This window comes from Pinus tabuliformis, chromosome X (genome assembly GCF_031772625.1).
Source record: "Pinus tabuliformis cultivar Carrire ecotype Pingquan chromosome X, CPIR1, whole genome shotgun sequence".
NCBI lineage: Eukaryota > Viridiplantae > Streptophyta > Pinopsida > Pinales > Pinaceae > Pinus > Pinus tabuliformis.
Genome location: NC_142308.1, coordinates 1577185450 through 1577329628, shown reverse-complemented (window position 1 = coordinate 1577329628; position 144179 = coordinate 1577185450). Strand labels below are relative to the sequence as shown.

General features: G+C 40.3%; 1 protein-coding gene across 1 annotated transcript; it reads left to right on the top strand.

Moving 5' to 3' along the window:
* Nucleotides 1-45171: 45171 nt before the first annotated feature.
* LOC149146041 (uncharacterized) lies at nt 45172-131914 on the top strand. The gene is made up of 4 exons (XM_089452637.1): nt 45172-45466; nt 45743-47191; nt 47341-50443; nt 131671-131914. The coding sequence occupies exons 1-4, from the start codon at nt 45172-45174 to the stop codon at nt 131912-131914; spliced, it is 5091 nt and encodes a 1696-aa protein (XP_089308763.1).
* The last annotated feature ends 12265 nt before the right edge of the window (nt 131915-144179 follow it).

Here is a 144179-nt window from a genome sequence, read left to right as displayed (position 1 = left end):
TTAGAGGCCATCCAGTGTAGGATGCCAGTGAAATCCTATGCTCTTTACCTCAGAGAACAATGGCTACAATTTCAGATTAAAACACTAGCACAAAGGGGAACCATGCCATTTCAGGACTACAAGCAGTTTATTGATCTTTGTGATCAAATTACACTAGAGGATAGGGCCAAAATGGCTAAGTTTTACTTGCACAACATGGCCATCACATACATGAATGTTTGGGATCCTAATGCCGGGCTAGGAGATCTACAATTAATGGCTTTGGCATCTTGGATGAACCATGAGGAGTCAAGGGTTGTAGAGATGAAAAGAATATTGGCCAGAGAACAAAATGAACCTCTTTTCATCGGAGCTAAACAATCAAATCCCATGGCCCTAATCAGCAACCATAACCTAATTGCAAATGATACTCAATTGGTACCTAGATATCTTGTTGCCCAAGAGCAAGCAATTTCACACTTTGAGTATATGTTTAGGCTATTAGGAGATGATAGTATACATGCTTGCTCAAGGATATGGAACGCACTACCACATAGCTTGAAGATCAGAGAATATCACTCCCCTCAAAGGTTGAGAGAGGCACTCAATAGGACACCCATGTATAAGCAATCAATGCAAAGGTTGAAGGTCAATTGGATAGGCCTAAAACTCACTCCACCACAACTCCTAGGGATGCTAAAAGGGAGAAAAGAAGAAGAGGAAAAAAGGCAGTGGAAAGAAGCAGAAAGGAAAGCAAGTTTCTATGAACAAGAAGAAGAGACCACAACAGAAGCATGGGATGTCAAAGAGGCTACTAGAGCCATGAAGGACATGGACATTGACTAAGTTGCTTAGAGGATGAGCAACACTTTCAATAGGGGGGTGATAATGAGCCTCATCATTGGGTAATTATATGGCCTTAATTCACATCCTATCTTAGTCAAACCAACTATTCTGACAACTTATTGCATACTTTTGATTATATTTTGTTTATGAGATGAGTTAGAGTTGGATATTTTGCTTTGTGGTCTAATGTGCATTTAATACAGGATTAAAGGATAAAAATAAGGAATTTTAGCAAAGAATTTGGTCAAAACTAGAATGGGACAAAGGAGAGGAATTATAGGAGGGAAATCCTCCTCATTTACTACCCCTCCATTTGAATCTTCCTCCATCAGCTCAGAGTGCAACCAGCCAAATCATGAGGACTAGAAGGCAGCTGAGCAAGTGGAAGTCAAAGCACCAGTTTATCTCTTGTTTGGAAGCTGAGCCTCCCTAATTTTAAGGAAGTCATTAGAGACTTCAGAATAATAAGTAGAGAGCCCTAGGATCTTAGTACAATTTGGAGTTTTGATTGTAAAACTCTACTTTATTTTTGAGCTGCAAGACTTATGCCAGTTTTTTATGTAATCCATTGTTTTGATAATAAGAATGAGTTTTGTTTCGAGCCAACACTGAGTTAACCCATAGGTCTGAAGCTCTTGGATTAGGGCCCAACCCTAGAAACTAAGGCTCCTCTTTAATGTACATGTATGTTAGTGTATATTCATGGTTTAATCATTCATTTGCTTAATTAGATGCATTTCCATTACAGCAGGGTAGGGAATAGATTCATGGTTTAATCGTTCATTTACTTAAATAGTTGCATTTCCATTACAACGGTGTAGCTTAGATTGGTTTTGTTTTAGTTTTCTTCCACTTGTGCATTTTTCTTCAGTTAGCAGGTTAGCAAGGATTATACCCATAGATCTCCTTACCGTCTGATCCACAATAAACCTGAACGATCACCGTTCCATTCATTTCAAAGCTTGACTTATGTGCTCCAGATTTCCACTGTCGATCTATCTATATTAATCCAACGACTATCGTGAATTATTCCACCCACTTTATTCACTCCAAATCTAAAAATTCGATCTGTCATGCCCTCAATCCAATAGCTATCGTGTCACCCGATCGCCAACTAGCTTGGTTGATCTCCACCATTAATCAATCCTACATGATCCAACAGCTATCGCGCAATCTCGCACAAATTCTTGCATGATCGATATATGCCCGAGAGAACGTGAGAAAAGTGGTTTTCCTGTGCTACGTGTCATTCACTTAGGCTAATCATGCAAAATTTAGAAATACATCTTACAACTTTGAGGGCGCGCGAGAAACTGCTTACCGCCTATGGAAACCCACTCCATCATTCCACACGTTTTTTTTCCCTTCCGTCGCCACGTGACTTGATGTGATCCATCCATCTATTCATTTCATCTCTACGATAATATCTCCACCACTCATCTTCCGATTAGTCTTGTTCATCCATCTCTTGACTTAACCTCTCGCGATAAGATCTCCGCCATTCATCTTCTGATTAGTCATGTTCGTCCATCTCTTGACTTTACCTATCGCAATAAGGTCTCTCCCATTCATATCCCGTTAGTCCTATTTGTCCATCTATTGACTAAACCTCTCACGGTAAGATCTCTTCCATTCATCTTCTGATTAGTCCTGTTCGTCCATCTATTGACTTCACCTCCCGCGATAAGATCTCCGCCATTCATCTTCTATTAGTCTTGTTCATCCATCTATTCACGTAATCTCCTGCGATAATATCTTCGCCGCTCCTCTTCCATTTGTACTATTTGCTGATCAATCTAATGGTTCCTATGAACTTTTTCTTCGTTACGTCCTCCTTTCATTAATTTCGGTCTACGCTTGCTCTTCCGCTTGACTCCTTGCATGGTTGATTTTATTAAAACACCAAAAACCCGAAAACAGAATTAGTTTAGTTTCCTTGCTTCCACATTAGTTTGGTTTGATTCTCTTTAATTCTGTAACTTAGATAGCAGCATTAGGTTAGTTTTGATTTAGCAATTCTACTTAGTTTAGCTGTTTAAATGGTTAATTAGGATATGGTGTGATTTAGCATTACATGTTGTTTTCTTCATTACTACAGTAGAGTAGCTCTCTTAGAATAGGTTTGCTCATCTTCCATAAAAGAATTAAGCTTCTTCTAACTCTATAGAAGTCTGGCTTGGAACCCCTGGGGTCTCTTGCCAGATGAAAAAGTGACAACAGGCAGGACCTTCACTTCTACTTGTGCAAATAACACTGTCACCTCCAAGTTTGTACAAACCCTGGGTTGATAAGTAAAGCTGGTAGCCCAGGAGTTGCAGCATCCTTGCTGCAATATTGGTGCTCATCACACAACCAATGATGAGTGTCATGCCACAACCCCATGGGGTTTTAGCCCACTAACCGGGGTTACTAACTTCAAACATGAATAACTCTCAAACCGTGAAGAACTATGTGGCGTGCCATATATCAACGAAAACATCTTGACGAGTAAAACCTATATAAAATATCCATGACTCAGAATAGGATGATTTATCAAGTCAAATGTTGCAGGCAAGATTGGGGTAGCCCCTGGTGCTACTTGGGTTGACATCAATGACAACCACTAATAAAAAATATCCCCCTTTGGCATTGATGTTAACACAGGTACTCCCCTTGCGATCATGAAAACTCTTTCTACTACCTCCTCTCCCCCTTTTTCATCAATGGAAAAGGGTGACTCCCCCTGATAAATTGTCATCCTGTGGGCCTGTACACACCTCCACTCCCCCTTTCTGCTTAGTTAGATAAGATAAAGAGTCTAATGAGAACTTGGGAGAATCCCAATATTTTGGCAAAGATACTTAAATGCTTCATGCAGTAATGGTTTGGTAAATATGTCAGCAATTTATTCCTTTATGCTAACATTCAAGCTTGATATTCTTTTCCCCGCCCTGCTCTCTAACGAAATGATATTTGATTGGAATGTGTTTTTTTTTGGAATACATCACAGGATTCTTGGACATACTGATGGCACTGGTGTTATCGCAGAAGATGGGAATAGGCTTATCAAACTTGACTTGAATATCTTGCAAAATTTGCTTCATCCAGTTAAATTGAGTACAACAAGTTGTTGCCACGATATATTCTGCTTTCGCTGTGGATAACGAGATTGAAGATTGCTTTTTACTTAACCATGAAATAAGGAAACCACCTAGATAGAATGTTGCTCCACTAGTACTCTTTTGATCATCAACACTTCCTACCTAATCTGCATCTGTATAAGCTTGGATAACTAGATCATTTCCTTTGGGATACCATAAACCATATTTTGATGTTCCCTTAAGATATCGAAGAATTATTTTGACGGAAGTAACATGAGATTATTTTGGTGTTGCTTGGAATCTTACTACTTGTCAAACTGTCTGCATTATGTCTGGCTAAGAAGTTGTCACATATAGAAGACTACCAACCATAGATCTATACAACCTCTAGCCCACATCCTTTGACGAGACTTCTAAACTTAACTTGCAACTTGTTACCATTGGGGTAAGGACAGGCTTGAAATATTCCATCTTGAATTTCTTCAGCATTTCCTTGATGTACTTGGTTTGATATATAAATATTCCTTTATCTTGTTGAGATATCTGAAGCCCTAAAAAGTATGTCAGCTCACCAAGTAGAGACATTCAAAATCACTTTGCATATTTGTTTCAAATGTTTTACTTAATTTGTCATCTTTGCTTCCAAAGATTATATCATCCACATATACCTCGATAATTGTTAGGTTATATTGATCCACTTTCACATAGATATTGTTTTTGACACTTCCTTTCTTGAATCCTTGTTAATTTAGATATCCATAAAGACAAGCACACCAATCTCTAGGAGCTTGTTTGATACATTATAGTGTCTTCTTTAATTTGTAGATGTAGTCTTCCTTATCAGAGAGTAGAAAACCTTCAGGTTGTTCAATGTAAACTTCTTCTTCCAATTCACCATTTAGAAAGGTGTTGTGCCCTACAACAACCCCCCATTTCATAACATTTTTATCACAAACAATTTACATATGAAATGGGTCCCTTTTAAAATTTTTAATTGGCATCAATAAACTTGTTCAAATAAGGTATGATAATCAAATGAATTTATGCAAAAAACCCTTGTTGAACAAATGATAAGCAATTTTTGGTTAAGTCCAAAAAAGTAATCACAAGTTCGGTTGCCATCTTGGTTTTTCCCGATGCGATATCGCTATCGGCCATCGGCAATAGCCAATGCACACACAAAAGGGCACATACCTTTTCCCCGATGCGACGCGATATCGGCAATCGGCTATCGACACGGCACTATGTCTCGTGAAAAATGTTTTAACACTCCGGCCCGATGCGATATCGCATATCGGCAATCGGTACAATTCTACGCATTTTCATGAGACGTTTATATCCTTTCCCCGATGCGATATCGCTATCGGCATTCGCTAAAAGCAATTGATACACATTCAGGGGTTATGTTCGCGCGCTGAATGCGATATCGCAATCGGCGTTCGCTAAAGAACTTTCCCAAGTGATAACGCCACACACACACTTCCGATGCGATATGATGACGCTTAATGATGACCTCAGTTTCAAAAGGTGATTATTTCAAAGCATTAAAGTTATATTTAAAATCGATTTGACAAAATCACGGATTTCAAAATGACGTTAAGTAAAGGGATAAGGTAATGCATGCGTATTTAAAGCTTTGCCCCTTCGAATTAACGAGCAATTACGATTAGACCTTTGAAAAAATCTATTACACGCTTTAAGGGGTCATTCAGTTTAATAACTTAAGTAATGGTCATTTATGAAGCTGCAGGCCGTAAAATCACCATTATTGCATCTACGGTGCCTTCTCAAATCATTAGATCCGCAGCCTCTTTTAGGAATAATCTCGCCACGCTTCAAATCATATATTTATCCCGTTATGGATTGTCATTGTTATTTCTTTGTTACAATTTCTCTTGCACTGTGTAGAATTCGACTACTGAGAGAAGTCTGAATATGATGGGAAAGAAGTTCAAGAAGGTGGCAGGTTCTACTGCGACACCTGCCTCAGGCCAAGCTGCTACAGCTTCAAGGAAAGGCTTAATCTCAGATACTACATGCACTGGTCTTACTGGTACTACATGGCAAGGGACATACAATTTGCTAGAAGGAGAACAACCAGAAGCGACAGTAATGGAGGCAAGTGCGGATGAACTAAGAAAGTCTGAGGCAACTCTTAAAGATTTGGCTGATTCTTTTCTGCACAGAATAGCAGCCAGGGAACAAGTCTTGCCTTATACTGATGTGGTACGTTGGGCAATTGAAGAAATTCCTCTCACTAATAGAACCTTCGTTTCTAAGGATGGAAGGATTTTCGGCTCCTTCAAGCCTGACGACTTGAGACGAATGTATCATTTGCCCAATCCCGAGCAAGTCTATAACAGAGCATTTGTGGAGAAATTCGCCAGAGAGAATGAATCACCAGCCGAACCTCTCTGAGATTGGAGGCAAAATCCAGCAAAACACAAGCAGGATATGTCGGGTAAGTACTCCAATGCCTCTATGGCTTCACCTTACTGCTACGCTGGAATTATGATGTGTAGATTGTGGGGATTTCATGATTCTGCAAATATCCATGTTGATATGGTTCCCTTAATGGAAGCGGCCGTTAATAGTATAATCATGGATTGGGCCACTATCCTGTCTGATAAGTTGGTCTTAGCTATTCGTGAGTTTAGGGCCAAAACCAGAGTCACTGAAAGGAAAATCCCACCATTTTATTACTCTGCATACATTATGGATGCCCTTTGTTTTAATTCTGAGTTTCCTGTCCTTGGTTGGAGATGGACAACCCATGACCCAACACCTATTCATTTGTATCATCGTAAATTGTGGAAACCTTCTCACAAAGACCATTTGTACCAAATTTGCAACGGTTTTATGGTTCCCGTTCACTATTCTATTTTTGACAGGCCTATCCCTAGAATTTCCTATGAAGCCTCTTTTGACCTACCAGCCGTAGCCCATTGGTTCGGCGAAGAATGTTTTTCTTATATCAGAGTTTTTGGAAGCAAGGCCAGGCCACATGTTCTCCCCTTATACATGCCAGACAAATTGCTAGCCCGGGAAATCTCCTATCAGATCATGTCTGAAGGTGTTACCCAAACTCTCAAAGAGGAGAAGAAGAGAGGATGGCCATCGTTTCCTTTAAGAATTGGAGTTTATACGCTGTTAAATTATAAGCATGCAGAAAAGGAAGCAGCAAAACTCCAAATGCTATCTCTAGTTTCTATTCCCAACAGACTCTATGACCCGAAAAAGACTGCTTTCATTGCCTTGGAACAGGCTAAGCTGACAAAGGTTGTTCACCAAGAAGACCAGTTTGACGACCTGTTCATGGGTGCTGATTCAATAAGCCAAGTCAAACAACTTGCTGCGATGAGATATGAAGATATGGAATTAACTGAATTCAATAAACTTAGAAAGCAAAGGTTGCAAACTTTGCCTCTAAAGTTATTATCTACAACCCCAACTTCATCCTCAAGCGAGCCTGATCAGCCAGAAATAAATTCACCTCCCGTTACAATTAGAGAACAGGAGGAAAGTCAAAGAAAGCTGCAGGCAGAAAGTCATAGAAGAGAACAAATAGAAAGGCAGCAAAAAGCACAAATTGAACAAGAGCAAAGAAGGCAAAGAGAGATAGAAGAACAGAGACAGAGAGAAATAGAAGAACAGAGGAAACGAGAGGAAGAAGAAAAAATAAGGAAAGAACTGGAAGATAGGCAGAAAAAGGAATTGGAAGAACAGCAACGGAGAGTGCAAGAGGAGCAACAGCGGGAGGCAAACGAAGAACAACAGAGAATTGAAAAAGAAAAAGAACAGAGTAAGCAAATCTCTGTTGATACTGAATTGATTAAGGAATGGAATCAATTTGATTCCATTATAAGTGGTAAAGAAGCCTCTAAAGACTCAGATGCCTTAAAGACTCCCGATACTACTGTTTCTCCGGTTCTTGAAGGAACCAGCGGCCCACCCACTGTACAGAACGTTGAAGAAGTTACTCAGAATCCATCTGATTTAGTTGATCTTCAGGTAGAGGAAATTCCTCCTCTAGACATTTTCTACAGCCCTAAGCATAAAGCCGTTGTAAGACGCTCAAGGAAGAGGCGAAGGCTTGATCAACCTTCTGTCTCAAATGAGCAAACAGTCACGGGCAATGTCGTCTGGAAGGGAGAATTAAGTCCCTCTGAAGACTTAACAAAGCTGTCGCAATTTGCGGGAGCTTATTCAGCAGCAACCATTGATAAAGCATCCGAAGTGAGTCTTCTTTTGAAGACTAAAGAGCATGAGGTATATGCATTGCAAGCAGAATTGATAGAGGCAAAGAATAAGGCGACACAGGCAGAAGAACAATTGCTGGCTCAACAACAAGAGAATCATTTGTTAACCCAGCAAATTGAAACACTAAGGATAGACCAAAGTGACATTAAAGCATGAGAATTGGCAGAGGCATTATCACAGTTGGAGGCATCAAATGAGCTGTTAATGAAATCAAAAGAGGATCAAATAGTTCAGCTCTCAGCACAGCTTGAAGGTATCAAAGGTGCCAAGAGTATTGAAGATTTCAGAGCAGAGGCAACTCTGATAAATGGCGCTTTGATATCTCAGATCAGACTTTTGTGCCAACAGCGAGTTGAAGCTGAGTCACTTTGTGATATATCTACAGCAGTATGTGGGAAAATCGAGAAAGCCAGGACTAACTTGGATCAGGCCGAAGATGAAATAATAGAATATATTGAATGGCAAGATACTCCAGAAGGGCAAGCTGCTAATTTAGCCCGAATCAGTGAAACATACAAGAACATACTTTTCATGGAATGGGAAACACAGGTAATGAAGGCAGAGAGGGCAGCATCCAGGTGCAAAACAATTTCCAAAAACATGATCAATATAGTCAATGATACATTGTATCTGGCTAACATGATTTCACAATGCACACCTGGAAACATAACAACCGCGAATATGCTGGAGCACAAGAATTATCTTAAGCTGGAAGAACAAGGGCGGTTAATCTCTGGAGTGAATACCTTGACCTCCGATGCATACTGGCTTTTCCTGATTAAACCGCATTCTCAAAGGTCGGCTCTTAACTGCCTAACCGATGCCCTCCAATACCTGATCGCCGATTTCCAAGATGCCACATATGATGCACAGCTGACTTCTCGCCTCAATACTCCACCAGAAGTAGAGCCAATGCTGGCGATATGTCAGCGAAAGAGTAAAGGCAAAGAGACAGCTGACTGAAGCATCGTCGCCGACTGCCGAATCACCCAAATGCAAAATGATATTTGTTGATGCCGATTTCTTAGTTTACAGTTTTTAGATATTTAGTAGTTAGATTAGCATAGTATTTATAGACCCTTTCATTGTTTTGGAAAGGGTCGTAAAATTTTGTAAAAGACTAAAAGGCTGAAGTTTGCACTATTGTGCTTCGGTCTATATTCTTTTTTGAAACTCGACCACTGGTCCTTAATTTTACTTGGAATGCTGTTTAAGTAAATTGTGCACTATTGTCGTTTGCTTGGAATGCTTTCTGGTTGGAAGGAAGGACTGCGACATAGCGATTAATATATTGGATTGATCAAACAGCTTGCATGGTACTATTATCTGTATCTGTTCTCTTTTCAGTTATATGAATTGTTGTGTTATTACTTTGCTATTATTGAATACATGTATGCAATACAACAACAAGTCTGCATTTCATATCACTATTGAATGTTTTGTGATTTGTTATCTTTCACTCATGTATGTATCAATGATATAAATGACTGAGTGCAGTAATTCGCTATTATAACTCTGCGTAACTACTTACGCAGAGCAATCTCAAATGATTAAACATCTATGCTTGTTGTTAGTGTCATCTATATGCCTGTCATTAAGCATAGTTTATCAAACGCTGTACTGTCTGAATTGATAAGTCCCGGGATTAGCTTATAGTTTTTGTATTTCTTTTATAGTTTAGTTATTTGTTTATTATCATTTCATATCTTAAATCATCCATCCATCCCGTTCACTTATAATCTTTGGGAAACTGGTCCCGTTATCCCCAGTCGGAGCCACTATTCCAAACGGAAAAGGAGCTGCACTAAGTTCCGGACCGGGTGGTTTCCCCGATGTTGTTGCAACGAATTTCGGGGCATCAACATTTTTGGCGCTAGAAGGAGGGCCATCAACTGTGAATGGCAAGTAGGTCCAGGTCCACAAACCATTCTAAGAGTAATTCCCCCTCCAAACCATCTTCTCCTTCTCAATCACATGCTGGTTCTCCAGCACATGATCAAGAAAAAGAAGAATCAACCACCACTGCTCACACTCATAATATTTCAGAACATTTAAGTCTTGAATCCCCTGAAGTTCAGTCTCTTATCCATAAACTTCAGAGCTTCTCGATTTCGCCTCAGAAATCTGAAGTATCACAAAGCAGTGTGACCTCGCAGTTAAACTTATCTCATCCACTTACCAGACTTCAGAGCGAAAAACTTGGTATTGAACCTACTGAGTTCCCTTTACCCAAAAAGAAAAGGGCTAAGAAGATTACTGAAGTATCTGATAGTGAAGATCTTTCTTCCATATCTTCCATCTCAACTCCTCCTCTGCGAAGTCAATCATCCACTCCCCCATTACACATTGTTGTCCATCAAGGAATAAGTACTACAGCATCTCAAGCTACTCTCTCTCTAACAACTTCTTCTCCTCAGTCATCTGGAATACCAATTGTAGTAACAACTAATATCACCAGCACAATGGCAGATCCATGGACTCAGCCAGGTGCAGTCAATATGCCCGGACCATTACATGATCTACCTGATGCTCCAGAAAAATGGTTGCCTAAATTTAATCCAGATAACGTAACACAAGCTGAAGAACATATTAACAATTTCATGTTAGCAATTAACTTGAAAGGAGTGACAGAACAAGATGTTGTTGTAAGACTTTTTCCTTATACTCTGCAAGGATCGGCAGGATCCTGGTACTTCTCATTACCTTCTGGTTCTATTACCAGCTGGGCTATGTGCCAAGAGCAATTTCTTGTCAAATATGGAGATGACAGGTCTCTGGCGACTCTAATAAACGACCTCTCCAATTTGAGAATAGAACATAGAGAACCAGTAAAAGAGTTTAATGCCCGATTCAATAAACTCTTAAATAAAATCCCCACTGCTTCTAAGCCAAGTGAACAAATCAGAAGCGAATGGTACATTACTGCTCTCCCTTCCAACATAGCTATTTTTGTTGACAGGGCTGGCAAACCTACCTTAGCCGAGAATATGAAAGAAGCACTTGCCGTCGAAAAACGGATAAATGCCCTAGAAAAGAAAGCAGTTTTGGAGGATAGAAAATCTAAAAAAGTTTCATTTAAAGAAGACTCCAAGAAGAAAACCCCAAAAGACCCCTATGACATGGAGGGTTTACAAAAGGTCCTTAAAACATTGTCTAATGAAATGGTCGAAATTAAAAAACAGGTGGCTGAAACTTCAACCAAAAGACCATTTAGAACTTTTAAGAAAACAGAAACAAAGCCACCCAATGTTATATCTAATGCAGATTCTGAACAGGAAGATGAAGAAGAGGAATCACCCTCACAGACAGATGATGAAGAAGAAGTAGTTGAGTGTCATGGTATGTGGGATTTCATACTCCCAAATTCTGACACTGAGAATCAAGAAGAAGCTTTTCCTGTTACTACAAGAAGTAAAATTGCTTCTGAACCTACTCAAACAACTACAAAAAAGAGGAGTGCAGGAGCTGCCACGCCAAAAGAAAAAGTTCTTCCGAAGAAATCTCCAATAGCAACCCCTCAAAACCAGCCTCCAATTTCTAATTCTCCTTCAACATCCAAAACACTAGTGGTATCTGACCATATGGAGTATAATATTGTCGATGACATGAAAAAGACCAAGGCAAACATAACCATGTTTGAACTAGGTAAATTAAAACATCAACAAAAATTGCTCCTAAGGGAATTTAACGCTATTCCCTCTTCCCCTCTTCCCAGTTCAAAAGCTGCTAATGATTCAGGACAACCCCCCCCAGATATGGTCGAGGCTACCGATTCGGTTCTGATTGGAGATAGATCCAATTCTCATACCCCACCTTTCTTGCTCACCTATGAAATCTATAATCGAAATCTGCATAACTGTTTAATTGATTCAGGGGCTTCATCCAATATTATGCCAGCTTCAGTTTGTTCTAAGCTGAACATAGAACCCCAGAAATCAGCCATCCACATTGTACAGTTAGACAGAACCAAAGTACAGGTCATAGGAGAGATTAATTCTGTGACTATCAGGTTGTCTGCTGATCCCAGAATAGTACAGAGAATAGACATTTTGATCGTCGACATACCTGAATTCTACGGTTTAATTTTGAGCAGAGACTGGTCTGAGAAACTGCATGGATACATTTCCACGGATTGGTCACATATGTGGCTCCCCTACAAGGGTAAGCCAAATCAAATAAGGATCGACCGTGAAAAGCATATGACTCATACAGTAACCGATTTCGAACAAGAAAACCAGCCGGTGGCTTTCAACAATAACATTTTGGGAAATTATTCTTCACAGTCATTCTTTGGCAATTTTGTTGCCCAATCTTCCCCTTTTCAAGTCAATCATTGTACATCTCAAGTAGAAAATTTTTCACAATCAAATTTATCCAAATGCTTTAATGTAGATCAAAAGGATGTAAATATTTCTGATTCTCCTTTATTTTGGTCTTTGTATTTTGATGGCTCTAAGTCCAGCGAGGGCTCAGGAGCAGGTTGCATTTTGGTTAGTCCAAAAGGCGAAAAGACGATGCTTTCTTGTAGATTAGAATTTGAATGCACCAACAATACAACCGAATACGAAGCACTACTGCAGGGATTATATAAGGCAATCGACCTTAAAGTCCAATATTTAAAAGTATTCGGCGATAGTGAGATCATTGTTAAACAGGTAAGGAATACAATTCATTGCCTCTCAAGCCACCTTAAACATTATCAAATGCTAGTGCAAGATCTCACTTCGCATTTCTCAGCATTCAATATTTTTTCAATCCCAAGATCGCAAAATTCAGCAGCTGATTTGCTAGCCAACGTAGCTTCCAAACTCCTCCCTTCCGAAGACTATAGTCTTGATAGATTTTCTGTAGAGTTAATTTTTAGACCTTCAGTTCCTGATAACATCACTAACTGGAGGGTTTTCAACCATGACGAGGATATTTTGCAATTTTTGACCTCTGAAAAGTCCTATGACAATCAAGTCATTGAAGAGGATGAGCATGATTCTCAAATGAAGCAAACATCTCAAGATAACGTTATTCCTAAACCTATGGTAAAGCTTGAAGACCTTTATGACATCAAAGATAGGTTTAAACCTGTAATTAATGCTAAACTCCAGAGCTCTACTCTTAGGTTTGAATTGATTAATTTAGGAACGGCTCAAACTCCTCAAAATATAAATTTAGGATTAGGACTTTCTACAATAGAAAAGGAAGCATTTATCAAACTTTTAAGAAAAAACAAACAAGTTTTTGCTTGGAAGTATGATGACCTTAAGACATATGATACATCTATCATACAACACACTATTCCTATGCTTCCCGATCAAAAACCAATCCAGCAGAAGTTAAGAAAAATCCATCCAAATTTGGAGAGCCAGATAAAGTCGGAACTTAATAAGCTTTTAAAAGCTAAGATTATTTTCCCTGTCCGACATTCAAACTGGGTCTCCAATATGGTACCCGTCAGGAAGAAAAACGGCGATATCAGAATCTGTATTGATTTCAGAAATTTAAATAAGGCAAGCTTAAAAGATAACTTCCCTCTGCCTACCATGGAGCAAATCCTTCAATCGGTAGCAGGATCTGAATTGATGTCCTTTCTTGACGGTTTCTCAGGATACAATCAAGTGTTGGTCCACCCTGATGACCAATTAAAAACTACATTCAGAACAAAATGGGGAACTTACGCATACCAAAAGATGCCTTTCGGACTCATAAATGCAGGAGCGACATTTCAAAGAGCTATGGATACAGCCTTTAGAGGGTTAATTAACCGAACAGTAGTTGTCTACCTCGATGACATTACTGTATACTCTAAAAAGAGATATAATCACTTGCATGATTTAAATCAGATTTTTCAACGATGCAAAACATATGGTATCTCTCTTAACCCGAAAAAGTCTTTCTTCGCTCTCAACCAAGGCAAGCTCTTAGGGTTTATTGTATCTAAGGATGGCATTTATGTAGATCCTGAGCGAATTAAAGAAATTTCTGAAATTCCTTTTCCACACAATAAAAAATCGATGCAGTCGTTTTTAGGACAAATTAATTTCGTTAAGCGATTTGTTCCAGATTTTTCACAGATTGTACTACCACTGCAAAAGATGATTAAAAAGAATTCAACCTTCAGATGGGGACTAGAAGAAAAGCAAGCTTTTCATGATATTAAGCAATCCATAATCAATGTCCCAGCCCTGAATACTCCAAATCTTGCTAATCATTTTACATTATATACTATTGCATCCGACTTATCTTACGCAGCAGTACTAACTCAGTTGAATGATGACAATTTGGAAGCGCCTATTTCGTTCTTCAGTTCTAACTTTCAAGGCGCCGAATTGAATTATTCCGAAATTGAGAAACAAGCTTTTGCTGTCTTTAAAGCAGTCAAACATTATCGGCCCTTTCTTCTTAAAACCCATACTAAAGTAATAGTTCCTTTCTCCGCAGTTAGGCAACTATTAATTCAAAAGGAATTGGGAGAAAAAAGGGCAAATTGGGTCGCAGCCCTCCAAGAATATGATCTAGAAATAAAGCCAGCAAAATTTGTTAAAGGTCAAGGTTTTTGCAGGATCTTAGCAGGAGCATCAAACATTCCTGAATCAGGTGATACAGAGCAAAACCAAGAAGTCAATCAGCTAAGTATACCGGATTCCGAATCTCAATATTCAGATCTAATCTTTTATTTAAAGAATGGTTATGCACCTACCAATTTGTCCTACAAAAATAAAAGAGCCATTAGATTGAAAGCTAAGAGTTTTTCTCTTATTAATGATGTGCTCTTCAGGAGAAACTATGATTCTGTATTACTAAGATGCCTTGAGAAACCTGAAGCTCAAAAGGTTTTGCAGGAGCTACAGGATGGACCGGCAGGAGGACATTTTGGAGCTGATACAACAGCTCATAAAGTAATTCATGCCGGATATTACTGGCCTACTTTGTTTAAGGATGCTCATGAATATGTAAGGAAATGCATTAAGTGCCAAACTGCCAGTGGAAGACAACAAAAGCCAGCTTTCCCTTTACAACCAATCAACATTGAACAACCTTTTGAACAATGGGGATTGGACATTATTGGAGAAATAAATCCTTCATCTTCCAAGCAACACAAGTATATCCTTACAGCAACTGATTACTTTACAAAGTGGGTAGAAGCAGTTCCATTAAAGACAACAAACTCGGAAGCAATCATCGAATTTATAGATCAGTTCATCGTAACCAGGTTTGGTGTCCCAAACACTCTTGTCTTTGATAATGCTTCTTACTTCTCAGGCAATGCAATGATTGATTTCGCTATCAAAAGAGGATTCAAATTAAAGTATTCTGCCAACTATTACCCCCAGGGTAACGGCCTAGCAGAATCAACTAATAAAAATCTAATCAAAATCATTAAGCGAACAATTGAAGAGAATCATAAGAACTGGCATAAATCCTTGGTATTTGCATTATGGGCCGATAGAATTACACAGAAAGCTTCCATAGGGACCTCTCCGTTTAATCTTGTTTATGGAAAAGAAGCAGTCGTACCAACCAATCTTCTTCTCCCATCTTTAGCCCTAGTGCAATTTATAGACGAAACTCCTTCTTCTTCTATACAGTTTAGACATGATCAAATACTCAAACTTGAAGAAGAAAGGGATAAAGCCAAGGTTACACATGCAAGACATCAGCAAGTCATTAAAACAGCTTTCGATCTAGCCTCATCCAGCCCTAGACAATTTGAAGTCGGAGATCTAGTCCTGAAATGGGACAAAGCCCATGAAGATAAAGGTAAACATTCCAAATTCCAAAAACTGTGGCTAGGACCATTTCAGATCTGTGAAAAAGTAGGCCATTCCACATTCATACTTCAAAATCTATCAGGGGTGAGAGATTCTCTCCCTGTCAATGGTCTAATTCTGAAGAAATTCTTTAACTGAGGAGGTAACCCCTTCTCTTCGTAGCTTATTAGTTTTTCATAGTTTGTAGGTTTTGTAGGAATAAGAATGTGGGACATTCCCATTGACCTTTCACTGTAAACAAAAGCTGTCTCGCCATAATAATATTAATATTTACTTTTTAAAAAATAGCATCCTGAACCGAGAGAGATCATTTCTAGGAAATTAGATATCTTTTTATTCTGAGCATTACAGACTCACCTTTGTAAACTTCACTCTGAACGAAGTTCTTTGAATCATCTTGAGTGATTGAAATTAGTCCCCAAAGGTTATCTATATGAAAATAGGAGCTAATTCATCTTCAGCATCTTCAACTCTTAAACCTGTCATCCATTTATTCTTAATAAGATAATTGTTCATCCCATTCACCAACAGTTTTTGATTACTCAGAGTGTAATTCTAAAATATAAAAGATTAAAGATAAGAGGTCTTATCACAAGCCTACTTACCATGTTCATAGGAAAATAATTTAACTGACATTACCAAAACTGCATACCAAACAGGGTAATGGCTTGAAATCTCAAGACAAGGGGTCTCATCACGAGCCAGCTTGTTCAGTTTAAATTACTACCCGTGAATGGCATTGTCATCTATCTGGCCACCAAACTAGGACAATGGCTTTTATCTTAAGAAAAAAGAAATTGAAATTCAAAAAAAATACGAGAATATCTTTTGAATTCATTCTGTTTAGTCACACTCTAAGGTGAATGGAACAATGGACAGCAACATGGTTAAAAGGTAACCCTGCCGAGACTATGAATGTTTGCTGGCAGCAGAGGCTCTACCTGTGACAGAGGGGTTTATTTTAAAAAGCTGATATGGAAAAGTTTTCTATTTTTACTTTTACAAACCAATAAGGACTTATTTTAATACTCGAAGTGCATTTATAAAAAGAGGAAGTTAAATGAAGAAACCTGTTTTATTTAGAATCAATAGATATCTAGTTATATTAGAAATTTCCTTTCTTTTATAAAGATTCTATTTGAGAAAGTGTAAGTATAATTGTTAGGTCAGAGATAACTGGTTCTCCCAGCGAATCGCCAATTGTTGTGCCCTACAACAACCCCCCATTTCATAACATTTTTATCACAAACAATTTACATATGAAATGGGTCCCTTTTAAAAATTTTAATTGGCATCAATAAACTTGTTCAAATAAGGTATGATAATCAAATGAATTTATGCAAAAAACCCTTGTTGAACAAATGATAAGCAATTTTTGGTTAAGTCCAAAAAAGTAATCACAAGTTCGGTTGCCATCTTGGTTTTTCCCGATGCGATATCGCTATCGGCCATCGGCAATAGCCAATGCACACACAAAAGGGCACATACCTTTTCCCCGATGCGACGCGATATCGGAAATCGGCTATCGGCACGGCACTATGTCTCGTGAAAAATGTTTTAACACTCCGGCCCGATGCGATATCGCATATCGGCAATCGGTACAATTCTACGCATTTTCATGAGACGTTTATATCCTTTCCCCGATGCGATATCGCTATCGGCATTCGCTAAAAGCAATTGATACACATTCAGGGGTTATGTTCGCGCACCGAATGCGATATCGCAATCGGCGTTCGCTAAAGAACTTTCCCAAGTGATAACGCCACACACACACTTCCGATGCGATATGATGACGCTTAATGATGACCTCAGTTTCAAAAGGTGATTATTTCAAAGCATTAAAGTTATATTTAAAATCGATTTGACAAAATCACGGATTTCAAAATGACGTTAAGTAAAGGGATAAGGTAATGCATGCGTATTTAAAGCTTTGCCCCTTCGAATTAACGAGCAATTACGATTAGACCTTTGAAAAAATCTATTACACGCTTTAAGGGGTCATTCAGTTTAATAACTTAAGTAATGGTCATTTATGAAGCTGCAGGCCGTAAAATCACCATTATTGCATCTACGGTGCCTTCTCAAATCATTAGATCCGCAGCCTCTTTTAGGAATAATCTCGCCACGCTTCAAATCATATATTTATCCCGTTATGGATTGTCATTGTTATTTCTTTGTTACAATTTCTCTTGCACTGTGTAGAATTCGACTACTGAGAGAAGTCTGAATATGATGGGAAAGAAGTTCAAGAAGGTGGCAGGTTCTACTGCGACACCTGCCTCAGGCCAAGCTGCTACAGCTTCAAGGAAAGGCTTAATCTCAGATACTACATGCACTGGTCTTACTGGTACTACATGGCAAGGGACATACAATTTGCTAGAAGGAGAACAACCAGAAGCGACAGTAATGGAGGCAAGTGCGGATGAACTAAGAAAGTCTGAGGCAACTCTTAAAGATTTGGCTGATTCTTTTCTGCACAGAATAGCAGCCAGGGAACAAGTCTTGCCTTATACTGATGTGGTACGTTGGGCAATTGAAGAAATTCCTCTCACTAATAGAACCTTCGTTTCTAAGGATGGAAGGATTTTCGGCTCCTTCAAGCCTGACGACTTGAGACGAATGTATCATTTGCCCAATCCCGAGCAAGTCTATAACAGAGCATTTGTGGAGAAATTCGCCAGAGAGAATGAATCACCAGCCGAACCTCTCCGAGATTGGAGGCAAAATCCAGCAAAACACAAGCAGGATATGTCGGGTAAGTACTCCAATGCCTCTCTGGCTTCACCTTACTGCTACGCTGGAATTATGATGTGTAGATTGTGGGGATTTCATGATTCTGCAAATATCCATGTTGATATGGTTCCCTTAATGGAAGCGGCCGTTAATAGTATAATCATGGATTGGGCCACTATCCTGTCTGATAAGTTGGTCTTAGCTATTCGTGAGTTTAGGGCCAAAACCAGAGTCACTGAAAGGAAAATCCCACCATTTTATTACTCTGCATACATTATGGATGCCCTTTGTTTTAATTCTGAGTTTCCTGTCCTTGGTTGGAGATGGACAACCCATGACCCAACACCTATTCATTTGTATCATCGTAAATTGTGGAAACCCTCTCACAAAGACCATTTGTACCAAATTTGCAACGGTTTTATGGTTCCCGTTCACTATTCTATTTTTGACAGGCCTATCCCTAGGATTTCCTATGAAGCCTCTTTTGACCTACCAACCGTAGCCCATTGGTTCGGCGAAGAATGTTTTTCTTATATCAGAGTTTTTGGAAGCAAGGCCAGGCCACATGTTCTCCCCTTATACATGCCAGACAAATTGCTAGCCCGGGAAATCTCCTATCAGATCATGTCTGAAGGTGTTACCCAAACTCTCAAAGAGGAGAAGAAGAGAGGATGGCCATCGTTTCCTTTAAGAATTGGAGTTTATACGCTGTTAAATTATAAGCATGCAGAAAAGGAAGCAGCAAAACTCCAAATGCTATCTCTAGTTTCTATTCCCAACAGACTCTATGACCCGAAAAAGACTGCTTTCATTGCCTTGGAACAGGCTAAGCTGACAAAGGTTGTTCACCAAGAAGACCAGTTTGACGACCTGTTCATGGGTGCTGATTCAATAAGCCAAGTCAAACAACTTGCTGCGATGAGATATGAAGATATGGAATTAACTGAATTCAATAAACTTAGAAAGCAAAGGTTGCAAACTTTGCCTCTAAAGTTATTATCTACAACCCCAACTTCATCCTCAAGCGAGCCTGATCAGCCAGAAATAAATTCACCTCCCGTTACAATTAGAGAACAGGAGGAAAGTCAAAGAAAGCTGCAGGCAGAAAGTCATAGAAGAGAACAAATAGAAAGGCAGCAAAAAGCACAAATTGAACAAGAGCAAAGAAGGCAAAGGGAGATAGAAGAACAGAGACAGAGAGAAATAGAAGAACAGAGGAAACGAGAGGAAGAAGAAAAAATAAGGAAAGAACTGGAAGATAGGCAGAAAAAGGAATTGGAAGAACAGCAACGGAGAGTGCAAGAGGAGCAACAGCGGGAGGCAAACGAAGAATAGCAGAGAATTGAAAAAGAAAAAGAACAGAGTAAGCAAATCTCTGTTGATACTGAATTGATTAAGGAATGGAATCAATTTGATTCCATTATAAGTGGTAAAGAAGCCTCTAAAGACTCAGATGCCTTAAAGACTCCCGATACTACTATTTCTCTGGTTCTTGAAGGAACCAGCGGCCCACCCACTGTACAGAACGTTGAAGAAGTTACTCAGAATCCATCTGATTTAGTTGATCTTCAGGTAGAGGAAATTCCTCCTCTAGACATTTTCTACAGCCCTAAGCATAAAGCCGTTGTAAGACGCTCAAGGAAGAGGCGAAGGCTTGATCAACCTTCTGTCTCAAATGAGCAAACAGTCACGGGCAATGTCGTCTGGAAGGGAGAATTAAGTCCCTCTGAAGACTTAACAAAGCTGTCGCAATTTGCGGGAGCTTATTCAGCAGCAACCATTGATAAAGCATCCGAAGTGAGTCTTCTTTTGAAGACTAAAGAGCATGAGGTATATGCATTGCAAGCAGAATTGATAGAGGCAAAGAATAAGGCGACACAGGCAGAAGAACAATTGCTGGCTCAACAACAAGAGAATCATTTGTTAACCCAGCAAATTGAAACACTAAGGATAGACCAAAGTGACATTAAAGCACGAGAATTGGCAGAGGCATTATCACAGTTGGAGGCATCAAATGAGCTGTTAATGAAATCAAAAGAGGATCAAATAGTTCAGCTCTCAGCACAGCTTGAAGGTATCAAGGGTGCCAAGAGTATTGAAGATTTCAGAGCAGAGGCAACTCTGATAAATGGCGCTTTGATATCTCAGATCAGACTTTTGTGCCAACAGCTAGTTGAAGCTGAGTCACTTTGTGATATATCTACAGCAGTATGTGGGCAAATCGAGAAAGCCAGGACTAACTTGGATCAGGCCGAAGATGAAATAATAGAATATATTGAATGGCAAGATACTCCAGAAGGGCAAGCTGCTAATTTAGCCCGAATCAGTGAAACATACAAGAACATACTTTTCATGGAATGGGAAACACAGGTAATGAAGGCAGAGAGGGCAGCATCCAGGTGCAAAACAATTTCCAAAAACATGATCAATATAGTCAATGATACATTGTATCTGGCTAACATGATTTCACAATGCACACCTGGAAACATAACAACCGCGAATATGCTGGAGCACAAGAATTATCTTAAGCTGGAAGAACAAGGGCGGTTAATCTCTGGAGTGAATACCTTGACCTCCGATGCATACTGGCTTTTCCTGATTAAACCGCATTCTCAAAGGTCGGCTCTTAACTGCCTAACCAACGCCCTCCAATACCTGATCGCCGATTTCCAAGATGCCACATATGATGCACAGCTGACTTCTCGCCTCAATACTCCACCAGAAGTAGAGCCAATGCTGGCGATATGTCAGCGAAAGAGTAAAGGCAAAGAGACAGCTGACTGAAGCATCGTCGCCGACTGCCGAATCACCCAAATGCAAAATGATATTTGTTGATGCCGATTTCTTAGTTTACAGTTTTTAGATATTTAGTAGTTAGATTAGCATAGTATTTATAGACCCTTTCATTGTTTTGGAAAGGGTCGTAAAATTTTGTAAAAGACTAAAAGGCTGAAGTTTGCACTATTGTGCTTCGGTCTATATTCTTTTTTGAAACTCGACCACTGGTCCTTAATTTTACTTGGAATGCTGTTTAAGTAAATTGTGCACTATTGTCGTTTGCTTGGAATGCTTTCTGGTTGGAAGGAAGGACTGCGACATACCGATTAATATATTGGATTGATCAAACAGCTTGCATGGTACTATTATCTGTATCTGTTCTCTTTTCAGTTATATGAATTGCTGTGTTATTACTTTGCTATTATTGAATACATGTATGTAATACAACAACAAGTCTGCATTTCATATCACTATTGAATGTTTTGTGATTTGTTATCTTTCACTCATGTATGTATCAATGATATAAATGACTGAGTGCAGTAATTCGCTATTATAACTCTGCGTAACTACTTACGCAGAGCAATCTCAAATGATTAAACATCTATGCTTGTTGTTAGTGTCATCTATATGCCTGTCATTAAGCATAGTTTATCAAACGCTGTACTGTCTGAATTGATAAGTCCCGGGATTAGCTTATAGTTTTTGTATTTCTTTTATAGTTTAGTTATTTGTTTATTATCATTTCATATCTTAAATCATCCATCCATCCCGTTCACTTATAATCTTTGGGAAACTGGTCCCGTTATCCCCAGTCGGAGCCACTATTCCAAACGGAAAAGGAGCTGCACTAAGTTCCGGACCGGGTGGTTTCCCCGATGTTGTTGCAACGAATTTCGGGGCATCAACAAAAGGCTAACTTAACATCCATTTGGTACACTTTGATTTTTCTCGAGCAATCATACGCCGAAAACATCCTGGCAACGAGAGCAAATGTTTCTTCAAAATCAATTCCTTCTACTTGTGCATATCCTTTGTAGAATAATCTTTCCTTATTCCTGGTAACCTATCCATCCTCATTCAATTTTTTTCTGAAGACCCATTTAGTTCCAATAACATTTTTATCCTTTGGTCATGGAACCAATTCCCAAGTGTCGTTCTTCTCAATTTTATCTAGTTCTTCATTCATAGCTACTACCTTGTGTTCACCTTGACTAGCTTCCTCAAAATTTCTAGGCTCAAAAGTTACTAAAAGAGAAGGGTGGGCTTGTTGTGATGAACGAAGTTGTCGACTTCTTCTCTTTCTAATTCCTTCATTATGTTGTCAATTATTTGATTTGACATTTGATTCTTTGACACCATTCTTTTAAAACTTTTGGAGAAGTTTCTTGTACATCTTGCTGATCATTTCTTGTTTCCCCTTGGTTGACTGTTGTTTCCTTATTTGATTGGTCTTATTCTAGAGCTTCTTCTCCATCCTTCATAGATTCTGGTGTAATCATTTATCATTAACATAAAGTATAGTTCATCATCTAAACCTTTTATTCTCAATAAGACCACATAGATCAGTATGTATTAATTCCAATGGATGTGACACAAAGTGTTCCTTTGTCTTGAACTCAAATTTTGTTTGTTTTCCATGTCGACAACATTCACATATCATATTGGTAGGTTTTGAAATTTTAGGAATTTCTCTTACTACTTCCTTTCCGTTGATCCTAAACAAATTGTCAAAATTTATATGTCTCATATGTTTGTGCCATAACCAACTTTCATCTTCTTTTTCCAAAAATCACCCTTTAGGTGTTTCATCCAAAATGTATATGTCATTTGGAGCTCTACTTGTTGTAGCCACAATTTTTCTAAATTTTCCTTTCCTGACTCCACATTTCTTGGAGTTGAATAACATCATGTATCCTTGATCGCACATTTGTCCAACACTAAGCAGATTGTGATTCATATTTTCAGCCAACAACACATCTTTCTCCAATGCATCCTTGCTTCCAAGTGTGACCGTACCTGCTCCTATGATGTTTGAAGACCCATCATTTCCAAAAGACATTGTTCCATCCTTCTTTTCCTTCAATGATAGGAACTTATTTTTATCTCCAGTCATATGCATTGAGAAACCATTGTCAACATACCAAATGTTTCTGTTTCTTCGAGCCTTAAGAGCGATAACACATTTTTCAGACTTCTTTTTCCATACTTTTTCATTCTAATTTTGTGAGAATTCCTTTGAAGAGCTTCCAAGTCTGCAATCTTTAGCCAGATGGATAAAATTGTCACATTTGTAACATTCGACATCATCCCTCAAATGATCAAATATGTTGATATTTTGTTGAGTTCTATAATATCTATTTCTGAAAGATATTCTGGAACTATATTCATTACAAACATACATGTGACATTCTACAGCTCTATGTCCAAACCTTCCACATGAATAACAATGATCATAAAAGATAGTTTAATGTAACCTGGGAAGAAATATTCTTTGAGGAATTATTTTCCATGTTTCTTCCTACAAGTCTTGATCTATTGATTTAGCTAAGAAATCTACCTGCTTGGTATATTTTTCATATCCATCTTCTTTTGTTATCATAGAAGGACCTGACTCCTTTTCATATTTTTCTTTGTAACCAAGACTACTCTTGTCACTGCATCATCGTTGATTGTTGATGACTTCTTCCAATGCCTTTGAGATGTTGGCATAGTTTTGAATATTTTTTTCCATATTTTACTTCCTTTTGGGGAGAGACTATTTCAGCTTCCAATGCCTCTCTTTCCTTGTTGCTTTCCCTTAATTATTTCCTAAGTGATTCTTCAATTTGTTTGTATTCTTCAACCTTGATTTTAATATTTAGGACATGTTCCCTTTCTATCTTTAATTTGTCTTCAATAGTATTGACATGATTCTTTGCAGCCTTGAGCTATTTGATAACCCTGATCACTTCATTTTGAAATTCAACCTCAGTAATCTCTTCTTCTCCTTCTTCATCAGATGCCTCTTTCTTATTGTGCTTGGCCATAAACAATACACTTCCGTTGATTTCTTCTTCGTTATCACTTTCTTCATCAGATGAGGTGTTATTTTCTTTCGAGAAGAAAGTCTTCTTAAACCATTTCTTCTTGCCTTGATTGTTGTACGTCCTAGGACCTTTCTCTCCCTTCGTAACGGCCTCATTCTTGTGAGGACACTTGGCTGCAAAATGCCCAACCTCACCATAATCAAAACATATTAATGGAATTTTGCCTTTGAATTTTCCCGTACCTGTTCTCATTTACCGCAAGAAGTAGGCAAATTCTTTATCTGAAAATTCTTCTTCGCCTTCTTCCTTTTCTTTATCCTTACAATAACAAGTTTTTTCTTTTGGATTCTAATTTTCCTTACTAGTCTTCTTAGATGTGGAAAATGTTGTTTCTATGTGAGATGTGTAATCCTCTTCTTCAATCCTCATTTCATATGCCATAAGAATTCCATGCAATTCATCTATGTTGAGATTGGTCATATTCAATCTATATTCCAAAACATATACCTTTGGGTTGAATCTTGGTCGCAAGATTCTGAGGATCTTTCGGACAACAATTTTTGTGTTGACAGGTTCTCCCAAACCTTCCAAAGTATTTGTTGTTTCATCAGCACACCAAAAGTATGAAGCAATATATTCATCTTCCTTCATTCTGAGTTGCTCAAATTTTGCTCTGAAAATTTGAAGCTTTGCTTCTTTCACCTGTGAGTCACCTGCATATATATTCTCAAGCTTGCCCCATACCTCTTTAGCAGTTTTAAAACTCAATACCTTAAGATAGATAGATTCGATAAGCCCACTAATAATAATATCTTTATCCTTTGCATCATATACTATATTTTTCTTACCTTGTTCATCCGGGGTCGATTTGAATCCTTTTTCAACGGTTTGCCATACTATGTATCCTTGTGTCAGCAAACTAACATACATTCTTCCACTCCAAAGAGCATATTTATTTCCATTGAATAAAGGAACTATATTCTTGGTGTATTCCATGATATCCTTCGAGTTGTTAAACTTCTATTGAAGGAACCAAGCTCAGATACCAATTGTTGGAAATACTGAGAGGGGGGATGAATCAATATTCCTTAGCAATTATAACTTTTAAATATTTTCAGAGCATTAGTTAATATTTAATTATTGTTAATGTTTATCCAATAAAAATAGTAAACAAAAGAACACAATAGGCACAAGAATTTTGGGTGGAAAACCCCCTCTACGTCAAAAACCACCAAATGTTTTTCTAATAAATTCTTTAATCTTTAGCCCCAACTAAAATGAAAGTTACAACTTCCTAGAATTCTATAAAATAATTCTTCTCTAGCTCTCACTGGAAGGACACCCAAACACCCTAGTTTCTTCAATAGTTAATTGAATGGATGACCCAACATCTTAGACGAACCTACCACCCTGAAGTGTTCACAGGCTCCAACCTGTAGGCAACTTCTTGCACCTACCTAGAACCTCCCTGCCACCCTATAATGATCATAAGTGAGACAAGAGTGTGGACTCCCATACCAAGGAAAATGATCCATGATACAATACGATTTGCAATGATTTTCGTGTACTTAACCGAACATCCAATCACACTATGACCTGCAACCCAACCGTGACATCATCCCAATAGTGACTCCTATACCTCCCAACAATGCCTCTTTGAATCTAGGCATATTGACTCTTTTACAATAATGACTCTTTCAATGATGACTCTTTTACGGCACTGACATTTTGACAAGACTTAACAATTGACTTGACATTGCTTCTTGGATCACTTGCAACTGCTGAGGTATTGTTGTGCTTGCTTCAACTAATAGACGTTTGGCATTGCATGTCCTTCTAGTATGTGTATAATTTGTTATAAAGTTTCATCCTTCCTACACATGCATTAACAACCAAGACCCAAACAAGTACAAAATAATATACTTACGCTGTCATGCAAAAACATATGTCGAAGATGATACTCAAAATTCAAATGCAAACACTAATCATACATACCTTGTTGTAGTAGACTTACCCATGATTGTTGATGTGTGGTCCTTACTGTAGTGATCCTTGAATGAATACTTTTTCTTGCAGTGGGGTGCAACTTCATGTGTTCAACCAGTTAACTGATGAATTGTCCATAATTAACTCATGCATGCATGAAATTCTAGTTACCTAGTTGAGATTGGAGCTCAAAGGTAGTGTACTATCAATTGTATATTTTCCAAGTTGTACAGGTGGTGCATGTAGTGAGAGAAGGGCCTATAGGGATACGCAATTCAGGATAGGGATTTCCCTAATTAATAGGGGGATAATTCCTTGAGAAATAATGCAAGGAAATTGGAGCTTGGCAGGTAGTAGAATTGGCTAAGTATTTGCTAGAGTCAGCTTGTGAGGAAGTGAGATAGATTGTACTTGTACTGAGATTGTTTAGGTTGAACAAGCATTGTATTTTCTTCTCTATTTTTCTGATCTAATGTAATATATAGATAGGAAGGGGTTTTGAGCAGTAAGTTTTCCCCTCAGATAAATCTATGAGCATATGTGATTGAATCTTGTCTCATGTTTTGTGATTCTCGATTGATTAATTGTTTCCGCTGATGAGTAGAGTAGATTCAAGTATTTTGTTTTAGGAAATTACATAATCAGTTTGAATCTACAAGGAATTTCTACATGGTACCAGAGTAGGAATCACAATGGAAGAGAAGAATTCGAGTTTATCCTTGCAAGTAAATCAAATTTACAGGATCATTCTTCAAAACTAGTAGGATGTCATTCTATGGATTGAGACTTGAGTATACCCTTGAGGGTAGCTTGAATTATATTTCTTGGAAGGACATGATGGAGGTAGTGTTATATGATAACGAGTTAAAGGAATTCATAGACAATGATATTCCTAAGCCTCCAACAATCGATTCTCAATATCTAGCAAAGTTGAAGAAATGTGTGGCAAAGGCGAGGATGACGAAACTAGAAGGAGTTAGAGATCATATTGTCTCGAATGTCCATGGGAAGGATACCCCATCTACAATGTGGCAAGCCTGGATACGATTGCTTCAGAATATTAGTGACCACAGGAAGCTATCATGTGTTGGCCATTATATAAAATTAGGGTTCTTAGTTTATTTATATCCAGGTCGCTTGCTCTCTTCTCTCAATAATAATTTCTCATTCATATTCTTTCTGTTTTGTCCTGATGATGGACCCCCTTTGGGGTTTGAAACATTGGCAGAATGAACAAGAAACTGTGGATAATCCGGGTCATGAAGCTACAAGCTTCGAAAGATCAAGATGAAGAAGGGCGACAAAATACCACAATACCTGAGTAGGTTCACTCGACGTTGGGATGAACTTGGGAGTGTTGGTATTACAGTTGTTGAAGATGATTTGATAAGCCTAGCACTTCTAGGCCTTCCCAAGAGCTGGCACAACTATTAGGATATGGTAAATGGGAGGGAGAAGCTATCAAATTGGGAGGAGTTGTGGTTCGACTTGGTGCAAGAAGAAATAAGGCAGAACACCAGAGATGGAACCTCATCCAAGCATGATGAGGAGGAGAAATGTGCCTTGGATGGAAAGGAAAATAACGGGAAAGGGAAGAAATCCCAATCCAAAGGAGATTATGGTCAAGGGGAAAGAAGAAATATTTGTCGAATATTAAATGTTTTCACTGTCATGAGCTGTGAAGTGTCCGCACAAGAAGGTCGGCCAAAAGCCCTGAGGAGGAGCGACAGGTGAAGCTCTAGCTTCACAATTTGAGTTGGATTTCACACTCATGGCATGCATGGTGACATCATTGATGGGTATTGTGTGGTATCTAGATAGTGGAGCCTCATTCCATATGACGGGAAACAAAGAATTTTTCAATGACTTAGACGAAAAGGACCTCCATATGCACATATCGATGGGAGATGATGGAAGGTATAGCATAGGTTCTCCTCCCACATTAAAATATTTCCTGTATGTTCTGGGTTTGAAGAATAATTTAGTCTCAGTTTCTATGTTGGGAGATCATGGATACAACGTGATATTTAGAAAAGGAAAAGCTTTCCTTAGACATATTTCCATGGGACAAGTGAAGTGGATCAGTCTTCGGGTGAAGAACATCTACAAATTTGATGTAGAATACTATGTTTTCTTGAGCACAAAAGAAGAGTTGGTGCAGAGCCGAGACATCGGTGAAATATGGAATAAGAGACTTGGTCATTCGCACCATGGAGCTTTGAAGATCATGTAGAATATTTCTACATGACTTCCCAAGGGTGCACTAGAGTAGCTAGATACATGCAAAGGGTGTACATTAAGGAAGTACACCTAAGCCACCTTTCATGATAAGGAAAATAGAGCACAAGTAGTCCTTGAAAGAGTTCACTCAGATGTGTGTGGAACTTTCTCGACAACACAGGTATTATGTGATATTTATAGATGATTTCTCATGTAAGTGATGGATTTTCTTCGAAGGCATTCGAAGGGAGTTAATAGCACCCCATCACCCATAGTAGAATGGGGTGGCTGAGAGGAAGAACAAAAGTATTGTGGGATTTGCACAAGCGATGTTGTATGATCAGGGACTATCGTTGCACTTGTGGTTTGAAGCATGCAACACAATTGTATATGTGCAAACCAAGAGTCCTCATCAGATTCTTGGGATGAGTACACGAGAAGAAGCTTTCTTAGGGAAGAAACCAGATGTGTCACACTTTAGGATCTTTGGTTCATTAGTTTATTGTTATGTTACCAAAGATGCAAGGAAAAAGCTAGAGCTAATCGCTGAGTTGGGAATATTTGTGGGGTACACTAATACACCTCACAGTTATCGTGTGTACCTGTCATCTCATAGGATGACAGTTGTTTGTAGAGATGTGAAGTTCAATCAAGAGAAGGCCATGAGATGTTCCCTTGAGAGGGAGCTTCAGTTACATGCAGATGAGGATCTTTTGGCTCCTAAGGAAGAACCTTAGGATGATGTGGATCAGCCACAAGTAGAGGAGCAGAGAGTAGAAGCACCCACTCATGCAGAGGCATCAAGAGATGGAAGGAAGAGCATCAGGGAAGCTGATATATTATTTCATGATGCTAGAGATAATGTGGGATAACCCAAATCACAGCATAGGCACAGGTGGTCACTAGATTTGTACACTGGGTACATGGCTCTGATGAGTGAGCTAGTTGAGACGGAACCATCCTTATTTGAGGAAGAAATGTAGAAGCCACTGTGGGTTTATGACATGGTAGAGGAATATGATTCCATAGTCAGAAAAAATGTTTGGGAAGTGTCGACAGTGCTAGACCCGCCAACATTTAGGGGATCAGCCCGGTATGAAGTCCCAACTAGACCTCACATCGTTTGATGTGGGAGTCCCATATAGTATGATGGATCGGTTGCCATTATCTTAAGGATTTGCCTCAACTCTTGCCTTTTACCACAGGAGAGTGGTTCGCTTTGTCATTGAGAAGTGAGGTTCACATGCCTAGTGAGTGTAAGTGTATTTGTGTTAATGGTTCTATTAGGCATGGAATCCCCCCCAAGGAATGTTTGGGGCTTAAAGCATAAGTTTTGACCATTGTAAAGACTCCGTGATTTGTGGGTGCGGAGCGCGAAGTCATAATAGAGTCACAAGGTTGTCTGCCCTTGTTTTTGTAATGTAAAGTTGGCTTGAAAGATCTACCCATGGTTCGCAGACCATGGGATTGTATAAATAGAGCGAGGCTCTAAGTGTAGAAAGCAGCTAATAAGATAGAAGCATGATGAGTCTAAGGGATTGAGTCAAAGTGTAAGTTGTGTCTTTGGGGCGTAGAGTAGGAGAAGGCTCTGCAGCTGAGTGTGCAAAGGCCTAGTAGTCCGCAGCTGAGTGCACGGACCCCTGCAGCTGAGTGCGCGGGGCAGGTCGAGTTTGTAACCATTCGAAGCATTAATAAAGAGAAGTTATATCATATTTCTGTGTATATTTTCCTGTTTTATGTATTATTGGGTATGAATTGCAAGTTTCTTGTTTATTTGTTGTGCGAACTTATATGAATGTGTTGTATAAATAAATATAACATAAGGCATCCATTTACGTGAAGATAATTAACCCGTGTAAGAAGATAAGTAAGATCTTGGGTGTGACTTAGGGAAATAGTGTAGAGCACTACTCTAGCAGTGCAGAATCCCCACAGTCCCTGGTTAGGGCTGCGCGAAGGTGAATATATCAGGGCGCAAAGGATAGGAAGTGTGCGAAGTAACCTATGCGTAGGGACTAACAGTTGGACCGAATCAACCTCTCATACATCTCAAGGGTGTGGAAACTTGGTTCCATCACCCCCGATACTACTTTGGGTGAGATCTCAATTCATGCTCCATGGACTATTACCGAAGGGCTAGTAGTACAGGGATTTGTTTGGCTAATTAACTCTGAACCTAGGTTAGGCCCAAACAAGACAACAAATGGTTTCGTTGCCAGGATCGGGATCTGCATGGAGATGTCTGATGTCATATCACTAGAATCCAATGAAAAAAGGAATTGAGGATTGGTTGGATAGGAATATTCACAAGTTCATGGCGCAGGAGAATAGGACTCCACAACTCTCAAAAGAAGAGTGGTTAGACTGCTACTTATACGCAGAGATCCACGAAATTTTCTTTGCATATTTCCCTACTGAGCTATACAAGTGGATTGCAAAGCTAGCAGATAGCCAAGGAAGGTGCAATCTCGACAGACCTATTGTGTGGACTCTAGAGTTGGTGCGCATATTGGAAGCGTCGGAGGATAATATCGCACGTGTTGTTGACCACTGGCCTGATTGAATTATAGGAGGGTTCATCATTGAGTTCGTGGTAGATACTTTAGTCAGCTATAGCGAGGCAGAGCGACGCTTCCTCAAAGGACTGCGAGGTATGTATGTTAAGTCCTTGAACACTTGGATTAAAATGCTACTGTGTGAAGAGTAGGTTATGTGAATAAATTGATGTTTGGGGCTACGCGAATTGGGAGAATCTAAAGAAACGAAGGTAATGTAGAACTAGAAACTAGCCCCTTGATTTCACCTCCGCGAGGAGACAAGGAAGAGCACACGAAGGTCTCACCAAGAAGTACGATCAATATGATAAGGCAGAGGATTCTGCGCATACCACCGCCACCCACACCACCACCAGTTTCACCATCTTCACCCCCATATTCACCCATACCACCTCCGCCACCACCATGAGTCAATATGGCAAGCGCGATAAAGTTGCCAATGTTCAAGGGAGTAGGAAATGAAGATCCGAACTAGTTTTGGTTCGTGATTAAAGCTGTATGGGAAGCGCAAGGAATTACGGATGACAATATAAAGAAAGCAACATTGGTCAGCGCTCTGCAGGATCACATGCTGACCTGGCACATTAAGCATTCCAATGACAATCCGAATGCGGGGATCGCGGATATCAAAACTACGCTAAACAAAGAAATTAGCAGGTCGAAGTCAGATGCGCAGTCAATCATTGGGTTCACGGAAATCATAATGCTATCAAGTGAGACCCCTTGGGAGTTGGATCAGAGACTGAAGTGCACAATTCGCGAAGATAACACGACGTTGATGGATGGAAAACACCGTGAATGGTTTGTAGCATCATTAACTTTGCATCTAAGGAATGAGTTGTCACAATAGAAGCTAACAACTCAGTGCGAGGCCTTGGAGATCGCGATGAGATTGCATGATACCTTGATATAGGATCCCAACCTGGAAGTTCAGAAAATTCATGCGCAGTTGAAAAACTTGTGCCTTGAGATGCAGAGTCTGAAACAAGACAGGACAGCTTGCTCAGAAGTGCGTGACGAGGTATGGTGCGTAAAGTGCAAGGGTCAAGGACACGACAAGGACCACTTCCTGGTGTTCACGAATTACCTCGTGGGAGGAGTACCAATGCCATTGAGACTGGAGGCACAAGCAGGACCTAGCATAGCCCCTGCGTTGTGGTGCGCAATTTTTCAAATAGAATGAAAGCATGCTACATACAACTACCATCTGTTGCAGAAGTACATGCAAAATTCACAACAGTTGTTCTATAATTTCTATAGATCAGTGGGACATGATGAGCACACCTATAGAAGTTATGAGTTGATGGTGGATAGGACTCCGACCTACAAAGTTCAAGCCAAAATGCGCCCCTTGACCATAATGTAGGGATGGCACAATACGGATTTCATGGGCGCGGACGAGGCTAAGGTGGAGGAGGACCTAGAAGGGGTCACAGACAGCTGATATGTTACAATTGTGGAGGGCCAGAACATTATGCCTGCGATTATACAAATCCAATGCGTCCATCATGCTTGTATTGTACATTGTTTGATCATGAGATGGAGGATTGTCCCACACTAATAGCGCGGTTGCGCAAAAAAGGAGCGCTCCAACATCCCCTGACTTAGAACCTACAAATGATGCGGTCTGAGTCGCGCGAGGAGGACCCTAATTTGAATATTCTGCTCTGAAGTTAAATTATGACAGGGGATGACAAAGGCAAGCATCGTGAAGAGAGTAATTGGGTTCACAACACTCCAACAAAAGAACCAAAGTTTGATTTGGAGCACACTAAGGAAACCTTCATAGAAGCCAGGAAGAGCTTCACTGATGCCTCCACTTTAGGAAGCAAAGATAGACTGGAGCTGGAAATGGACCCATCGATGCTCACAATGTTCCTGGAAACATGTATGAAGCTACTGCGTGATAGCAAGGCTGTAAAGGGGTTGTAGGAACTCATAAATAGATGCGTTGGGACTGTGCCAGGAGAACCATGAGTAGTCCAGAAGCTTGGAAAGCACACAATGAGGATGGGAAGGGAGATGAGTTTGACCGCTTAGATTGGAGAATATGAGATGGACCAAGTGCTTCTAGACCTAAGACGCGAAAGTTCTGCTGAAGCAAACATGCGAGTGCATGGGAAGACCTACGCTGCAATGGTCTCCTATCCAATTGCGAACGGCAAACCATCAAAAGATCCTACCTATGGGAAGATTGCAGGGAATCACAGTGGATATCGAAGGAGCAAACGAGCTAGCAGACTTCGAAGTGATAGAGATTGTTGATGACAGCAATCCCTACCCTGCGCTATTAGAAATAGATTGAGCCATTGACATGAATGGGGTGATAAATCTGAAGAAATGCAAGATGATTTTTAAGAAAAAGTCTCTGCACGTAGTTGTACCTTTGGACCCTACAGAAAGACCGCGCTACATGGACCCAGTGCACAAATATGAAAGCGAAGACGACTTGGATTTCATCTATAAGATAACCTCACGATAATAAGACTGGGTAAATCCAACTGCGGATGGACGAATCTCATGGGAGTGTGAAAGATCCTGCACATCGGATTCGGACAAGGAGATAGAATGATGGCATAACAAGTTACACGAGGTAACCACGCTGAACAGTAACATGATAATGAGATCGCTATTCTGTGTATCAATGGAGGTAAGGGATCTGCCTACGTATGATGGGTTAAGTGAGGTAGATGACTTCCTAAACATATTTGAAAGAGAGGTGCCAGAACAGCAACGTTTTGAAGCTTTGAAATGGGTATTGTGCACTACGCCTGTGAGGTGGTGGGGTACGCACCAAGGAAGCTTCGAGGACTGGCGCGAATGCAAGAGAACGATGTGCATATGGTTTGGGAAGCCTCATATGCAATTCAAAGACAAAAGGGCCGGAAGGAGTGATCCATGTGTGCACCTTTCCAGATGGGTGCAGGCATATCTTACAAAACCTGCGTGGATGCACACGTACTCCTCGTTAAGAAACACGGTCAGTAAGCATGTGTGGGCAAGGAAATTGTGTGAATGACCTCTCAAGTTGGAAAAACAAAGTATGGAAATAAGGGTTGGACAGAAAATTATCCACACAGAAGCCTTTGACAAAGTATGTGAAGCGTTGAACAAGGTACACTATGCGCAGTGAATTGTTTGGGACCTGTGCGTACCAGCGATTCTATGGGCTTATAGGAAAACGTGTAAGAAATTGACGGAGCAGGCGCCTCTGAGGCTGGATTTTGGAGTGAACATTGTAATCCCCATAGAATATAAAATGCCTTGTCTGCACATAACAGCACCCGCAGATCTGATGGTTTGCAGAGCCTTAGAAGAAGGGATCGCACAGCTGAAAGAAGTATAATGCTTGGGAACTAAGGAAGAAATTCGACATGGTGGTCTTAGGCTCCAAGAACTTATGAAAGATAGGGTGCGATTAAGGGAGAAAAGTGCTCTGCTGGAAGCAGAAGCCAAGAAGCTTGAGGACAGGATCAAGAAGGATTTTCTCGATAAAGAACCCAGGGTGATAAAACAAGGTGTGCACGATCACATCGACGAATTTGGGGACTATCACCACGAATTGATCAGCCTGATGCCTTGGATTGGACCACATATTACTAAACGGATCAACCATGGTGTTGTGATGTCAATGATAAAGTGCACAACGCAGCCAGTAACAATAAAAGGTGGATTTTTTCCAGGAAAAGTGATGGATGACAGGATGAAACCCTATGGAGGTGGGGCATCCACCTGACTATCCGTGAGAAGTACAATCTCAACACTCCAGGTAGTTGAAAGGAGGTACAGGATTATAAACTACTCTACCCGGGAGATGCACGATGTTGGAGCTGCGCACAGGAAAAAAGTGTCAAAAGGTCCGCGACTGCGCAAGGGGGGCTGCATTGCCGCGCGAGTTGGCTGGAAAGTGACCGTTGGAGTCACTATTCACGATGCGATGCTCGACTTGAGACCAAAAGGAGTGGGAAGCAAGAATTTAAGATGCACTTTATGGGCAATATTTGAGAAAATCTGCCGCCAAGGGAGCATTAATGAACTAGATTTGGGGGGAACGGTCGAATTCAAATTCAAAAGGCACTATAAATTACAAAGGGCTGCCCAACAAACAACACTTTGTCATTTGAAAATTGATCCATTGTATGGCCCGCGTATTCTAAGCTGAGATCTGTTTGCCCTGTGTCGAGCGTTGATTGAGCCCCTGATTACGCGATTGAAACAAGATGGCAGTGTCACAAGAAGTTAGGGAAATCGCAAAGATGACCGTTGAAGAGGCCGTGCAGACCCTGACTATGAGGGATGCCCCTGAAGGCTCCGATATTGTGGCAGAAATCTCTAAATCACTACACACATTGAGCCTGAAGAAAGACAAACAGTGGATGATTCCTGTACGTGTGTCCCCTCGAAACCCACTGCACACCAGGTTAACGATGGAGGAGAAAGGGAAGGCAGTTAACTTGGAAATCGACGAGGAGGAGGAATACCTAGAGGACCTTATAATTGAAGAAGACAAGGACGAAGGCATGGAGGAAGAAACTGAGCCTACGCACCTTCCAACAAAGTTTCCCACCTATATCCCCCCATGGAAGGGGAAGGAAAAAGTGCTCAAGGATCTCGACAAGAGAAAGAGCTCTCTCCAGACTCTGCTCCTCTTGGACGACATCATCTTTGAGGGCACACACCTGTGGCAGGTGCCTAACTTGAAATTTGAAAATTGGAATCTTGCTGACCATGATAAGTTCCCTCATCTAGAGACTGCACAGCTCATGAAGCCCAAGCAGAACACCGCGGCGGGGGTTATCAAATTGGGGCCGTGAAAGTGGTTACGCAGAGTGTTAAAGGCAGGGTCATTAAACCTACTCTGGGTGCCACAATTCCACCACACCCCAATAACAATATTTGTCATCAGGCAGCTACTCTGCCTAGTGCATGATGGGTGTATATGGCTAGAGGAGACCATCCCCATCATGGACCACTTAATCCACTGCATTACACGGCTCCCATGCAAAGGAGAGGACCCCGCAGACATCTTGGAGGGGAAGAGCAGTGACTTGGCCATCGCAGAGGCCATGAAAAAGAAATACAAGCTAGAGAAGAAGAAAAGGGGCTATGCCATATCCAGCATTAATAAAAAAGCAGTTAAAGTGGTGACCCAGATACTGGTGAGTAAAGTTATACACAAGTGTCGCGAGGAACGAGGTACCCACACCGGTGGTGACACTTGCTGAGCAGTGTGCGGAGGCGGTCCAGTTCAACTGGTCCAAGTTCTTATGTAAAGAGTTCTTGGAAAATTTCCGTGAGGCCCAGGAACAAGGAGAAATGTTCCATTATGCATGGCTTCTGCTATCCATAGTGCTCGTGGCAGGGGAATTTCCGCAGGACAATTAGTTCCCCACAATTGACAAGGATCTGCCGAAGGTCGTTTAGTACGCTTCGCTGTGGGCCATGAAAGACACGAACTGAATCTACAATAGCAAGATATTCTGGGTGTTCATGGAAATGAACATCAGAATGGTGATTAACCTCAAGGCGTGGTTATCACCCACTGCTACAACAGCCTACAAATTTTTTTAGAATTTAAAGCAGACCTCCACAGTATATATATCAAAGAGCGCAAGGACCCGACCAAGAAATGGAGCGAGCTACCCTTCGTAGCCACATATGATGTAACTTTCGATGTAATTGAGACACGGTCGAGGGAGTGGTGCGCCCAAGACATCGCGGCATTGGAGAAGTCTGTGGCACAGAAGAAGAAATAGGAGGTCAAACTACACATGGCACAGTTGGCAGAGAAGAGAAGGAAAGAAGCAGTGGCAACAAAAGTGTAGGAGGCGTGGGACGCTGTGCAGATAGCTATAGAACAAAAAAAGGTTGTAGTAGTAGCAGCAGCATAGGAGGCAGCTGCAAAGGCACACGAGGGCCAGGAGTCACCTTTGCATGGGTAGGAAAAAGAAATGGAAACAGAGGAAGAGGAGGGCGGCACGAACCCACAAACCCTGTCAACACAACTGAAGCGCCAGCGCCCAAGCAAGAGGACGGGGCTGCGCAAGAAGGTCAAGGCATAAAAGTTGCCTATCGACCCGATCACCCTTACCGAGGGTGATCTACATGAAATCGGGGAGAAGGTGCACAATGTCACCTCCGAGGCCCTCCAGAACTTCATGCAAGAGAATCAGATTGTTTTGGGGGCCCTCAGAGTGCAGCTTCAGGAGTTGCAGGTGCACACTCCTCGGGCTGCTACCCTTTTGACCAGCCTCATAGTGGGGACAACTGCAGCAAAGCAGATGTTGCGTGCTCAGAAAACAAACACAATAGTGCTACCAGAAGGGGCACTGGTTACAACAAATGAAGCTGACAAGCCTACGATTAGCGCACTAAAAGGTATCGGTAACAACATGGTTGCACTCATGCAAGAGATGTTATATGTACTGCAAGATGGGATTACTACAGAACTGCGGGCTGGGGAGAGCTGCGTGCTGCAAGTGCTGAGCGAGAAAAAAATTAACATGGAGCAGTTGAGCTTGCAACGCAATGAAGTGGTGTCGCAGAACAGGCAGATGGTACAGGTACTAGAAGAAGCCTGTCAGATGGTCCCTGAGATGGCCATCCCAGTAGACGCACCAGTAGAGGCTCACATCCACAAACTAGCAACAGGGGTGCGCAAGGCGTGAGAAGAAATGACTAAGGTTTAGCTGGAGCTGAACCTTCAGATAGCAGAGCTGCGGTTGAAGGCGTAGCCATCCACCCCTCCAGAGCTAAGAGAACAGCACACTGGTGCTATTACATCATGGATGGAAGAGATTAGTAGTGCAGTAAGGGATTGCACCAGAATGTTAGAGGAGTGATTTGAGGTCCTCACTAATTTTCTAGAGGACCCTAACATCTAGCACTTAGAGACAGAGGCACGTGATCTCCAGCAGCAGTACGACAACATCAAAGGGACTGCTCAGAGGTGGCCCTCACTCGAAGGCTCGCACGAATGCAACAAGCCAAAGCGCTGAAATAGCAAGTAGATTCCGCACGACACCAAGACGCAGTCTTGAAGGCAAGCATTCAACCTTGGATAGATGAAGCCTTCATCAGAACAACAACAATTGAAAGCAAGCTCACACAAATGCAGGGGACACAGGAACAGGTCTAGGGAATCAGTTCCAACACCGCGGTCTCGGAACAAAGGGTACAGGAGATTCAACAGGCAGCGGCTCAGTGTGTTGCCGACCTTGCAGCGGTTTGAGTAGAGTTGGAGGGACTCTGCACTAAGATATCTACACCAACAGAGTGACTCGAGGGCGAATCACGATGTTTGCATTGGCTACCTATTGGGCATGGAATCCCCCCCAAGGCATGTTTGTGGCTTAAAGCCCAAGTTTTGACCAATTCCATTGTAAATATTCCACGATCTGTGGACGCGGAGCGCGAAGTCATAATAGAGTCACAGGGTTGTCTGCCCTTGTTTTTGTAATGTAATGTCAGCTTGAAAGATCTACCCATGGTCTGCGGACCATGGGATTGTATAAATAGAGTGAGGCTCTAAGTGTAGAAAGCAACTAATAAAATAGAAGCATGATGATTCTAAGGGATTGAGTCAAAGTGTAAGTTGTGCCTCTGGGGCGTAGAGTAAGAGAAGGCTCTTCAGCTGAGTGCGCAAAGGCCTAGTAGTCCACAACTAAGTGTGCAGACCCCTGCAGCTGAGTGCGCAGGGCAGGTCAACTTTGTAACCATCAGAAGCATTAATAAAGATAAGTTATATCATATTTTTGTGTATCTTTTCCTGTTTTATGTATTATTGAGTATGAATTGCAAGTTTCCTATTTATTTGTTGCGCAGACTCATATGAATGTGTTGTATAAATAAATGTAACATAAGGCATCCATTTACATGAAGATAATTAACTAATGTAAGAAGATAAGTAAGATCTCGGGTATGACTTATGGAAATAGTGCAAAGCGTTGCTCCAGTAGTGCAGAAGCCCCACAGTTCTTGGTTAGGGTTGCGTGAAGGACAGGGAAGTGCGCAAAGTAACCTATGCGCAGGGACTAACAGTTGGACAGAATCAACCTCTTAGACATCTCAAGGGTGAGGAAACCTAGTTCTAGCAACCCCCCATACTACTTCAGGTGACACCTCAGTCTGCACTCTGCGGACTTTTTCCGAAAGGGCCAGTAGTATAGGGATTTGTTTGGCTAATTAACTCTGAACCTGGTTTAGGCCCCAACAATCCAACAGGTTCTTTCACTGTGAGGGGAAGAAGGTGAAGGTGAGTTCCAGGTTGAAAAGGATCAATCCAAACTCAGCTAGGAATACACAACACAAAGGACATACATAGCTTCCAGTGAGGCAGTCCACTCGGATGCGGCAGTGACAACATACAAGGAAATATAACACATACAACACTCACGGATCAGTCCAAACGAGTGCAACTGTTGTTACAAAAAGGTTCATGTGAAAGGTCTGTTTGATGTTCGGCAGAGTAGTCAACACGGACAGGACAACATTAGAAGCATATACAACACATTTAAATTAATATATTATGAATTACAACAAATGAATCAGTTAAGATGTAGAACACAGGTTAAAGAAACATGCATTAGAAGTGTTAAAGATCAGTCTTACAACAAAGACAATACTTTTGTGAAAACATGTTGGCCTATTGATAGGCTTCTGATATTAAACGAAAGTTCCAAGACACATCGTTACACCATACATCACTAACCCCATCAGCGAGGCGTTAGATCCGCTACTTATTCCTCAAAGAAAAGATTACAGACTCTCTTGGCTATGTGGAAGGAGGTGAGGTGAAAAGTCCTTTCATGTACAAATGAGGGGGGTATTTATAGCCAAGGGTGAAACTGACCCTTGTGGTTGTTTGACTACCCTCATGACTATTCGACTTCCATAACTTTTCAACTTACATTACTCTATGTTCAACAAGTGGGTATATTGGACTTCCACATTATATCACATTGATTGACAACAAGCCCATAGTGGAGATGTGGGCAACATGACTCATGACTTGACTCGACATGACTTAACATGACAATGCTGGTACATTCATGCTGTTACTGGAGTGCATGTCGAGCTATAGTTTTGCTGAGTGATGTATGTCTTCATGGTGTACCATAGCTTCACCTCCGCATGGTGAAGTGCACAGAGTGTTCGATGGTCCTTGGTTCGCTTGATGAAGCTTTAGCATGTTGTCCCTTGCTTTCATGCTAGAACGATTAACAGGCTAACTTGTTCACGAAAGTGCATGTTCGTCCCGTTCGTCCGCTTCACATGCTTTTTTCTTTTGTCCATTAGTGAACCTATCCATCTGCATGTGCTCCCTTAGTTGATCTCGTTCATCATCTTGTCCTATTCGTTGGTGTACCTATACCTGTAGTCACTCATGATGAGATGACATCAAATCCAAAACCTCCTAGTCTACCATGACACATGATCATTCGAGTGCGGATGAACGGGAGAGACAACAAGGCTGTGATGCGGGATGATGGCTCCAAGAAACTGCTGATGAAAACTACGTAAGAGTCACTAAGAGATGGAGATAGGCAATCCGAGTCAATAGTGACTATCTGCAAGGTCTAGCTCGACTAGGAGAAAAAATTGCGCAAATTTTGGGAGGGACAGTCTGGGCTATAGGAGGGCAAGGCAGGCATGCTCTGTGCATTTTTCAGAACAAATAGTCAGTAGGGACTGGATAGCTAGATTCGCGAAATTTTCCAAAGGAACAGGCTAGGCTGCATAAAGGGTCAGCAGGCAGGGATTGCAAATTTTTTCTGGGGAACTGCCCGAGAGGCTGGAAGCCAGAACTACGCAATTCCCTGAGGGAACTACCAATTGGCTGCTGGGTTCACTGGAAGCCAAAACTACACAATTCCCATAGGGAACTGGCAGTTGGCTATTAGGGTCACTAGCATAAAAAACTACACAATTCCTAGAGGGAACTGGCAGTTGGTTGCTCATTCACTGGCAACAGAAACTGTGCAATTCCTGGAGGGAACAAGCAGTCTACAGCTGGGCGCTACTAGCTGGGAAAATTGCACTAAGGCCGAGAGGCTGGAATGTTGATCATCTCTCGTAATTTTTGAGATGAGCTAACTGATGGGCAGTGGAAGGCCTGCTCATGAGCACTGCGCAATTTCTAAGATGAACGGTCGGTCGAATGTCTGGATGGCTGACTGGGAAAACTGCACAATTTTCTGAAGGAGACAGGGACAGTCACTTGGTGTTTGTCCAGCCTGTCTATGCAATTTCCTTAGTTAGTTGAACAGGTGAGGTTAATGACCTCTACGAAAATTTTGAGGGGAGTCAGTCCCGGGGTGACTGTCAGGTCCGACTATCTGGGTGGTCAAAATGAGAGTTGATTAAGTTAATTCCCGACAACACAGCTTAAAAGGAATAGCTTGGTGCTTCTGCACTGTTCTAGTTGATAGTCGATCGAGTCAAAAGGAGGGTGATGGTTTGGCTGTCAGTGAGGATTCTGGTCGTCATAATTTTAGCAAAATGGCTAAGTGTGTGAACAATCGAAAGATGCATAGGTAATCATACAAACACACACTCACATGACTTGACAACGAAACGGCCAAACCATCTAGATACACATGTTCAACATGACTAACCGACAATGCAAGAGACAAGCACAACACTCGTGTTTGATCATTCATGATCGAGACGAAGCTTGCACGATAGTAAATGTGACTTCGTGTCTGAGTGCAACAAATGCTTTCATCGCGAACACAACAGACACATATGAAGCAAAGACTTTGAGCACAATTAGAACACGGTTGCAAGCATAACTTGGACATCATCATGCAGAGACTTGGATCCAATGAACAATCAAGGTGAATGTGAAGACTCACACGAGCTCACGGAGTGAACCTGAGTGTGTGCAATCATCAAGTGAAACTCTTCCGGGGAAGCTCCAAAATTGGTGCAGGCCAAAATTTTGGAGGGTGGTTGTAGCTGCCACAACAGGAAGTTATCCCAAGACCAGAGAATAATTTAGTGGTAGCTTCTAGGTGGATCTACAAGGTGAAGAAACCAATATATGGAAGAATCAAGAAACAAAAGGCTAGATTTGTGACCAAGGGGTTCTCTCAGGTGGAGGGAATTGATTATGAGGATACCTTTGCTCCAGTAGCAATGCACTCTTCTATCATGTCAATTATATTACTTGCAGTGCAAATGTAATGGAAGATACATCATATGGATGTAAAGACAACATTCATCAATGTAGTGATTGAGGAAGAGGTGTACATTGAGCAGCTGGAATGATTTGAGACCTTCGATAGAGAGTCGCATGTGTGCAGACTCAAGGGAGCACTATATGGATTGAAACAAGCACCCCATGCTTGGTACTCTAGGATCAAAAACTATTTCACCGAATTGGGATTCACCAAAAGTGAAGCAGATGAAAACCTTTACCATATTGTGGTTGAAGGTAAATTATTTATTATAGTATTATATGTCGATGATTTAATTATAATAGGTGATGAGAAGTTGGTAAATTCTTGCAAATAGGATCTTGCAAGAGAATTTGAAATGAAGGAAATGGAGGTGATGCATTATGTCCTCGGTATGGAAGTATGGCAAGGAGATGGGGAACTGTTTGTCTCTTAAGGAAAGTATGCCAACGAGATATTGAAGAAGTTCCACATGGAACAAAGAAAACCCATGGAGACTCCTCTAGTAGGGAATTGGAGGAAGGAAGATGCTACTTCAGGTGAAGCAGTGGAGGCTATTATATATAGGCAGCTTGTGGGTTCACGTATGTATTTCGTGAACACACAACTAGACATGTGTTATGCAGTTAACCAACTTATTCAAGCAATGGTTAAGACAACCAAACTGTATTGGAAGACAACCAAACATGTGTTGGGATACCTTAGAGGCACCACTTAGTTTGGTATTTGGTACATACGGATAGAGGGAGTGAAGTTGCAAGGATTCACAAATGCAGATTGGGTGGGTAGTCCATCAGAAAGGAAAAGCACATCAAGATGCATCTTCAATATTGGATCAACAACAATTTCTTCGTACAACATGAATTAGAGATCAGTTGCACTCAGTTCAGCAAAAGCAGAGTACATGGCTGATATTCAAGCAACTTGTGAAGCTATCTAGATGAGGCACATTATTGTTGGGTTATTTGGTCAGATGATGGATCCTAGAGTGAATTACTGTGACAACCAAATTTGTATCAAACTCTCTAAGAATCTAATTTTTCATGATCGATCCAATCATATTGACATCTAGTATCACCATCTATGATATTGTGATCATAGGAGAATCATGTTGTTGGAGTACATTCCTACAAAGGGACAGGATATAGATATTTTGACAAAGGAATTGTCAAAATGTAAATTTGAGTTCCATATAGGCAATATTAGGGTAGAAGATAATCCCTTTCTTGTTGAGAGGGAGTGTTGAAAATGGAAATAAGAAAATCCTGATTTAATTTTCCCTTGAATTAAGTTAGGAGAAAATTGTAATTCCACATCACAAGACGACAAGAATGAGTTAACTAAGTTAATTTCAACTAGTTGGCTCAGTTAATTCAAGTTGAGAGCCTAGCTTGTGTCATGTAGAGTGGTTCCTAAATTTTAGGAGCCTCGGTTGAGTTTAATTTGAGTTGTAATAGTTTAATTCAGGTAAACTACGTTAATGTAAGTTAAACGTGTTCCAACTGTTCGCAAAACTAGTAGGAGGTCTAGAAGTGGGGTACAACTTCATGTGTTCAACTAGTTAACTGATAAATCAACCATAATTAACTCATGCATGCATGAAATTTGAGTTATCCCGTTGAGGTTGGAGTTCAAGGGCAGTGTACTATCAATTGTATAATTTTCCATGTTGTATAAGTGGTGCATCCATTGAGAGAAGGGCCTATAAGGATTACACAAATCAATATGGAGATTTCCCTAGTTAATAGGGGGTTAATTCCTTGAGAGACAATGCAAGGAAATAGGAGCTTGGAAGGCAACATAATTGGGTAAGTATTGGCTAGAGTCAACTTTTGACGCAATGAGATAGATTGTACTTCTGTAGAGATTATTTAGGTTGAAAAAGAATTATATTTTCTTCTCTATTTTTCTAATCTAATGAAATATACATATAGGAAGGGGTTTTGAGAAGCAATCTTTCCCCTTAGATAAATATATGAGAATATGTGATTGAATCTTGTCTCATGTTTTGTGATTTCTCGATCGATTAATTGTTTCTGTTGATGAGTAGAGTAGATTCAGGTCTTTTGTTTTAGCAAATTACATAAGCAGTTTGAATCTACAAGGAATTTCTACAATTTATTATTGAAACCTAGAGGAGCTCACTCAAGTATTAACGCACTCAAGTATTTGTAATTACTATGTATTCATGCAATTAAATTTAATATTTGGTCAAATGTAATCTAATTTTGCCTCATTGGTCTCATGAATGTGTGTAGGACAACTAGTATCAATTCATATGTTGAAGCGGAACAACTATCTAAAGAAAATAGGTCAAAGTGGTAAGGGTTTAGGTGAGACAACAAAATTTGTTTGGTATTTGTGTTGTATGTCTTGGCCTAGTGGGGAGGGTTTTCAGGATGACACTGGTGGGGTTCGATCCGGGAACCCTAGGCCATACGCCTAGGTGATGCAGGTGGCGCAGAGAAGGCTGTCGGTACGGGGAGATGGAGTAGCTGGCGGATACACCAAGGGCGTACTAGGCGGACACTCGTAGAAGGTGCCAGCTGGGAAAAAGACTGAAAACGGCCTTTGATGCTGGAGAACGGGTTTCGGGTTGCGGTTTTGGGACTTGTCCTTAGCGATTTTTCTTTGTGGAGGAACCCGTCAGGCGGTATTTCCTTTTCTGTTCCTTCCGGAGAGGTCAAAGCACAGGCGGTTTCTGCAGTTTTACTCCGGGTAGCGGTTGAGAGGCGGTGTCAGGTTTTTTACGGGGCAGTTTTACCATGGTTAATCAAAGTGAAACGGTCGAACTTGACCCAGCTCCGGAAGATATTCTATCCATCTGGGGAAAGGAGGTCACGGAGAAAAATATCGACGAGGTTTTTGGGCATTCTGTCAGCCATGCGTCCGCTTTGTTCTCGGGTGGAGGTTTGTGGCACTCAAATACTGCTAAAGGGTTACTGGACGAGAGTTTGGAGCTCAAAAGCGGCTTCGAAAATGGTGGCAAGGTTTCGGAGGAAGCAAACCCTCATGCAAGATCAGGTTCGCTGAAAGGCAAGAATACTGCCGCACCAGACAGTAAGTCCTTATCCCCTTCAAAAATTTTCGTTTCGTCGGGTGGCCTTGAGGATATTATCAATTTTTCCCAAAATAAAGGGGTGTGGAGGTCTGTGGGGGGTGTTCAGTGTACTGGGAAAGATTTGGGTGATAGGATTAGCCAGCCGGCTATAAATAGACCCCTTTTTTCAAAGGATTCCTTGTAGAGCTTTTCAAGGGCGTAAGGGGATTTAGCGGGTTTCAAAAAGACATCGAATCCGGGGGTTCTTGATAACCCTCTTGTTTCTGGAAAGGCAGAGGCAGGCGGTTATTCGGCAGCAGGAGAAGCGGGGAGTCCGGTGGAAGGATTGATCGAAACCCCTTCCGGGAAAAAGTTGCAGAGAGATGCGGAAGATGGAAGCGGTCATCAAAGGGAGGCAGAATTTTCGAATCCTGATACAGGAGGCAGAGAATCAGAGCCGGAATCAGAAAAGGTAGGGGAAAAAAGGAAGAAAGCCAAACCGTGGAAAAAGAAGCGGGTCACAAACTTGGTTCTAGGAATGGACGTCCAGGTTGAGGATGCTCTGGAAGTGGCAGAGTGTACCCTTGTGGGTAGAGCGAGAGGGAGGTATGTATCTGGAAAATTCTTAAAACAGTGGGCAGAGAGTCAGTGGCTGGAGACCCCGGCAAATTCTTTCAGGACAGCCACGTTGGTAAAGGGTTGGTTCATGGTAAAATTCGACAGTAAGGAAGCAATGGAATGGGTCAAAGAGAGAAACTGGGCTTTCGGGAATCGGCCTGTCTTCTTTAAAAGATGGTCCCCTCTGTTCGATGCATCAAAGGAAAAGGTAGACGAAATCCCCGTATGGGTTAGGGCTCCAAATTTGCCTCCTTTCCTATGGGTGGATTCAGTTTTTATGTCTATTGGAAACCATTTGGGCACTTATCTGGATGCTGATAGATCCTTCCTTCATACTTTTGAAAGAGCGGTGGCGAGGATCCTAGTAAGGCTTAATCCGAAGGAAGGACTGGCAGAATCGGTCACTTTGCAGTATAAGGATTATGTTTATGAGCAGATCTTGGATTATGAACTCCTTCCCTTCAGATGCCACCGTTGTCATGAGTACGAGCATTTGGCTAGGGACTGCCCATTGGAAAAAAGAAGAAGGAAGACGAAGAGTAAAGAAGAGGAATGGGAGGGTTTTTTGAGAAAAACCGAGGAACCGGTGGAGGCGAACAGCACTGAAGCAGAACATCAGAAAGAAGAACATGCTCCCCAGTTGGAAGAGGACGTGTTGCGGGAGGAAGGGATTCTGGCTCGTGATGCAGATGACCAGTCCCTCAAGGAAATTACCTTGGACGTTCCGACCGCCCCTCCTGAGGACGTTCCAACCGGTATGCAGTCTTCTCCACTCAATTTCTCTTTAAATTCCGAATCATTTATCGGTGGCATTTCTTCGGACTTCCCTATGGCATCAAATTTGGATGATACTCTGCAAAAAATTGAATCCCTTTCAGAAGCTATTCCTTCCTTAAATCTGAACTGTGAGGTTATCCCTAAGATGAGTCAGGATATGGGTAGTTCATCTCCCGTTCGTCACTATAACCTCAGATCTCACCATAAGAGACCTGCTTGCTCTCATGATGTCCTGGAGACGGTGGGTGGTCTTAGTATTGAGTCGTCTAAGGGTCTCTTAAAGAAAGGTAGAGGGCGGAAATCTCTCCTATCTAAAGCCCAAGTTAAGGCAAAATTTGATGTGGCTGATGGTAAATAGATGTCGATCCCTGGGGCGCTTAGAGCAGCTAAAACCCCTGAGACGGTTATCAAATGATCTATCTTTCATGGAACTGTAGGGGTTTAGCTAGTAAACCCAAAAAACTAGCTCTGAAAGATTTAATCTCTCGTCATAACCCAGATATAGTCTTCCTCCAGGAAACACTGGGCAAAAGTGCTGAAGTCGAATCTAGCCTCCGCACTTTCTTTCCGGGTTGGGTTTTCACAGCTCTGGATGCTTCTGGACATTCTGGCGGTCTTGCTATAGGTTTTAAGGAAGGAAGATATAAGGTTTTAAACTTCTGGGGTTTGTCCCATGCTCTAGGTATGGAGATTCTTTCTCCTGATTTTGATCAGCCTTTTCTGTTTATCAATGTGTATGGACCCTGTCAGGGTAGGGTCTCTTTTTGGAATGACCTTCTATCAAAAGAGCTGTTAAAAAATAAAAATCTGATAATTGGGGGAGATTTAAATTTTTCTTTGGGGATCGCTGAAGCTTGGGGGCCCTCTGCGAGGGAAGACCCATTGTCAGATTTTTTCTCAAAAGCTCTTCAGACTCATAATCTGATTGATGTAAATATCATTAAGGCTAAACCGACTTGGAGAAACAGAAGAACGGGAGAGGAGAGAATTACAAAGAGACTGGATCATTTTCTCATCAATGAATCGTTGGCATCATATATTCCTCTGTTCAGGCAATGGGTGGGTGAAGGGGGAAATTCTGATCATTTCCCCATATTCCTTGAATTCTCAAAGCCCCCTCCAAAACCAGCTTCACCATTCAAATTCAATGCCACTTGGCTTCAGGAGGAGTCTTTTCTTCAGCTGTTCAGGAATACTTGGAGGCATCCGGGCCCAAATCCTCCGGAAAACAAAGGAGCTCACTTTATGGAGAATCTAAAAAGACTGAAGAGAGCAACTATAGAATGGGCTTCAGCCAGAAGGCGAAATCAAAATGAGGAGCTGGTCAAAATTGACGAGGCCCTAAGTGTGTTAGAAGATCCTGAAGTTGATGCTTATGTATCTCAGGAATCGAAAGAAAGAATTATGGCTTTAGAAAAGAGTAGAGCTAAGATTCTTCTGGACAGAGAAGAGGAGTGGAGGTTGAAAAGTAGGGCTATATGGTTGAAAGCGGGGGATGAAAATACAAAATTCTTCCATAATTATGCAAAGGGCCGGAAAAATGCAAATTCTATATGGAAGTTGAAAGACCCTGAAGGAAGGGAGCATTCAACATTTGAGGCTGTTTCTACCTTGGGAAAGAACCACTTCCAATCCCTCTTTGCTGACCCTGGGGGGATCTCATTAGCAGAAATTATCAGGACAACCCAAGCTTTTCCCTGTTTTGTGGAGGAGGAGGAAGCCGAAAATCTCTATAGGGAAGTGAATAAGGAGGAAGTAGAAAGTATCATAAAATCAATGCCAAAAGACAAAAGCCCAGGGCCAGATGGCTGGACCATAGAGATGTTTTCTCACTTCTTTGAATTTATTGGTGAAGAGCTTACAGAAGTTGTGGAGGAGTCTAGGAAGAAAGGAGAAATCTATGGCCCTTTTAATTCAACTTTCATTGCCCTCATCCCGAAAAAAGAGGACCCGGAATCTTTTGAAGATTTCAGACCTATTTCTCTTTGCAATACTATTTACAAGATTATAGCAAAAATTATTGCGGTCCGCCTGAAACCTATTCTATATGTATGTATTTCCAGCGAACAATTTGGCTTCCTAGACGGTCGGCAAATTCATGAAGCCATAGGGGTGGCCCAAGAAACCATCCACAGTATCAAACAAGCAAAAAAGAAAGGGGTGGTGCTAAAAATTGATCTTTCCAAAGCCTATGACAGGATCAGCTGGTCGTATCTCAGATTACTATTGACTCACCTTGGTTTTAAGGTGGAGTTTATAAATTGGATCATGGGATGCATTTCAAATGTAAGTTTTGTTGTTTTGATAAATGGGGCTGCCTCCCATTTCTTCAAAAGTCAACGAGGTTTGAGAAAAGGATGCCCCCTTTCTCCTTTACTCTTCCTCCTGGCTGCTGAAGGACTCAGCAGATTGATTTCAAAAGCCAAGAGATCAGGTTTGATCACAGGTTTGGAAGTTGCTGTAAATCTTTTCATAACTCATCTCCTATTTGTTGATGATATTCTATTATTCACAAATGGAAATATAAATGAAATTAAAGAGCTTAAAGACATTCTTGATATGTTTCTGAAAGCTACAGGGCTTCAAATCAATCCCAGGAAGTCCCATCTTATCATGGAAGGTTTCAACAGGCAAGAGGAGACTTTGATCACATCCTACTTGCCATTTGAAATCTGCAATATGGATCGGCCTTTCAAGTATCTTGGGTTTTGGCTAAAACCGTCTTCATACCGAAAGCAGGATTGGAATTGGTTGGTGGCAAAAATTGAACAAAGGATATCCCATTGGAGCTTCAAGTGGTTATCAAGGGCTGGAAGGCTGACTCTGGTAAATTCTGTTCTTCAGGCCATCCCGGTTTTTTGGGCTGCTCTGACTTGGATTCCAAAAGGTATCCTTCATAAAATCAAGCAGATATGTAGCAGATTTCTGTGGTCTGGATCTAAGGAAGACTCTGTGCTTCCCTGGGTGGCTTGGGATAAGATTGCTAGACCAAAGGAGTGGGGAGGTTGGGGAGTTAAGCATCTTGTTGATTTCAGTCAATCTTTGGCAGCAAAATCAGGATGGCGAATTATAAATGCGAAGAACCTTTGGACAAAAGTTGTCAAAAGAAAATATATTGATCCAGTCCCGCTTGAGGACTGGATTAGGAGTCCAAACAAAAAAGGTAGGAACTGCTCTGTTATTTGGAAGGCCACTACAGAGGCTTTTAAAATAATTGAACAAGGTTTAGCATGGCAGGTGGGGAATGGAGAAAATCTGCGGATTGGCAAGGATCCGTGGGTAGGGTGCAACGACCTTTTTGCCTTATCTCCTGGTTTGCTCGCTCACCTAGAGGCAAAAGGAATCCAAAGTTTAAATCAGATAGCAAACATGGAGCAATCTTCCATCTGGGGACAGGCCTGGAAATCAGAAGAGGATCTGGGCACTGATCCCATTTGGAGTATCGAGTGGCGGGGGTTCATTCAGGAACTCAAACGATCAAATGTCATATTAAAGGACAAACCAGACTCCCTGGTTTGGGCTCATGCTGAGACAGGTCACTACTCCCCAAAGGCTGGTTATAACTTCCTGATGAAGAGAAAGGGGTGGGATCCTCCTGCTTGGTGGGCAAAGCCTTTGTTTAAACTGAAGTGCCCCAAAAAAGCCAGAATCTTTCTCTGGTGTGCATTAAAAAACAAGATTCCTTCTTGGGAAATTCTTCAAGCTCGCTTCAAGCAGGGACCGAGTAGATGTCCATTATGTTTTGCAGCCTCTGAATCCATCCCTCACTTATTTTTGGCCTGCTCCTTTTCAAGACAAGTCTGGGATGAAACAAAAAAACTAATGAACATTAATGTAAGATGGGAAGGGGAAGATCTCTCTTCTGCTTGGGAATATTGGTGGTCCCATTACCCTGAGAAGAACCTGAGGAATCTCCCTCCTATTCTTTGCTGGGGCATTTGGATTGCCCGGAATCGAAGCATCTTTAAAGATAAAGCCACTCCAGCGGAAGCAATCGCAATACAAAGCTCAGCCATTCTTGCCAGCATTCCTTAGCCGGAAGGCCCTTCAAACATGAACTAGCGGAAGGAAATCATTATTAGAGAAGGCATCCCTTGGGCCTTCTTTGACGGGGCAGCCCAAAACAACTCCACTGGAGCCGGAATTATTATCCATCTTAGTCCCTCACACTCTCTAAAAGCCTCAGTGGGTCTTGGGATGGGCACAAATAACTTTGCAGAATTATCAGCCTTAAAACTTCTCCTTTGCTGGCTCATTCATAGAAATATCCTCACAGTTCAGATTTTTGGAGACTCTTTAAATGTTGTAAACTGGGTCAATGGGAAATATAGATGCCGGAATTATATGCTGATGCCACTGTTAGAAGAAATTCAATTTCTAAAGTCTTCTTTTAATGTTTTCTCCACTGATCATATTTACAGGGATAAAAATGAAGAGGCAGACAGGTATTCTAAAGCAGGTTTACAACAGGTTTTGGGTTCGTGGAGGATAACCGAGCAGTTCCAGGACCAGATCCATGTGTCGGATCTCCCCCCTTACACATGATATTTTTTTGTATATGTCTGTAAGTGCTCCAGGAACAAATGGACTTATTTTTGGTACTGGCAGCACATGAAAGTTTGTGTCTTTTTCTTTTCCTGTTCATCTCTTTTTAAATATGAAAAAGCTCGAGAGACAGCTTTGTTATTTTGCATACTCAAAGGGTTGTTTTCCTTTAAAAAAGGAGACCCAGATACACTGAGACAGTTTTGACTATATTTTGGTATGGCTGTTCAGGCCGAGTTCAGGAGAACTTTTAGTTTTTTGCAAAAGACATGTTTGATGGCACCACAGAGGAGGTTTGATATCTCTCTGCCTCAAGCAAAATTCTGCTGAATGTTCACTCATCTGATTGTAACTTTTTTATTTTACTAATAGAAAAGTTCGGCTTTTTTCTTCGGAAAAAAATGTCTTGGCCTAGTGGGAGTTACATAAAGATTTATGCCCATTTTAAATAAATAATTTTCATGAGTGGGAATGTGCTCTAGTCTAGAAGAAGATAGTTTAAGTAGTGAGATAATAATAAAGTGGGTTTGTGCATTGTATCAATTATTCTTTGGTTATATTGAGATGTTATCGGATTTCTAGAAGAAGTGTTGAGAGTGGATTCCCCCCTTGCTTATGTATTGTCATGGTGATGTTCTCATTATGTACTACTGGTTTTTATGGTAGATTTATTTCATTTCCAATTATTTTCTTTCATGTATTGTTCTTTTAGTTTTGTATGAGAGAAATAGAGTTAAATAATAAAAATTTCCATGAATTTTTTCTATGTAGTATATGTCTTTATTTAACCATTGTGTTTGTATTTGAGTGAAAGACCGCAAACTCTCATTTTTCATGAAGGGTAGTAGGATAAACTCTTACTCTATTATTTGGACATAATGAACTAGTATGATTTTTCTTCTATTTTATTATTTATTTGTCTCATATAACTTCTCCTCCTTCCCTTGTTTTGCAGGTACTAATCCAGGTGGATGCTGGTGACCACTCACCTATCCCACTTGGACCCCACAACTATCTCTTTCAGTTTTTCAGTTTCCTTAATTCTAGCACAGTTTACTATTTTTAGCAGTTTTTCGAGTCCTGAACTTCTGGAGCTGTTTTTAGACCCTAAACAACATTTTTTGGGATATCTGGGAGCAACATGGGTCCATGGACTGATATTTTTCTTCCCAAAGTTGTAATCCTTGGATAGATCTTTCTAATGAGATATTTTGCACATCAAATGGAGATTGTATGCCAAAGTTATGACCCAAAGAAGTTGATATACCAATTCACCCAAACAGGACCCACAGTTTCATGTTTCATATCCTAGGGTTAGGTTTTTGGATGGTTAGGGTTTTCCATTGTTTCTAAACAATAAATAGGCCTTCGAGCCTCATTATAAGATAGTTCAAAGACATGTAGCCACCACATCTCTTCTCATAGATAAGCTACCATTTCCATTTCTCTTTGTAAGCATATTTCAGTATTTTACATTAATGAAATGAAGTATTATTTCTGTTGCATCTTTGTATTTGTGGTTATTTCTACACGTTATTGCATTCCTATTTAAATCCGAATCAGTGGTATCAGAACGTTCTGCTCTTTCTATGTCTTTCTTTGCATGTCCCCAACAAGGTCGGGATATAAGGAGTTAGGGCTTGAACTGGTCGAACCTTTGCAAGACCAGCCTCGCAAATCCCAACGGCCTCCCATGGAAAACGAAAAGAAAGACGAGGGAGTAGGAGATTCTATTAAAATCTTGCTTGAAGAAGGACTCGATCAAAAAAGGAACGCGATGATGGAAAACTTTGCCCAGATCCTTTAGCGACTACCCAAGGGTAACACATCAGCTTCCAACATCTACTCTAGAAACGCCACACCCTTTAAGGTACAAGTTAATTTTGAAATCACCATATTCGAGGGTTAGATAGACATAGATGCCATAGATAAATGGTTAAATCTGTTAGAAGGGTATTTTTTTGTTCATGATTTTTCCAGCCAGCAAAAGATCACTTTTGCACTTCTCAAAGTAGGCCCCCACGTTAAGGACTGGTAGGAAACCTATTGCGAGCAGAAGGATGAAAGTAAGACCTCACTTTTTTCAGCTACACCCACTTGGAATTCATTCCGGAATGCCATTAGGAGCAATACTACCCTGTCAAAAGCTATGAGGACAAATACATAAAGTGGATCACGCTGTGGCAGGGAAGGGACCAAGATGTGTTGGAGTTCAAAAAACATATTTCATACCCTTTGCACACAGTTAGGTATCAAGGATTCTGAGCTGCATTTGGTACTCAATTATCGTGGCTACCTACACATATACATCCAGGATGAGATGGAGTTCCTGAACATATCCTCTCTCGGCACGGTGTACCGATACGCTATCAAAATCGAGCAGAAGTTTAAACAAAAGAAGCGAGACTTTGGATCTGCGAATCTAAAGAACAAACGACAAAGACAAGGTGGGGTGACCCAAGAAAACCCATCGAAACTGCAAGAAAAGAACACCACAAAGTCAAAGAAGGACATAAGAAAGTGGTGTGAGTTCCATAAGAGCCCCACTCACAACACAAGTGAGTGTCGGACCAAGTAGTGATTGGTGGCCGAGTTGAAGGCTTCAGAATCAGATGCATGTTCCAACTTTGAGTCAGAACCCAACAAGGGGAATGGAAAAGAGAAGAAGATCATTGACGCAGAGCCTAGTACCACTGTTTCCACCACCAATATCTAGAAGAATCAGCCCAAAGATATAGAGGAGGGGGAGCGTCTTTTCCACTCACAAATGTGGGTGAAGCGTTCACCGCTACAATTCATTGTCGACAGTGGTAGCCAAAAAAACCTTATTTCAGTAGAGGTCGTGAAGCGATTGGGCCTACTGACTACGTATCAGGTGGCTTCACCAAGGATGAGATCTCAAAGTCCGCCAGTAGTGTCACCTTCCCCACAGCAGCAAACCCTTCAAAGATGAGGTATAGTGTGATGTTACACCTCTTGATGTTTGTGATGTTCTATTAGGCGATCCATACTTATGGAGGTGACATGATGTGGATGAGTTAAGGCCTCGCGCTATTGTTATTTCTTTGGGTAATTCATTATGCAGGATATCAGAGGTATCCCAACCTACCGCCACCTCTTTGATCACTACTAAGAAATGCAACAAGCTCATCTCCCATACTAGGAAATTCATTTTTTGTCTGGTTCACTCCCAAAGTAAGGGGAAGACCATCACCACATCCATGACCCTCGTGAAGGATTCCTCCACGCATTAGCAACATCATATGGATACGGTCATGAAATAATTCAGGAACACCTTCTCCTCACCCACAGGGACACCGTTGCACTATCAGGTCAAGCATTCATTCGATCTGACTCCCAGAGCACCTCTACCCAATGGGCCGATATATCACCACTCCATTATGAAAGATGACAAGTAAAACCAGTGACATGATCAGCATCAGGTACCACACAAGTTTCAAGTGGGTGACAAAGTCGGGTTTCATCTACAGAAAGAAAGCCTTACAAGAGCGCATCAGAAGCTCAAACCCCTCCAATATGGTCCTTACACCATTAGCAAGGTTGTGGAAAACAATTCTTTCGAGCACATCATTCCCCCATTCCTTCGCTTGCACCAAGTGTTCAATGTGGACCGTCCTTGACCATGCTTCCCACCATTACTGGACACATCAAAGGTTGTAGAACATCTCACCAGGGACCAAGTTCAGACGAAGTTTCCTCATCTCATGGAGGAACTCAACGCAATGGGGACCATTGCTTCCTAAGGGGGCAGGAATGTTCCAGGTGGATTTTGGTGACCAACCACCTATCCCACTTGGACCCCCACAACTGTCTCTTTCAGTTTTTTAGTTTCCTTAATTCTAGCACAATTTACTATTTTTAGCAGTTTTTCGGGTCCTGAACTTCTAGAGTCGTTTTGAGGCCCTAAATGATGTTTTTTGGGAAATCTGGGGGTAACAGGGACCCATGTTTCTCTTGCCAAAATTGTTGTCCTCGGATAGATCTTTCTAATGAGCTATTGTGGCGTCAAATGGAGATCGTATGCCAAAGTTACGACCCCGGGAAGTTGATGTACCAATTTACACAAACGGGGCCCACAGTTTGGCATTTCATCTCCTAGGGTTAGTTTTTTGGATGGTTAGGGTTTTCCATTATTTCTCAATAACAAATAGGCCTTTGAGCCTCATTGTAAGATAGTTCAAAGGTATGTAGCCGCCACATCTCTTCTCAGAGATAAGCTACCATCGCCCTAGCTAGTTTATTTCCATTTATGTTTGTAAGCATATTTCAGTGTTTTACAATAATGAAATGAAGTATTATTTCCACAGCATCTCTATATTTATGGTTATTTCTGTACTTTATTGTGTTCCTATTTAAATTCAGATTAGGTACTTTCATTCATATATCTGGATTTAAAAGATTTGTAGAAAATCTGCTGGTAGGCTAACCTGATAATGAAATATAAATCAAAGTAGAATATTGTAACCTACTTCTACTATCAATTTGCAGAAGCTTAAAGATCGAGCTTAAAAATATAACCATAAGAAGAAGAAGAATCAATGCACAATACACATGAAAATACTTTGGGGAAAGCCTCAGCTAAAAACCCTACTATCTGTATTATCATACAAGGTGGAAATACATAGGAATTATGCAAAGCCTTAGCTCTCACAGCTAGCCAACTCTCAGTACAATCCTCACAGATGCTCACAGGAAATCTAGGCTTCCCTCTAGCCTTCCTCTCTGCCCTCCAAACTCCTGTTTCCTTCCATTTTTCCTCTGGGATGATTCTCCTATTACTAAGTGGATGATCTCCTCCAACCAAGTGGAACACACTCTCTCACACTATCAAAACTGCGCAATCTTCAAGGAATGATTCCTTGACTGCATGCATGAGTTTTCTTTATAAGAAAACACATCAACATGCAATTGATAGTACAATTTCCTTGACTTTAATCTCAACTGGGTCTTTCTCAGAATAGACATGCATGAGTTTCTAATGAGGGAATCTTCAATTAACTTGAGTACCACTAATTGAGTGAATGCATGCATCAATTGACTGTTAACTCACCATTAGTTCCTCAAACAGTTTGGAACAAATTTAACTGGACTTAACTCAATAAACTGAGTTAACTAATTACAACTCAAATATAACTCAATCTTATCTTCTTAATTTAAGGGATAACTCTTGCATGACTTCAGAAAGACTTCTAACTTGAATTTCTCCAACTAATCAATTCAAAATTAATTAATTAATCATTTCCAAGTAGATCTTAAGACTAAATTTGATTTTAATTCACAATTTAATTCAAGGTCAAATTAAATTGGAATATTCTTGTTGCCATATTTCAACACTCCCTCTCAACAATAAAGGGATTATCTGCCACCCCAATCCTGTCCCTGTGGAACTCGAATTTACACTTTGACAATGCCTTTGTCAAAATGTCAGCATCTTGCTCCTTTGTTGAAATATACTGCATCAACATGATCCTCCTCACTACATCAGCAACTTGCTTTACCTTGTAAAGCCAAAGGGAACTCACAACTAACTTGTTCTCTGGTCTCGGAACCACACCCCAAACACTGTTACGAACTATGGAGTCATACTCCTCCACCATAGTGTTGTGGGGAAAAGTATCCGATGCGGATGACCCTATCCCTACTCTAAAGGTGACAGTCTTTAGCAACAACTGAAAGTAAAGTTTTGATGATTTCCTTTATGAAAGTACAGAGAGAATGAAGAAAGATTAACCAACCTGGTGTCTTTCGCTTAGTCGATCCTTGTCCTCTCTCTTTGTCTCTTGTTCCCAGCTCCTTGCTCTCTTTGCCGGTCCAGCCACACACAGATCCTGCACAAACAAGAGAGCAAACTACAAGATACATGTACTCATAACTGAAGCATGGATTAGGATGAATCAAATATACATGTAAATACAATACATCAATGCAATACAAGTATATAGGAGAACATGCAAAACTTTATTGATAGAAGTAACAGGGTTCTGAGAAGGTTACAACCAATGATGGCTCCAATCTAGCAGCACCTCCCCAGCAGCAAGAACTCTCCTCTTCACCTCTAGTAAAACAATCACCCAATAGCTCTAACTGTAAACCAACAGCACCTCCTTACTTTACACAAAATTCCAGCCTCCTTAGACCTCATAGAAGAGCTCTATATATAGGAGAGAAGAAGAGAGGATGAGTCAGCTTGAGGCTGGCATAGAGCTGACTAGTGTCCTCTCCCTCTTCAGTTAATCTTCAGTTCTTGAGTCCACTTGGAGATCCTTGCTTACACATGGTGATCAAGTACCTCTTACTCATCACAGGGCGAATCTCATGAACCAAGTGTCAGTTTGGAAGCTTCCTAGGCAATTGACACCTTGCAGAATGACTGTGCCACTTGGCCAATCTCGCCCAGCGCAGGTACAAGGAGGAGCAGTTGCAATACAGCGCAGATGCTCAGTGGAGCAGCTGACATGATCCAAAAATGGCCTGTTTCTGAGTGTTTTCAGGTGGAGAACTGATTGGAAGTGCTGTTGTTTGATGACCTTGTTCTTTTAGGGGTAAGAACAACATGTTTAGGGACTGAGGATCCCTGTGATTATTGACATTTCATGCTCCATGATGCGAGGCACAAAAATGTCTATAACAGTTGCCCCCTAAAGTATGAGGCCGTTTATCGGGTGAAATGCTTTATCTAGAGGGTCCGAAGTTCATTCCAGTGCTGAGGATGCGCCCTGTAATACAATACAATACAATACATTATTTTTCATTCTATTTTCATGATCTAGCTGAGGCGGGCATTCCCATGCTCAGCTTTTATAAATACATTTTGGTACATATGACAGACGATCGTCTGAAGGTAGACTGATAATTTTCTGCTGAAATTATCATCCTTTGAATAGGATGATCATCTGTTGCAATGATGTACATGACAAATGCTTTTATATTTCCTGAATATATATCGCAGCCCGGATGGATGAAACTAGATCCGGGGTCTTCAAACTCGTTCGATCTTCACTCTAAGTACAAGTCGATCCATGTGAGAATTGCGCTGAAGTCGAACATGGAAAGACATCGCTTGATTACCGGTCAATAATGAAAACCGTTAACAAGCGCGAGAGGAATCACCAATAATGACGATGACCCTCAAGGTACTGCAGTACAATTCACGTGGCGTGAATAAAGGACTTGGCGTCGAACGCCACGCAAAATCTTCTGGTCGAAGGTCATTGATGTATACCTGTCGCCGGAAGTGAGAAACTTGCCATTGAGGCATGCAAGCTTCAAAGTACTGATGGGGGTGTTCCTAGATCAACTTCTTGGATAATGAGCTGAAGTCGACAAGAAGCGATCCGTCAAAGGAGGGCCTTAATGAATCCCACATCAATGACACGGAACGGAGCTAATGACTTTAGTGGAGGTGAAAACAAACTGTGACATATGATTCAGGGTGGCGATCATGAATGGATGAAGGATAATGTATGGCAGTGGATGGGACACGGTTGACACTTTCAGAATGACCCCTCTTGAACATATAACGACACTGATGCGATGGATTGGTAGCATTACCCCAAATGTGGATGGTTTGGCGAGGACCATGGTGATGAGACCGGTGAATGAGACAACCCAACCCGATGTGGTACGGAGGAAAAGTGTCATGTTCAAGAGTGACTTGCTACCATTAAACTTTGATGTTCTCCCAATTTTTCCCCAGTCATTTTTGACCAGTACCTCTTTATTTTTGTCAAGCTTGAGGAGGATAACATATGCTTGTTCTATAACCTGCCCTTCGGGCAAGCCCATCGCTATGATTTAACGAGCCTAGCGATAGGGAAACTCGTTCTCGTCTAAAGACAAGTTTGTCGCTATTTAATCATTTTAACGAGTCTAACGACAAGGAAAACTCGGTCCTTTTCATTTTTAGAGAGTCTGAAAAGGTACAGAAAGTCAACTCCATGATTCCTTTTTCGTCATCTAATCCCCTAAGTCCGAAAAAGTATAAAACAATACAGAAGGGATGGCTGTTCGGTACTTTTACGAGCCGAACAAGACAAGCGCTCGATCTTTTTGTGCAATAATCCCTCAGGTCCAAAAAGATTAAAATCTAGAGGAGGGATAGCTTTCGGTCGTTTAACGAGCTAGAAGGCCAAAAACTCGGCAAACTTTTCATATTTTACGAGTCAGTGAAAAGAGCTCAAAGAAGACTCGTCTTTTGAGGAACGAGTGATAAACAGGGATAGCAACTGATTCCAGGTACAAATTGGACTTTTCCAATCACGGTAGTGTCACAAGGATGGCTAGGTGAGATCACTTTTCGCAGCTGTTCCTCAAAATAGGTAAACACACATATGGGGGTGAACGATCGGCCAAATGAAATGGAGGTGATGGATGAAAACACGACCAAGGCTTTTAAGGCTTATAAATTTACGATCGCAATGGTTATTTACCGAGATAGGTTCATTTTTTAATGAGCTTGAACTTTGGCGGAAAAACTTCTGCTCACACTTTTCTATTTTTTAACGAGCATAAATTCCGTGGTAAAACTGCTCGATTCATGGTCAAATTTAATTTTTTACTTTTACTAGCTTTTCTCTTTTCAAATGTAGTACTTCATCTTCAATTGCTGCAACAAATTTTGTTAGAAATGGACAATATTTGCATGAAAACGAGATTATAACCCTAATATTTAACTTTAAACTGTGTAAAAGTCATAAAAAGGGGTTTTTACCTCTCATTTACCATTTCATTTGCATTTTGCTTGTTGGAGCTCTGGAGGTGCCTCTTTTTCCTTGATTTTCACCAGCTGATTCCGGGAGATTCTGTGGACGATTTTCGGCGCCGTTTGGACCAGGTAGGAGCTAAACCTTAGCCCTTCACTTTCATGGTTTCCTTTTTCAGTTTCATGCATGTTTTTCAGGGTCTCTGAGCCCAAGGGTTTCATCAGGGCGCCCTGGCATCAGCGCAGGTTCCCCTTTCGAAAATTGCGCTGTATTTCAGGCAGCCTTAAGGCAGACTGCCTTACAGCGCAAGGGGAAGCCTCTCTGCCTGCGCTGGGCCTAGAAAAGCTGACCTTGCATGTGTTTTTTGATGATTTTTTCGCCAGATTTTCATCAAAATCAGGAACTTACTCCTTCTCTTGTTTGCTTGCAGGGAACTTTGAACAAAATGTCCCTTACATGGCGAGAAAGAGAACATGAAGCAGAGGACATGGTTGCACTCCATGACCCAGTCACGGTGAACGCGCTTCGGAACTGTGGCCTGCTGAAGTTCTTCCGTATCTCTAGCATGAGAGCACAGATTTCTTTACTGCAGTATATGCTTGATGCTTGGGATCCTGTTAACCAAGTATTCCAGATTAGGGGGAAGTCTTTCCCCTTGACCATAGAGGACATGTACTTCTTGACTGGGTTGTCAAGGCGGGGTGCCCCCATTTCTTTGTCAGGTACGGCTCGAGGGACTACTTCCACCAGAGACTATATCCGTCAGTATTGCCGGGAAGGTTCACAGCCGAGCAAAGACGGCAAGATCAACATCCGTGACATCACTGACAGGTCTCTCAGGTCCATTCTGTTTACTATTGGTAGGATGGCCGGTAGCGCAGCTTTACATGTTGCCAACAGATCTTATATGCAACACGCCTTGGAGTGTCTCCAACCGAAAGTGTTTAACTGGTGCGATGCAGTACTTGTTCAGATGAAAAGTCAATTGACCAAGGTAAAGGACGGGGGGCTGAAGAACTTTGGATTTGGTTCTATTCTGACTGCCTTTGTCTTGGAGAAAATCCCATTGATGCAACCTCAGTACATCTTGCTTGATGTGCCTTCTCCGACCGAGCCACGCATGCAGAGGTGGGTTGACCATATGTCCCGGCATGCTGGTCAACCTCATATTACATTCACTGAGTCCTTCTTTAGGTGGTTCGAGCGTCAGGAGATGGCGTTTTCTGAGTATCCATATGTGGGTATGGACTACCGAGGTGATCCGGACTTGGTGCTTCCGGATGGCGAGCAATGGGGCGCTATTGGTAAAATCTCTGACCATATCACTGTTTATTGTTTTTATTCATGATGTTACTGTTCAAACTAATCAAACTCTTGGGTGCATGCAGATGTTGGTCCTGTTCGTCCAGTAGCTTGTCCACGATCGCCAGTTGCTGCCCCAGCAGCAGAGCCTGCTAGGAGAGTTGTTATTCGCGACCTTGGTGATACTGAGATACTTGCAGCTGTGCAGGAGCAGGTTGAGAGCCTTACTCGTGGTCTTCCGGATGTACAGATTGACGAGTTACCTTTACAGTTGCAGCGGCATACTATTGGCGTGCCTAGACGATGGACTCGTCTCTTGCGCATGATCGCACAGACCGTGACGTACTTCCATGAGCACCACTAGGCTAGGGTGCCCCCTAGCATCTTTTTGAGTTCTAGGTCATATGACCAATTTTGTTTTGATTACAGCACATTATGTACAAACTATAAACAGCTTTATATATTTTGATTTTCGGAGTTTATTTCAGTTTATTTGTGATCCACTTACATAGCACCGATGCATCTCTTTTTTATATATGTTGTAAATGTCTATCTAATACATAGTTTGCTAATGAATCTGTTAAAGTGTTCAAGTTTCTGGAAATATGTTGGTATTGAATTGAATCAAACTCTCTTTCCAAAATCTTAACTCTTAGAAACATACGATAAATAGCTGGATTGCGGACTGAATATATACCAGTGAGTTGTAGTATCACAAGTTGTGAGTCTAGCCTGACAATTAGTCGGCGTATACCATGAGCGATGGTATCAGAGAGGAGTTCAATCAACGCACTATACTCAGCGATATTGTTCGTTGATTTTCCAATACACACACCTCTGAAACTCACTAACTCGCCGCTTGGATCAAAAATGGCCCAGGCTGCGGAGGACAAATTCCGCGTACTACGACTCGCTCCGTCGGCATATCCCACATATGTATCAGAATAATTCGACATCTGCAACAAACGAGAAAGGTGGATTACTTAACCGAAACAAACATTTTAGCGAAAACAAAATACAACAAAAGCACTCAGGTTACTATTTAGGCATAGTAACGCTTGAGGTACAACCCGTTACGGGGTTGCGCCAGTGGTATTCCGTCATAATCCATTAACTCGTAGGCTCCTTTTGCTAACACCCTTTTAACAATATAGGGACCCATCCATAAGGACTGAAATTTTCCTGCTCCTAATTTATCGGATTCTTGGTCGTAAAGCAAAACCAAGTCACCCTCAGAGAAGTTGCGAGGTTTGACATTTTTGTCGAACTGTGCTTTGACTCGTTTCTTATGGGCCTCGTTCGCCAAAGCGGCGTCACGACGGTTTTCATCCAACTGGATCAATTCCAGGAAACGAGCCTCTTCTTCTGAAGTTCCGGGGAGGAGGTCAATTGCGAGTTTAAGAGACGAAATTTCGCACTGGATCGGTAAGACTGCCTCCAGGCCATACACCAATTGGAATGGTGTGAACCCAGTGGCGTTCTTTACCGAGGTTCGGTAAGCCCATAATGCTGAGTACAGGATTAGATGCCATCTTCTTTTGTGAACCCCGATCATCCTTTGCAACATTCGCTTCAGGACCTTGTTGATTGCCTCAACTTGTCCGTTGGCTTGTGGATAATACGGGGTAGAGCTGTCGTGCGATAGCCCTAGTTTGGCAGCTAATTCAACCATCATGTGATTGCGAAAATGCGATCCATGATCTGTCACTATAGCTTGCGGAACGCCGAACCTGGCGACTACATGATTGAAAAAGAAAAGGGCAGCTGTTTCACCAGTGTTATCCAATGTAGGCATCGCCTCGGCCCATTTGGTAAAATAGTCAACAGCGACTATAATATACCCATGCCCCCCGGTCGAGGTGGGGTTACATTGCATGAAATCGATGCCCCACTTGGCGAAGGGCCCAACAGCAACTATCGGCTGTAAGGGTGCGGGTGGTCTTCTGGTTTTGCTATCAAAGATCTGACATGCATGGCAACTTCTGACAGCTATTATGCAATCTTTAAACATAGTTGGCCAGAAATATCCTGCTCGTAAGATTCTTTGTGCTGTTGCATATCCAGATTGATGTCCCCCGCACGCGCCTGAATGACAATCATTCAGGGCTTTTTCGGCCTCCTCATGGGTAAGGCACCTCCTCAGAACCGTATCGACACCACGACGGTAAAGTGTATCACCGACGATCATGTAGTCTTTAGATTGGTATCGTATACGTTTCCGTTCTGAGTGTGAGGTATTAGGCCTAAATTTTTGGGTTTGGAGATAAACAATGATGTCTCCATACCACTCATCGCTTACCGATATCAGAAACAAATTTTCATCCACGATTGACTCTTCTGATGTTTCATCGTTGGATGACGATGGGAGATCGCATAATAATTCCGCGAAAACTAGAGCTTTCTTCGATTTGGATTTTACAAAATCTAAATCAAACTCTTGAAGGATTGCTATCCATTTTGAATATTTGCCCCCAAGCAACTGTCGCGACAGTATATATGTCATGGGATTGCAATCTGACAGAACGGTAGTTTTCCTAAAGAGGACATAATGTCGAAACCTTTGAATCGCTTGAACAGCAGCAAGCGCTAGTTTTTCAACATAGGAATATTTACTTTCTGTATCATTTAAGTTTTTACTTAAATAATAAATAGGATGTTCAATTCCATCGACTTCTTGCACTAAGACCATCGCAATGGTCGTATCTGCTGCAGCTAGATACAGGTTAAAATCTCTTTGATAGTCCGGGGCGTACATTAATGATGCTCTTACTAGACAATCTTTCAGAGCGTCAAAGGAAGCTTGCGCAACCTGGTCCCAGACAAAAGGTACATCCTTTTTCAAAAGACGAGTATAACCTTTGGCAAGTTCTGCGTAATTTGGAATGAACCTCCTCAGAAAGTTTGCTTTCCCTTGGAGTTTCTGAATCTGAAGCAAATTTGAAGGTGGAGGCAAATTAATGATTGCCTGAACCTTACAGGGATCGAGACGAATCCCATCCTTAGAGACAACAAAGCCTAGTAAACGACCAGAACCGACGCAAAACACACACTTGTGTGGATTGAGTCTTATCTTGTAATGTCGGCAACGTAGAAATATCGCTCTCAAATGCCGCGGATGATCAGTCCGCTTCCGCGAATGAGCCGAAAGATCGTCGAGGTAAGGTTGAACAATGTTCTTGATGTCATGGAAGGCATAATTCATTGCCCTCTGAAACGTCGCCCCTGCGTTCTTTAAACCAAAGGGTAATTTTCGATAAGCGAATGTGCCCCACGGACAGATGAATGCAGTCTTAGACTGGTCCTGTGGGCGGATATTTATTTGATTATACCCGGAAAATCCATCCATAAAGGAAAAGATTTCACATCCGGCGCATTCATCAATTATCTGGTCGATGAAGGGTGTAGGGTAGTTGTCCTTTGGACAAGCTTTGTTTACATCCCTATAGTCGACGCACACTCTTATCGTCCCTTGTTTTTTCATAACAGGGACAATATTCGATACCCAATCGGTTAGAGGAACCGGGTAGATGAATCCAGCATGGAGAAGTTTTTCAACTTCTGCCTTAATGGCAGCGGCTTTCTTCGGATGTACCTGCCGAAGCCGTTGTCTTACTGGTTTGACATCAGGATACATTTTAATCTCATGTTCAACTATGCTCGAGTCAATGCCTGGCATTTCATCATATGACCATGCAAAGACATCTCTAAATTCGCGAAAGAGAGCACTATATATTTCCAGTTCTGAAGGGGAACAACTTTTGCCGACATGAATATTCTCAACAACATCAGATTTTGTCGAGATGTTTATGGCTATGGTTTCTTCAATATTGGATAGGTTTCTCTCTGAATCCACCGTATTTACAGTATTTGTTAGGAATTCAAACACTGAAGGGTGGTATAGGTCGTGATGAGTTTCTTCTTCACACTCTGGAAGAAGGGAACGATGGTGGTGATCATTCCATGGTGCCCCCTCAATCATCATTGATTGTAAGATTCCTTCGTCAGTCCCATGAACTTTTGACCATGGATCTAATGGGGTACCATATTCTTCGGACCTATCTACCCAAACGCTTGACGAGCGTTCATTTGGGCTCGCCTCCCATGCCTGAAACATTGATTGCTACAATATTTCAATAGGGCTAGGTGGCAATACCACTTGATGATCCATGATGACTTTGTCTTCTGCGACCTTCGATGAAGATACCATGTTGCATGTTGCTACAAACGGGATATTCCCTTCATGGAAAGGAGGTGGCAACGTGAAAGTTCCCATCATTGTGGGATCTTTTAGCAAGCCTACTCCTATATCTTTTATTGAATGGTCGCTCCCATGGATCAGGGGAATGCTTCCAGTAACTTGTGAACCATTAGGGAGGAAATTCTGTTGGTCGACGATCGTAATCCCTCCTTCAAACGGGAATGCGATCTTCCTAAAATATGTCGACACTACAGCTGCCATGGCATATATCCATGGTCTTCCCAGTAGGATGTTATAGTCAAGATTGCCATCAATGACTTCAACATCAATCTCTACTGTTTTTCCTCCTAGTTCAACCTTAAAGTTATTTAGGATACCGTACGGAGTGTACGACCTACCGTCAAATGCTTTCAATGTCGTCGAAGATCGCGACAAGGTTGGAGATCCAAGAGTTTTCCAGCAACTCATCGACATGATACATGTTGATGCGCCCTCATCAATAATCGTTCTATGAACAGTTTTGTTGAGTGCTTTCACTTGAATAAGGAAAGCTAATTGCGCTGGTAACTGAGGATCATATCCTTTGTGATCAAAGGATACAAGATTGGAATCTTTAGGATCCACTCCACCAATTGCTGATAACAATGCCTGTCTTTGGGATGGGCAATTTTGTAGTACCTCAAGAGTCGACATAGCAGATGGCGATTGGGCCAAATCCTCCACTATATTATAGTGTTGCGCCGCTCTGGCGCGAGGGTTGAATGTCGACTTGTGGACTACTCCCTTAGGCGGCTTTATTGTTAATTCATGCGTGAGGGGGGGTACAACTTCTGCCGAAGTTGTTGTCGAACTACTGGGTTGATCTTTCCCTTTGTCGTTCGACACCGGCGGATTCCCATAATCTTTATTCCTAGTCGAGATCAAAGCATCATTTTGCTTAGAAACCGACAACATAAGCACTTGAGACGGAGAAGCATTTCCACTATCAACCATATTTTGACCTGGGGTGGGAAATGGATCAGTCAACACAGCTGAAGTTTGGGAACTTTTAAAGAACCTCTTTAACTCAGCTTTGAACGGACAGTTCTTTGTTGAATGATTTTCATCGCATATTTGACATGGAGGAAATTGTTTCCCTTGCCCAGGAGGGTTTGAAGAAGTTTTTTGAGGGGATGACCCACCTTGTTTCTTCTTCTTCCCTTTGTTTTGTTTCTTCTTGCTTCCTGGTTGATTGGAGTTTTTGTCTTTATCCGTAGATACAGCATTTACCTCCGAAGCAAGAATCTCTTGATTTGCTTTTTGATTCGAAGTCTTACGGGCTTTCTTATTTGAATCCCTTGTCGACTTAGCGTTTGCAGTTCCAATCACGCCATCACCGGCATGAGAGTCACTATTCGATCCGGGAGGAGGAGGGATTGAAAATTCTGGTCTGGGGGCATCAGGTATCTTATCATAGAGCGTGCCCGACTGAGTATACACTAAGTCCAAATATTGAGCACGAGCAATCACTTGCTCTTCTGTTACGACACCTCCCTTGGCCACATCTTCTGTTATTGCCGGCAGAAGCGACTTTATAAACCACTCAGCTAATAGCTGATCTGGAACATAGGTTTTTACCATTCTGCGACGACGACGCCACTCATGTATATGATCAGATATATGTGTGGCTGTTGTCTGCTTGAAATTGGTCAAGATCTCTGTCCCAGTTTCGTACCTTATAGGTAACTGAAAGTGTGTTAAGAAAGTCGTGGCTAGGGAACTAAAATTGTCGAAAGAGGCTCTAGGTAATTCAATATACCATTTGGCCGCCGGACCAGTCAATGTCCTCTGGAAAAGACGAAGCCTTATCGAATCATCATTCAAGGTATTCGACGAACACCACAGATGGAATGTCATCACATGATTCGACGGGTCTTCGCCCGGATTTCCATTGAATTTAGGAATGTCCGAAGGAAGTTTGTGAGGAATCGCTGGCCACCAATGGGCATAGGCGATTGGATCGTTCGTCAATCGATGTAAATCTGGTAATTCTAAGGTCGCCACGAATGGCAACTGCTGATTCAGGTTTGGCGAGGCGTACCCAGGATATGATGGAATCGCCTGAGCAGTAGGTCTTTGCACACCAGTATAATGCAACTGATGTTGATATGACTGATATGGTTGGTGGGCTTGGCCACTGTAAAGTGGTTGGTTTAACCCGTTCTGAATATAGGGTTGCCCACTATTTGCAAAGATCTGTTGCTCAGACCCCTGGTACACCTGTTGAAACTGAGGTTGTTGGTATTGCACCATCCATGGTTGTGAAGCCATGTTTTGTTGTGCGACACTAACCGACGGACCAAGATGCGGGGTTATGGTTCCCGTTTGTATCTGTGTCGTCCCGGCAGTTGGCGATTGTGGTTGTGTTGCAGGGTCAATAGGCTGTTGCATTACAACTTGGGGTTGACATACAACAGGCATCGATTGAACTTGCGACACGGTTACAATTGCTGGCGTCGTCGGGATACTAGACATAGGTACACATTGTTGCATGGAATATACAACTCTTGGTTGTTGGGGTAACATAGGTACCCAACCACTCGTCGTTACTTCAGTCAAACCTGAATGTGGTTGAAAACTGCCGTATGGGTATCCCCCCGAAAGGGGAAGTGAAAGGGCATATTGCCCCCCATACGGTAACAATCCGGAGCTCAAGGGTATAGATGGCCTTTGAGGACTGGATGGCCCAAAATGATTCCCAAAGGGATCAATTTGTCTAGTTTCAACATAAGAATTACCGGGTATTATACCGGAAGAACAAACTGGAACAGACCAAGTTGTCATAATAGTCCCTGGGTGGACTCCTTCTAGCTGATGAGAGCTAGTCGGGACGGCTGGTATGCCGGCAAACATCGTTGGATTGGCAGCAGGAACTTCTGCTGTCGCTGTGTCGTTTGGCACAGTTCTAGATGTCGACGGTTGTTCAGACATTTTAAGTCTATCCAATAAACTTCCTAACGATTCTTCAGGAACTTCTGGTGGCGATAGACAAACTTCTGATGCAGAAGGAAAAAGAGGGGTACCTACTCCAAAATGAATTGGAGTATTTGCTTGCTGGTCCTCTACGATTTCCTCTATTGCAATCAGACCAGGAGGAAGAGGAAGACCGTCAGGTCCGTAAAAGATTTCTGGTGCCGAAGAAGGGGTTGCTTCGACAGCGACAGTCGTTTGAACAACAAGACTCTGTGGACCGGTTTCAGATGGAACTGGTTCAGTTATGCAAGTACTTGTCTTCAGACTAGGATCAGTACCACTGTCCTTCTGTTGCTGTTGAACTTCTTCAATAGAGGCAGGGATTCCAGAAATATTGGGAGTGACCAGAATCTCAGATGTTGTTGGAACTTCCGTTCTAACTTTAAAAGGAGATTTTGACCTGGTCAAGCGAGTTCGCTTCGTCCGTACTACTCTCGGTTCCGGAGACAAAGGCGGTTGACTCGCAAGCCTCCCTGAACGACGGGGTTTTAATTGACTTTCCTCCACGGTTGCGGATTACTTGATCAACTAAAATACAAAAAGGGGAATTATGTTTCCGTATTGAATGAATTTTATTAGACGCTTTTAGACACAACTTTGCTTTTTCATGTTTTAAGAGTCGAGAAAAAGCTAAAGATGACTCTAGTCGCCTTCGATGTATTAACGAGCCCGAAGTGACAAATGCTCGGTTGGACTTTTTCAGTTATAGAGTTTGAAAAAGGCCAAAAGAAACTGCTCTGGAGATCTAGGCAGAGGGTGTGCCAAACCTTTCGCGAAACCACAGAATACGTTTTACGGTACGGGTGGTCGATCTTCGTGAATGCTGTGTTCACTGCATCGCGATCAGTAGGGCGGTCGACACGGCTTCCTAAGGATAAAGGATAAAAGCCTATAGGGGTCTCCCAATATACGCGACGGTACGCGGGAGCTCAAGTCCGTATTAGTGCTATCGTCCCTCAGGAGGAATCACCCACCTTCGTAGAGATCGACAGTCACTACGTTTAACGACGCCGGAACACGTCTCTACCTAGACCTCTACTGTGAGCGTTATGTTACAATGCGTTTTTAGATTCATTCAATATATTTTAAGTTGATCTTGTTTATCAGTTTGTCTTTCAGGATCACCACGAGATGTATTGGTACAAATTCCTAAATGCAGCTAAAATGATAAGCAAGCTTTCACAATCTTTTTAGCTTTGAAAATCCTAACTACTGAGGGGAGAGAAAAACAATATCTTTCCACACAGAGCACAAAGCACAAACTAATGCACTTTCTCCTAGATCAGACACACAAACTTATCAAAAATGCAAATGCAAGATGCATGTATTTCTTTTCTTTTCCTTTAATGTTGATGTAGACAAAAGGAAAACTGTTGTATGACTTTCGAATTCAATTTGAAGCGTAAACAAACAAGCTTTGTCTAAATGAAAAGACGCTTTACAAGTACTTGTTTCAACACTCAAAATATATGAATTCAAACCATAAAGTGAAAAACAAACAAACTCAAACAGCCATGAACAGTAATAAAACTAGCTCATAAGATCACAAAGACACTTTTACAGTTCAGGATCTAAGAGGTCACAGCTATACTGGTTCGCTTTTCACAATGGAAACTGTAACTGAAACAAGAAATACTGAAAGAACATTCACAGTTTCATCACACAACTGAGGCGGAATAATGTCAAGGAGAAGTGGTCTACAGCAAGTACAATGACCAGCAAGCAATCAGCTAAAAATCAGTGAAAACAGGGCCAAGACACAAAGGGAAAGCTGAGCAAGACAATGGCTAACTGGACCAGCGCAGGTTCTAGTCTGCCAGTTTGACTCTCAGTGCAGTTCCCGAAGGGAGTACCTGCGCTGTAATGCAGACTGCCTGTGGACAGCCTGCACTGACTCACGAGAGTTTCGTCTACAAAGTTTTCCGGGTCATAAAAAGCTCAAAAATGCACTGTTTTTGCTGAAATAAAAAGCTATAGGTCAAGTACAGGCTAAGGGATGATCAAGAGGATGAAGATCTATCACAAAGAGTAAAGAGTCTTTTGTAGATAGGCTCTTCAAATCTTGAATTTGCTCAACAAATGAGCAAGAGTAGCAGTCCCTCTACTTCGCTTTTGATATAGTCAAAAGCTTTTCGATTTGGTACTCTTTTCTTCAAGAAATGAATAGCAAAATACTACAAACACCAACAAGATACTAGGCTCCCCAGCGGAGTCGCCAGTTTGTTGTGGGGAAAAGTATCCGATGCGGATGACCCTATCCCTACTCTAAAGGTGACAGTCTTTAGCAACAACTGAAAGTAAAGTTTTGATGATTTCCTTTATGAAAGTACAGAGAGAATGAAGAAAGATTAACCAACCTGGTGTCTTTCGCTTAGTCGATCCTTGTCCTCTCTCTTTGTCTCTTGTTCCCAGCTCCTTGCTCTCTTTGCCGGTCCAGCCACACACAGATCCTGCACAAACAAGAGAGCAAACTACAAGATACATGTACTCATAACTGAAGCATGGATTAGGATGAATCAAATATACATGTAAATACAATACATCAATGCAATACAAGTATATAGGAGAACATGCAAAACTTTATTGATAGAAGTAACAGGGTTCTGAGAAGGTTACAACCAATGATGGCTCCAATCCAGCAGCACCTCCCCAGCAGCAAGAACTCTCCTCTTCACCTCTAGTAAAACAATCACCCAATAGCTCTAACTGTAAACCAACAGCACCTCCTTACTTTACACAAAATTCCAGCCTCCTTAGACCTCATAGAAGAGCTCTATATATAGGAGAGAAGAAGAGAGGATGAGTAAGCTTGAGGCTGGCATAGAGCTGACTAGTGTCCTCTCCCTCTTCAGTTAATCTTCAGTTCTTGAGTCCACTTGGAGATCCTTGCTTACACATGGTGATCAAGTACCTCTTACTCATCACAGGGCGAATCTCATGAACCAAGTGTCAGTTTGGAAGCTTCCTGGGCAATTGACACCTTGCAGAATGACTGTGCCACTTGGCCAATCTCGCCCAGCGCAGGTAGCCTTCATTAGATTTGACTTCCAGCGCAGGTACAAGGAGGAGCAGTTGCAATACAGCGCAGATGCTCAGTGGAGCAGCTGACATGATCCAAAAATGGCCTGTTTCTGAGTATTTTCAGGTGGAGAACTGATTGGAAGTGCTGTTGTTTGATGACCTTGTTCTTTTAGGGGTAAGAACAACATGTTTAGGGACTGAGGATCCCTGTGATTATTGACATTTCATGCTCCATGATGCGAGGAATGATTCCTTGACTGCATGCATGAGTTTTCTTTATAAGAAAACACATGCAATTGATAGTACATTTTCCTTGACTTTAATCTCAACTTGGTCTTCCTCATAATAAACATGCATGAGTTTCTGATGAGGGAATCTTTAGTTATCTAGAGTAGCACTAGTTGAGTGCATGCATGCATCAATTCACTGTTAACTCACCATTAGTTAACTCAGTAAAATGAGTTAACTAATTATAACTCAAATATAACTCAATCTTATCTCCTTAATTTAAGGGATAACTCTTGCATGACTTCAAAAAGACTTCTAACTTGAATTTCTCCAACTAATTAATTCAAAATGGATTAATTAATTATTTCCAAGTATCTATTAAGACTAAATTTGATTTTAATTCACAATTTAATTCAAGGACAAATTCAATTGGAATATTCTTGTTGCCATATTTCAACAAGATTAACTAGGGTTGGAGTCATATACACGAAAAAATATCATCCAAGTACTGCTCAAATTTAGCCCACCAAGTGCTTGTCTACCAGGTGTGTGATTTAGTTTTGCATTGCATTTGATTTGAAGAAATTTTTATTTCTACATTGCAAATATAGTCTAAGTAGGGGATAAATTAATCTAAATCCTTAAACCCCCAAACATAGAGTAGTAAATTGAAAATGGGTATTTTAGGAGACCCTAGATCTAACATATAGGTGATTAACATCAAAAAAACCTCCAAACAAATTTCATTAACACTATTAATCCTTGCCAAACAAAAATCCTAGCACAAATCCTGAGATAAGCCACATCATCTTCCATGTCAATTCCATCTCACCTATCATGTCATTTCTCTGCCACCTATCTTTCCACATCACTCTCTACACCTATCTTGCCACATCACTCTCTTCAACCTATCATACCACATCATGGTCATAATGCTACCATGTGTCACCCAAAAAAGGGCCACTTGGCCACCCAAAAATGCCAAATGCACTTGCCATTTTTCATGACCATAAAGTTTCATGTCATCATCCTACCACCTATATCTACCATGTCATCATAATATCACTTGTCCTCACCTTAGTGTGCCACATCATATGTCCATGGGAATGTAGGCCCCAAAATATTCATTGGCTCACCAACCTAAACATTACATGTAAAATATACACAAGGATCATCCTTGGGGCATTACACTAGTGCTTTTTCTATATCTTTCATTAATCCTTCAAAAAATTTCTTATGAATTTGGATCTTCGTTATTCAATATTGCTTCAACAAATATACCATTCCTATGATTTGCTTTCATGAAACATATTCTACTTGTATTGCATTAATTGTACTTTGAATTCCAAGAAAATTCTAAATATTTTGTGAGACTGTTAATGACAACAAAAATGGCAAACTTACATTTGGAATGTGGTCAACATGTAATCCATTTTATTGATATATTTCCTCATAACAGGTTATGTGTAAGGGTTTAGGTAACTTTAGATTCTAGATAGTCTCTCTTTCATTATTTTACATATCGGACATTCTCTTACAAATTTATGAATATCTATCCTAATTCTTGCCCAAAATAATTATTATTTTAACCTTTGACAAGTTTTAAGGAATAAAAAATGTCATTATATTGGGGGATATGAGAATTCTTTATTTTTTATTGTTTAAACTTTGATTGAGGGAATAAAAATATATTATCATTATATAAAATTATATCTCTCTTCCATTAACATTTTTACATAGAGTTCTTCCCTTCTTTTTGAATAAATTTTTTGGCTACAATAATTATCTTCTCACTAGTGATGTTGAGCTACTTCCAGCCACAAAAGAATTCAATATATAATGGAATATAATTCAATGCTTATTCTATTCTATATGGTGCATCTTCAACCACATTTACTTTCCATTTTATGTAGATTATTTCAAAATTGAGAAATAGATTCTAGCAGCTTCATTTTGTTGATTTTTCCACAAAATGTCAAACATAGGACCTATTTTGAACAAGATACAAGGAAGCTTATGAGGGAAACTTAGTCAATCCAATTCAATTGGGGAAATTCACTAGCCCTCTCTTACAATCTTTGACTAGATTCTTCATATTTCTCTTGATCCTAGGTTTGGTTTAATCCAAATGTGGTAGCCATGTTGGATCTAGTGATGAGTTTCTCAATGCTCTCCTACAATCTAGATATACCATTTTATTTTAGCCTATATATGACTTAGGGGTAGTCTCCTTCCAAGAGTTGTTGAAGGCTTTATATTTTATCAAATCCTTTCAACCTAATATACTGATGCTTGTAGGGTTCTCCTTGTATTTTGATTGGTGTTATTTAATTCTCCATAGGTCTTCTTAAACCTTACCTTACTCAGCCTTTCATTATTCCCATTTGTCTTATAATTTGACTACCAGTTCATGGTGAAGTTAATCAACTCTCATTTAGATAAATAATTTTTCTCAATATTTTCATAGATCGTCAAATTTTCTTGGAGCCAAGTACTAGAATTCCTTCAATCCTACTCATTCCATATCTTGTCGGTCCAACTACTCCCTCGATGTGGATAGTTCTTCTTGAGGCTACTGCATTATCTCTTGAGGAATATTATTATGTATCTATAAATTTTTTGTATGTTTTTTTTCTTATTTTCCTATGATGGTGGATTAGTGTACATGGTTGTTAGGTAGCCACTACATCTCTATCACATGTTTCTTATTCAAGGCCACAAATTGTTTCTTGAGTACCTGTTGAGGGACAAAGTCCCCTAGGGTCTTGGGTCAATACCCTAGCAGAGCGGGGGTTATCTACAATGAAAAACAAGCATTCCACACAGCCATGATACTAATATAAGAAAACTACGTGAAGAGAGGTGCACCTGGGGGTCCTTCGTTCAGGTAGATCCAGCCAGGGTCCAAACCCTCTTGGAGTTCCTTTCGATCCTTTAACCTGCAAAAAAACCAATTCAAAGAAGCATAGCAGTATATGGACCAAGCATCATAAAGAAATCAACTTCATAGCATATTGAAAGGTAGTTAGTTATACAATTGAAACAACTATTCATATGCAAATCATAACATTAACATCATAAGCATGAAGAAGATTAATTTCAAGAACGAGACAAGTGTTTCTTTATTGCAGATAACTAAAATAAAATAAGGAATGATTTCACTTACGTCTTTCTCTTTCTGACTCCAAGCGGAACCATCCTCCGGGTCCATCCAATCTCAAGCCTTCAACAAACTCCTTCCATGACTCATACCAAGGTATCTTAACTAGTGAAATAACATCAAAGCTCAAGGAAACAAGAGTTTCCTATAATGGGGGGAAGTGTTGGAAGCACAAGGATATTGAGACCTGATCAAGGATAATCTCAGCAGAGTGATTTTTCTCTCTATTCTCTCCTCCCTTAGGCCTTCCCATTGAAGCCTTTTTATACTTATCCCAAAGTAGTTTTTTAGTTGGGAATTCGTTGGGAACAGTTGAGCCATGGGCACTAATAGGTAATCAACAGGTAAAACCCGTGATCTCCACCTGAAGTTAAGGAGATTTAATTTTTTTAAGTGTTTTAAGACATATACGTGGGTTGGGTATACACAGACCCGTGTACACACGCGTTTAGCTTAGGGAAATGTCGTGTATAGGGAGTAAAACACTATTTTTTAAGTATTTGGACCAGGTCTAGAAGGAAGGGTTTCCCTAGGCCATGAGTGCAACATCACAAACATCAAGAGTGAGATTTGGAGCTATAACAGATGCCCCCTAATATATGAGGTCAGAAGGGGTACATGATGGTTGAAATGTATTAAGTAAGTGCATGGAAAGGAAACCTGTCAAAAACTGAGAAGGACTTCACCAGATTTCAGCCTGCCAAGCCACAAAAGGAGATCAAAAAGAAACACTGTCTGAGGCAGGCATACCCATGCTCAGAGAAAGTACAGCATGTCTGCATATCAAGTACAAGAGGATACACTAAGTATACAAGTATAGAAGACTAGAATATACATAATGGATCATCTGATTACGATTGAACAAGTACATGTCTAAATATCGCATATAAGAATGTCAATGATGCTAAAGGATGAAGCTAATCACTGATATCAAAGACTGATCCCAAAAGTACCAAATGAACATGATGGAGTAAGGTGGTACTACACTGCAAACTCAGTTTCTTGCATATAAAATGTCGCTATGAATGACTGCAACATATAAGGTGGAGTGGTATCAACTAGCAGCAACAGGAGCAACTGTCAAGTGAACCAATAAAATGTTGATGCAACCCGAGGACTTCACCAACTATCGTGGTACATTTCTACACCATGGGAATAAATGATCTAAAGTCGACCATGTGAGAAATCATTTGATTATCGGTCATTGATGTATACCCTTAACAAACACGAGACTACTCATCGATAATGATAATGAGTGTCAAGGTACCCAGTACAATCTAACAAGTGTGAATAGATGAGCTGGAGTCAAACACCTGTAAGAATCTATCAATCAAGAGATAATGATGATTTCCCACTGTCGATAGTGAAGGATTTGCCACTAATGACTGAAAACCCCAAGGTACTGCCAAATGGACTCTAGATCTTTTCCCCACAGCAATGAGTCATAGTCGATAGGGAAATATCCGCTAGAAGGAAGGCATTAAGGCATCCTTCATCAATCTAGTGCGAGTGTAACCCATAGGGCAATAATGTGGAAGGAATCGGATGAAAAAGATGTAGTAATCCAACCGAAGCACGTTTCCGACGTACACAAGATGTGGCTAGCGCACGACAGAAACCCTCTGAACCAACCAATAATGAGAGCTAACACAGAGGCGAGGTATCCACCAATAGGATCAAATGGAAACCAAGGTACTGCACGAATCCCAATGTGTGATAGTGTATGTTGATGTCGAACACAAGGGAAACCACTCAGTCAAAGACACATGATAGTGATCAATTCTAAGCACAAGGTGACCTATCGATAATAAAAATAGGGCCAGGGTGCGGCTCTAGGCCTGTCCTCAGAGCAAGATGTCATCTTTGATAAGGACAAGACCCACCAGCAAGAAGTCAATGGGGACCTTCTCAAACCAGCACGAGTAAAGGACCAATATAGCTGATGTGATGATAGACAAGACATTGACAACCAAGGATGGCCGACTAAAAAATGAGTCAAGAGACACCGCAGAGAGGCCGACTCAAGCTAACTTCTCTTGAACAAAAGCATGATTCAATGATGACTATGTGGCAGCATATGATGACTCTTTATAAGCTCGTCGTGCAGGAGGCACGAACGAACCCTCCATATGATTGGAAGAGATAACCAATCAGGGGAGAACTAACTCAATAACAAGGTTAAGGTGTACCTAAGTCAAACTAAATTCCACCCAAACAGAGGAGACTTTGTTTTGAGTGCTTTGTTCAAGAGCGACATGACTCACTCTAGCTGCCAACAATAAGTGGAAATATTCTTTCGTTCCCACTCTTTTTTGGAATATATAATTTTTTATCTTTTTCTTTAACATGGACAAAGAATAAAATAATGCTATAGTACAGTGGAAAGAACGAGTTTCGGTGAAACAGATGATCTAGTTCCTGTGATTGGAACAATCCTATGCTCAATGTAGGGAGGCAAAAACTGGTCAAAGGCACTCAAAGGTGTGTTCCTCCCATGGGTCAGGGTGTATCAAGTTGTAGAAGTCCAGGGGATGAAAATTTGATTTTGTAGATGTCATGGTCAAAAGTTGGCTTAAACACGAGTCTAAGTGAAGCCAGCTCAAGGCCAAAAGGTGCAAATGGTCAAAATGAAATGTAATAGTACAACTCAACACAAAGGAGCCTCTAGGGTATATGGCCAGGACGAAGCGAAGAAGCAAAGAAGAATGAGTCTTCATCGCATAAGTCATGGCGGGACTACAGAGAACTCCCGAGCCTACCCAAATCGAAGCAACATGGGCAACTAATGTCAATGAGGTGCTAACTGCGATGCCCATGAAAAGGATGGCTCTACCATCATGTCATGATTAAAAATCGGTGAGTGAATATGGTTTACGAACCATAACACGATGGGATCGACCCTATGGCAAGGGTATCGACAAATGGAGGCTACTATGCATAATGCAACGGAAAAATGACTTCCCTAACCTATATGCCAGTGAGAAAACGATACCTGCCATGACAGTTTAGCAGTCATGGAACCGTCTCGAAACTGTCAAAAAAGCCTCCCAAATGTCCTGAAAACCAAACCACTCTCAGCATTCCAAGCTCTCAAGTTAAAAGTTACATGAGACTAAACAAAATCAAGTTTTGAAAAAATTTGACATTTTCAAAGCTTATAAAATAGTTTTTTGACTCACCATTATCACCGTTTGAGTTGAGAGCACAAGGAGTGAAGAAAAAGGAGCAAGCTTTGCCATTCGCCAAATTCGATCGTTCAAATCTTCCCAAAATCACCAGGTAACCCTTAAACTCATCTTGCATTCATTTGTGATTGGTTTTAAAATTTTTAATTCAAGTTTCACCGTTGAATTTATTTCAAAAAAAATTGTCGCAGTGTATACGTGGGTTGGCTATGCATAGACCCACATACACACACGTTTAGCTCAGGGAAATGTCATGTATACGGAGTAAAACACTGTTTTTTAAGTATTTCGACCAGGTCTAGAAGGAGGGGTTTCCCTAGGCCATGAGTGTAGCATCACAAACATCAAGAGTGAGATTTGGAGCTATAATAGTACCACATCTTGTGAATATTCCTTTCATTTTATCTACTCCTCTAAGGTAACAACCAAGCCTTAATGTCAATCTAAGTCGCTAATTAATCATTTGAATAAATATGCATTTTCTTGAGTGAATTCTACTAGGATTAAAGTCATCTTCGACACCCTTTTCTTAAGGTTTGGGGTTGTTAGGTCACATATCATCACTTCATTGACCATTTACATGTCTAGAGGAGATGCAATATTTATTCACATCATATATATATATTAAAAATGCTATACTAGTATATAGATTATTACTCCTTGAAGGATTTTACATGCTCCGGGATGTCATTTATGCAATCAATTTTGAGGAAAATAGGTGTGTGCACCTTGGAAAATTTTGTTATTAGTGTGATAGGGATATTGGGTTCCTTGCTTGTGTCTCCCACTTCTGTCCGCTTCTTACTTTTAGCATTCTTTCCTTTTATGTTCCTCCTTTTGGTGAGAATATTTCTGCTCGTACCTTCTTAATTCTTCCATGGCTACTTGCCTACATAATTCTTCCCTTTTCTTTTATTCATCCCTCAACAACCTACCTTGCTTGTGATCTCTTCTTCTCCTATTATATTTTTCTTATCATATCCTTCTTTCCTATTTTGGCCTAAGTGAAATCCTTAGCTTCCTCCCTCTTCTTATCAATTTCTAACTGAGCACTCAGGAATTTTATCCTTTTCCCTAGCCTTATACTCTTACTCTAATCCTATATGTTTTACACTCTACCTTTTCCCTTCATCAAATTTTCTTTAGTTTTTGGCTTGTATGCCATGTAGTTGTACGTCATTTTGACATTTTATCATGATGTTCTTCCCCAAGCATGAGAATGACTCTAGTTATTAGTTTTTGATTTCATCCTTTTTGGGTACATATATGATGCAAGCCTAAATAGAGCTTGCTCATTTTCCCACAGTGCCAAGCTTCTCTCCAAATTGGCGCTATCTTCTCTCATGCTTAATTGGAATATGAATTACTTTTTAATGCCCTAATATTTCGAGCCAACAACCACCTATATATAATGGAGATGACACACCTTTTTAAACTGCATCGACGACCCAATATATATCTATATATATATATATATATATATATATATATATAAAGTGTGGCTCAAACCTCCCCAACAATCCTCAAACAAACCTCTACCTTTTAACAACTGTAACCATTTCTTTTCATATAGCCCTCAGAGCCAAGAGTTTACTACATATATATATATATATATATATATATATATATATATATATATATATATATATATATATATATATATATATATATATATATATAGATAGATAAAGTGTGGCCCAAACCTCGCCAACAATCCTCAAACAAACCTCGACCTTTTAACAATTGTACCCATTCCTTTTCATATAGCCCTCAGAGCCAAGAGTTTACTATATATATATATATATATATATATATATATATATACATACTTTGACCTCTTTATAATGATGACTAACTATAGACTTCGCCCTTTCCTATGCTTTTCCTTCCCTTATTTCCGCACTTCTTCACACGCCATGTCCGCCCGCTTGAGAAATCCCGAAGAGATCACAATGTTTTTGAATAGTACTACCAGAGTAATATCGTTGAGCGAATCCCACTCTTAGCACACTTTTGTTGCTTATTCTGGTATCCTGTTTTCCAATTCAAATAATGTCGGGGCTTCAAAATATATATTGTTGGGGTAAAACCTCCAAATAGGGTCCATATGACATGTGAGCCTGCTTCCTCTTATGCACAAATATTTCATTTAATACAATTCCCCCAGACTTATGAGCTTCTGGATTCTAGCTTATGGCTCAGCCTTCGAAATTTCATCTCCCGGCCCCGTCTACTGACATATTCTGTCAATCTTAAAAAAAATAAGTTTCGTCCCCTCTTCCTTCTTCTTTCTCAGAATCAGACCTTCGTCTCGGCTCCTTCCTCATCTATCAATTCCTATGCCTTTCAAGGCATACACTTCAGACATTGTCTCTTGATTAACCCATTTTTGTTAAGGGACGATCTCAGATTCGTGAAGTGACAAACTCTTATTGAATTAAAAATAATTAAGTGTTATGCATGCCAACTTCTCTTATAGGTACTCACACTCACTCCATGACACATTGCATATATTTACAATGTTTCCAATTGTAATCCGATCTTCCCTTGTGATCATGGCTCTGTGATTTTTCTCCTCCCTTCGCATACTCAACTCACTAAACAAGTAAGAGGGATCTGTGTAAGTGTTATGCATGCCAACTTCTCTTATAGGTACTCACACTCACTCCATGACACATTGCATATATTTACAATGTTTCCAATTGTAATCCGATCTTCCCTTGTGATCATGGCTCTGTGATTTTTCTCCTCCCTTCGCATACTCAACTCACTAAACAAGTAAGAGGGATCTGTGCATATATATATATATATATAGATAGATAGATAGATAGATAGATATACGCAAGATCCCTCTTGTGCTTCATTCACATTCTGCATATGATCCTCATACCATGTCTCTTGAGTTGTGGTCTTTCCTGCAAATATTTGATTTCTCTCATACAATTATAAAATATACCAACACACAGGCTATTGAGCATAATATAATTTCGTTGAGTAAATACAAAATTTATAGAAGGCCCACTCTAGCCCGATTTACATCAATTGGCCCATTTTATCCCTAAGCCAGATCTTGGATTTACAAGGCTCTCTCTTGCACACTCTCTACACATTCGCTCTAACTCCTCTCTATATTCATTTTACATAATGCAATACAAAAGGATCGTGAACAAATTCATATTATATCCATAAATTCCTAACCTAAAACCTTTAATCTAGGACTTCTAGATCCATTATATCCTTTAAGAGATCTAACTTCCCTCATTTTTCTCTAACTCTCTCATTATTCTTGAGATCTATTCATAGGAATAAATATGATTACAATTCATTCCTAAATAAATATTTTCTAGAATATCCTCACAAACATAGGAAAATACAATAATGAATCAATTACATTTAATTACATGAATTATGGAACCAACTCCCTTGGTAAATGAAACGACCCCTAGGTCTAGTCAAAAGGATTTGACTTGTAAGTGGAATTCTCCTGCATCAATATCATGTGAACCTAGGTGTATCTATACATTACCATCTCCCACCCATTCATCATTTGTAAGAATATCATCATTGGTGTGGCTATTATTACTTATCTCCTTGAGTGATACCATTGGTGTTTTCCTCAAGAATTCATCATGGAATGTATTTCAATGACATATTGGGTATACTAATAATATTGGTTGAGTTATACCTTACATTAGTGACCTAGGATATAGAGCCAAAGTAGATGGCATGATTATCTCAAGAAATATGATGCATTGCAAGGAAACACATTTATAGGACAAGGTAGGAAGATAAAAAAGTGTTATGTGTGATGTAATTTTCTACAACGCATATCATTAGCATGACCAACTATGGTTCATGTGCAGGGGATAAGTGTTATGTCGATGTAATCATGTACTAGTGAGTTATACTTAATAAAACACAATAACACAATTAGTTACTAAATAAGTAGAGGCCCGTCCACTTTCCATGTGGAAAGGGCATGTGTTAGGCAAGAAAAGTAGAAGAAGTGAGTGGATAAAATTAGTTCATTGTTATCACATAAAAAACATACACCCAAATTCACTCACCAAGAATGCACAACACCAAAAAATGACATGTTAAGTGTACTAGTGAGACTAAAAAGCATCACGAACAAGGATAAACCAAAGGTTCCTATTGTTTCATTAAAAAATTTGAACCATGCAAAGGAACTTCAACATAGTTTTGGATGTAGGAATAAAGTGTGGCTTATATTATGGCAAGTGAAAAATGCTAAGGAAGCAAACTCAATAAAGATCGAGCAAGAACAAGTCAAGGTACCAAAGCTAATAAACCTAGTGAATTAGGTAAAAGAAACTCATCTTCTTCATCTTCTAATGTTCCTTTGAGAGTTGAAGTGAAGCTTTAAATACTCATGTGTTATAGACATTTTTGTGCCTTACAACTCCAAGCATGAAATTTCCATAAACCAAGGGCTCCTAAGTCCCTAAAAGTGTTGTTCTAACCCCTCAAGGAACAAGGTCAACAGATTACAGCTTCTCCCAGAAGTTCTCCACCAGAAATTGCTCAGAATTGGTCAAAACAGGATCATTTCAACTGCTCCACTGGCTAAGTGCGTTGCAATGCACCTAAATACATTGTGAGGGTGCGTTGCATTTCAAAGCTCCCTTCTGTAGGGTGCGATGGGCAAGAAATGACAAATGGCAGTGTCATTCCGCGAGGTGGAGAGGCAATGGAAGCTTCTAGAATCTTCTCCTGTGACACTTGCCTCACTGAATTCGACCAAGGATGAGTAAGAGGCCCTCAGTCTCCAAGTGGAAGCAAGAACTGACAGAGAGAAGACACTAATCAAATCACAAGCTGACTCATCCTCCTTACAGATATCTATATATGGATCCCTCATCCCAGAGATCCAGAGGCTGGAATTTTGCATATTGTAAGGAATTGCTATTGGTTTCTAGAGAAAAACATCAGATTGTTGGGTGATTTATGCTTTGTTTGAGGTGAAGAGGGACTTCTTTGCTGGGAGGTTGATGCTGGGTCAGAACCACTGGTTGTAACTCCTCCTGGATCTTTTCTTGTTTATCATAAAAAACTATTTGAGTTCTCCTCCATGCTTTTGTATCATTGATGCTTGTTACATTTGTATGGTTAACTTAAATCTGATCCTAAGTTATTTATGAATATAGATCCATGTCTTTGTATAGTGCTCTTCTTTTGTGATCTTACAGGTACTTTGTGAAGTTGGGCATGCAAGGGAGCAGGTAGCTGGAGACTATCAAAGAAGAGAGGGATTAGATCAAAGGATTAGCGCAAGACACAGGTTGGTTCTTTCTATTCCTCTCTATCTATAATTCATAAAGGAAATACAAAAGTAGTTTTTCTCTGTTTGTTTCTAAGGTAGCTGTCACTCCTTAGTGAGATATAATAGTTCTAAATAGACACTTTTCCCTGTAACAAAATGGCGACTCCGCTGGGGAGTGTCTAATTAGTTTGTTTGTGTATCATTCTTTGTTGTTTGTTTCATAAACTTATAAGTAGCTTTCGAACTGCATTTGCCATAACAAATGCAAAGTAGATAACTGCTGCTTCAATCCATTCATTGGATCTGTTTATGATTCAAACAGCTGATTCACAAACTATCTGATTGCCCCTGTGATAGCTCTTAGATCCTCCTTAGATCTACCCCTGATTGTTGCATTACTGATTGCTTTTTACTCGGCCAAAAACCAAGGACTGAACTGCAAACTGTGACCTGGAACCCGGACAGAGTCTCGTTTCTCGCCCAGCACAGGTACTGTTTAGAGATCCTGAATTTCAGCTCACTTCCCGAAGGGGCAACCTGCGCTGCATTTCAGATTCTCTGTGTTACAGGTGCGCTGATCAGACTAGCTCTGTGCAACTGTGGTTCTTGTGCTTCATTCTTTCCAGTTCTATCCCTGAATTTTACTACCTGTGATCAGTATATGTCTATTTGAAACCTCTTTTCCTTGTTGTTATTCTGCCTCCTTTGTACAAAAGAATTGTAGATGTTTTTGTGTGTTTGTTGACTCGTTTACAGTTTTCCATTGCAAAAGTATAATAGTCGTACTGTCGTCCTTTGATTTGAATATGTCGCAAGTGTCGATTTCGATCATAGGAGAAAGTTTGATTGCTGTTGATGGTCGATTATACTGTTACTATTGCCTTTGGTCTGAGTTTGTAATTTTCCAGTGTCAAGAACAAGTTTTCATTTCAAAATCGTAAGGTGTCGTAATCATCTCTGTTTTTTATTTCGAAAAGAGCTTGTTTATATTTGTTGCTTGAAAAGAAATTCAGATTTGTACATCAACTTTCTTTTTAGCATCAATACTAAGAAAGTCGAAAACAAATACATGCATGTGCATTTGCATATAGACAGTATGTTTGGCTTGATTTAGGAAAGTGCATTTATAGTGTGCTCTTTGCTCTTTGTGAAAAGATTTTGTCTTTCTTTTCCCCTAGTAGCTAGGATTTTCATTGCACAAAAGAGATAAAAGTTTGTTTATCATCTTTAGATTGCATTTTAGGAATTACATCTACATCTCGTGGTGAACCCGAAAGGCAAACTTCATAAACAAGATCAACTTAAAATAAATTCAATGAATCTAACAACGTTTTGGAACTTAACACACAACATTTAGAGGTCTAGGCTAGAGACGTATTCCGGCGTCGTAAAGCCTGGTAATTGTTGTCCTCACTGATGGTTGGGTGATTCCTCCACTTCGAGACGATAAGTGCCAGTACGGACTTGTGCTCCCACGTACCGTCGAGTATATTTTGGGAGACCCCTATAGGCTTAAATCCTTTACCCTTAGGAAGTTGTGTCTGCCACCCTATCGATCACAATGCACTGAACATAGCATTCGGGAAGATTGACTGCCGTACCGTAAAAAGTATTCTGCAGTTTTGTGATTGGTTTGGTACTCCCTCTACCTAGATCTCCAGAGTAGTCCCTTTCGTTCCTTTTCAGACTCCTTAATGGAAAAGGTCCATCTGAGCACTTGTCACTTCAGGCTCATTAAAAATCGAAGGCGACTAGAGTCATCTTTTGTTTTTTCTCGACTCTTAAAAACTGAAAAAACAAGTTGTGTCAAAGCGTCTAAAATTCATTTAATTTGGAAACATACTTCCCCTTTATTTTAGTTGATCGAGTAATCCGCAATCATGGAAGAAATTCAATTGAAACCCCGTCATTCGTGGAGGCTTACGAGTCAACCATCTTTGTCTCCTGAATCGAAACCAGTACAGACAAAGCGAACTCGTTTAACCGGTTCCAAATCTCTTATTAAAGTTAGAACAAGTGTTCCAACAACATCAGAGACTCCGGTTACTCCAAACATTTCTGGAATCCCTGCCTCTACAGAAGAAGTTTAGCAGCCACAGAAGGACAGTGATACTGATCCTAGTCTGAGAGTAAACACTTGTGTTACCGAACATCTACAACCGGTTCGAAGAGTCTTACTCTTCAAACATCTGTCGCTGCCGATTTCACACCTTCTTCGGCACCAGAAATATTTTACGGACTTGACGGTCTTCCCCTTCCACCTGGTCTGATTGCCATAGAAGAAATTGTAGAAGATCCTCAAACAAGTACTCCAACGCAATTTGGAGTCGAGATCATTCTATATCCTTCTTCTTCGGAAGTTAGTCTACCACCAGCGGAAGCTCCTGTAGAATCGCTAGGTAATCTTTTGGATAGACTACAAATGTTTGAACAACCGTCAACATCTAGGACTGTGTCGTCTGACACAGCGACGGCAGAACTCCCTGCTATCACTCCGACAATGTTCGCTGGTATACCATCTGTCCCGACTAGCTCTCAGCCGCTAGAAGGAGCCCACTCAGGGGTTATTTCGACAGTATGGTCGGTTCCTGTTTGTTCATCCGGAATAACATCCGGAAACTCTTATGTTGAGTCTCAACAAATTGATCCATTTGGAGGTCAATTTGGGCAGTCCGGCCCCCAAGGGCAAACAATTCCCTTGAGTTCTAAATTACCACCGTATGGGGGGCAATATACCCTTCCATTATCCCCTCCGGGAGGATATCCATACGGGAGTTCACAACAACATTCAGGTTATACTGGAATTACCTCAAGTGGTTGGGTACCTATACTACCTCAACAACCAAGAGTTGTATACACAATGCAACAATGCGTACCTATGTCAAATATCTCGACTACGCCAGCTATTGTGACGGTGTTGCAAGTTCAAGCACTGCCTGTTGCATGCCAACCTCAGGTTTCTCGAGTTGTAATGCAACAGCCCCTTGACCCTGCGACTCAACCACAATCGCTGACTAGTGGAACGACACAGGTTCAGACAGGTACAATTACCCCTCATCTTGGTCAAACTGTTAGTATCAGGCAACAGCACATGGCTTCACAACCATGGTTGGTGTAATACCAACAACCGCGATTCCAACAAGTATACCAAGGTTCTGAGCAGCAAATCTTTGCTAACAGTGGACAGTCGTACATTCAAAACGGTCAAAATCAACCATTTTACAATGGTCATGTCCACCAACCTTACCAAACATACCAGCAGCAAATGCATTATGCCAGTATGCAAAGACCAACTGCTCAGGAAATCCCATCTTACCCTGGCTATGCTTCACCTAACCTGAACCAACAGTTACCCTTTGTGGCAACTTTAGAGTTACCTGATTTAAATCGGTTAACAAACGATCCAATTGCTTACGCCCCTTGGTGGCTAGCGATTCCGCATAAACTTCCATCAGATATTCCTAAATTTAATGGAAATCCGGGTGAAGATCCATCGAATCACGTGATTACCTTTCATCTATGGTGTTCATCAAACACCCTAAATGATGATTCGATAAGACTTCGCCTCTTTCAGAGGACGTTAACGGGTCCGGCAGCAAAATGGTACATCGAATTGCCTAGAGCTTCGTTTGAAAACTTCAGTACCTTAGCCACAACCTTTTTAACCCATTTTCAATTACCAATAAGGTACGAAACGGGAACAGAACTTCTTACCAATTTCAAACAGACAACGGCCACTCACATATCTGATCATATACATGAGTGGCGACGTCGTCGTAGAATGGTAAAAACGTATGTCCCCGATTAGCTGTTAGCTGAATGGTTTATCAAGTCATTACTGCCTTCCATCACACAAGATGTGGCAAAGGGGGGAGTCATAACAGAAGAGCAAGTTATCACTCGTGTGCAATATCTGGACTTGATTTACACTCAGTCCGGCACGCTCTACGATAAAATACCTGACGCCCCTAGACCGGAATTCTCAATTCCTCCTCCTCCTAAATCAAACAATGACTCTCATGCCGGCGATGGCGTGATTGGTACGACAGACATGAAATCGACAAAGGCTACATCCAAAAAGGCTCATAAGATTTCAGGTCAAAATGCAAAAGACGAACTTCTTGCTTCGGAAGTAAATGTCGTATCGACAGATAAAGGAAAAGAAACCAAACAACCAGGGAGCAAGAAGAAAGGCAAAGGGAAGAAGAAGAAACAAGAGGAATCATCACCTGAAAAATCTTCTTCAAACCCTCCTGGAGATAGGAAACCAAAATTTCCATGCATGATATGCGATGAGGATCATCGGACCACAGATTGTCCACATAGAGCTGAGGTTAAAAAATTCTTCAAGAATTTGAAAACCTCCGCAGTGTTAACTGATCCGTTTCCAACTCCAAGAATGAATCTGGTTGAAAGTGAAGATGCTTCCCAGTGTCAAGTGCTAATGTTGTCGATTTCAAAACAGCAAAATGATGCTTTGATATCGACAAGGAACAAAGATTATGGAAATCCATAGCTGTCGAACAACAAGGATAAAGATCAACCAAGTAGTTCGACAACGACTTCGACAGAAGTTGTGCCACCCACCATTCCTGAATTGACGATAAAACCGCCAAAGGGAGTAGTACACAAGTCGACATTTAATCCCCGCGCTAGAGCGGCACAACATTATAACATAGTGGAAGATTTGGCCCAATCGCCATCCGCTATGTCGACTCTTGAAGTACTACAAAATTGCCCATCCCAAAGGCAGGCTTTATTATCGGCCATTGGTGGGATTGACCCAAAGGATTCCAATCTTGTACCCTTCGATCATAAAGGATACGATCCTCAATTATCAGCTCAACTAGCTTTCCTTGTTCAAGTGAAAGCCCTCAACAAAACTGTTCATCGAACGATTATTGATGAGGGGGCATCTACATGCATTATGTCGATGAGTTGCTGGAAAACTTTAGGATCTCCAACCTTGTCGCGATCTTCGACGACATTAAAAGCATTCGACGGAAGGACATATACCCCATATGGTATCCTAAGTAACTTGAAAGTTGAACTAGGAGGGAAAACGGTAGAAATAGATGTTGAAGTCATCGATGGGAATCTTGATTACAACATCCTACTAGGAAGACCATGGATATATGCCATGGCAACTGTTGTGTCGACCTATTTTAGAAAGATTTCATTTCCCTTTCAAGGAGGGATTACAACCGTCGATCAACAAAACTTCCTCCCCAATGGTTCTCAAGTTACTGGAAGCATTCCCATGATCCATGGAAGCCCCCATTCGCTTCAGAATATCGGAGTAGGCCTACTAAAAGATCCTATACTAATGGGAAATTTTGCTCTTCCACCTCCAATTAATCTGGCGGAAGTAGCATTGATAAGAACCTGCAACATGATATCTTCTAAAAAAATCTCAGAAAACGATATCGACATGGATCATGCAGTGGTTTTGCTCCCAAGCCCAACGGAAATATTATAGCAATCAATGTTCCTAGCATGGGAGGCAAACCCAAATCAACGCTCATCAAGCATTTGGATAGATAGGTCTAGAGAATGTGGTACCCCTTCAGATCCTTGGTCGCGAGTGCATGTCACCGACGAAGGAATTGTACAATCTATGGTAATTGAAGGGACACCATGGAATGATTCCCACCATCGTTCCCTTCTTCCGGATTGTGGAGAAGATAATCAAGATGACCTGTATCATCCTTCCATTTTTGAATTCCTATCAAATACTGTAAACACGGTGGATTCCAAGTGAAACTTGTCCAATATTGAAGAGACTATCGCCATAAATATCTCGACCAAAACAGATGTTGTAGATAATATTTATGTCAGCAAATGTTGTTCTCCTTCAGAACTAGAGATATATAACGCTCTTTTTCGTGAATTCAGAGATGTCTTTTCTTGCTCATATAATGAAATGCCAGGCATTGACTCGAGTATCGTTGAACACGAAATTAAGATGTATCCAGATGTCAAACCAGTACGACAACGGCTACGGCAGGTGTACCCCAAGAAAGCCCCTGCCATTAAGGCGGAAGTTGAAAAACTTCTCCATGGTGGTTTCATCTACCCGGTTCCTCTAACCGATTGGGTATCGAATATTGTCCCTATTATGAAAAAACAAGGAACAATTAGAGTGTGTGTCGATTATAGGGATGTAAATCAAGCTTGTCCAAAGGACAACTACCCTACACCCTTCATTGACCAGATAATTTATGAATGCGCCGGATGCGAAATCTTTTCATTCATGGATGGATTCTCCGGGTATAATCAAATAAATATCCGCCCACAGGACCAGTCAAATACTGCATTTATTTCTCCGTGGGGCACATTCGCATATCGAAAATTACCCTTTGGTTTAAAGAACGCAGGGGCGACTTTTCAGAGGGAAATGAATTATGCCTTCCATGACATCAAAAACATCGTTCAACCATACCTCGACGACCTTTCGGCTCATTCTCGAAAGCGGACTGATCACCCGCAACATTTAAGAGCGATATTTCTACGTTGCCGACACTACAAGATACGACTCAATCCACACAAATGTGTATTTTGCGTTAGTTCTGGTCGTTTACTTGGCTTTGAAGTCTCGAAGGACGGGATTCATCTCGACCCATGTAAGGTCTAGGCAATCATAAATTTGCCTCCACCTTCGAATTTGCTTCAGATTCAGAAACTCCAAGGGAAAGCGAACTTTCTGAGGAGGTTCATTCCAAATTAGGCCGAACTTGCTAAAGGTTATACACGTCTTTTGAAAAAGGAGGTACCCTTTGTCTGGGATCAGGTTGCGCAAGCTTCCTTTGATGCTTTAAAAGATTCCCTAATGAAATCATCATTAATGTACACCCCTGATTATCAAAGAGATTTTAACCTGTATCTGGCTGCAGCAGATACGACCATCACAATGGTTTTAGTTCAAGAAGTCGATGGAATTGAACATCCTATATATTATTTAAGTAAAAACTTAAATGATACAGAAAGCAAATATTCTTACGTTTAAAAGCTAAGACTCGCAGCTGTTCAAGCGATACATAGATTTCGACACTATATCCTCTTTCGGAAAACTACCATTCTGTCAGATTGTAACCCCATGACTTATATATTGTCACGACAGTTGCTAGGGGTCAAATATTCAAAATGGATAGAAATCCTACAGGAGTTTGATCTGGAATTTGTAAAATCCAAGTCAAAGAAAGCTCTAGTTTTCACAGAATTATTGTGCGATCTCCCATCGTCGTCCAACGATGACACATCAGAAGAAACAATCGTGGATGAAAGTTTGTTTCTGATATCTGTAAGCAATGAGTGGTATGGAGATATAATCATTTATCTCCAAACTCAAAAATACAGGCCAAACACCTCCCACTCCGAACAAAAACGTATTCGATACCAAGCAAAAGACTACATGATCGTCGGTGATACACTCTACCATCGTGGTATCGATACAGTTCTGAGAAGGTGCCTCACCCATGAGGAGGCCAAAAAAGTCCTAAATGATTGTCATTCAGGCGCGTGTGGGGGACATCAATCTGAATATGCTACGGCACAAAAAATCTTATGAGCAGGATACTTCTAGCCAACAATGTTCAAAGATTGCATAACCGCAATCAAAAGTTGCCATGCTTGTCAAATTTTCGATAGCAAAACCAGAAGATCACCTGCACCTCTGCAACCAATAGTTGCTATTGGGCCATTTGCCAAATGGGGCATCGATTTCATGACATGTAACCCCACCTCGACCGGGGGGCATGGGTACATCATAGTCGCAGTTGACTATTTTACCAAATGGGCCGAGGCGATGCCTACATTAGATAATACTGGTGAAATAGCTGCCCTCTTCTTTTTTAATCATGTAGTCGCCAGATTCGGCGTGTCGCAGGCTATAGTCATAGATCATGGATCACATTTTCGCAATCACATGATGGTCGAATTAGCTGCCAAACTAGGGTTGTCTCACGACAGCTCTACTCCATATTATCTGCAAGCCAACAGACAAGTTGAAGCAATCAACAAGGTCCTCAAACGCATGCTGCAAAGGATGATTGGAGTTCACAAAAGAATATGGCACCTAATCCTGTACTCAGCTTTGTGGGCTTACCAAACGTCGGTAAGGAATGCAACCGGGTTCACACCTTTCCAACTGGTATATGGCCTGGAAGCAGTCTTACCAATCCAGTGTGAAATCTCGTCTCTCAAACTCGCAATTGATCTCCTCCCCGGAACTTCAAAAGAAGAAGCTCGTTTCTTGGAATTAATCCAATTGGATGAAACCCGTTGTGATGCCGCTTTGGCTAACGAAGCCCATAAGAAACGAGTCAAGGCGCAGTTCGACAAAAATGTCAAACCCCGTGTCTTCTCAGAAGGTGACTTAGTCTTGCTTTACGACCAAGAATCCGACAAATTGGGAGCAGGTAAATTTAAGTCTCTATGGATGGGCCCCTATATTGTTAAACGAGTGTTAGCAAAAGGAGCCTACGAGTTAATGGATTATGACGGAATTCCACTGGCGCAACCTCATAATGGGTTGTACCTCAAGCGTTACTATGCGTAATGGTAACCTGTATGCTTTTGTTATGTTTTTGTTTTCGCTAAAGTGTTTATTTTGGTCAGGTAATCCTCTTTTTACATTTATTGCAGATGTCAAACCTATTGGAGTCATGTGTTGGATATGCCGACGGAGCGAGTCGTAGTTCGCGGAACCTATCTTCCGCAGCCTGGGCTATTTTTGATCCAAGCGGCGAGTTAGTAAGTTTCAGAGGGGTATGTATTGGTCGGTCAACAAATAACATCGCTGAATATAGCGCGTTGATAGAACTTCTCTCTGATGCCATCACACATGGTATACGCCGACTAATTGTCAGGCTAGACTCACAGCTCGTAATACTACAACTCAATGGTATATATTCCGTCCGAAACCCAGCTATTTATCGCATGTTCCTAAGGGTTAAGATTTTGGAAAGACAATTTGATCTTATTCAATATCAACATATTTCCAGAAACTTAAACACATTAACTGACTCATTAGCAAACTATGTGTTAGATAGACATTTGCAACATTTGTAAAAAGAAACACACCATCAAAGTTTTGCATGTGGATCATGTAGCTCAACCAAAATAAAACTCCGAAAATAAAAAATATATATAACTGTTTATGGTTTACACATAATGTTCTATAACCAAGACAAAATCGGTCAAATGACCAAAAAACTCAAAATACTAGGGGGCACCCTAGTCTAATGATGCTCATGATAGCAAGTCACAGCCTGTGCGATCATGCGTAAGAGACGAGTCCATCGTCTGGGCACACCAGTAGCATGTCGTTGTAACCGCAAAGGTAGCTCGTCGGTCCTCACATCTGAAATACCGAGAGTGAGGCCCTCAACCTGCTCCTGTAATGATGTGAGAGTCTCGGCCACATCGAGGTCACGAAGAATAGCCCTTCCGACGGCCTCTGCTACCGGGGCAGCAGCTGGTACTCTCAGGCGAACTACTGGACGAACGGGACCAACATCTGCATGTACACATGAGTTTTATTAAAGTCTTGATAGAATAAAGCACGAGGACATTATAAACAAAAAACGATAAACAGGAATATGGTCAAAGATTTTACCAATGGCGCCCCACTACTCGCCATCCGACAGTACTAAATCTGGATCACCCCGGAAGTCCATGCCAGCGTATGGATACTCAGAATAAACCATCTCCTGACGATCAAACCACCTGAAGAAGGTATCAGAAAATGAAATCTGAGACTGGCCAGCATGCCTAGACATATGGTCAACCCATCTCTGCATACGTGGTTCAGTAGGAGAAGGTAAATCGAGTGCAATGTACTGCGGCTGCATCAGTGGTATCTTCTCCAAGGCAAAGGCGGTCAAAATAGAACCATACCCAAACTTCTTCAACCTCCCGCTCTTTATCTTGGTCAATTGTTCTTTCATCACAAGAAGTACTGCGTCACACCAGTTGAACACCTTCGGTTGGAGGCATTCCAAGGCATGCTGCATGTAAGATCGGTTGGCTACATGAAGAGCTGCACCACCGGCCATCCTACCAAAAGTAAACAGAATAGTCCTGAGGGACCTGTCAGTGACATCACAGATGATGATCTTGCCGTCTTTACTCGGCTGAGATCCTTCTCTGCAGTACCGGCGGACATAATCTCTCACAGAATCGCCTCCTCGAGCCGAACCTGACAAAGAGATGGGGGCACCCCGCCTCGACAAGCCAGTCAAGAAATAGATGTCTACTACAGTCAAGGGGATAGATTTGCCCCTGATCTAGAAAACCTGATTGGTAGGATCCCAAGCATCGAGCAAATACTGCAGTAAGTTGATTTGCTGTCTCATGCTAGAAATGCGGAAGAACTTCAGCAAGCCACAGTTCCGCAGCGCGTTCACTGTAACTGGATCATGTAGGGCAAGCATGTCCTCTTCTTCATGCTCACATTCTCGCCATGTAATGGTCATCTTACTCCAAAGATCTCTGAAAAACAAACAAGAGAGGAGTTAGGTCCTGATTTTGGTGAGAAACAGGCAAAAAATCCATCAAAAATTGTGCATCAAATTCCCTTTTTGCGCCCAACGCACCTGCAGCAGTGTTCTAGGTGCATTGAATGTCAGATAGCCTTTAGACAGGCCAACATTCAACGCAGTTTTCGATACACTGAGGGTGCGCTGATGGCAGAACGAGTTCTTTAAACCCCAGGGACTCAGAAAAGCTAGGAATCAAGCTCAAAATGCAAAATGGAAACCATGAAATGAAAGAGCTCAGGTTTAGCTCCTACCTGGTCCAGACGGCGCCGAGAATCGTCCACAGAATCTCCCGAAATTAGCTGATGAAAATCGAGGGGGAAAAGCACCTCCAAAGCTCCAACAAACCAAGTTCAAATGAAATGGTAAAATGAGAGGTAAAAACACTTTTTCATTACTTTTACGCAGTTCAAAGTAAAATATTAGTGTTCTAACTCGTTTTCAAGCATATATTGTTCATTTCTGACTAGTTTGATGAAGCAGTTGAAAATACAGTACGATCTTTGAAAGGACAAAGCTATTTATGGTAAAATCAAAACAAGACCATCTAATCGAGCAGTTTTAGCACATAGTTCAAGCTCGTTAAAAAATAAACATAAGACATGAGCAAATGTTTCCACCCGCGTTTAAGCTCATTAAAAAATGAACTATTCCCCGGTAAATAACCATCGTGAATGTAGTACTTCAGCCATTAAAGCCTTGGTCGTGTTTACACCGTCACCTCCACTTTTCATTGGCCAATCATTCACCTCCATTTGATTGTTTACCCATTTTGAAGAACAACTACGAAGAGTGATTTCACTAGCCATCCTTGTGACACTGTCGTGATTGGAAAATTCCAAACCTTACCTGGAATCAGCTGCTACCCGTTTTATCACTCGTTCCTCAAAAGACGAGTCTCCTTTAAGCTCTTTTCAACTGACTCGTAAAATATGAAAAGATTGCCGATCCATTGGCCTCTCCAGCTCGTTAAAGGGACAGGAAGTGCTATCCCTCCTCTAGATTTTAATCTTTTTGGACCTGCGGGATTATTACACAAAAAGATCGAGTGCTTGTTTTGTTCGGCTCGTTAAAACTATCTAAAATTCATCCCTTTTGTATTGTTTTATACTTTTTCAGACTTAAGGGATTAGATGACGAAAAAGGAATTTTGGAGTTACCTTTACGTTCCTTTTTAGACTCTCTAAAATTGAAAAGGACCGAGTTATCTTTGTCGTTAAACTCGTTAAAAAGATTAATAGCGACAAACTTGTCTTTAGACGAGAACGAGTTTCACTATCGCTAGGCTCGTTAAAACATAGCGATGGGTTTTCCCGAAGGGCAAATTATAGAACAATCATATGTTATCCTCCTCAAGCTTGACAAAAATAAAGAGGTACTGGTCAGCAATGACTGGGGAAAAATTGGGAAGAAAACTCAAAGAAACTTTGTTGGTAGCAAGTCGCTCTTGAACATGACACTTCCACTCCGTGTCCGAGTCGGGTTGGGTCGTTTCATTCACCGGTCACATCACCATGGTCACGCCATACCATCCACATTTGGGGTTAATGCTACCAATCCATCACATCAGTGTCACCGATATGTTCAAGAGAAGTCATCCAGAGAAGTCACCTGTGTCTCACCCACTGCCATACATTATACTCCATTATTTCATGACCGTCACCCTGAACCTTATATCATCAGATCGTTTTCACCTCCATCAAAATCATTTGCTCCGTTCCATGTCATTGATGTGGGATTCATCAAGGCCCTCCTGTGACGGATCACTTCTTGTCGACATCAGTTCATTATCCAAGAAGTTGATCTAGGAACACCCCATTCAGTACTTTGAAGCTTGCATGCCTCAATGGCAAGTTTCTCACTTCCGGCGACAGGTTTACATCAATGGCCTTCGACCGAAAGATTTTGTGTGGTGTTCAATGCCAAGTCCTTTATTCACACCACGTGAATTGTATTGCAGTACCTTGAGGATCATTATTATTATTGGTGATTCCTCTCGCGCTTGTTAACAGTTTACATCATTGACTGGTAATCAAGCGATGTCTTTCCATGTTCGACTTCAAAACATTTCTCACATGGATCGAATTGTACTTCGAGTGAAGATCGGACGAGATTGAAGACCCCAAATCTAGTTTCATCCATCCGGGCTGCGATATATATTCACGGAAATAAAGACATTAAATGTACAGCATTGCAGCACAGATAATCATCCTACCAAAAGGATGATGGCTCTATCAGAATCATCAGTCTACACTCAGACGATTGTCTGTCCTATGTACATGAAAATGAATTTATAAAGTTGAGCATGGGAATGCCCGCCTCAGCTAGATCATGAAAACAGTATGAAGATAATGTATTGTATTGTATCTTATTAAAGGTCTCCTCCCAGCATTGAAAGAACTTCGGATCCTCATAATAAAGCATTTCACCCGACACCAAAAGGTTAACGGCCTCATACTTTAGGGGGCAATTGTTATAGACATTTTTGTGCCTTACAACTCCAAGCATGAAATGTCCATAAACCAAGGGCTCCTAAGTCCCTAAAAGTGTTGTTCTAACCCCTAAAGGAACAAGGTCAACAGATTTTAGCTTCTCCCAGAAGTTCTCCACCAAAAACTGCTCAGAATTGGTCAAAACAGGATCATTTCAACTGCTCCACTGGCTAAGTGCGTTGCATTGCACCTAAATACACTGTGAGGGTGCATTGCATTTCAAAACTCCCTTCTGTAGGGTGTGATGGGCAAGAAATGACAAATGGCAGTGTCATTCCGCGAGGTGGAGAGGCAATGGAAGCTTCCAGAATCTTCTCCTGTGACACTTGCCTCACTGAATTCGACCAAGGATGAGTAAGAGGCCCTCAATCTCCAAGTGGAAGCAAGAATTGACAGAGAGAAGACACTAATCAAATCACAAGTTGACTCATCCTCCTTACAGATATCTATATATGGATCCCTCATCCCAGAGATCCAGAGGCTAGAATTTTGCAGATTGTAAGGAATTGTTGTTGGTTTCTAGAGACAAACATCAGAGTGTTGGGTGATTTATGCTTTGTTTGAGGTGAAGAGGGGCTTCTTTTCTGGGAGGTTGATGCTGGGTCGGAACCACTGGTTGTAACTCCTCCTAGATATTTTCTTATTTATCATAAAAAACTATTTGAGTTCTCCTCCATGCTTTTGTATCATTGATGCTTGTTACATTTGTATGGTTAACTTAAATCTGATCCTAAGTTATTTATGAATATAGATCCATGTCTTTGTATAGTGCTCTTCTTCTGTGATCTTACAGGTACTTTTTGAAGCTAGGCATGCAAGGGAGCAGGTAGCTGGAGACTATCAAAGAAGAGAGGGATTGGATCGAAGGATTAGCGCAAGACACACGTTGGTTCTTTCTATTCCTCTCTATATATAATTCATAAAGGAAATACAAAAGTAGTTTTTCTCTGTTTGTTTCTAAGGTAGCTATCACACCTTAGTGGGATAGAATATTTCTAAATAGACACTTTTCCCTGTAACATCATGTTTGATGGAAAAGTTAACATTGAAGTATTGAATAGTTAGTTGAAATACATGGGAGTTTATTTTGGCCTTTTAAAATCCAAGAAATGCAGTAGATTTTTGTTGCTTGGTTGAAGATAATTAGACATTCTCTATTGTGGTCGGAGAGCTATGTCGGTGCATTGAAGATGGGAAAGAAGACCATGATTACAAAATAGGAGGACTTCAAGACATTGTTGGCTGACTCTAACTAGATATGATCGACTTCCCTAGATCAAATTGTGTTTTTTCTTAATGCGTGGGAGGTCGTTAGACATTCGACAATAAGTGGAAACCGTTGATATCTTACTCTTAAGTGATGGGAAAAAACGTAAGATATCCAACTCTGTACTGATAGAACTGAGCATCAAATCTATAACACTCCAATCACACAAACTTATTATAAATTTGATTATCTTATGCTCAATCGTCAGACATTCGACTCCATACCGATGAAATGAACTCTCGGATCCTGCTGGACTAGACTAATAAGTCGTTGAGTATCTAGTGTCAAAGTGCTGCATTCTGAAACTCATTTTTGGAATCTAGGGTGGCCAATATCTTATGTTTAAGTTGTCACATATCTGAAGAATGTTCGTGTCGCAAAACTTATCAGGAAGCATTAGATGATTAAAGACATTTTTGGCCATATTAGCGTTAGATATTCGACATATGTCCTGTCGAATATCCGACACTTAACAAAGGGTCGACTATTTGACACAGTCCCATTGATGAGGATCTCAGCTCCAATGTGTCGACGCATTGATGACAATACATCGAATAGCCGATGAATATACATCATATTTTGGCCCCATTTGTACTAGGGAAACTTGTTTCTTTGAATAGAACCCTAGATCTATTTTTCAAAGTAACACGTATGGAGATAAATAAAATCAAATCTTGGATCATTATTAACGAAATAATTGAGGAGGAAGTGGCATGGACTGAACATACTTTTCCCTTCCCCATCAAAGTTTTAGGTCAAGGCTTAAAATACCTGGGGCTTTATTTAAAGCCAACAAATGCCTCAAAGTATATTGTTCATGGATGATAAGAAAAATAGAAAAGTGCATTCATAGGTGGTTGAATCATTGTCTGTAAAGAGATGGGAATTTGGTTATGGTCAAGGAAATCATGGAGAGCATTCCAATATATTGGAATTTTAATGTTGTAATCCCTAAAGGGGTATTTAACCAAATTCAAAATGAATGCATGATATTCCAATGGATAGGCTATGGTAATCAAAAAGGATTCATCTTGCTCAAGGGGATTCAAATCATGGCTCCAAACAATATTGGAGGATGAGGAATTAATGAGATTCATCTATTTTCTAAGGTGTTGGCAAGAAACAATTTGTGGAAGTTAACTAGGGAGTAATCCCTTTTGTAAAGAATCATGTAGGCTAATTACTTTACAGGTATTTCAATAGGATATTGGTTCAGAGCTTCTGATAATTATTTTACATGATCGAAAGTATGGAAATCGCTAGTTAAGGCTTTTTCTTTGGTTAGTCATTGGATGACATGATGAGTGGGGAATGGAAGATCCAGAAGAACCGGCTGTAATCCTTGGTATGGCGCAGTGAAAAATTACAAGCTCTTTGTGCCGCTTGTTCAAGAAATATGAAATTTGAATCTTCTAAATTTGGATGATGCCACCTCTCGTTTCTGTTAGGTTAGAAGTTGGGATTGCTGGAAATCAACCATATATTTGGGGTTAACAACTGAATTGGTAGCAAAATAAGAGAGTTTTGTTGATCTTCTAACATAATCACAAGTTTTAATTCATGAAGACAGATGATTTGTTATGTTAGACCAAGAACCCCAAATCAAGAGACTTCGCAATGAAGTTGGGGAAAAACTCTTAGTATGAAGAAAAATTCCTTGAGGCAAGATCATGGTGGTGGAAGTTTCTCTTGTAATTCAAGGCATCATAAAAATAAAAAATGTGTTCATGGTTAGCCTTCAATAAAATCTACTTACCTGGTACAAACTACAAAGAAGGGGGTTGGTGTAGCCCAAGTTGATGCCCCTTGTGTAAGCTCCAGGAATAGTCACATGAACATATTTTTTTGCATTTTTGTTACTTTAAGAAAATGTACAGAAATTTGTGGTCTGGGTTGAAGATGAATTAAAAAATGGATGGGACCTACACTATGAGACATTTGTACAATATGGTGGTAGGACAAAGCTATTGTGGATTTCTATGGTTTTCCTTATTTGTAAATATCACATGTATGGTGGGATCAAAGTAAAATCTTATTCCAGTAGAAGCTCATTCCTCTAGAGATATGTGTAGCAAAGATAATTAAATTGGTATAGGAATACAAATTAAATCCAAAGTAATCTCATCCCATGAATCTGGTTATGCTAATGGTATAATTTGGATACCCATGGGGATATTTTTACAAAGCTAGCCAAGGCCATCTACCTCATAATGGAGTAGGGGTGGTCCTCTATCTTAGTTAATCTCATTGAATTCATTATTGATATGCACTAGGAAGAGTATAAAATAACGAAAGAGAGTTTGTAGTCTTGTGGATATTGCTAGAGTTTGCTAAGGAAAAAGGGGTATCATGCCTTCAAATGATGGGAGATTCTAAATTGGTGCTAGATTGGGAAAATCAAAAGGTTGTGGTGAGAATTATTTGCATGGAGTCTCTACACTCTAATATCCATGAAGTTTCTCACTCCTTTGAACTCATTTCCTCCTATCATATTCTCCATGAATTGAATTCTAAAGTTCATTCTTTGTCCAAAGAATCTCTTGAATTACTTGTTGGTTATGTTCACTATCATGTCTTTATGAATGTTAGAACTTGGCTATCTATTTATGACCTATGTTGTTTCGTTTGATGCACCTAACAAATTCCTTAATGGTATTTTCCCTTTCGGTAACATATGTGAAACAAGAAAGGTATCACTTGAAGAACCTAAGGGGAGTTGTGAGAACTATGTTTTTGCAACAATGAAGGGGATATGAGTCCAATTAATGTCATTTACTCAAGTTGGTTAGACCCTTAGCACTCAAAAAATCTATTCAGTACTCTTAGATCATGCATAATACAATGGCCATAACAAAATCAAAGAGATATAACAACAAAGAAAAAGAAACAGGGCCCCATATCTCCATCCTAGAATCAGAAAATTATCCATCTATCATTCCCAATTAATAACACAACTTACAATGATAACATGGCAATAAAATTAACAAAATAGTAAATAAATTAAGCCATGTGATAAGGAAAGAGTGGTAGAATTTACCCAATGCTTCATTCTATTAATTCATAGTGGCCAATTACAATACAAGTGTCAAGTTCTATGTAAATTTACATCTCACCATCTTATAGAGATTCTAGTGACAATATAGAGCTCCAAAAAACCTATCAAACTCAAAACTTAACTAAGATTTTTCCAAAAGAAGAAAAAGAACGAACCCCTAGCCGAATTATCTCTCTCTATTTTATACATGATTACATTATCAAAGTTACTTAATATATTTTTTCGGTTAAAACCAATTACTCATAGATATTCTAAAATCTACCAAGATTTACTGGTAGATATTTTTGAGCCGATATTTGATTTAAATGACTCTTTTCCTACCATGCTACCCCTTTATAATTGTTCCCTTGTTTAATGCACAATTCTCCATACCTAATTCTATTTTGTGCTCTTATCTCATCTTCACGATGCTTCCACACACTATTTTATGCTTCTCCATTGTTGCACACTACCCTAAAACTTCAAAAATTGCTTCCAATAGGCCATAACAAAATTAAAGAGATATAACAACAAAGAAAAAGAAACAGGGCCCCAAATCTCCATCCTAGAATCATAAAATTATCCATCTATCATTCCCAATTAATAACACAACGTACAATGATAACATGGCAATAATATTAACAAAATAGTAAATAAATTAAGCCATGTGATAACGCAAGAGTGGTAGGATTTACCCAATGCTTCATTCTATTAATTCATAGTGGCCAATTACAATACAAGTGTCAAGTTCTGTGTAAATTTACATCTCACCATCTTATAGAGATTCTAGTGACAACACAGAGCTCCAAAAACCCTATCAAAATCAAAACCTAACTAAGAGTTTTCCAAAACAAGAAAAAGAAAGAACCCCTAGCCAAATTATCTCTCTCTATTTTATACATGATTACATTATCAAAGTTAATATATTTTTTTTCTGTTAAAACCCATTACTCGTAGATATTCTAAAATTTACCATGATTTACTGGTAGATATTTTTGAGCTGATATTTGATTTAAACGACTCTTTTCCTGCCATGCTACCCCCTTATAATTGTTCCCTTGTTTAATGCACAATTCTCCATACCTAATTCTATTGTGTGCTCTTATCTCATCTTCACGATGCTTCCACACACTATGTTATGCTTCTCCATTGTTGCACACTACCCTAAAACTTCAAAACTTACCTCCAATAGGCCCCCAACACACACTTGTGGCTTGCCCTGAGCCACTCATCCCAATTTGATGGAAGGAATTTTCTCTTTGATTATATCTTTAAGAGGTATAAGGGCATCGATCAGATTGTTCACCTGAGAATAAATGTGGTCATAATTGGAAGTATTTTCCTCAATTACCTAGGGAGGAGGGCCACTAAAAATCATCGATGATTGTCCTTTAACAATATCAACTTGCTGTTACATAGAAATATCGTCACCATGATTATTTGCAGTCAGTATGGGTCTATCATCACTTGTACTGTCCTCCTAAGCAAGTCTCACACCTCAGCTCTTCAAGTCAAGCTTTGAAAATGAGAGAAAGACATTGAAAATCAACAAAGCTCTAGTTCTGTACTTTCTCTCACTGTTGCCTGTGGTCCCGCACCTCCTATTCACAAAAACTGTGGACCTGCCCACTCTGTCCCTAAAGGAGTGGGTGCGGACCCCTGTGAAAGTCAAAAAGGCGCAAGTTTATTCTAAAAAACTCACTTTGGGTTAATTGTAGATGATTCTAGAAGGAATTTTGGCGTGGATTGGTCGCTCTTAGGTGGTTCATGCATCCCAAAAGAGAAGGAGCTAATCCCTTGATGAGAGGAGCTATCCCTTTGAAGGAGGGCTTTATCCCTTTGAAGGAGGACCTAGTAACTTCCCTCCATTGCACTATAAATTAAGGCATTGGGCTGGTTGCTAGAGAGGTCAGAAGCTAAACATTTTTGAGGGTAAATGCTGGTGGAATTGAGACTTCCTATTTAAGCTTGAGAGGAGAGATCACATACCTTTTTGGCTTCATTGGGAAGAGAGTGAAACTTGTCAAAGTAGAGGAGACTTCTTGTTGGACCTTGGGAGGAGCTTGTACAACATCAAGGCACAGGTTGTAAAGTTCTTCTTTGATTTGAATTAATACAATCAGATTCATTTTTCTCAACAAATTGTCTTATGTCATTTGTTTCATGAATTCCTTGATCATCATGTTAAGTATGCTTTATGATATTGGCTTTTTAGGTGCTATTTAATTTGTTTGCTTGTTTGTGTTTGTAGATTCGCAACAAGGGAGCTCATTTGGATCAAAGGAGCGAGTCTTCCACAAACTTGCATTGGACCCAAGGTAGGCCTAAACACTTGTTTGCCTTTGTTTATAAATGCATATTTACAGAAAGATAGTTTTTGATTGGCTTGCTTGTCACTAGATATCGTTAGATTCTAGGAAGGTCTATCTTGTCTGCAAGATCAACTCATTCCGTGTGACAAAATGGAGACTCCACTGGGGACTTGATTTTTTCCTTGTTTTTACTTTGACCTGAGAAACTATGTTTTTGTTTCTGTTTTTGGCTTGTTGTGTGTGGAATTGGGTAGATTTAGTAGATCTAGGATTATTTTTTGTTTTTCATAACTTTGGGAGAGGACCGCACCCTCGGCTTGGGACACAGTGTGGACTTATCCGCACTTTTTCTTTTAGCACAGAGCGATAGCGCACCTGTGTCAACTGTGGGCCTGCAGACCCTATCAAAATTTTGGAAAACCTAAGATTTTCTCTGTTAGTCAGCTTAGTTTTTGTTTAGATGTTATTATCCCCTACCCATACATGCATATAACTTGTCAGAAGCTTTTCTTAGGTTAATTCCATTGGTGTTAGGGTTTTAGGTGAAATTCCTAGAATTTTTGATTGTTGGGTTTGGTTTTCATTTTGGTCTTGTATTAGCTCTGAGCTTAGAAGCTGTAGAAACCTCAAATCACCTTGGTTTTTACTAGCCTCCTTATGAGTCTGACCATTTGCAAAATCTACCTTGGTTGAGGAATCCACCTTGTGTTTTCTCTTTACGAAACTTCGAAAAAGCTTGTGTTAAAAGTTTGGATTTCATTTTTAGAAAAGAAAACAAAAATTGGTTGTTTTTTGACTTATTTGTGATTATGGACAAATTAGTCCTTAGTTTGCTTGTAGCTAAGTAAAACATCCTTGAAAAAGACATCTTGTAAGCTTTGACTTCAAATAGTTTTTTATAGTTTATAGATCTCAAGATTAGTTAGTTCCATAGTTTTGAGTGTTTTATAAAAAATAAAAATCTCTTTTGGAAAAAGTTTGTTTTTGTAGTGTTTTAGTGTTTTGAAAGAAAAGGGAATTTTTGGTGAAAATAACTAGTTGTCTCGTTTTGAGTGCATTGGAAAAGACAAAAAGCTCTTCTTTTAATTTGTTTTTTAAGAAAGATTTGTGTTTACAAGTATTTGCATTCTCAAACTCTTTCCTAGCTAGAAGTTCATTGAAGGGAAAAGATTGCTTAATCATCTTAAATGCATTTTTTAGTGATTTCGAGTCGAGTCTTCACACCACGAGTTTCATCTCCGCACCTCTTGACTTAAACAAAAACCAATAAAAATAACGCTTAAAGTAAAATCTATCTAGTAATATTTTTATTTCTAGGGCTCTGATACACCAACATAGCTTAGGCTAGTGTCTTGGAGTAGGGAGTAATTAACTCTCCAAGACAGTAAAAAAAACAAGTAGTTGTATCTTGCGGTAGAAGAGAAATCCAATTGTTGCATTTATGCTCTGGAAAAGCTCCTCTTAAAGGAGAAGCACGAGATCGTGTCCAAACCAGTGTGGGAATCAATCCTTCCTCATTGGAACAATGCCAGATATTCACGTATTAAAAACGGTAAACCTTGGATTAACCATTGTCGAGGAGCCTGGGGTCACTTGTTTGTAAACCTTGGATTATGTCAAGGAGCCTTCAAGGGGATTGAGCTTGTTACTCTTCCCTTGCGTGCGTATCGGATCATAGACTGTTCCCCCAGATATATTTGTTTCCGTTGGTAACCTTAGTGACCATATTCTATAGGATTCTTCCTAAGGTGACAGTGGTGGGAAGATCCCACTGTACCTAGAGCAGACGTTGGCTAGACTCACTTGGATTTTCTCGGGGGTTCTCTTCACTCGAGACGGTTTAGTGGAGAAACTTGTGCCAGTCTATTCATTAAGCAGGTTGTCGGGGTAACTGTTCCAACCGCCATTTCTGTATTGAACTCTGCGACGTTAGGCTTCATCACCAACTAGTGTTTTCAGTACGGAAAGTTATTGTTTGTGTGTGGTTTGATCTCCTAGATTCTTTAGGCGTGTGATTCAAGTTTGTTTAGTTCTTTAGAGGCTTTAGGTGGTTTTCGTTGAGATTTTACTTTGTTTGCGTGTGAAGTAGTTAAAAATTTTTAATCATGGCTGAATTACCGAGGAAGTCCCGTAGACTTCGGGGCCAACCTCCTGAGTTTTCACCGAGCCAGCCTGAAGGGTTAAGAGCCCTCGTAACTCCTAGAGACAGTAGAGTTGGGTCACCTAAAGAAGGAGAGTCTTCTTTGGTGGTACATCCTGATTTTCAAGCTTTAGTAGCATATTATAATCCACAATCAGTGTCTGTTTCCGAAATTACTAGTAGCTTTTCGTCTACTAGTGATATAGGTGAGGAACCTGAAATATCCGAACCTGAAAGTGAATTTGATGCTACCCCAACATCGGGGTTTACCTCTCCAACTTCTAGTGGTCCTGGTTCACCCAGGGTAGAAAGAATAATTACCCAAAATCTTCCTTCTGGACTTATAGCTATCGAAGAACTTGCTACTCCGAAAGAAGAAGTAGGCATCCCTATCCCTAAAAATCAACCTGTTATTGAACTTAGGGAGCGTGAATCAATTTTTTACAGTCCACCTAGGAGCAGTGCTTGGTATCTTTCATTGACTAATTTTTTGTAAAACCCAGGGCTAAGTTTTTCACCACCTCATGTTCCTTATCACCCAACACCTAGAGGTTACTATCCTCCATTAAATATGTCAAGACAGTCGTCCATGTTTACTCAATCGCTAGAATCCTTTTTGTACGATGGTCCTTGTGTTCCCTCTAGGTATCAGTCACTTTCTGGTACTTTTGCGGGAGCATCTCCTCAACCCATTGAACAAGGGTTATTAACTGGAAACAATGGTACTAAGCCGTTGAGTGTAGAAGATATTCTCATGATGTCAGGTACTATTCCTAATCCTCAACCTCAAGGTGGCCAGTTACCTCATCGTGCAGAGGTTGCGAAGATTGTCAAAGGTTCCCAAACGCCTGTTGTTTTGAAGGATCTTTTTCCAAGTCAAGCCAGTAAGATGATAGGTTCTTCCTCGAGTGCCAATGAAGAACCCATACTGATGATGTCCCATGTTAGGATTGTGACTCGATCGCATGATTATGGTAGTAAAAGTCCTGTTGATGGTAAAGAAGCAAAATCTTCTCATTCTAACCCATCAACCTCAGCTCCCGGTTCCAATCCACTACATATCGAGAAACCTAATCCAGACTTAGTAATCAAACCGCCTGCCAAGGGTATACTTAGAAAGTCAACTTTCAATCCACATGCGAGAGAGGCTCAGAACTATAACATTGTTGAGGATTTAGCTATTTCACCTTCAGCAATGTCAGCTTTGGAAGTGCTGCAATCATGTCCAACACAGCGTAAATTACTTCTGTCAGCTATAAGAGCTGTTGACGTTCAGGACTCGAACCTAATAATTTTTTATCTAGAAAATAGTACACCGCGCTTACCTCATAAAATGGTTTTCCAGATCCCAGTGATAGTCAAAAACAGGCCTATTCATAGGACTGTGATTGATGAGGGAGCCTCAACGTGTATTATGTTGATACAATGTTGGAGATCACTTGGTTCTCCTTCACTTTCAATCCCTGATGATTCTAAAGGCCTTTGATGGCCGTGGGTTTCATCCTTTTGGCATTCTATAGGATTTACCTATAAGGGGTTGAAGGAAAAACTGTTAATCTAGATGTGGAGGTGGTTGATGCCCCTCTAGATTATAACCTTATCTTGGGTCGTAGTTGGTCTTACGCTATGAAAGCTGTCGTTTTATCGGTCTTTCAGGTTATAAAGTTTCCTCATAATGGAAAGATCGTAACAATAGACCAGCTGGCTTACTTTTCGTCCGACCCAGCCTCTTCTGAAAGCATTCAGCATGTCGGTAAAACGACTATCCCGTATAAGGATGTTGGAGTAGGACTAGTTAAAGATGTCGGCTTACTGGGAACTATTCCTTTTCCTCCGATCAACGCATCGTCTTCTTCTGCAACCATTCATATGATTTCGTCAGACACCATTTTTTATGATGATCCTTGGATCGTACCTTCTGAATCTGAGATAGACTCACTTGGTGATGTTATGCCTTTGAGTCCATATGAAATTGCGTATCAGGTCGTGCAGTCGTTTTCCGACCCGTCTTCAACCAAAATTGACTTAATGAATGTGGTCCATGAGGAATCACTTTTCACATCAAACTCGGATTCAACAACGTTTTCCGAACTTGTTCACTCTGATGAGAAAATTCGTGAAATCCTATGTGTAGATGATTTACCATGGGAAGATCTCCATCACAGATCTTCATTCTTACCCAAGAATGATCGTTTTGAAAATGATTTTTCATCAATTTTTACGACTGAATATGTCAAGGAACCTTAGAATCCAATGAAAAATCCTGATTCAGAGTTAAATTTGGGAAACATTTCTCGAACTATTCCTATTGACATTTCGGTTAAACCTGGAATTGTTGAAAACATTCATATAGGTGCCTCGTGTACAGAAGATGAAATTCAAATATATAAGGCCATATTTGAAGAACTACGCGACGTGTTTGCCTGGTCACATGAGGAAATTCCAGGAATTGACCCCGCAATTGTTGTTCATGAAATCAAGACTTACCCAGACTCTAAACCCGTCCGACAACGTTTGCGTCAGATTCGCCCAAGAAAAGCTACTGCTACTAAAGCAGAAGTTGAAAAATTACTCAAAGAAGGTTTCATTTATCCGATTCTGTTAATGGATTGGGTATCGAATATTGTTCTGGTTAACAAAAAGCAAGGGACAATAAGAATATGTATCGATTATAGGGACATTAATCGAGCCTGTCCAAAGGACAATTACCCAACTCCCTATATCGATCAAATCATTGATGATTGTGCCGACAGTGAAATATTCTCCTTCATGGATGGTTTTTCTGGATACAATCAAATCAATATTCTACCTACCGATCAACAAAAAATGACTTTCATTTGTCCATGGGGGACATTTGCTTATTGCAAATTACCTTTTGGGCTCAAGAATACCGGGGCAACTTTTCAAAGGGCCATGTCTTGTGCGTTTCATGACATCAAGCACATTGTGCAACCCTATCTCGATGATTTGCCTGCAAATTCATTACATCGAGTTGATCATCTCATCCATTTACGAGCAATCTTTATGAGGTGTAGGCATTATAGAATTAGGTTGAATCCACACAAGTGTGTTTTTTGTATAGAAACGGGTCAATTGCTGGGGTTTGTTGTTTCGAAAGCCGGCATTCGCATCGATCCCTCGAAGGTTGAAGCTATTGTCAAATTGCCTCCTCCTTCGAGTCTACGCCAACTCCAAAGTTTGCAAGGGAAAGCAAACATTTTACGACAATTCATTCCTAACTACGCCGAGGTTACAAAGGGTTTTACCCGGTTGTTGAAACAGAATACTCCATTCTATTGGGATGAGATAGCTCAGAAATCTTTTGATGCACTAAAACACGCGTTGACCCATGCACCGTTATTGCACCCTCCCAACTACAACTAGGACTACTTCTTGTATCTCGCCGCCTCTCATTCCACCATTGGAATGGTCTTAGTTCAGGAAGATGAATTCGGTACTGAACATGTGATATATTATCTTAGTCAAAATTTAAATCCAACTGAGCTAAAATACTCACATGTGGAGAAATTGGCATTGGCAGCTGTTCAAGCTGTCCAACATTTTCGTCACTACATTTTACTACGTAAAACTACAGTAATTTATGATCACAACCCTATGATCTACATTTTGACCAAGCAATTTCTAAGGGGCAAGTACTCCAAATGGATTGTGATCCTACAGGAGTTCGACTTGGAATTTGAAAAATCTAAGTCTAAGAAATCTTTACTTTTTGCGGAGTTAATGTGTGACTTCCCGCGTGCTGACACAGAAACTGTGGCGGAGGAGCCCATTGCGGATGAATCCTTGTTTCTAATCAGCACTTTAGATCCATGGTATGGGGATATCATCGTTTATCTCCAGACCCAATCCTTTCGGCCAGAAATTTCAAGGTCAGAATGTCGAAAGATACGATTCCAGTCCCAACAATTCCGAATTATTGGAGATACTCTTTATCACCGTGGGGCAGACTCTGTTTTTCGACGTTGTTTAACTCACGAGGAAGCTGAAAGGTTTCTAAATGACTGTCACTCGGGAGTGTGTGGCAGTCATATGTCTGAGTATGCAACAGCCCAAAAGATATTGCCCGCTGGCTACTTATGGTCGTCTTTGTTTAAAGATTGTATTAACGCGGTCCGAAAATGCCACAACTGCCAAATTTTTAATCAAAAGATGTGCGCTCCACCTGCTCCTCTCCACCCTATAATTGATGTTGGTCCTTTTGCCAAATGGGGTATCGATTTTATTAGATGTAACCCTCACTCGGCCAGGGGGCATGCGTATATCATCCTTGCCGTAGATTATTTTACCAAGTGGGCCGAGGTGATGCCTACATTTGAGGCAGACGGCAAAACAGCTGCAATTTTCGTGTTCAATCATATAATTTCTAGGTTTGGTGTTCCACAAGCGATTATCACTGATCATGGGCATCATTTAAGAAACGTTATGATGACCAAACTTACAGGCCAGCTTGGCTTGCATCACGATAGTTCAACTCCTTATTATCCACAAGCTAATGGTTTGGTTGAATCCATCAACAAAGTTTTAGTCATCATGATCCGACGAATCATTGGGATTCATCGGTCGAATTGGCATAACATGTTATTTTTAGCACTTTGGGCGTATCGAACCTCGGTAAAAACGTCAACAGGGTTCACTCCTTTCCAACTAGTTTATGGTCTGGAAGCTGTGTTACCCATTGAATGTGAAATCCCGTCATTGCAAATGGCCATCGAGTTACTTCCAGCCACTTCCGAAGAGGAAAAACGTTTGTTATACTTGGCTCAATTAGATGAGAATCGACGTGATGTTGCATTGGCGATCGAAACTCACGCAAAACATATTAAAGCTCAGTATGATCAAAATGTGACCCCTCGAAATTTTTCGGAAGGAGATCTAGTCTTATTGTATGATCAAGCTAATGATAAATTAGGCGCTGGAAAATTCGTTCCTATGTGGCATGGTCCCTATGTTGTCAAGCGAAAGCTAGCAAAAGGGCCCTATGAATTGGTAGACTTTGACGGGGACTCTTTAGGTAAACCCAGAAATGGTCTTTACCTGAAGAGGTATTATGCTTAAGGAATGGGTATGGAGATTTTTAGTTAGGATAGTTTTCTTTTGATCTGGTGTGTTTTAGTTTAAAAACTGTGCTTAGCTTAGAGAGTGTTTTTCGTCATTATTCCTACTTATCTTGGTTTTACTCTTGATATTGCAGATGTCGATGCCTCTCCAAACATACATTGGTTTCGCTGATGGTGCTTGTCATAATACAAGGAACATTTCTTCCGCAACTTGGGTTATCTATTCGCCCTCTGACGAGTTGGTATCTATGCATGGGGTAAGCCTCGGTCAAACAACGAACAACATTGTCGAGTATAGTGCAGTGATTGAGTTATTATCTGAATCTATTTCATTTGGGATTCGGAGTTTGATAGTGAGGTTAGATTCTGAACTCGTTGTATTAAAGCTTACTAGAGTGTATGCCATTAGAAATCCAGTGTTATTGAGATTATTTTTTAGAGTGCGTCTCTTGGAACGTGAATTTTATTATATTGAATATCAGCATATTCCAAGATCTTTAAATACATTAGCAGATGCAATTGCTTCTCAAATGTTAAGTAGACATTTGCAATAATCATACATGTAAATTTAAAAGCATTCCATAACATGATTTACAAGATAAGCAGGTAATAGTGATATTTATAGGAGTGTGTCAAAATATACATCGTCCTCGATCATAGGTTGAAAAACACCTTATGATCGGCAAAAATGATAAGTACAAAAAGCAAAAATGTCATATGTGTCTACAATAGGCGATCATCCTATCACTGATGATGATCTCGATAAGAAACCACTGTACGGGCCACCTTACAAAGGAATCTCCTAAAAGGTCCTAGGACCCCAATCACATAGTGCTGTAGTCGACGAGGAATGTCATCTATGCCGGTCTCTAGAATGTCCCCTGTCAAGCACTCTAGATGACTCCCCAACTCGGCCAAGGTCTCTGCTGATTCGTCCTATGGGGCTGGTGCCGCTGCAGCTGGTTGTTTCCTCTCGTAAGGCCGGAGAGCGGCTGGTCGATGTGGACCCACATCTGCATTGAAATTTTTACTATCAGTTTTGGGACGACATAAAAACAAAAACAAAAACAAAAAAAATAGGAAAATGTTGAAAATGATTTTACATAAATCATCCCATTGCTCTCCTGGTGGAAGATCCATGTCTGGGTTACCTCAAAAATCTACCCCAGCGTAAGGGAAGTCCTGAGTAGCAAAAACCTGGTTTTCCAACCAATGGAAATACTCAGGTTTGAATCGAACGACCTCTGTCCCCTTGTCAGGATGACGGGCCATAACTGCAACCCATCGCATCAGTTTGGGCTCTCGAGGAAGCCCAGCTCCAATAGTAAGGTGCTGTGGGACCAACATTGGGACCCTCTCCAGACCAAAGCTCACAACCAAAGCCCCATAACCAAAGGTCTTCAGTTGTCCGTTCTTGGCTCTGGTCAGTTGGCCTTTTACATTAGCCAACACAACATCGCACCAGTTGAAGATGGTGCCTCGAAAGCAGTCAACTGCGATCTGCATCTGGGATCCGGTGGCAATATGTAGTGCGGCACTCCCACAAAGTCTGGTAACAGTAAACGCGATCACCATGAGTTCAGTACGGGATATGGTTTTAATGTCTATCCCTTTGTCTCTAGCCTGGTTGTTTCAGAACTCTAACCGGAGGCTATCAACAGACTGGCCACCTGGCCTAGTCCCGAATAGAGTCAAGTCTTCACCTCTCTTAGGCAAACCAGTCAAAAATTATATGTCTGCTGGCTCAATTTCGAGCTGGTGGCCACCAATGAAGAAGCACTGGTCCTGTATGCTCCACCTGTCTACTAGCCACTGCAAGAAGTCCACCTGACCCCTCATGCCAGGTATGGCCCAGAATTTGTACAAGTCGCATGCCTTCAATGCATCGATCGAAGGTTGGTGATTTAACGTGGCAAGATCTACGTCCTCATGCTCCCGTTCTCGCCAATCAAGCATGATGTATACTCTACATCCAACAAAAAGGCAAATTAGAATGTAAGAAATTAAATTGATTGGGTCAATTTTGAGAATTTTTGGGTTAAAAACCCTTACTGCGGGGACCGCACCCTCTCTATTAGAGACAGTGTGTGGGTCCGCACCTTGCCTTCATGGAAGGTGCGGACCCCTGACTTTTTCCCCATTGAGAAAAAGTCGGGGTCCGCAGGCTGCCAGTGTTATACCTGCGGGCCCCCGCGTGCGGGTTTCTAGCCTAAAAACCCTCTAAAAAATGAAATAAAACCCTAAAACACAAATTGAAATGGTTGAAATTGAAGAGTAGGATGATGTGGATTACCTGGAGAAGACGGCGTTCAATTCCGACGGATGGATTTTCCGCAATCTTCACGGGAAGTTTCTGAACAAAAGCACTATTTTCTCACCCAAATCTTAAACGGTAAAAATGAATTGACGAAAGCCCTTTTTATAAGTTTTTTGAATAAATGAATTGTAAATTTGTTTATGTTTCACTTTAAAAAGGTAACTTTTGTAGCATTTTTATCCATCTCAAACAGGTATGAGTAATGTTTGCAATTTTTGTTCAGGATAACGGATTGTTCAGGCGAAATCGATCATTTTCGACGGAAAAAACATTTAGAGTCACCTTTAAGCTCTTTTCTGACTCCTAAAACATGAAAAGATCGCCAAGTTTTTCTTTTTAAACTCGTTAAAACGGAACTAAAAAGACTGTCCACTTACAGCTATTTTCTGACCGTAAAAACATGAAAAGATTGTCGGGTTTTTGTCGTTTCAAATTCGATATTGGTTATAAAACGACGTGTCGTTGATCGCTTTTTTACTTTTTCGGATCAGGGGCACTAATTACGAAAATTACTCCTTGGTCGTAAAGATCAAGCGGTTCTCTCAAGTATTATTTTATACTTTTTTGGGCTTGGGAGACACAAATTTACGAAAAAGGTCAACCCTGGAGTCTTCTTAAGTTTTTTCAGACTCTCTAAAATTGAAAAACGTCGAGTTTCTCCTATATTGGACTCGTTAAAATTTAACAGTAAAGGACCTGTTCAATTACAAATAGGAACGGACCACTCCTTCTTAGGGTTCGAATTTAAACTAAGTTGGACTCATCCGAAGGATGAGCTTATAATCAAGCAAATGTTATCCTCCTCAAGCTTGTCAAAAATAAAGAGGTACTTGCCAGAAATGGTGGGGGAAAAGAGAGAAAAATGAACCTATTTGTCATACTTTGTAACCACTCTTCAACACGACACTTTTATTCACCTAGGTTGGGAAATCCTTGGCCTAACAGTTGATCAAACCACATTTGAAAGTCTTCAGCCGGTTTCTGGGTACTAACTTTAGGTCAATTGTCACCAAACCATCTACTGTGTCGTTATGTGTTCAAGAGGTTAGTGCCAATAAGCCATTCATCTACAAAATATCTGTCATCCATCTCGACCATCCCTGAGTCAGTCCTTGCAACTAAATTTCTTCAACTTGATCTATGATTTCGTGTTGTGGGCTCGCCTACGACGGATCACTTTCTATCGACTTCAGCTCATTATCTAGAAAGATGATCTAGAAATTGTCAGTGCCTTGGGATCTGCATGCCTCAATGGCAGGTTTCTCGCCTTTGACGACAGGTTGCATCATTGACCTTCGATCAAAGGATTCCGTGACATGTTTGACATCAACACATCTATTCACATCTCATGGATTGTACTGGGTACTTTGAGAGCCATTGACATCACTGGTGGTTTCTCTCACACTTGTTAACAGTTTACATCACTGACTGGTAATCAAGTGGTTTCTACCATGTTCGACTTCAACACATTCATTCGCATGGATAGAATCGTACTGTTTCAGGAAGTAGAAATGAAGACCCTGGATCTAGTTTCATAAACAGATGGTTGCGTCCATACTGTGTTTACATGAGTCTATACTTGTGATGTATTACAAGATCATTCCTATATCAGAGCAGTAGTTAGTTTTCTAAGTCAGTTTTGATCTGAGTATGGGAATGCCTACCTCAGCGATGATATGATCTCATATATATCTTGCATTGAATGTTTTTACATGTTCCGAACGGGCTCTCCACAAGATGATCCTTGAAATGATAAAGTACTTCACTCTTCCTAAATGATAAATGAAATCCTCATCTACTACAGACTTCACACTTTAGGGAGCAATCTGTTACACAGAAATATCATCACCATGATTATTTGCAGTGATTATGGGTCTATCATCACTTGTACTGTCCTCCTAAGCAAGTCTCACACCTCAACTCTTCAAGTCAAGCTTTGAAAATGAGAGAAAGACATTGAAAATCAACAAAGCTCTGGTTCCGCACTTTCTCTCACTGTTGCCTGCGGTCCCGCACCTCCTGTTCACAAAAACTGTGGACCTGCCCACTCTGTCCCTAAATGAGTGGGTGCGAATCCCTGTGAAAGTCAAAAAGGTGCATGTTTATTCTAAAAAACTCACTTTGGGTTAATTCTAGATGATTCTAGAAGGAATTTTGACGTGGATTGGTCACTCTTAGGTGGTTCATGCATCCCAAAAGAGAAGGATCTAATCCCTTGATGAGAGGAGCTATCCCTTTGAAGGAGGGCTTTATCCCTTTGAAGGAGGACCTAGTAACTTTCCTCCATTGCACTATAAATTAAGGCATTGAGCTGGTTGCTAGAGAGGTTAGAAGCTGAAAATTTTTGAGGGTAAATGCTGGTGGAATTGAGACTTCCTAGTTAAGCTTGAGAGGAGAGATCACATACCTTTTTGGCTTCATTGGGAAGAGAGTGAAACTTGTCAAAGTAGAGGAGACTTCTTGTTGGACCCTGGGAGGAGCTTGTACAACATCAAGGCACAGGTTGTAAAGTTCTTCTTTGATTTGAATTAATACAATCAGATTCATTTTTCTCAACAAATTGTCTTATGTCATTTGTTTCATGAATTCCTTGATCATCATGTTAAGTATGCTTTATGATATTGGCTTTTCAGGCGCTATTTAATTTGTTTGCTTGTTTGTGTTTGCAGATTCGCAACAAGGGAGCTCATTTGGATCAAAGGAGCGAGGCTTCCACAAACTTGCATTGGACCCAAGGTAGGCCTAAACACTTGTTTGCCTTTGTTTATAAATGCATATTTAGCGAAAGATAGTTTTTGATTGGCTTGCTTGTCACTAGATATCGTTAGATTCTAGGAATGTCTATCTTGTCCGCAAGATCGACTCATTCTGTGTGACACTTGCCTTATATATAGGCACACCTAAATTTGATACTTACAATACTTCTTCCTGCAATTTATTAAACCTCCTACGCAAGCTTCTACTGATCATCCTCTTCTCCTTACACTCTATTCCCAATTGTCACTTGCACTGTTAGAACCTTTCTCTCTTTGCTTGGAAACTGAGCTATACTTTTTGCAAGCTTCTCTATTTTTGTATCCATAAGTTGGAATTGGTAGGTAGCATATTTTAATTCTCGATTCTAATCAAGTGTTCTCCATAGAAACATCCCTTCATCAGATAAGGGTTGACATTCAAGTTGCAGTTTCAAGTCCTCAAAGTGGGCTCAAACCTTCTCTTCCTCTTTGCGGTGTTGTTTCTCCTTGGCAGGAGTAGGTGGTTTTTGTCGTGTCCACAGTTCTTCCACTTTAGCTTTTAATGCCTACACTAGCTCCCCAATCTTTGTGACTTGAATTTCCCCTTACTCACCTTCCTCAATGGAATCAAATACATCTTGTTTGAACATATCCTCAACAACAACCTTTAATGCCATTTTCTTGTCTATCACTTTCTGCTTTTATTCCTATAATTGTGCCTTCTCATGGTGCTCAACCACATTGGTGGCCAATTCTTGTAAGAAATTTGAGGGCATGATAGTAATGGACAATAAAAATTTTGTGGTAATAGCATCCTGTAACTGATACAAGTGGTCTATATCCATTTGAGACAAAATAAAAGTAAGATGTGGTACCTCCTTTAAATAGGGAGACACCACCACTTTTCCTGGAGAGATGTCAAATGTATGAGTCTTAGAAGGAGTAGATAGACAGGACTTCAAGGTATTTGGCATGTTCTGGGCCTATTATTTCTCTATTATCTAGGTTACATGAGGTTGGACTAGTTCCTCTCTTCGAGTCTACATCATTTGTGGCAATTTTTCCAACTTCTCTAGAATGCGTTGCTAGTTCTACTGGATATTGATAATACCGATTTGTGCCTGATCTCCAACTCTATGTAACACCTCCACCATCATCTTTTGAACTCCCTCAAAAACATGTTCTATATGGTCCTCGACTGTATATGTCGGTAGGATGCCTCAAGTTTTTTTTGTTTCTTTTTGGCCTGAGATGTATCCTCTATTGTGCTTCTTAGAATGGATCTCTTTGCACCAATACTGACTATAGTCGACAAACCCTTAGTTCGTATACTAGATCCTGCAATGAATGGCCTTGGGATTGTGTGGCCACTCCACCTAATAGATCTTATTTTTCCTCCTATTCAACACTATTCTCTATGTTCTCAACATTCTTCGCTTCTACCACTAGTATCTTCTAATCATCTTCCCACACATCTATTGTAGTGTATAAATTATGGTGTAGATTTACAATTTCTCATGAATTTTTTATCGAATTCACAAGACATAAGCCTACTATACTGCTCTGCAGAATTCAATTCACAATTTAGAACATCAATCACAAACATGCAATGAGAAATAACACACATGCACACAATATTTTTACAAGGGAAAGAAATATGCTAAAAACCCTTATGCTTTCTTGCATTAGTTTGATCAATAGAAATGTATTATAATTTCTTTGCTCAATTGAGCTCAACCTACAAGTGAATAACCTATCTCTCTTCTCACTAAGAAGCTCTGACCCAAACTTAGTCAATTTTTGTCTCCGCTTGAGCTCCTATTTCCTTGTGCAATTCCTAAGGAAATTATGCTCCTATTATTTAGGAATTTCCTCCAAAATGATTGCACAATTCCCAAGGTTGTTCATCTAATCGCAAGCAACACCTGTACACTAGGGACTAGCCCACAACTGATGCTACACTACCTTAGAATATCCACCACAAGTGGGGAACTCAAATTCTCTGCATGCACTAGCTATTTTGGGCTGATTGATCAGTTAACTAGATGATCACCGAGTTAGACTAAAGTCTCACTACACATTTGACCTTCCACTAGTTCCTCCAACAGTTGGAACTAGTTTAATTGAAAATAACTTGAAATAATTGACCTTGATTGCTACAAATTAGAAATAAAACATTCTTAACTAAACTCCAAGCCCTCTAACTCAGATTTACTGAGTAAAGTAGGTGACACAAGCCATGTCACACAAGTTAATTGCATCCAAGTGTTTTGCAGATGTGGAAATTCAAATTTTCTCAATTTGACCAAGGAAAAATCAAAATTAGACTTTCCTACTGAATTTTTCAAGACTCCCTCTCAGAAAGAAAGGGATTATCAACCACCCTTATCCTACACCTATGGAGCTCAAACTTCCCTCTTAACGAGGCCTTTGTCAAAATTTCAACATCTTGTTCCTCTATCGGAATGTATTGTAGCAACATTTCTACCTTTAAACACTGTCCCGCAAATGGTGATACCAGAGCTTGATGCAAATATGATTATCATAGTATATCATAGTTGGATACATCATCTGATGAAATAGTCCCATAAATATAATTCTCATCTAGATCACCACACATGTTGCTTGACTTGCAACCATGTATTATGATTCTATGGAGCTAAGCGCCACACATATTTTCTTCCTGCTGTACCAAGAAATCACTATGGACCCAAAAGTGAAAATTACAGTTGATGTACTCTTTCGGTTGGATGGAATTCTTGCCTAATATAAATTTGTGAACCCACACAACTTCACTCCCTCTGTTCCTATGTACCATAGTCCAAACTGGGTATTGCCTCTAAGGTACCGTAAAACATGCTTAGCTTTCTTTTGAAATAATTTGGCTGGCCTAACCATACCTTGGCTAAACTAGTTGACTACATAGCACATATCTGGTCGTGTGTTAACAATATAGATTAGTGACCCCACTAATTTCCGAAGAATGGTAGCATCCACTTCTTCACCTAAAGTGGAATCCTCCTTCCTCTAGTTGGTTGCTAGAGGTGTCTCCACGGGTTTACAAATCTCCATGTAGAATCGTTGTAGTATATCATTTGCATACTTTCCTTGAGACATAAATAGTTCCCCATTGCCTTGCCATACTTCCAACCCGAGGAAGTAATACATGAGATGCATTTCGTTCATTTCAAATTCCCTTACAAGGTATTCCTTGCAAGATCTTATTAGTTGCTCATCACCAATCAAATTAAATCATCAAAATATAAAATAATAATAAGAAATTTACCTTCTACTAAGAAGTGATAGAGTTTTGCATCCACTTCTCTTTTGGTGAATCCCAAACTGGTGAGATAACTATCTATCCTAGTGTACCAAGCACGAGGTGCCTATTTGAGACCGTATAATTCTCGCTTGAGTCTGAACACATGAGACTCTCAATCAAATGTCTCAAAATATTCTAGTTTCTCACTGTACACCCCCTCCCCAATAACTCCATTGAGAAATGTTGTTTTTAGATCCATCTAGTAGATCTTCCACCCCATTTGTGCAGACAGTGCAATAATTGATCTAATGTATGAGTACCTTTCTATAGGATTAAAGGTTCCCTCATAGTCAATTCCCTGAACTTGAGAGTATTCCTTGGCCACAAATTTGTCCTTATACTTCTCTATTCTTCTGTTTACTGGATTCTTAACCTTGAAAATCCATTTCAAACCCACTATTGATTTATTTGTCGGTCTTGGGACCACTTCCCAAACATTGTTATTTACAACCACTGCATCCTCGAAAGAGGATGTCTTAGGCTCTACAAGCTCAATCATTAGAGCCATGAATCCATTGTATCATTCAAGTGAGCTTCTCTCCCTACACAAATTTGAAGGAGCTCCCACATTCTCCATCACATCCTACACAAGTCTCTTAGCTTCCCTGGTTCTTTTTCTGCCTTCTCTAGATGGTTCTGCTTGAGTGGATGTCTCCACTCTCTAGTCCTTAATTTTTGGCTTCTCCACAACTTCCTGAGGCTTCTCCTTTGGATCTAAAATCTCCTCTTCTAGTGGGATTTGAATCTCCCTCTCAAGAGAGCACCATATTTCTTTCTCCTCATCTAAATTTACATCCATTCACAAAATTTTCATTCTAAAGGAAGGTAAGTACACACACTAATTGTGAGGAGTTTCTATGTAACCCACAAATACCCCCAAATCTGTTGTTAGCTCAAGCTTCTTCCTTGATTCTTTGGATACATGGCATTAAATAAAGACTCCAAAAATCCTAATGTGTGACACATTCGACTTTCTCCTCGAGAAGACCTCTTTCGGTGTATTCATACCAAGAGTCCGATGAGGACTCTAGTTCTGAAAGTAGACTGTTATGTTGCATGCCTCAGCCTACAAATGCATAGGTAGGCCTTGTTCATGTAACATAGCTCTCACGACTCCAGCAATGCTACAGTTTTTTCTCTTAGCCACCAGATTCTACTGTGGGTTATGGGATGTTCATCTTTCTTTGAATGCCTTCTTTCGCACCAATTTTTTTGAATCCATTCGAAACATACTCGCCTCCATTATCACTATTGAGATCCTTCACTTTCTTCCCAATTTCTTTCTCAACCAATGCCTTGAATTCTATGAACTTGGAGAATGTCTCATCTTTCTTCTGTGTGAAGAAGATCCAACACTTCCTTGAGAATTCATTAATAAAAATCACAAAATATTTGTGTCTGGAAGTGGAGGCTGTCAAGAAAGGTCCAATGAAATCAAAGTGGATCCTTTCTAAGACTACATGTGGTTTGTTGTCTTGATAATGGAATGGGGATTTTGTGTACTTCCTCAAGGTACATCCTTTGAATACATCCTGCTGTTCAAGTGATCCTTTAGGGAGGCCAGTGGTTATTTGCTACATAATCTTCAAGGAGCCATGATGTAAATTGATCAGTCTTCTATACCAAATTTCACTGACATCGCGACTCTGCACTTTCTTCGCTTTAGTGCTTAATGCAACACAATATTCCACATATAGCTTATATATGTTCTTCACATGAACCCCAATCTGCTTCACCCACCTCGTGGATATGTATCTTAGGCATGCTTCCCCTTTTCCGAAGATCACATCATAACCATAGTCTTCCAAAAATACAAAAGACATGAGATTATTCTTTAGGCCTGGAATGAACATGACATCCTTGAGTCTGAGAGGACAACCTGACTCCCCCTAAAAGGCGACTGTACCAATACCGGTCAGTTGTACCTTCCATAGTCCCCCAGCTTGATTCACGTCTGGAGATATTTCTCCTCTAGGTCATTGAAAAACACTCTACACCCTGTCATGTGGAATAATGCACTAGAGTCCAAGAGCCACACACTCCCCATCACTATTCTATCCATGCATGCGATAAGGGTGAAGTCAAGCCTGAATTTTGAAGCCAAATATTCACTTGTTTCTCCTCTTGAGTTCCTCTTGCTCAACTTTTTGTGTGGACACTTCGTGGAATAATGCCTGAATTCATGACAATTGAAGCATTTAATTTTGAACAAATATTTCTTCTTCCCCCTTGGCTAGATTCTAGTTTGGTTTTAGATTTCTTCCCTTTTCCCTCCTTTCCCTTTCTAACCAATGCAATTTTTTTTTCATCCTCACCCTTAGATGAAGTTCCATCTACGTTATTCTACCTTATTTCCTCCTGTACCAAATCAGACCATAAGTGTTCCCAATTCGGTAGTTTCTCCCTCCCGTTCACTGAATCTTAGTAGTTATGCCAACTCTTGGGAAGGCCTATAAGGTCTAGGCTTACCAAGTCATCTTCTACAACATTTACACCAACCTCGCCAAGTTCATCACGAACTTGTGTGAACTTGCTCAGATATTGTGGAATAGTGTCATTCTTCTGCATCTTGATATTTCGAAGTTTGTTCTTGAGCGCCAGTTTCATGTGGTCTCTACAATTTTGGAACAGATATGTCGGTGCCTGCCACATTGCATAAGGAGTTTCTTTCCCATGGATATTTGAGACAATGTGGTCTCACACTCCCTCCAATATTATTCTCCTCACCTTGGCTACATATTTCTTCCATTGAGCTAGGTTTTGGGGATCAACTGATGCTAGTTTTGCAATGTCAGTCTTGACATATTCTAGCAATCCATTGTCATCAAGCACCACCTCCATGCTATCCTTCCATGCAATGAAATTAGAGTTTCCTTCCAAGGCATACTCTAGTCTCAGCCCATTGAAGGTCATCTTCCCAACTCTGAAGAGATCCTACTACATTGAACTGCAAATTTGAACCTCCCGAGAAACAACTTTGAAATTCTTGTTCTAATGTGAATATAGCTATTATACCATGTAGAAATTATGGTGTATATTTGCAACTTATTGTGAAGTTTTAATCAAAATCACATGACACAAACCTACTCTACTACTCTGTAGAAGTTAATTCACAATTTAGAACATCAATCACAAACATGCAATTAGAAATAACACACATGCACACAATTTTTTTTCCAGGGGAAAGCAATCGACTAAAAACCCCTATGCCTACTTGCATTAATATGATGAATAGAGATGTATTATAATTGATTTTCTCAACTAAGCTCAACCTGCAAGTGAATGACCTTCTCTTTGCTCACTAAGAAGCTCTAACCCATACTTAGTCAAATTTTTCCTCTGATTTAGCCCCTATTTCCTTGAAAAATTACTGAGGAAATTAGACCCCTATTATTTAGGAATTTCCTCCAAAATTATTATGAAACTACCAAGGTTGATCATCTGACTACATGCGACACCTATACACTCAAGACTAGTCTACAATTGATGTTACACTGCCTTGGAATCTCTACCATAAATGGGGAACTCAAATTCTTTGAATGAACAAGCTATTTTTGGATGATTGATCAGTTAAATGGATGATCACTGATTTGGATTGAAGTCTCACTGCACAACTAACCTTCGACTAGTTCCTCCAATAGTTGGAACTAGTTTAACTGAAAACAACTTGAAATCACTAACCTTGATTACTACAAATTAGCAATCACACATGCTGAATTGAACTCCAAGCCCTCTAACTTGAAATTACTGAGTAAAATGGGTGAAAAAATCCATGTCACATATGTTAACTGCATCCAAGTTGTCTGTTGATGTGGAAATTCAAATTTTCTCAATTTGACCAAGGAAAAATCAAATTGAGACTTTCTTGCTGCATTTTTCAACATGTAGATTGCATATCTTCATCATTCAATTGAAATTTGCAAATGGTTCATACCCTATCTGAACCCCTCTTTGGCCTGAATATATAAATTATGCGTATCTACATTGAATTGAATAAAACTATGACATTTTTCTAATTCCTCTTTAGAAAGGTGTGTAGTGAACTTAATGGCCTCATAAATCATCTCATGAAAAAGAAAGAAGATAACATTAATTTGAATTTTCTAGTCTAGAATTGTAATGGCCCATAAATGTTGGAATTGTATAGCCTCTATGGGGAGCCTCATCTTTATCATAGTTTTAAAGTGTGGTGGGATTTCCCATGCGATGAAGGCATTCAAAATGAGTAGCCATGCATTGAAACTTGATGTTTTTCTCTTGAACAACCTTGTAGTCCTTAACGAATAGGTTGTATAGGTATGTGTCCCAATTCATTATCATTCCCTCCTTGGATCATCCTTCTGACTAAATAACTCCTACCGACAGCTCATCTTTTTTGCACTTCTTGAATACCTTACAAGCCATTACTTGTGTAGTGAACCGAACACCTTGATCCCTTATCATTGCCACCTTAAACCCCCTTTTTCTACTTGATGTACCATATGTCTCCAACAATTTCTCTCATATATTATTAGACTTATCTTCAAAGAGTGCCACAAATTCTCACCTTTTATCGTCAACCCCACAATCTTTTGAATTAGTTGTGGAGTAATTTTGATGGCCCTATCTACCACAACTAGCCCCCATGTACGCAATTAAGTAATAGTTTGGTTATTAATAAGTTGCACAGTGGCCCCCAACACTGCACATTCCTTACTCATGTGACAAAATAAAATGCATACTTCCTCAACTCGGGAACTTTCCATGCAACGACAATCGACTTAATGCAGACTCATTGCCACATCCATTAGAGGTCCTTTGGGAGAGAAAACATGTGTGACATTATTTCAATCTATACTGATGGTCCAACTAGTATATCAACCAACTGCTCTTCCCATCAATAAGCTCCTCTCTAGATTTCCTGAACCATGGTTTCTAAGTTGGTGTATTAAGTAGGAAACCACGGGTGGAAGTTCAACGCACTTCTTGGCTACAGGGATTTGCTTTGCCTATGGTTCCATAACATGCCTTAATGGGTCACTTCTAGTCACAATATAAGGAAACACCTTGTCTCCTTGAGTGTTCCCTTGTGTAGATAACTACTTCTTGCAGATATTTTGTGCCTCATTACAGATCTGACGTACTGTGAGGGTGAAATGCACGCATCTACCATTTGAAACCTTGTGTAACTGATTCTGCCAATTCTCTAGTCCTTCTTTAGCGTCTGAGGTGCATGAACCAATTCTACACCAACTCAAAACTCCATTTGTGGTCAGGTTGGCGTATTCTTCCTTTCATGAAGTGACGTTATAAATATCCTCTAGGGCCACTCCATCTACTTCTTCTCGAATGGTTTCCATGTAGAAGTCCCTTTCACTTGGGTCCAACGACACAATTTCACAGACATCTCCCAACTCAAAATTCATTTGTCTCTTCTTCAAATTGATAACTGCCTGATTATCAAAGGCCCAATCATTCCATAAAAAGGCTAGGTAAGGGTTAGTATCATAAAAAAGTGTCAATTATCTCAAAATCATCCATGTTTGTAACTCCATCAATGTCTACCTCTGGATTGGATAATTTACTAATCAAAAAAAATATTGTACTAGTTGGCCAACTTGAGCTTGATAGGGTACCAAGTCAACTTAGGCCTCCCCATTGTAGATTTTTACTATGTAGGTTCAGCAACTTATGTGATATGCTAAAACACAATATAAGAATCTACTCTACTCTTCATTGGAAATGAAAATTGATCAATGAAAACAATAAGCAGAAAAGGAAGAATACCAATCGCACATAACACAATATTTCTTGGGGGAAAGGCACTGCTTAAAACCATGACTATCTAAATTGAATTAACCAAAATATATGAGAATAAAATACAATGCTTTTTCAACCCGAACAATTCCTATACTAGTACATTCTATTTCTCTATTTCTTAGGCTAACTCTGGCCAACACTTAACCAATTTACTAGCCTTTCAATCCCCTACTTCCTTGCGCTCATAAGCTCCACACACAAACTTGTGCTTCCTATTGCTTGGTCTCACCAACTCGTGCTCACCAAAACAATGATTAAATGTGTGCCTTCATTCCTCCTTTTAAAGGTAATTTCTCTAATTGCATGCACCATTTGTACAACTCAAAAATTATACAACTAATAGTACATTGTCCCTAAACTCTAATCTCAACTGGGTCTTCCTCTGAACTAACATGAATGAGTTATTTATGAGTGAATATTCAGTCAATTGGTGTGGTACTGGTGATGCACTGGTACAATACTCCACTACTAGACCTCTACTAGTTCCTCCGACAGTTAGAACTAGTTTAACTTACTATAACTCAGCTAGACTAAGTTATCTAATTACAAATCAAAAGAACTCAACCTAGGCCACCAAAATTTAGGGATCACTCTACATGACTCTAGATAGACTTCCAACTCGAATATACTGAGCCAACTAAGTCAACTTAACTTAGTTAGCTGCTACAAGTTACTCTGAGAATAGAATTACAATTTAATTCCCAATTTAATTCAAGGACATTAAATTAGAATTTCTAGATGCTACATTTAACATTTCTTGTTGCAATTTTCCACACTCCCTCTCAACAAGAAATAAATTCAACTCTATCCCGATCTAGTACCTTTGGAATGTTCTGCATGCAACACTTCTCTCTAGTGTTGTTGTTGTTGCAACTTCTGAAACTGGAAAAGCATCCAAAGTGAATCAGTATGTTGCATCTATCACCAGAGTCTCTAACTTCTACTAGCTCCTGCATTGTCTACTGAAAACTTTGCGCTTTTGTTTCCTCTGCATCGTGCCATCTGCACTGCTACCAAATCTGCTATGCGCTCCCTAGTATTTGATTACTGCTAATCTCTGCCTCTTTCACTCTGACATCTGACTGCATCAACTGCCACTGATCCATCTTGCTACTGTGTACTATAGGCTCCCGTAGCAAGGTAATAATCGATGAGACAAAACATTTTAATGGACCCAACCCAAATTTCTGCACTCTTGAGACTATTGCTTCACATTGCCCCACCTGTCACATGGAGGTATGGTTGCATGTGCTCCCTCTACACACTTGGCTCGAAATTTTCCCCTAGTGGAGATCTCTGCTTGAGTGGATGCCTCCACTCGGTCTCCTCTATGCTTCTCCAATTGTGGCTACTCCAAAAATTTCTGAGGCTACTTCTTAGGTTTCTTCTTCTCTTCTTAAGTGGATCTCTCCACTCAATCTCCTCTTTGCTTCTCTAATTGTGGTTGCTCAACAACTTTATGAGGTTGCTTTTGAGGCTACTGCTAGGGCTGCATGTTGAGAGTTAATTCATGCTCCATCTCAACCACCAAGTCACTAACATTTTCCTTTCTCCTTAAGGCTTTGCATGCATCTTCGACCTCGATAGCATACATGTTCTTGACTAACACACCAATCTATTTCACCTATCCCATGGTGATGTGTTTAAGGAAAACCTTTCCCTTAATAAACATGACATCATAGCCATGGTCGTCCACTACTACGATGGAAACAAGATTCTTCTTTAGTCCTGGGACATACATCACATATGTGACTCTAAGAGGGGAGCTAGTCTTCCTCTAAAAGTTAATTGTACCGATCTTGGTAGTGCTATATCTCCCGCCATCTCCAAACTCTATGTTCTTCTTGAAATCTTCCTCCTTAAAGTCACTGAAGAGATATCTATTCCCCATCATATGGAATGAACCATCGTTTTTTATATACCATGTGCTTCCCAATACAGTGTTGGTCATGCATGCAATGAGATTGAAATCAAGTTCGAATTTTGAAGCTAGATCTTCACCTGTTGTCTCTATTGTTGTCTCCTTCGTGCTTGATTTCTTTTGTGGGAAATTCATGGCATAGTGCCCATACTCGAGAGAGTTAATACACTTGACTTTTGACAAGATCTTTTTCTTGCCACCCACCTAGCTTTGGGACTTCTTTCCCTTGGATTTCTTTTATTTTTTCACTAATGCAAAGTCCTGTTCCACTTCTTTAGAAGAGGTCCATGTTTGGTGTTCCCTGAATCTCTTCCTGTACAATGTAACCACAGCTGCTCCCAATCTGGTTGTTTATCCCTCCCATTAACAAAGTCTTGGTAACTATCCCAGCTCTCGAGAAGTCCTATAAGAGAGGCTCACCATATCGTCTTCGGCAACATTAATCTTGACACTTCCAAGCTCATCCCAACAATGGGTTAAATTGGTCAAGTAATTTGAAATTGAGTCGCCCTTCTCCATCTTGATCTTTCTAAGTTTTTCCTTCAATGCCAACTTCCTATGGTCACTAATATTTTGAAATAGGTCCTTCAATGCCTTCCACAATGAGTATGGAGTATCCTTTCCGTGGAGACTCGATACAATGTGGTCTCAAACACCTTCTAAGGTAATCCTTCTCGCTTTTTCCACGCACTTTCTCTGTTCAGCTAGATCTTGACCATCCAATGTTGGAGGCTTAGGAATGTCATGATCTATGAATTCCTTGAGGCCAATGTCTTCTAGCACTGCTTGCATTTTTTCCTTCCAAGATATGTAATTTTAGCTTCCCTCCAAGGCATACTCAAGTCATAAACTGTAGAATGACATATTGTTGCTCTAAAGTATGAACTTGCAAATTGGATTTTTACCTTCACAACAAACTCAAATTCTCCTCTTCTATATTGTCTTCAGCTCCAATGCCATGTATATTTTTACTATGTAGATTCAACAGCTTATGTGATATGCTAAAACACGAGACAAGAATCTACTCTACTCTTTAGCAGAAACCAAAATTGATAGATGAAAACAATAAGCAGAAAAGGAAGAATATCAATTGCACATAACACAATATTTTTCTTGTGAAAGCAACTTCTAAAAACCTCGACTATCTATATTTCATTAACCAGAATATATGAGAATAAAATACAATTCTTGTTCAACCCGAACAATTCATGCACTAGTACAATCTATCTCTCTGCTTCCCATGTTGACTCTGGCCAACACTTAGCCAATTTACTAGTCTTCCAAGCCCCTACTTCCTTGCGCTCACAAGCTCCATGCACAAAATTATGCTTCCTATTACTTGGTCTCACTAGCTTGCGCTCATCAAAAAAAATAATTAAACTTGTGCCTTCATTCCTCCTTTTAAAGGAAATTTCTCTAATTAAGGGAAGATTTATTTTAGGCTTTCTTCTGATTGCATTCACCATCTTTACAACTCGAAAAATTATACAACAGATAGTACATTGTCCCTAAACTCTAATCTCAACTGGGTCTTCCTTTGAACTAGCAAGTATGATTTATTTATGACTGAAACTTCAGTTAACTGGTTTGGTGCTAGTGATGCACTGGTGCACTACTCCACCACTAGACCTATACTAGTTCCTCCAACAGTTAGAACTAGTTTAACTGACTATAACTCAGTTAGACTGATTTATCTAATTACAACTCAAAATAAATCAACCTAGACCCCTAAAATTTAGGGATCACTCTACATGACTCTAGATAGACTTCCAACTCGAATTTACTAAGCCAACTAAGTCAACTTAACTTAGTTAACTGCTACAAGCTGCTATGAGAATAGTATTACAATTTAATTCGCAATTTAATTCAAGGACAAATTAAATTAGAATTTATAGACGTTATTTTTAATATTTCTTGTTGCAATTTTCAACACCCATCATATCCCATGTCTTCTTAGGAAAAAATTTCACAACAAAACCTAAAACCAAAATAATTTTATCCATCTCATGGGCTCCTACTTTTGCACCAAACTTGAATTCTTTGTTAGTTCTCTTCTTCAATGAAATTTGGTTAACTACACGCTCAGGTATCTATAACCCTTCCTTATCTAGGTCCTTCACACATTGTTAAATCATTCTATAAAAATTATGTAGGGATCCATCATCCTATATCAAGTCTAAGCAACTTTTTAAAAATGCCCGAATCGATTCATCCCCTCCCTTGGAACTCTTCTCAATTATCTTAGCAAAGATTCAAGGCATATTATAAACAACGTTATCCTCGTGAGAAATCTAATATTTCATAATCAATTCCTTGCACGATTCTTTGTATGTATCCTTCTCTCTTTTAGGATCAAATCTTCGGGGTGGGTCTGCGGCTTTGTGCACCCATTTCTAACTAGTTCCAACCTAATTGGCAGTGTATGTGCTAGCTTTGGTTTCTATGTGCGTTACAATGTGACTGGTCTTTGCACTATTCTATTTTCACTTTCTACGGATTCTTCTCCTGAATATTTGCTAAAAGTTGTGGGAAACCCTTCATTTCATGGTCTAAATCTTGACAATATGTGCATGTCGAACACGAATTAGGACAATCTCTAGTGAGATTTCCAGGATGGACACAATTATAATAGAAATTTTTCCCTCTTCCTCATCCAAAAGTTCCCCATCCTCGTCCAGGTCATGCAAATCCTTCTAGTCGTGTCCCAATTGCACCCAGACCTTTGCCAAACTAGGTGTATTTATGCACTAACCCATATTGATTGTCTTGTACTCTATACACATTCATAGTGTGATAACACATAATCTCTAATGCCATGCAATGTTGGATATCATGACCAAATGATTTCCAAAAATCACAAAATAATGTTCTCACAAAAGACTTGATCTTTCACATCATAGGGGAATTTGTGTGTGTATAACCCCACACTCTACATATTTCACACCACAAGCCTCTCCCTTATGCCATTGGGCTGGAAACACTTGTCACCATATACTCATTCAACATGCGAGATTCATTCCTATAGCTCCCTTTTGCGTGAAAATTTTTGCACCAAACTTCAATGTGTTGTGCTTTTCCCTTCACCAAGTCCTGTAATTATGTAGTGAGCACTACCATCTATGAATGAATTCGTGCTATCCCAAAATTATCTCCCACCACTACAATTTTTGCAGAAACTTATAGCTTCAACACTCTTTCCAAGGTTTCTGATTGAGTGTGGATGTCCTACTAGTTCAATGGTACTTGAATGTGAGGTAGCACTCCTGTAATAAATCATTATTTGTTTTGTTCATGAGGGATATCAAAAGCTAGTTTCCCTAGAAACACTTTAAATCACTAGTCATCTCTGTTTAATCTCCTTTTTAGATCACTCATGCATTGAGAGGTTGACTTAGGTCTTAAAACTCTCTCAACAACACTTTCTTGAACATATATTGCAATGTCCTTGTCTAAGATGGTTGAGCATTACTCTTATACTTCATGTACCACACAAGCATGTGGTCCCTAAAGGTAGTTCCCAATTGTAGAATTTTGGCATTCTCATCCTATACATTGTTAGCATCCAAAACTATTTCACAAATAAATAAGTTCTATTCAGGGTCCTCATTCCCAACACCAAGAAATATTTGCAGCTTCAGGGTATCTTATATTCTTCTCTTCCTACCACATCCTAATGAAGTTCCTTTAGATATAACTACTATTTATTGTGAAACTACTCCTTCCTATATTACTCATTGTTGAAAATGCAACAAGAAAATCCTAATTTAATTTTGTCCTTGAATTAAATTAGGAATAAAATTGTAATTCCACATCACAAGACAACTTGTACTAGTTAACTAAGTTAAATTGGCTTAGTTGGCTAAGTTAATTTGAGTTGAGGGTCTAAATAGAGTCATGCAGAGTGTCTCCTACATTATAGGAGCCCTAGTTGAGTTTATTTTGAGTTGTAATTAATTAATTCAGTTTAACTGAGTTAAAGTCAGTTAAACTAGTTCCAACTGATGGAGGAACTAGTAGGAGATCAGACAGTGGGGTGTTGCTTCATGTGTTGAACCAGTTAACTCATGATTCACTCATAAATAACTCATACATGTCATCTCTGAGAGTTACCTAGTTGATATTGGAGTTTAGGGGAAATATACTATCAGTTGTATAAGCATCTGAATTGTACAGTTTGTGGATGCAGTAAGAGGAAGGCCTATGAGGATTGCACAATTCATATTGAGAAATTTCCCTAATTAATAGGGGGCTAATTCCCAAGGAAACAACACAAGGAAATAGGGACTTGTTCAAGCCAAATTTTGGTTAAGTATTGGCCTAGGTTTGTCTAGGAATTTGTGAGACGGATAGAGATAGTATAGATGTTTCTCGGGCTTGAGAAAAGCATTGCAATCTTCTCATATTTTATGACTAATACAATATACTGATAGCAGGGGTTTTTAGCTATGGATTTCCCTAGGAAATCATTGTGTAATGTGTTGATTGAATTCTTTCTCTTTATGCTTCGTGATTTTACGATAGTTTAATTATTTCTGCTGATGAGTAGAGTATATTCAAGTCTATTGTTTTAGTAGACTACAATTAGCAGTTTGAATCTACAAGGAATTTCTACATGGTATTAGAGCAGAAATCACTCTAGAAGAGTAGAATACGAGTTTTTCTTTTGCAAGTGAAATCAAATTTGTAGTGGCATTCTTCAAAGCTAGCAGGATGATTTTCTATGAATTGAGACTCAAATATTTCCTTGAAAGTAGTTCAAACTATATTTCTTTGAAGGACAAGATGGATGTAGTGTTGGAAGACAATGGGCTAAAGGAATTGTTAAAATTCGAAACTAGGGCCAAACTTCATGTGGGTCATCTTATTCATGGCTAATAATATTTTTATTAGATTCCTCTCGTCGAGAGGTGTAGGATTGATCTAAATATCATCCAATTCCTATAAGTATTCATGGAGATATGAATTTATATTGATTATGGAATTATTATCAAGCCGGCCTACAACTTATATAGGCTCAAGAACCCCAAACATCATGTCTATTCAACCTCTACGTTTTAGTATAAATAGAAGAGGACTTCAAGTCATTTCTACATACACTTGGATCTCTTCCTCTCTCTACTTGTCTTTGGGTTTTAGTAGGAGAGATCCTAAGATGATGCTGGTGAAGCCGATGATGCCAGTGATACCGATGATGTCGGTGATGCCGATGATGTCAGTGAATCCGATGATTCCGGTGAAGCTAATGATGTTGGTGAAGCCGATGATGCAGGTGAAGCTGATGATACCAGTGAAGCTGATGATGGCGGTGAATCTGATGATGTCGGTGATGTCGATGATGCCGGTCAAGCCGATGATGCTGGTCAAACCAATGATGCCAGTGATGCCGATGATGTCGGTGAAGTTGATGATGCCGGTGAAGTCGATGAAGCCGGTGATGTCAATTATGATGATGGCAGCTGATGCGGATGACGCTGATGCCGCTGATCTAGGATTTGCTGCTACTGATGTAAATCAGATTTATGTACTATTTCTCTCTACTGAATTATTGAAGATAAAAGAAGATTTGATCAAAGGGTTTCACCATATTGGGGTTTGTCCCTGGCTAGCCACCACATCTTTTGTCTCTTCTCTTGGCTTGTTTTCTGTTAATTGTTTAATTTTCTATCTGCACTTTACTTATGTACATGTGATTTCTAATCTGTGGATAATAATAATAATGATAAGTAAACTACTCTAAGCATAGAACATACCATAATTTAACATGGTATTAGAGTTGAGGTGAAGACAACGCCCAAGCAAGAGTGAAAGAGCAATCACCGACAACAATTGGGACAAGACAAAAGGATCAATGGGTTCAAATTCACCGAGGGTGAAGTGGAAGCAGAGAATATTATCAAAATGGCGTAGCGGAAGTTTCTGATGGCCTACATAAAGATCACTTCATTGGGAAGTTCAGATCTAAGGGTGTAGGGAATGTTACCCCTCAATTGAATGAAGGTAACTCGATTCATTTACAGAATCTATTTTATGTACTTTATCGCAAGAAGAACCTGGTGTTAATTTCAGCAATGGAAGTCAAAGGTTACAGGGTGGCACTCATCGATGGAAAGGTACGTGTTTGAAAATAGATTTTCAAAGATTTTTTGAGTTCAAGGTTGCATCAAGTTGCAGGAAGTCCACTAGGAAACATGTCCATTGACACAGCACCGAAGGTCTGTGAGTCAAATGGTCACAGGGATGCTTGAATTCAAAAAGAGCATGAAGGTACATGTCTGAGATGTACTGAAGGAAAATCTTACAAGGGGACCATTCCCCTCATGTAGCAGGTCCATAGGTTTGGAACAACCCATGGAGTTTGAGATTCATGAACAGGAATCTCATGTATACAGGTGGAAGAAAGCCCTCTATGGCTTGAAGCAAAACACCCCGGGCATAGTATGAGAGGTAGCTATTTGATGAAGCTAAGATTCACTAGGAGTGAAATCGATCCAAACCATTACCCGAAGGTTGTGGATGATGGATCTCTCATACTAGCACCTCATAAGGATGACTTATTTCTGATAGGTGCAGACCCTCTCATTTGCAGAAGTAAGAGGGAGTTGAATTCTAAATGTGGAATGATAAACTGCAAACTTGTGACTAGCTCAAGGATATTAACTTTCAGAAGTTATATGGTAGTGATGTTGAACCAGATTTGGGAAATGCCTCTGAGTTTCATAAACTCAATTACGTTGATGTTCTTGGTGAACTTCCGTTGGGACATATGTTTTTTAGTTAGCATGGTGAGCTCATATTTGGTTGAGCCTCACTGGATTGGTGCCAAGAATCCTCTGAGATATCTTTGGGGCACAATCTCTCATGGATTGAGATACACTGCCAAAAATATGAAAAATGAACGATTATTCGAATGTTGAATGGGTAGGCATTGTGGAGGATCACTAGAGCACTTCTCAGTGTTTGTTCTCTTTGGATTCTACTTCAATATCATGGATGAGCAGGAAGAAGAAATCGGTTGTTATAAGTACCAACAAGACCAGATACATAACTACTAGTATGACATCGTATGAAGTTGTCTAGTTGTGGAAACTCTTCAATGAGTACACATGATGAATACCACTATGATTCTATGTGACAACTAGAGCTTGGATTCGATTATTGAGGAATCCTGTATTCAATGATTCCTCCAGCAAATAGACATCAGATACTGCCTTATCTGGGATATGGTAAGTCGATGAGCAAGGAGGCTCCATCGCACTAAGATGATGTACAGGTTAGAGCCCCGGGGAAAGATCAAATTTGTGATTTTCCCGAATGACTTGGAGTCGTCGAGAGACCCTTGTAAAAGGGTCCTGCATGTTGCATATATTGAGCTCTAGGAGCTTTGGGGGCTTGCAGTTCTTACAAGAGCAACATACAACCACAGGGTGACTCACCCTCCTCTTGTGATGTGCACTGTGAACAAGATGATTCGCTCTCTTGTGGAACAAGATGATTTGCTCTCTTGTGGGACAGGATGATTCGCTCTCCTGTGTACCAATGTTGAAAAGTGGGCAACAAGAAATGCTAAATTTAGAATGTGCTAAAAATAGAATGTCTAAAAATAGCATGTCTAAAAATAGAAGTTTGGCCAATGAGGTCATTGGCCACCTTGGGTGAGAGGTGAAACTGCTAGAAATAGAAAGTTCTAAAAATAGCATTTCTGGGTCCCTTCCTATTTATAGCAGTCCCTGGTCTATCTATAGGAAGTAAAAGTGAATTTGGTCTTAACAACAGTTTAAAATATTAATTGATTAATCTCCATGAGTTAATTAGTTGGAAAAATTAAACTTGAAGTCTTTGTGAGAACATGCAAATTAGTTGTTCCACTAATTGAGGAATTTATCCTTTATTCTCTCTGCTGATTGAGGAATTAAGTATGAGTTCTATAATGAGAGAATTAGTTGACTTACTTCTAACTAGTCAAGTCCAGTTAGATTATTTTAACAGGTTGTTAAAATAATAAAATATAGTTTGTTAATGCTTACATGCATGTGACAACTATTATTTTAGATAACTGAGGATTCACTCATGGATAACTGTTGCATGTCAGTTCTGTCAGAGACCCAGTTGAGATCAGACGAGGGACAGTGTACTATCAGATTCTTGGATCTTCCCATGGAATATTCCTTGCATGTAGGAGGAACTAGTGTCCTCAACGATTGCATAGTTGGACCTATGGTTGACAGCATGTATGATTTGGGGCCAATGCTCACATGTTATGAATTGAACCCCAATCAAAATTTCACAATGAAATAGGGGATTGGAGGACTTGAGGCCTACATATTGAGGCATAGTGAGTCTATGATCTTCATCTTTTGATTGCAGAGAGTAGAGGATAGCTATTGAGCTGATATTTTTTGTAACCAAAAGAGGATTTCCACTTGATTGATAATACAGTGTTAGGGGTTTTATGCTGGTGCTTTCCCCAGTGATATATCTATGTTATGTGTGATTATTTCTCTTGATCAGTTATATTTGTTTATGGTTGATGTCGCTCATGAAATCGATTTTGCTTCCGCTTAATGTTTTGTAGAAGTAGATCATGTGTTTTGCTTTAGTACATTGCATTACCTGTTTGATCTACAGGTGAAATTTCTACATGCTATCAGAGCTATCTGATTTGTAGAAAAATTCTACATGGTATCGAAGCACAGTTAATCAAGCAAGGAACAAAATACAAGCAAGAGAAAGAAAGTTGAAGTTTATTACTTGGGATATAGATATCTAGTTCTCATCACAGTTTAGATTTCATCCAGATGGCCCTCACTGGGTTGAGGCTTGAGTATGCACTTGATGGCAGCGCAAACTACATAGCTTGGAAGGATCGCATGGAGGCAGTATTGGAAGATAATGGCATTAAGGACTTCATTGATCAAGATGTCCCCAAGCCTACTGATGCTACTCAGGCTGCAAACTGGAAGAAGAATGTGGCTAGAGCAAGGAGAATCGTCCTAGAGGGAGTTCGAGATCACATAGCCTTGAGCCTCCATGGGAAGGAGACTCTGTTTGCAATGTGGAAAACATTGAAAGATTTATATCATAATAAAGTGATCAGAGGAATCTGGCACTGAATGACAAGCTTCGAAAGATCAAGTGTGAGAAGGTCTATATGATCACTACATTCCTAAACAAGCTCACCAACTACAAAGATGAGATTACAAGCGTAGGGGTCACTACCGATGATGATGATATGGTGAGTCTAGCACTCCTTGGCCTTCCTAAGAGCTGGCATAGCTACCAAGACTCAATGAATGGAAGGGACAAACTACCAGATTGGGAACGACTGTGGTCGAATTTGATGCAGGAGGAGATCAGACGGAACACCAAAGATGGAGCTTCTTCATCAAAGAATGATGATGAAGAGAACTTGGCTTTAGCATCTAAAGCTAAGAAAGGGAAAGGGAAGGCATCCCAATCCAAGTATTCTCAAGGAGGGAAGAAGTTTGATAAGTCGAAGGTGAGATGCTTTCATTGTCATGAGTTGGGTCACTATGCTACTAGTTTCCCAAAGAGGAAGAAGTCCAAGAAAGGTTCCTCCAAAGAATCCGATGGGGATGCTCTAGCTTCACAATTTGAGATGGATTTCTCACTTATTGCATGCATGGTTTCAAACAGCATGGGATGTGTTTGGTACTTGGACAGTGGAGCTTCTTTCCACATGTCAAGTGACAAGACTATTTTCAACACTTTGGAGGAGAAGGATCTCCAGATATGGATCGAGATGGGTGATGACAGAAAGTACCATGTCTCAAGTGAAGGTATGGTTATGTTTCAAAGGGAGCATGGTTCTCCCCTCTCTCTTTCTAATGTTATGTATGTACCAGGGCTGAAAAATAATCTTGTGTCCATTGCTTTGCTTGAGGATAAAGGCCATGATGTATTCTTTAGTTTGGGAAAGATTTTCCTAAGGCATATAAGCACTAGACAAACCAAACAGATAGGGATTCGAGTGAAGAATCTCTATAATTTATAGGTAGAAGACTGTGCTGCTTTGAGTTCCAAAGTAGAGGTGATGCATGGCCAAGATATTGGTGAGTTATGGCATAGGAGACTGGACCACTTGCATCATGGGGCCTTGAAGATCATGTAGCAAATTTCTACTGGATTACCCAAGTGCAAGCTGGAGCAAGTGAGCACATGCAAAGGTTTCACTTTGGATAAGTATGCAAAATCTTCTTTTCATGATCGAGATGGTAGAGTAGGATCAGTTCTGGAGTGAGTTCATTTAGATGTATGCGGGCCCTTCTCTACAGCCTCCATTAGAAAGCAAAGGTATTATGTTATTTTTGTTGATGATTTTTCTCGTAGATGTTAGATCTACTTCATGAAAAAGAAGGATCAAACCTTCTTGAAGTTTTGTGAGTTCAAAGCTTTGGCAGAGAAAGAATCAGGGATGAAAGTAAAGGCCTTGAGAAGTGATAACAGTGGAGAATATATTTCCCAACAATTTAACTACTTATGTGCTTGAGAAGGAATTAAACAAGAACTCACGGCACCTCATAACCCACAACAGAATGGGGTGGCTGAAAGGAGGAATAGATTTATTGTGGGCGCAACTCGATCGATGTTGCATGACCAAGGCCTACCACTTCATCTGTGGGTTGAGGTATGCAATACAGCAGTATATCTTCAAAACAGAAGTCCTCATTGTATTTTGGGGATGAAGACATCTATGGAGGCTTTTTCGGGGAAGAGACCAGATGTGAGTCACTTCCGCATCTTTGGATCACCAGTCTACTATCATGTGACCAAAGATGCTCGGAAGAAGCTAGACCCAATAGCTGAGTTGGAAATACTTGTGGGGTACACGGATACACCTCACAACTATCGTGTGTTTTTGCTTGCCAGTCAGAGGATCATAGTGTGCAGGGATCTGAAGTTCGATGAGCAGCAAGCCATGCGAGTATCACTTAAGAGGGAGCTCAAGTTGCATGGTGATGATGAGGAACTACTAGTTCCTAAGGAGGAGGAGCCTCCTGATGATGCGGAGCAGCCACATGCAGAGATTCCAATTGTGGAGATCACCACTACTAGAGAGTCTTCCAGTGAGGGGTGGAAATGCTCTCGGGAAGCTGACATATTGATGCAGGATGCGAGAGAGAATGTGGGGTAGCCATCCTCTTAGCGTAGACAGAGGAGATCTCCTTATAGATACATTGGCTACATGGCCCTGGTTGGGGAATGTGTAGCGACTGAGCCTTCTTCTTTTGAGGAGGCAGTGCAGTAGCCAGTTTGGGTGGATGCGATGGTAGAGGAGTATGATTCTATCATGTGGAACAGTGTATGGGATGTTGTTCCTAGACCGGGGGACAAGTCAGTGGTTACTTCCCGATGGCTTTACAAGGTAAAGTAGGCAGCTGATGGTAGTATTGAGAAACACAAGGCAAGGTCTGTTGCCCATGGTTTCTCACAGGTTGAGGGGATTGACTATGATGAGACCTTTGCTACTGTTGCATGGTACTCATCGATTAGATCAATTCTAGCACTATCAGCACAGATGGGGTGGCAGATCCATCAGATGGATGTGAAGATGGCATTCCTCAATGGTGAGATTGAGGAAGAGGTATACATAGAGTAGCCAGAGGGATTTGAGACCTTTGATCATGGGTCACATGTGTGTCGGCTCAAGTGAGAATTGTATGGGCTGAAGCAAGCACCCCGTGCTTGGTATACCAGGATCGACAGCTATTTCACCAGGTTGGGCTTCACCAAGAGTGAAGCGAATGCATCATTGTAGATGGTAAGCTATTGATTATTGTACTTTATGTAGATGATCTATTTTTGCCAGGTGATGATCAGTTGATCAAGTCTTGTAAGGCGGATCTTGTAAGAGAGTTTGAGATGAAGGACATGGGCCTCATGCACTACTTTCTAGGCATGGAGGTGTGGCAGAGAGACGGGGAAGTATTTGTGTCTCAGGGCAAGTATGCCAATGAGATATTGAGGTGCTTCCACATGGAGATGTCTAAGCCCATGGAGACTCCTCTAGTAGGTAACTGGAGGAAGGACGATGCTTCTTCAGGTGAGGTAGTAGCTGCTACTATTTATAGGCAACTTGTGGGTTCACTCATGTATTTGGTGAACACACGACCATATTTGTGCTTTGCAGTGAACTAGCTGAGTCAAGCTATGGTTCAACCAACCAAGTTATTTTAGAAGGTAGTAAACCATGTGGTGAGATATCTCAAAGGCACTACACAGTATGGATTATGGTACAAGCGGATGGAGGGAGTGAAGCTCCAAGGCTTTACGGATTCAGATTGGGTGGGTAGTCCATCAGACAGGAAGAGCACTTCTGGAGGAATCTTCAACCTTAGGTCAGCTGCAGTTTCTTGGTATAGCAAGAAACAGATATTAGTTGCACTTAGCACAGCGGAGGCAGAGTACATGGCAGCTAGTCAGGCTACATGTGAGGCCATCTGGATGTGGAAGATTCTAGTGGGATTGTTTGGTCAAATGATGGATCCTACAGTGATATATTGTGATAATCAGAGTTGCATTAAACTCTCTAAGAATCCAGTGTTTCATGACAAGTCCAAGCATATAGATATCCGCTATCATCATCTATGGGATTGTGTGGTCAAGAGGATCATGATGTTGCACTACATTTCGACCGAGGAACAGGATGCAGATATTTTGACAAAGGCATTGTCAAAAGGCAAGTTTGAGTTCCACAAAGACAGGATTGAGGTTTCTGATAATCCCTTTCTTGTTGAAAGGGAGTGTTGAAAAGTGGGCAACAAGAAATGCTAAATTTAGAATGTGCTAAAAATAGAATGTCTAAAAATAGCATGTCTAAAAATAGCAATTTGGCCAGTGAGGTCATTGGCCACCTTGGGTGAGAGGTGAAACTGCTAAAAATAGAAAGTTCTAAAAATAGCATTTATGGGTCCCTTCCTATTTATAGCAGTCCCTAGTCTATCTATAGGAAGTAAAATCGAATTTGGTCTTAACAGCAGTTTAAAATATTAACTAATTAATCTCCATGAGTTAATTAGTTGGAAAAATTAAACTTGAAGTCTTTGTGAGAACATGCAAATTAGTTGTCCCACTAATTGAGGAATTTATCCTTTATTCTCTCCACTGAATGAGGAATTAAGTATGAGTACTATAATGAGAGAATCAGTTGACTTAGTTCTAACTAGTCAAGTCCAGTTAGATTATTTCAACAAGTTGTTAAAATAATAAAATATAGTTTGTTAATGCTTACATGCATGTGACAACTATTATTTTAGATAACTAAGGATGCACTCATGGATAATTGTTGCATGTCGGTTCTGTCAAAGACCCAGTTGAGATCAGATGAGGGATAGTGTACTATCAGATGCTTGGATCTTCCCATGGAATATTCCTTGCATGTAGGAGGAACTAGTGTCCTCAAGGATTGCATAGTTGGACCTATGGTTGACAGCAAGTATGATTTGGGGCCAATGCTCACATGTTATGAATTGGACCCCAATCGAAATTGCGCAAGGAAATAGGGAATTGGAGGACTTGAGGCCTACATATTGAGGCATAGTGAGTCTATGATCTTCATCTTTTGATTCCAGGGAGTAGAGGATAGCTCTTGAGCTGATATTTTTTGTAACCAAAAGAGGATTTCCACTTGATTGATAATATAGTGTTGGGGGTTTTATGTTGGTGCTTTCCCCAGTGATATATCTGTGTTATGTGTGATTATTTCTCTTAATCAATTATATGTGTTTATGGTTGATGTTGCTCATGAAATAGATTTTGCTTCCGCTTAATGTTTTGTAGAAGTAGATCATGTATTTTGCTTTAGTACATTGCATTACCAGTTTGATCTACAGGTGAAATTTCTACAACCAGGATGATTAGTTCTCTTGTGAGGTCTGGATGATGTGTTCTCCATGACGACTATGTAGCAGGATTATTAGTTCTCCTGTGAGGTCTGGATGATGTGTTCTCCATGACAATTATGTAGCAGGATGATTAGCTCTCCTGTGAGGCCTGGATGATGTGTTCTCCATGGAAATTGTGTAGCAGGATGATTAGTTCTCCTATGAGGACAGGATTGAATAAGTTCTCCTGGCGAGGCATCCTACCCATGCAGTCTAGGACTCATGGGAAGTACCTCTCATCTGATCAATGAGTAGGGAAATTAGGATAGAGACCATAGTAGTACCGATGGACACATCATTGTATCTATCGTACTCCCTATGCTAGGATGACCTTCATTGATTTGGGATCAATGATACTAGTCTAGTACTAGTGGTAGGAGTTGTACCCACTATGACACTGACTTCGGGTCAATTGAGGACTGGTCTAGGACCAGTGGTACACACTCTGAGACTGACTTTGAGTCAGTGGAGGATGATACTAGTCTAGGACCAGTGGTAGGAGTTGTACCCACTATGACACTGACTTCGGGTCGGTTGAGGACTGGTTTGGGACCAGTGGTACACACTCTGAAACTGACTTTGAGTCAGTGGAGGATGATACTAGTCTGGGACTAGTGGTAGGAGTTGTACCCACTATGACACTGACTTTGGGTTGGTTGAGGACTGGTCTGGGACCAGTGGTACACACTTTGAGACCGACTTTGAGTCAGTAAGATACATCCTCGATCATTTCTTCTTCTTCATAATTCGAACAAAACATAACAGAGCAGAGCAGAGCATATTAGAATAGGGCAGTACAGAATAGAGAAGAACAGGAAGAATAGAGCAGAGTAGGGCAAGGGTCAGGCTGTACAGGGCAGTGCATTTGATGGATGAATAGTAGCGACCGACAGACAAATTGCAGATGAAGTTCTCCCTAGTTGAGAGAGAGTGCTAAAATTGGAAACTAGGGCCAAACTTCATGTGGATCATCTTATTCATGGCTGATGATATTTTTATTAGATTCCTCTCATCGATAGGTGTACGATTGATCTAAATATCATCCGATTCTGATAAGTATTCATGGAGATATGAATTTATTTTTATTATGGAATTATTATCAAGCCGGCCTACAACTTATGTAGGCTCAAGAAGTCCAAACGTCATGTCTATTCAACCTCTACGTTTTAGTATAAATAGAAGAGGACTTCAAGTCATTTCTACACACACTTGGATCTCTTCCTCTCTCTACTTGTCTTTGGGTTTTAGTAGGAGGAGAGATCCTAAGATGATGCCAGTGAAGTCGATGAAGACGGTGAAACGGATGACGTCGGTGAAGCCGATGATGCTGGTGAAGCCAATGATGTCGGTGATGCCGATGATGCTGGTGAAGCCGATGATGTCGGTGAATCTGATGATGCCGGTGAATCTGATATTCTCGATGATTCCGATGATGCCGGTGAAGCCAATGATGTTGGTGATGTCGATGATGCCATTGAAGCCGATGATGCCAGTGAATTCGATGATGCTGGTGAAGCCGATGATGTCGGTGATGCCGACGATGATGATGGCGGCTGATGTCGATGATGATGATGCCACTAATCTAGGGTTTTCTACTGCTGATGTAAATCAGATTTATGTACTATTTCTCTCTGTTGAATTATTGAAGATAAAAGAAGATTTGATCAAAGGGTTTCCCCATACTGGGTATTGTCCCTTGCTAGCCGCCACATCTTGTGTCTCTTGTCTTGGCTTGTTTTATGTTCATCGTTTAATGTTCTATCTGCACTTTACTTATGTACATGTGATTGCTAATCTGTGGATAATAATAAGAATGATAAGTAAACTACTCTAAGCATAGAGCATACCATAATTTAACAAGAATTCATAGGCAAATATATTCCTAAGCTTCCAGCAATTGATGCTCAAGATCTGGAATAGTGGAGGAAATGTGTTGCAAAGGTGAGAACCATCATACTAGAAGGAGTTAGAGATCATATTGTCTCGAACCTCCATGGGAAGGAGACTCCATATGCAATGTGGAATGCCTTGACAAACCCATTTCAAAACAACAGTGACTACCAGAAGCTAGCACTGAAGGACAAGCTTCAGAAAATCAAGATGGAGAAGGGCAAAACAATGCCACAATACTTGAGAAAGTTCACCCAATGTCGGTATGAGCTTGGGAGTGTTGGTATTATAGTTTTGAAGATGATCTGTTCAACCTAACACTTCTAGGCCTTCCAAGAGTTGGCATAACTACCAGGATTCGGTAAATGGGAGGGAGAAGCTACCAAAGTGGGAGTGTTTGTGCTCTGATTTGGTGCAATAAGAGATAAGGCGGAACACCAGAGATGAATCCTCATCCAAAAATGATGATGAGGCAAACTTTGCCTTGGTTGGAAAGGCAAAGAAAGGGAAAGGGAACTCATCCCATTCCAAATTAGATTCTATTCAGGAAGGCAAGAAGAAGGACTTCTCAAAGATTAAATGTTTTCACTCTCACGAACTAGGAAGCTATGCAATGAAGTGTCTACACAAGAAGGCCGAAAAGAAGCCCTCAGGAGGAGTGACATGTGAATCTCTTGCTTCATAATTTGAGTTGGATTTCACCCTCATTTCTTGCATGGTGACATCAGTGATGGGTAGTGTGTGGTATCTAGATAGTGGAACCTCATTCATATGACTAGAAATAAACAATTCTTCAATGACTTAGAGGAGAAGTACCTCTTGATGCACATCGAAATGGGAGATGGTGGAAGGTATAGCGCAATCGACATCAATATTGTTATTTTTTAGAGGGAGCCTAGTTCTCTTGTCACATTAAAAGATGTCATGTATGTTCCAAGTCTGAAGAAGAATTTAGTTTCAATTTCTATGTTGGAGGATCATGGACACGATGTGATATTTAGAAAAGGAAAGGCTTTCCTTCATCACATAGCCTCAGAACAAGTGAAGTGGATCAAGGTTTGAGTGAAGAACCTATACAAATTAGATCTAAAATACTGTGTTGCTTTGAGCAAAAAATCAAAGAACGCACAAAGCTGAGACATCAGTGAATTGTGGCATAGAATATTGCACCACTTGCACCAGGGAGCTTTGAAAATCATGTAGCATATTTCTACAGGACTTCCCAAGGGTGCATTAGAGTAGAGAGATACATGAAAAGGTTGTACATTAGGGAAGTACACGAAAGCCACCTTTCGTGATAAGGACGGTCAATTATAAGCGATCCTTGCAAGAGTTCACTCATATGTGTGTGGATTGTTCTTGATAGCCTCCATGACCAAGCACAGGTATTATGTAATATTTGTAGATGATTTCTTGTGTAAGTGCTAGATTTTCTTCATGTAGAAGAAAGATCATACGTTCTCTAAATTTTGTGAATTTAAATAACTTGTTGAGAAATACATTGGTAGGAAAGTGAAGGCTCTCAAGAGCAATAATGGTGGATAATATGTGTCGAATGAATTCAACAAATTTTGTGCATCAAAAGGCATTCAACTGGAGTTAATAGAACCCCATAACCCTCATAGAATGGAGTGGCTAAAAGGAAGAAATAAAGTATTGTGGGAGTTGCATAGGCAATGTTACATGATCAGGGCCTACCATTGCACTTACGGACAAAAGCATGCAACACGGTTGTATATGTGCATAACATGAGTCTTCATTGGATTCTTGAGATGAGTACACTAGGAGAAGATTTTTCAGGTAATAAACCAGATGTGGCACACTTTAGGAGCTTTGGTTCATTAGTTTACTGTCATGTTACCAAGGATGCAAGGAAAAAGATAGAACCAATAGCTGAGTTGGGCATATTTGTTGCGTATAATGATCCACCTCAA

What these genes read in the sequence shown, in the direction of transcription:
- LOC149146041 (XM_089452637.1), top strand. Translation starts at nt 45,172, where the DNA reads ATGGTTAATCAAAGTGAAACGGTCGAACTTGACCCAGCTCCGGAAGAT. An exon ending in GAATACTGCCGCACCAGACA is followed by an intron (nt 45,467 to 45,742) that starts GTAAGTCCTTAT and finishes CTGGAAAGGCAG; the next exon opens with AGGCAGGCGGTTATTCGGCA. An exon ending in GGGTGGGATCCTCCTGCTTG is followed by an intron (nt 50,444 to 131,670) that starts GTGGGCAAAGCC and finishes CGATGATGTCAG; the next exon opens with TGAATCCGATGATTCCGGTG.